At 41.8% G+C, this 104,832-nt stretch overlaps 2 long non-coding RNA genes across 7 annotated transcripts; both read left to right on the top strand.

Moving 5' to 3' along the window:
- Positions 1 to 8,711: 8,711 nt before the first annotated feature.
- LOC128096163 (uncharacterized) lies at positions 8,712 to 81,913 on the top strand. 6 transcript variants are annotated; one of them, XR_008213548.1, is made up of 6 exons: positions 8,712 to 8,889; positions 18,906 to 30,890; positions 31,124 to 37,275; positions 38,059 to 38,099; positions 79,224 to 79,285; positions 79,836 to 81,913. It is a non-coding gene; the product is annotated as an uncharacterized LOC128096163 (long non-coding RNA). The 6 variants fall into 6 exon arrangements; XR_008213549.1 differs by lacking the exon at positions 31,124 to 37,275; XR_008213547.1 differs by lacking the exons at positions 31,124 to 37,275; positions 38,059 to 38,099 and having other exon boundaries at positions 18,906 to 30,899.
- On the top strand, positions 56,431 to 70,271 carry LOC128096180 (uncharacterized). The gene is made up of 3 exons (XR_008213556.1): positions 56,431 to 56,587; positions 57,505 to 57,649; positions 69,969 to 70,271. It is a non-coding gene; the product is annotated as an uncharacterized LOC128096180 (long non-coding RNA).
- Positions 81,914 to 104,832: the final 22,919 nt, after the last annotated feature.

Below are 104,832 nucleotides of genomic sequence, written 5' to 3' on the forward strand. Positions count from 1 at the left end.
AACATAAGACCAAGACCATATACCCAAAATCTGATATAAGAGAACGTGTGGATAGGCTTGGTTTCATTGGCACAGGAAAGGACTTTCTGAACAGAAAAGATAAATGGGACCTCATGAAACTGAAAAGCTTCTGTACAGCAAAGGACACCCATCATCCAGGCAAAGCATTGCCCTATAGAATGGGGAAGAATGATCTTTAACAATTACACATCTAATAGAGGGCTATATCTATATATCTAGAATATATAAAAAACTAAAAAATAAAAATAAAAACCTGAACATCAAGAAAGAAAGCCAATTTAACCAAATTAAAAATGGGGTATAGAACTAACCAGACAGCTCTCAAAAGATGAGACACAAATGCCAGAGAAACACTTTTTAAAATGTTCAACATCTTTAGTCACCAGGGAAATGCAAATTAAAACTGCTCTTAGGTTTTATATTATAATAGTCAGATTGGCCAAGATTTCTAAAATAAATGACAGCACATGCTGGCAAGGATGTAACACTTAGTTGTTGCTGGTGGGAATGCAAACTGGTACAACCACTGCAGAAACCAACGTAGATATTCCTCAAGAAGCTGAGAACTGATCCAGCTATAACACTCTTGGACCTATACCCAAGGGACTCTACATCCTACTACAGAGATGCTTGCCTATCTATATTCACCTCTGCTCTATTCACAATAGCCAGAACTTGGGAATAGCCTAGATGCCCAGCGATTGACTAATGGCTAATGGAAGGGTGGTACATTTAAATAATCAAATATTATTCAACTGTTAGGAGAAAAAATGATATGAAATTTTCAAGTAAGTAGGTGGAACCTGAAACAATCACCCTGAATGAGGTAACCCAGACCCCGAAGACAAACATCATGTTTTCCCTTCTATGCAGATGCTAGTTTTTGAGCTTAAGATATGTGTGTTTCAATCAGAATAACAACAGGGATTAGGTAGCTAGTAAGGAACCAGGTGGTAGTGGAGAATCTGCCAAGGAAGGAGAAATAATATACAGTGCTTTAAAGAGATAAAGGGAAGCAAGGATAGGAGAATGGAATAGAGAGGGGAATAGGAGGACAGGGTGAAGGAGGGGATAGGGGAAGACACAACTAACATTAAAGGCCTTTTGAAAAGCCACGTGGAGGTCTACTGTTCTAGAGGCTTATATACACGAATGGAATTTAAACAGACTCAGAATATAATGGAAAAGACAATGCCACAACTAGACATCTTATGCCACCAAGGAAAACCTCCAGTACCAGGAATACAGGGACAGGGTACATCTTGTTGAATCATTGGCCAAAGGGATCCCATAAACACCTCCAAACATCACAGGCTATCCACAAGGCTACTGGTTACTCACCACATCCTGATGGTAAGACTCATTTCTGAAGACACCACTTACCTACATCATCTGACAGAGATAAAACGGGCTGGTGCCAAACTGGGAGCTCCACCCTGAGTAGGCACTCTGCATGCTCCTGGAACAGAAAAGTAATCCTTAATTTTATCCGTCTGCAAACCCTGTGACCTACAACATCAATATGCCTGTCATATATGCTGGTGCAACCGTGGCACAAATATTATGGAAGCATCCAACCACTTTCTGATTGGAGTTAAAGTCTATTCCATGAAATTGAACCCACACCTGACCCTGCTTACATGGCCAAGAAACTGAGACTGGATAGGTCGTGGACCTAAGGGTAATCCTCTGCTATTATTCTACAAAAGGAATATTGTAGCAGGAATCTTAGAAGGTCTTATTAATAAAATCAAACCTGTAGCCAGGTATTGGGGTGAAGCCGGAAGAACAGAGAACCAGAACAAGCCACAGCTACCTCACCTCACCAGTTCCTCAGTTGATCCTGTTTCCTCAGACTGGATGCCTCTGAGTCCTCATCCAGAATGAATCTCAGCTGAACTGCTACTCCAAAGCCTGAAAGCTTAACCAGCCAAATGCCTCTAGTTTCTGGTCCTCACGCCTTATATATCTTTCTGCTTTCTGTCTCACTCCCTGGGATTAAAGGCTCACTTTCTGGGATTAAAGGCGTGAATAACCATGCTTGGCTGTATCCTTGAACACATGGATTTCTGCCTCTGGAATGCTAGGATTAAAGGCGTGTGCTACCACTGCCTATTCTCTATGTTTACTATTGTGGCTGTTCTGTCTCTGACCCCAGATAAGTTTATTAGGGTGCACAATATTTCAGGGAACACTATACCACCTCAGAATGTAGCCATAAAATGACTCCTAATGACATATTGCTATATCCATAGATCAATTTCTCTCTCTTACCTCATCAAAGAGGCTTCTTGCAGTAGATGGTAATTAATATAGAGACCCACAAATGGCTAATGTGCAGAGAGTGAGAGACCTTGGCATACTCAGCCATGAGTGCAATGTCTTCACCACACCTCTCCCTTCATGGTGCAGGGATCTATTTGGAAGAGGTGGAGGAAATATTGTGAGAGCCAGACATGGCTCCCAGGAACCAAGTTCTTCCGAACACAGCAGGACTGATGCACATCTGAGCTCCCAGAGACTGTGAGAGCACTCACAAGGCCTGCACAGGTCCAAACTGGACAAAAATCTCAACACTGACAAGGGGAAGTGAGCACAAAGACCACCTAAGAGATTTGTAATTGTTGCATGTTGTAAGGGAAAAAAATATGTTTTCTCCAATGGAGTGTTGCTGAGAAGACCAACCGTGCTCCAAGACAGCCCCGTACTCGGGATTTGTTAGCCAAAACAAAATGAACTTCATGTTTTTTGTTTTGTTTTGCTATTGTCTTATTGATGTATTTTTTATTTTAGCTTCTCTGTTTTGATTTTTGTTCTTTTTCTCTCTCTCTTCAAAAGAGAGAGAGAACATGAAATTGGGTGGGTCGGGGGGTCAGGAGTTGCTGAGAGGAGCTGCAGCTGAGGGAAAATATGATCAAAATACAGTTTGAAAAAAATTAACTAAAAAAGCCCATAAAATCAACAAATAAAAAACATGAAAAATTCGCAGGGCCACTTCCACTTTCAGAGTCTTGCAATGCTTCCCACTGCTCTTTCAATAAAGACCCGACTTCCAAACTTACGGACATCTCGTGCTACCTGGACGTCATTTGTACCTTGACCTGTAATGTCCCATAGCTAGACTTTCTCTGCCTGTGGTGACCTCCTTCTCTTTACCTCTCTGTGGTGATATTTTATTTGTGCTCTGACAAATAAAGCTTGTCTGAAAATCAGAAGGAGGAGCTAGTCACTAGTTAACCATAGAGGTCTGGAGGTCTGTACAGACAGACAGGAAGCGATAGAGCTGGGCAGAGAGAGGAAGAGATAAGGCGGGGTGGAGAGAGGGGCTCTCTCTCTTTCGGCAGAGGATTTCATAGGGGTAAGAACTAGTGGCTTGCTGCTCTGCCTCTCTGATCTTTCAGCTTCTACCCCAATATCTGGCTCTGGGTTTTTCATTAATAAGACCGTTTAGCAATTCATGTTACACCTCTCTGTCTCGCAGTTCAAGGACTCTGTGAAATCCTCTCGGGTTCTCTTAGTGGTCTTCATTTTTTCATTCTTTTATGGTTTGGATATATAATGTTCACCATCAGGTCCTGTGTTTGAAAACTTGTTTCCCACCTGGTAACACTGTTTTTAGAGGCTATGGAACCTTTTAGAGCTTGAGACTTGTGGAGGAAGCAGGTTCCTGGGGTTGGAGTTAGTGGGAGTGGAAACTTCTAGCCCAGTTGTGTTTCCTGATTCACCAAAATGTGAATGTTCAATCTCACAGTCCAGCAGACAGCCCAGGGCTGTCATGCCTTTCCCACCACAGCTGGCTGTGCCTTTGCACTGTAAGCCCAAACAAACCCTTTCTTCCAATAAACCTGGAGTTACTTTTTGAGACCAGCAAAAGGAATGCAATTAAATTCCTTTCCTCATCCTCAGAGCAGAAGTTCTACAAAGATGGGGTCCCGGGGTCAGAGGGTTTTCTCACTACTCGGTCTCTGGTGTCATGCAAGAGGTCTGACGTTTAAGATTTACTTAACATGTTTTCAATGAACAAACGAAAGAACATGGAGGACAGACTTCAGGAGAATTCTGCACCTTTCTTTGCCCTGCCCAACATACCTGTCGGTGATTTGGCTAAGATCATAAAGATACACTAATCAACGTTACAGAGGTTAAAACAAACACAAAAACCCGAACTCTGGGAAAGTAAAACAGACCTGAAAGCTCTTAAAGAATAAATCATTGACAGAGGGAAAAACAAAATGTAATCCAAATATGTACAGAACCACGTGGTTCATTGTTTTAAAAATGTGGTATCAGAGAGACAACTTGCTGATAGACCACTTGGAAAGCGCCAGGGAATCGTGGGAAGGGTGCACAATTGCCCAAGTTAACAAGCTATTTAGTCTGGCACCATGATGGGCTGTGTTAGAAAGTGAGAGAGACATAGATTGCCTCCCTGTGTCTGATGAGATCAGAGCTGCCAGACACCATTGAACAGCATTAGCAGAGTGGAGCACTGTCTCCCGAACACAGAATCCCTCCCTCATTGCCTTCTTTTGCTCTCTCTCCCCTGGGTTCATGTGAATTCCTTCAATCTTCCCTTCCCACTCTACTTGGGAAAAGTCCTCTACATCATTTGAGGCTCGGAGATCAAATTGAAAACACTGTAGAAAGAACACAGACTACTTAGACTGAAGATGTAGTGTCTTAGTTAGGATTACTACTGCTGTGATGAAACATCATGCCAAAGAAACTTGGGGAGGAAAGGGTTCATTCAGCTTATGCTTTCACAACACAGTTAACATGGGCGGGAGCTAAGTCAGGTACTCAAGCAGAGCAGAGACCTGGCGGCAGGAGATGATGCAGATGCCATGGAGAAGTGCTGCTTACTGGCTTTCTCCTCACGGCCTATTCAGCCTACTTTCTTATAGAACCCAAGGCCACCATCCCAAGGATGGCATCACCCACACACAACAGGCTGAGTCTTCCCCAATAAATCATTAATTAAGAAATTGCCCTATAGGCTTGCCTACATCTGTATCTTATGGAGGCATTTTTCTCAACTGAGGCTCCCTTCTCTTTGACGACTCTAGCTTGTGTCGAGTTGACATAAAACTAGCCAGTACATGTGATAACAGATTACATGTTGCCTATAGTATAATAACTCATCTTTATAAAGTAAACACTGCAGTGTGTCACAGATTGTTCAACCCCAAACTACCCACATTGCAGATATTATTAGCCCCATGTTGGAGATGAGGAAAATAGACGCATTGTCAACATACATAGGAAGCAGTGGAATGAAGGTCTAATTTATGCTCTAGAGCTGTTCTTAAGCAGGTCTAGTGTGGAGACCACCACCTTGTTCAATAGAGCATTGTTAAAATTTCCCCCATGGACAAATGACTTATCTTTATGTGTGACTCTTAGTTAGGTTTCTATTGCTATGATAAAGACCATGACCCAAAGCCAACTTGTGGAGGAAAGGGTTTATTTCAGCTTAGAATTTACGGTTCAACATACAAGGGACCTGGAGGCAGGAACTGAAGCAGAAGCCACGAAGGAATGCTGCTTACTGGATTGCTCACTTCCTTATATAATAACCCAGGACCTTATATAACCTGCCCAGGGGTGGTACAGCCCACAATGTGCTGGAGCCTCCCACACCAATCATCAATCAAGAATATTCCCTGAGGACTTGCTCTCAGACCAGTCCACTGGTACATTTTCTCAACTGAAGTTTCCTCTTCTCAGATGACCCTGGCTTGTGTCAAGCTGACAATAAAACAAAACAAACAAAAAGATTTTAACCAGACGGCTCCAAATCTAGACTCAAGATCCATGAATGAAAACATGAAAGAAAGGGATTGGTTTATGAACTCCATAAACATGTTCTGACACAGAAAATGTATAAAATTATTTTCTCTAAGACATTAAAGGTTCTTGAGATAGCCCTAACCTGCAGATTCTATCCCCATCTTTCAGAAATATGTGGATTTCACACCTGGGTTCTGAGGGCTGGGAGTTACACTACATCACCATTAGCTTTCCCACAATTCCAAGCTGCTAGCCTTCAACCAATTGCTGCTGATGGGAATTGCTCATGGTGGAATTGGGTGTGACATCATAGAGTCTTTTCCCCAGTCCAGCCAACTCCTTGCATTTTTGGAGATTCAGTACAATCCTTAGTTGCCAGTAAATTTAAGTTTGGCCATTCTACTTGACCTGACCGGTGAAGCGTTGGTGAGCACAGCTTACGTGATCTTGACATGTGTTTGTTCAGTTTGCCTCAGGTCAGAAGCCTCCGATTTCTTCCCGGGAGCCATGAGCCTGTGAATGCGAACTCAGAGTCAGCACATGGGGGGCCCTGCACCTGCTGCCCAACCTGAATCCCAGTTTATATCATCTGAGCCTCATTTGATCCCGAAACCTACAAATATGAGAATAAATGCCTGTCGTGGTTTATTAAATAAGACTGTAGTAACAAAATATGTCTCGTAAATGCCTAGTGAAGCTCCCCATGAGCACAGACACTCACTCCTCAGGATGTTAGGCATGTCACAAGTAGTGATTCTTCCTGCTGTCTCTGCCTTAGGATGCCACCTTGTGTGATGGCAAAGAGGGGAGTGACTGGCCACCAGCTGAAATGCTGGCCCTGTAGACATAACAGCAAAGCCTCGAATCTACAGCCTTTTAAGGAATTACTAGAGTTGTGTGTTTTTGCTCTAATCTGTTCTTGAAATAGCTCAGAAGGTGAGAAAGCATTGGGTGAGCCTTTCTCTTTGGGCTTTTATGTATGTACACTATTCATTCTAAAAATTTTTAAGCAATATATTTTTATGTAATGTATTTTGAACATATTCTTTCCCTCCCCCAACTGCCCACCCACCCAAATTTATGTTCTTTCTCTCTCTTTCAAAACACAAATAAACAAGAAAAAAAAAAGCCAAAAATCAAGGCAGAAAAGGAGGCATTCACAGGCCGGCCTGCTGCCATATGGCTCAGACAGGTGAAAGACACTCATAGACCAGCTGGGTCCTCACAGTCCAGGCTGGCTAAAGGCATTTACAGGTCTGCCCAGCACCTTGTGGCTCCAGGTAGGTAGGTGCCATTATGATGAGCAAATATATGGTGGAGAAATGGGAGAGAGAGGGGCAGAACAGAAGACCTGAAGTTGGTAAGGAACAGGCTGATATGAGTGGCCTGCTTGCCACCTGGGGTCATGGAAATATCCAGGCTGGGGCTGCTGCAAGAACCATTTCTGGGTCCATGGTCCTACTACAGCCAGGTTCTGTGTTGACATTCATGACCCATATTGCCACCAAAGGCTACATGGATGCTAAGGGTCTAGGCTGTAACCAGTGACCATTCTGGTGTCCAATGGCCTTGCTGCTGCCAGGGCCATGCCTACCTGAGAGGCCTATGCTATCACCCAGGGGCATAGTATAGTGTGGGCCAGGGCTGCTGCCTAGGGCCATGTCTGGGTCCATGGCTCTGAAGCAGCCAGGGTCTGAGTTGATTTCCATGGCCCCTGTTAAAGGTTGTACAGATGCTTAGGGTCTGCTCAGCTACCCAAGACCATGTTGGTGTCTGAGTGTCATGCTGCTGCCCAGGCTATACTGATCTGGATGGCCTGTGCTGCCACTGGGCCATGGTGATGTCCTAGCCCGAGTTGCTGCCAAGAGCCATGTTTGTGTTTGTGGTTCTGCTGCCGCTGGGGTCTGTGCTGATGTCCATGGCCCAAGTTACCACAGGGGGTCATAGGAACCATGTGTGATGAAATTGGAGGGCTGGTCCTGCTTCTTGATGGATACTGTAGCAGGAGAACTGGCCTTGCTGCTCATGGGAGAGGTGGCCCTTGAACTAGGGAGAGATGGTTCCACTCCTCAACATGGGGCATGGGAGAGCTGGCCCCTATGGCACGGACCTAGGAGAGCTGACTCCACACCTTGTCTGAGGAGGGAGGTTCCAGTGGCCCGGACTGACCAGCTTAGCTACCACCAAGACCCACATCCTGAGCCTTGGGTTGGCCCACCCTAGCATCTACCCAATCTCTGACCTGCTGGAGTGTGTGAAGGGACTGGTCCTGCAGACCAGCAGCCACAGGATCTCCATGACCCGGGGCAACAGTAGGACATCCGAGAGGAGTTTCAATGAGAGTTCCATGATGATGGTGTGCGTTGGGCCTTGAACCAGACCAATGACTCATTGCGATGAACATTTGTAGGTGGAGCTGATTGGAGAAAGGGTGTAATGGGTGACACATTGCCACTCCCGATGCCGCTAGGATGAATGAAGAGGTGTTAAGAGAGATGGGAAAGATGGAGGAGCGAGGTGGGTTTTTGTTTGTGTGTTTTGTTTTGCTTTTAATTAATTTTGGGCTGGTTTCCTTTTGGGGGAGGGGCACTGCAGTGGCAGGGGCAAATATGAAGGGACCAGGAGGTGAGCGGGACTAGGGTGCATGATATGAAATTCCCAAAAAATAAATAAAGAATTATATCTATGTAACTATATCTATATTCATATAAAAGATAACAGTTGGCAATGATCATCAAACAATGAAGACTATTACAATGTAAACACGAAACAACAACAACAAAAAGAACAAAACAAAGCAGACAGAAAAGAAAAAAAAAAAGAAAAGAAAGAAGTGCTTTGTCCTTTGTTGGTGAACAACACTTGGCAAACCTCCCTGAATACGGAGAGGGCTTCTTTCTTACCATGTGCACACCCCTTAGGATCCCAAGTTCTGAGACTAAGGCCTCGGGGTTGAATCTCAGTTATAGAGTGTTTAAAACACAAGGTCCTGGCTTCAACCTCCACTACTGGAAAAAAAAAAAATTACCAAGTTGTGGATCAACGTGAGGCGAATTCATTCAGGAGTTTTCACAGGAGGTAAAAAACTGCTTCTGCTTTTCCTTCATAACTTCCATGTAAGTAGAAAGGAGCCTGGTCACGGGAGCTGGGCTTCAAGGATCCAGATCTGAGTGTGATGGGGAAGAGGGGTGAGAACCAGTGCCAGGCAGGAAGGGTAAACTGAGAGATTCCCTAAGGAGACCCCTGAGTCCGCAGGATGTGGGATGGGGTGGGGTGGTCAGATACTTTCAAGCCTGAACTGCAGACACTATACAAGCAGCTCTCCTAGGCAGGTAACCCTTTCCTTTCTGGCTTCCAGATGGTACGTGAAATCCAAAGGGGAGGAAGGCAGATGTCAGGAACAATCCAATGTAAGGAACATTTCGTTTACATTGGAAAGAGAATAAATAGCACCTTCCAGAATCGTAGGAATCCAGCGTGATGCTCAGTAGCCCTGCTGGTCTCTGCCTTTGTTTATGTTTATGTTTGCTGAGGCTCCAGAATACTAAGACACAGTTAGAGAGACAAGAGCGTACTAACAGGATCGAAGAAAGGTTGAAGAGAAAGTTATTAAGACGGAAGGGAGAAAGAACTCTATTTACATACAAAACAAACAGAAGAAAAGTGTGTGTGTGTGTGTGTGTGTGTGTACCAGGAAGTTGACATGTGTCACCTTGCAGGAACCTCACAGGAGGCCTTTCTTAACATCTCCAATGTAAAATTATAGGGCTGAGCAAAGTGTTGTTTGAGAACAGTGTTTTCACTCCAAAATCAGAGGGAAGTTATATAAAACCAGACACTTAGATTTTATAAAATGCAAATGTGAACCGATTTTAAAAGCTAAATCTGAGAATTTTTATATTGCTTTAGCCCAGAGCACTGAGCATGAATTTCACTCTGTACAAGTGTCACTGGGTGGAAAAGTTTAGCAAGAGTAAGTTTCAGGTATTCGGTCCCTGAGATGATTGATAAAACATTCATATCCTTGCCAAATGTGAGCACCTGAGGACAAAGGATAGATTCCATGTCCCCCAACACAGGGTTGATTAGATTCTGGGAGGGTGACAATCACTCCAGTTGAGCCGCGGTGGAGTGTCTCTGTGAGCCGTAGGAAGAGCCTGTGTAAATTGTGGCATTACTTCAGGGCCATCTTCTCTGTCACCCATTCACTCTTCACCGACACCCCCATTTTAGAGAGACTGCCCTGAGAGGCCTGCAAAATGAGGACAAGCCACTGCCCCCTCTGTCCTTCCCAGTCACAGCTGACTTTTAGTCACAGGCAGATGTTAGACCCACGGCATGGATTTCAAAAGCATTTGTGTCCACGAGAAACCTCAAAATTCTTTTATTTAGGAGACAGAAGATGCTCGAGGGCTGGAGGTGATGGTGACCACCTGTATGCGAAAGCCGGTCTTTGAAAACCGGAAAGCATATGGGCAGAGAGAAGCAACCAGGGGAACACAGGGCCCCGCGGAGACAAAAAGAGTAACTTCCGTTTCAGAAGTCTGGGCTTCGGGAGGCCGGCCTGCCTTTCTGAGAACTTCCTCTCCTCCTTTCCCATAAATTCCTTCCTGCGCTTCAGCTGGCCTGTTCCCTTGCTTGCCAGGACAGTCCCCAAACAAAGGCGGAGGGTGGTGCCAAGAGGAGAATTACAACAGGATCAAAAACCCACTCCACCTGGAGGCCGAGCAAGCTTGCAATTTATCGCCCTAGCAGACACAACTGAAGCGCTGTTAACAATTCTACCAACGCTGCAGGAAAGTAAGGCGGGATGGCCATCCTTGCCAGGTGGCGAAAAGGGGAAATGACACAGAACTGCTTGTATTTATTTCCCAGGCATGACCGGTGTCCAGGCTGTTTGATCGGACGATCGATCGCGATAATCCTATTGACTTGGCCTCTGTTGGGCCGGGAACGACACCGAAGTTCTTTTCTACACAAAACCGGCAGAAGAGATGGGACAGGAGAGCGGGTGTCTCCAGCCACAGCTTGTGTTCTTGTCACGCCAGCCCCTCTTCTTCCTCAACAGTCTGGGCTGCAGCTGGCTGACACAGTGTCAGCGTCGGCGGAGAGGAGTGATCCCAGAGAGAGGAACACACGCAATCGCACTAATGCCCACGCTTCCCCCATTGAACGGGACAGTGGTCCTCCCTGCTTCTCTTGCCTGAAATGCCTTTTAGCCAGGGAAAAAAAAAAAAAAAGCACAAAGCAACCAAATCCCCACCAGCAAGAAAAAGGAAACTGAAGCAATTTTGCGATAATTTAGAAGACGTCCCATTTTCACCTGAGTTATTTGAGCAGCGTCAGACACAAAAGATTAGGGAGGTCAGAGTTTTTTCAGGTAATTGCTTGTTTTGCTGGTCTAGCTGGTTTAAAACTCGCAGGCTTTTTTCCCCCCAAACCGACGTTGTCCTCACCATGCTGAGTACCCACCATCTCCCGGTAGGAGCCGTGTGGCACAAGAAGGATTCAATGGAGAAGAAAACTTGGTATTTTGATTAAGAGGAAGGTGAAAAAGTCTCTGTATTAAGGTTTGATGTGATTCCGCGTTTCTTTCTACGAAAATGCCAAATACAACAGGAAGTCATTAGTTCCACGTTCTGTATTCTTTTCCTTCTCAGGTTCTTCCGGCTCCTGGGACCAGTGCAGTCATAATATACAATTACTGGGTGTTTGGAGCCTCTGGGATTTGCCAGCCACTGTGGGGAGTGTGCCAACTGTGTCTACCTGTTTATCCTTACTAAGTTGGAGACTGCCATGGTGGTGTTTACAGCCTAATTCAAAGGGAAAGGACCCAGACAGGCTGCGAGCTTGCCTGCCCTGATGGTCTACCTTCCAGCTTTGGACTGGAAGACAGGGCCTTAGAGACATTCAAGTCCCTGAGGCTTCTGGGGTTAGCGTTAGATCCACTGACTGGGTTTGCCTGGAACAGTCTGCTCCAAGCATGCATTTCTAGTATAATTCTGACCTTGTGAGAAGGTGCAACAGGGGTGGAAGATCTTGGAAAGAAGTTTCTGAACAGAGAGGAGTCTGATTGGTTCTGTGCATTCCAAGGTCCCTAAACTGCAGCTCAGATCTCTGGGGAAACCACGCTGCTCTCCCGGTGGTTATCTGGAGGCTGGGAAAGTATGCCTGACATGAGATGACTCTACTGAACTTTGTAAAGTGGAAAGATGATTGGGGGACAATGATAGATTAATTAAAAGGGGTAAAGATTTCCAGAGAGAGAGAGAGAGAAGTTTGGATTTTGAGACCTTTATAGCTCTTTGTAATATTCTTGGTATCCTGTCACACCTGATCTGCATTTTCTTGATTTTTTTTTTCTCTGTGCAGGAGTGACCAGGAAGGTTAAAAAAGACCTCTGGTGGCTATAACCCTCATAATGGACTTTGTTTCTTGGGGGAAAAAAGTGAAAACAAAAAGGAATTTAACCCACTTATCACTGACTTTTAAAAGAACTATGAAATATTGTCTAAGAAATTTTTTTGTACATAAACCACTGGGCCTATTGATTTTGCTTATTTCCAGGTTCCCAGTTCGTCTGTCTGACATTCCATGCAAACCACACCCAAAACAGCTCCGAGACTGAAAGCAAGCCTGTTCCACTCTCCTTCAGCCTCAACCCAGTGGCCTTGGTGCTTCACTCTTCAGTCCTGTGTTGAGCCTGGTGGACAGTCCTTGTCTCTAGAGCCCGTGAATACTTTAATTTCTGTGGCAGAAGGATTTCGCAAACATGAAGAGATGAAAGATTGTTGAGATGTCAAGTTACCCTGGAGCATCCAGGAAATCCCAGTGTGATTACTGAGGGTCCTGTGAGAGACAGAGGAAGGCAAGGGCATCAGAGAAAGAACCGATCCTAGACACGGAGGTCATGAGATCAAAGTTACCTGAGAAGGTATAAAAAGGACACATGCTAAAATATGAGGATGATGATAGACTTCTAGGAGGTGGAAAAGGCAAGGAAATGGGTTCTCTTCTGGAATATGGAATGCAACCCAGCCTAGACCTTGATTTTTAACTCTGCAAGAACATTGTCTGACTTCCTAATCCCGGAGGTGTAACTAGTCGATGCTGTTTTGAGTTATTGGGTGTGTGGCATTTTGTTGTTACAGCTCAGGAATCTAGTTCAGTGCCTCAGCATCTGCCTGTGAACAGCAGATGATCAGAGCTCTCTACAACTTGGTTGGTTGGTTGGTGCCTGGAGGTTCCAGATCTAAGAGCTTTGGAGCATCTAGGCCTGAACATGAAGGTTCATCTGGAGTCCATGATGGAGCCATTTCCCATGGAGCTTGAACAGCCTTGACGTGGTCTGCCAGGACATTTCTGCTTCTCAGCCTGTATGCCACCACACATGAGTTTACATTCCCAGTTGGTACCCTCCTGCAGTACTAGCATTTGGGGTACACGCTTCTGTGCCATAGAGAAGCTGAGTTTCTTGTTGCCAAAATGAGAGTTTTGAATTATCATTAGGGGTATTTGCATGCCAGCATTCTGAATTGGGTGATGTAAGTCTTTTATGTAGATGACTGTCTCTGAGTTCTTGGAAAGTGTATCCCCAGCTGGGATATTGAACAATACAGTTCCAATGGCCACTTTGCTAACACTATGTTTTCATGACTGTACAAAAACAAAACAGGGCTCTTTGTTTCTTCTCATAAAATGTTGCCCAAATCTAAAGATTTTGAGTCTTGTGTTCTCTGCAGATATTTATAGGAAAAGTTTTAGCTGGTGAAAAGCCACCTACAGTCCTACATCAGGCTCTTCTTGCAGAAGTTGAAAGAAACCAGACTCGAGTGTCCTCAGGACGATATTGTGCATGATGGTAGAAGTGTATTTCTGAACGAAGCACTGCCTTGTTTTTATCCTGATAGTTTTGAAACCTCCTTGGGTATTTCTCACATGTGGGAGGTATTCAAAGCCATCATTCCAAAGCATCTCTGTGAATTACCGTTCAATCTCTGTTACACTAAAAGGGAAACGAAATTACGAAAGGACACATGATTTACTCAATGTCACACAATAAGTAAAGGACAGAGAAGGGATCAAGCACAGGGACAGGACCTGAAACACGGCTTCTCCGTTGCCTTGTATGGAGTTGAATCCTAAATGCAATGCAGAATCCCCACCCAACACGCTTGTTGAATAAGTAAACAAAGAAATAAATGAAAGATACATCTATGTGTAGGACAGGCTTCCAGTTCTAATGTTGACTAGTGTTGTTACTAATTTTAATTTGCACAGTGCTTTTTAACTTACTGTTTGGTGTTCCTTTGTGAATCCTCCTGCATCCTACATACCCCAAACTAGGCTATAATTAAAATACTAATGGAAGAAATAGTGGCATTTTCGCCCTCAATCCATGGTTTGAGTGCTGCTTCTCTCCTCTAGAATTCTTAGGCATCTAACTTGCAGAATTCACCACTGGGTTTTGAACAGCTGAGTGTCTTTTATATTAAGAAATTCATCTTTAGGTAGCCCAGAGCTAAGTCAATCTGAAATGATCAAAATAAATTTGATTTGCCTCCACTTTAAAAGAACTGCTTTGTTCAAGGAATGGTTCTCCTTCACAATTTAGAATACATATGCCCTTCATCCTCAGGATCTTTAAAAATCTCAGCGATGTTATTTACCTGATCTTGTAGCAAATGGCGGGGGGCGGGGCCGGGGGGGTGGCTTGCTAGTCTTTGTAAATTCCGAATCTCCCTTTACTGTCAGGACAACCCATGAGGCCAAAAGGGAGAAACTTAAATTTGGAACATTTGTCTCAGGGCAGCATCGAAACGAAAGCTTTCTTTTTTCCTGTAAAAACACGAGAGACCTAAGAAGTGGGAAGGCTGCTTCTGCTGCAACCTGCTTGTGTGCTAAGAGTAGACAGGGGAGGGACCCGAGCAGAAACTGCAAGCTGCCTTTTAGATTGCAGTTGACGGGCACTTTCCCGTCCAACAATTTAATAAAGAAATCCTCCGCCGGTCCACCCCCCCCACCCCCCCCACCCCCCACCCCCGCCATCCTCCCGGTCAGTCTGAACATAACTCAAGCATTATACACATTGTTCCCTTGGGTCTATACCCCCATGATTTTAAATTGTGGCGAGTATCATGCCAGGACCTGCACCGGTGATTAGGAACTCATGTTTCTTACCATCTTACAACAGTCAGCTATTTATAATCAACTGACTATTTTAGTTTTTTACCTCGATACATCATTAGCAGAATTGTAGCCTGGTTAAAATGATGGTGTTCAAATTAAGTTTATGGCAGTTTCTTCTGTAAAGTCCATTAGAAATGTTTTGACACTGTTTCCTGACCCATGGAATGTAGGTCTCTGAGGGGCTGGAGTCAAGCTCTGCACTGGCTGTTCACTGAAGACCTGAAATGTTACACACATAAGTGCACCAACAACTTCCAAGTGAAATAAAGCAATCACAATTAATTTCTAAAGAAAAGGTTCTCATGACTTACAGTAGAAGCAGATATAAACTCGGGCAGATAAGCGTGTCAAAAGTCACCTTCCACCATAGTCTAGAATGGCATCAGCAAGCACCCACCCTACCCCACTAACCAACTGAAAGAATGTCTCCCTGTTTCCCCCTGCTTATAGTGATAGCCTTGGGGAAAACTTCCAGATATGTCAAGTCCTAATTGTATTGGAGAGAAATTTGAACAAAGCACAGGCTTATATTCTCTCCCCCCCCCCCCCCCGGGGGGGAGCGGTGGCAGGGCTTGAATCTGGAAGCTATCTTTGCTTGCAGAGCAGAGGGATGGTGCTCCCCCATAGACGTGTGCATGGACAGAACAATCTATTGCTGAGGTCCTTGTGTTCACTGCAAGCAAGGTCCTTTCATATGCACACACAATTAGATGAATTGGAAGCAAACAAGAGGGTTTTGAAAACAGATTGAATGTGTGTGAACAGAGCTGGTGATTCAGCAAAAGGCCAGACAGCAGTACTGGTGAGAACCAACCAGCTTAATGCAGGCTGGAGCAGAGAGGAGCTGGCTCATTTCCTGTGTTGCCACCAAGCTCTCCTCTTAAGATCTTTCTGATTTATTCCGATTTTATCAGGAGGTAGAAACTGTTGTAAATATGTTGCCACCGTTACTTTAATTAGATCTTGCAAAAGCCCTTGGGAGAGAGCAGATCTCTGAGATTCTGAAAACTTTGGGGTCTTTGAGGTTGCCCAGGTAGGGAGCCAGCATTAACTTCAAAGCTGGTATTTTCACAGGTATTAGTGGCAAAGTAATGACAATTAATTCCTGGGAAGAGATGTGAAGTGGATGAAAGAAAGCAGAATATGTCATCCCAAATATACCTCTGGTCGACAAAGTGTTTTGGTTTTTTTTTTTTTGGTTTTTCGAGACAGGGTTTCTCTGTTTAGCTTTGCGCCTTTCCTGGAACTCACTTGGTAGCCCAGGCTGGCCTCGAACTCACAGAGATCCGCCTGGCTCTGCCTCCCGAGTGCTGGGATTAAAGGCGTGCGCCACCACCGCCCGGCGACAAAGTGTTTTTTAACTCAAGACAATGAAGGAGCAGCAGTCGGAGGATAAACGGTATCTTCTCCTTTCCACTTAAAGATAGGATATAAATTCGATATTATTGGAGACAGCTCCTGTCAGCTCAGACACAGAACCACAGGAACGGGCAAGCAAAACTTATCCTGATAGGTCCCTCCCATATTCTTACCTTCTAGTCTCTTGCTGTTAGGTACCTCAAATTGTACAGAAGTCATATTTTTCTGTTTTCTTTTTGCTGGCATTAGTGGCTAAATGCTTTGAGCACCCTGACCATGAGTAAGCAAATGATGAAGAGGAGGAGGCAGGGAGAGCATGAATTTGAGATCAGCCTGGTGTACACTGTGACCCGAGGGGCTAGCTCAGGTGGTAGAGTGCTTGCTGGACAGACACGAGGGCCTGCATTCATTTTCTCGTTCCTGCATTAAAAAGGCAGGCACGGTGGCACACATTGATAATCCCAGCACTAGGAAAATAGATAGGAGAAGATCCCTGGAGTTTGCAGGCCAGCCAGTCTAGCCTTACCTGCTGTGGATAGCGCTCTGTATAAATAAAATGCTGATTGGCCGGTAACCAAGTGAACATAAGGACCTCAGCAATAGATTGTTCTGTCCATGCACACATCTATGAGGGAGCATCATCCCTCTGCTCTGCAAGCAAAGATTCAAGCCCTGCCCCCCCCACAAGAGAGGGGGGAGAATATAAACCTGTGCTTTGTTCAAATTTCTCTCCAATATAATCACCCTGTCTCAAAGGTGATCAAAGGCATTTGTGAAGATAACAATCCATGATGCCTCTGACACTGCAACATGCACAAACATGCAAACACATGCACATATACGTACACAAAATTAACAGGAGGATTATCTGGTATACAGTGAGATGATCATGATGTAACTGGAGGTTTTTTTTTTTTTTAACACCAATATATTAGGTTCAGTAGCACCCCCTCGCCCAGAGGTAGGCTCAGCCAGATGCTCCCAATATGCCAACTGGAGAGATGAACAATGATGGCAAACAGAGATTTATTTGAGGATTACACCAGGAATAGGAACAAATTAAGAGGTCCAGTGAACCCCCCAAGTCCATCTTCATGGTACTGACATACATGAGTTTTAAGATTAAAATAGGAAGAATAGGGACTGAGACTAGGCGTATGCATGCATGATTAAGCGTTTCCAGTCAGGATACGGTCTGATTGCCCACTGTCTCAGTTCTGGTTCTGTGCAGCAGCCCCCAAAAGTCCTTATCACTGTCTTCTTTTGAGATATCGGTCTGCATCTCAGGAGATGGTTCCCTTCTGCTCCAGGGTACAGCCTTACCTGCTGTGGATAGCGCTCTGTATAAATAAAATGCTGACTGGCTGGTAGCCAAGCAGGAGTATAGACGGGACCAGCAGAGAAGAGAATTCTGGGAAGTGGAAGGCTGAGGCAGAGAGACGCTGCCAGCCGCCATGATGAAAAGCAACATGTTAAGATACGGGTAAGCCACGAACTACGTGGCAACTTATAGATTAATAGAAATGGGTTAATTTAAGATATAAGAGCAGTTGCAACTTATAGATTAATAGAAATGGGTTAATTTAAGATATAAGAACAGTTAGCAAGAAGCCTGCCACGGCCATACAGTTTGTAAGCAATATAAGTCTCTGTGTGTTTACTTGGTCGGGTCTGAGCGGAGCAGGACTGGCAGTGAGAGAGATTTGTCCTGACCGTGGGCCAGGCAGGACCAGGAAAACTCTAGCTACACTTACTATCATGGATCCTGCTCTCAATCGAGAGGGGAAAGTCCAGCGAGGGTCCATCCTCTGAATTCTGCTGTTCCCAGAATCCAAGGTGACTGCAGGTTTACGTAGTGACTTAGGTCTGTGCCTTCAGCCTTGGAGAGGGATGAGCTATGTGTAGACTGCCACTCCACGAATGATGAACACGCACTAAGTAGGTGATCCACAATTAAGGAGACAGACACAGAATGAAGGCAGGGATGGCCGGCTTTTATCCTGTGTTTCGCTATCTCCTAAACACAAGTTTCACCAACGTACGAACGAGGTCCGTAGGAACTGATGGAGGTCAAGGGGAGCAGACACTTAATGCCCATTTCACTAGCGTTTACTGACTAAATGACAGTCAGTCACAGAACTGGTAAATGAGTGCTACTACATTCATCTATGTTATTCATGTTTTGTACATGCATGCTAAGAACTGAACTCTGTATGCATGCTTATGCTTTGCCTCCTTTCCCCCCTCCCCACCCCCCAGCTGTGTCTCTGCATACAAGTTCACAACAGGACCCATGGTACTTTTTGTGTGGGAAAACAAGCGTGACATCTGAACGTTCTCAGGTGTACACCACATGCCAGTTGGGTCAGAACAGGAATCTCTTTTGCTCTTACAGCTCCTTGCATCTTTCCCTGGGAATGGCGGGGCTGTTTCAGAGAAAACTCAAGGAGCTCTCAGGAAAGGCAAGAAGACTTTCCAAACACGTCCCTACTCACGATTTGGCAGCTTCTTAAACCCTCTCTGAATCTGTTCTTATTTCCTTGCAGTTGAAGAATTTCTCAAGTTTTCACTTACGGACGGTGGCCACTCCCACATCCTCTGCACATACATGAGACATCTTTGAATGAAAACGAAGGCACTCCCAACATTCCATTCGATGAGAGGGAGAGCTCTCGGCCGAGTGAAAAACGTATATTTCCTGCTTGCCATGAGTTACATGCAGACAGCTGCAGGCAGGTACAGATCACAATGTAACCACTGCATGTGGGAAGAAAAGCTCCGCCCCCGCCCCCCCCCTCCACACCCAGGACCACATACCCACTTCTAATTCTTTTATTTGGTTTGGCATCTATGAAGAGAAGTTAAACTTGATCCATACAGGGAAATATTATACATATAAGACAGGAAAGCATTCAGTTGTGAATAATGAGCAGGCTGTTAATTTTGCTGGAAATAAAAGAAGGCTAATTTGCCAGTGAATCTGTACTGGTTTTGCTCTGTCCCAAAGCGTTTATATAGCATTATCCTCAGGTGCTTCTTTGTTTATTTGTCAGGTTGAGCATTTTTGGAATAGCTTGTGGACTTAATAAAAAAACTGATTTTTCTCCCCAACCCCTTCCTTTTTTTTTTTTTTAACCACTTCAAGGAAGGTGTGACTTCATTTACTGAATAATGAGCATGGAATACCCCACTTAATTACTTTCCCAGATTCTCATTGTATCCATGAATCGAGGTTTTTTTCATAAGTATAATTAAAACATTTCCGAGTAGGCAGCAAAGGGAAAAACGGGATTGAGGACTGGGTAAGCCTTCCTGAAACGATGGGAAGAAGGCCAATACTTTAGGCAAGTGCTCTCCCACTGGCCCCAGCCAACAGCACTGACACTTGAAACTAGCTGTCACTCAGGAACAACACAGGCCCTACCCACAGACTGCAGTTAGCATCTGTATCATAAAGGTCAGGAAAAGCCTTCAAGACGATAAAGATGGAAAGCTTGAAAACCAGAGATGAAGCATAAATACCAAGCAAGTGACTGACCATCCTAACAAAGTCCTCTATGCCATGAAGCTTTAGTAGTTAAGGGAATGTGACATATGGTCTACAGTTTAAAAACACTTCATCAGGCAGTATTGTATCAATATGACTTCGTTTCGTTCTAAACTAGGCCCCAGGGCAGGTGATTTTTCTAATTATAAATTCATGCTCCGACACTAGCTATCGACAACATTTAACCAACTTTTAGCAAATTCCAGAGTCAGCTGTAGGTGTCTAGCTGTCCTCTGTCTTTGAACTAGAGGTTTGGATGGTGTAAGGAATGTCAAGGAGGGTTTATTTGTGCAGCCCCAGCAATCAGAGACATGTCAATTGGTAATAATAAATGCTTTAGAGGCCTTTTCATCTTTTCACGAACGAGATACAAAGTCTGGTGAGGCCCTGTAGTCTTGATTTCCCGGTAGCTGCCTGTCTAGGATAATGTGAGGAATAAGGTGCTGCACGAGGGACCAGACTAGGTCCTAGATGAGAGAATGATGCCTGGTGCTTAAATGTGTAGTCTGTAGCTAGCATGAAGCCTGTTTGGTTACCAGCAGCTAGCCATGCTAGCAACATTGGGACCACGTTTTACTAACTGTTAGCTCTCAGAATGTATGGTTGGCCCCGTGGTGGTCTTCTAATCCTTTATTCACATTTCTCGGGAAGGTTCTGACTTCTGGATCTTGAGGCCCTTTTCTGTCTTCAAACTGGTATGACCTTTTCTGCAAAGCAGACCCAAGAGAAACTCTTAAGACAAAGAATGGACTTTATCCTCCTGCTGAATGACGAGAGCTTATCTGGAGTAGAGCGTAGAAATTTTCACTGCTCATAATTGTCATTAATTAATATGTATAACCACGCATACAAATGCTTTCAAAGTAGTGTCTCATAAATGCGAACCTGTACACTAGCAGATTTTTCTTTCTTAAAACAATTATGTACTAGATTTAAGGAGCTAAAGAGGATAGCAATTAACAAAAAAACAAGGTCAGGTCCTGTGTTAATGCCAAGGTAGAGCTGTCAGTGAGGCCAATGAGCTCAGATATAGTGCCATAAAAATTACTAACATGCAATGACATTTTACAGGGAAGGTAACACTAAGATCTTACATAATTCCTGTGCTTATTTTAATAACCATACAATGAATATTTTTTAAGAAGCTACACTCAAAGGTGGTTGAAGGAATTGTACTCCAGTGGGTAGATAGATGGCTTAATTTTTTTTCTTATCTTTACAAATGCTCAAAGATATTCTAAAGGCCAATGCTTTGCTGCATGAAACAACCATGCTGCAGAAAATTACTACTTGCAATCCAAGCAGTAGGTGCAATTGGTGATCATGCCGTGAAGAAAAATGCATAAACGTTGCTGTTTTTTTTTTTCCTTCACCCTGGGAGAGTAAACCCACATATTTCAGAAGGAAAGAAAAATCAAGAAAAGGATATCCTCACTGCTTAACAAAATAGCTGTGATTCCTAGGGCACATCCCTGTTCAATCTCCTTGGATAGTATACGTCGCAGGATAAATAGGATGCCAGAGCTGAGGCAGAGTTGTGGGGATAGAGAAAATGAGATTAACGAAATGTTCTCCGTGGACGCTCCTGTCTGGATGCCATGTGTTCCACTAGGAAAGGATGAACCAATGTAACGACCAAGAGCCCTCCAGTTCAGCAATTACAGGACAAAAGGCATCTAGAGAATTCATGCTTGGAGCCAAACCAGAACGCACTTTGCCATGTGTCATTCACTAGGGCACTAAATTCATAGGCAGTGATATTTAAAAAGAGACTTTGAACTGTGGAAAACAGGTATTAGACATGCTATACAAATAGATCCTCTGGTATTTGAATATTATTTATAGACCATGATTTTTGTACACACTAAGTATGTCAGAGCCTGAAGAGTTGGCTCAGTTATTCCTGCTGCTCTTGCAGAGGACCCAGGTTTGGTTCCCAGGACCCATAAGGTGGCTCACTTGTAACTCCAGTCCCGGGGGATCCAGCACCTTCTTCTGACTTCCAAGGGCACAAGACATGCGGTACACGTGTGTGTGTGTGTGTGTGTGTGTGTGTGTGTGTGTGTGTGTGTGTGTGTGTGTATACACATACAGGCAACACACTCTTGATATTTAAAATGAAAATAAAAAGCTAAATGTGTCATGTGATGCATTTTGGAAACTGCACCTGAGGCAGAGGAGCAGAGAGACCATGGCCTTTGCTCCAGCTGCATCACAACAGCTACAGTCGGTCGACAACTCTCTCCAGGTCACAGGAGACACTCGCCTGGATAAACAATTGTTCAGAGACCAGAAATGAATAGAACAATGTCATTTAAGGTGGGAAAGATGGATCCCAGTCAGCCCACTAACTTACTGTGTGGAAGGAAATGAAGACAGTTAGCACTGTGGACTGTGATAGAAAGTTGACATAGTAATTTTTTGTTTGCTGTAACTATTAGTGAAAGACAACCTTCTACATATATGTATTCATATTTTCACTCAAATTTTCTGGTAATTAGCTTTTAGAATATTTATAGAAATCTTCCGTCACAGGTTGGGAAACAAGATCTGGTTCTTAGCCATGGGTGGCTTGAGAGGCATTGGTGTAGACCACGGCTGAATCGTAATTATTTTTGAAAATCCTATTTTCAGAGTCCAAGATCATCTGTTAACCCTTTTCTTTTTTCCCCCTCAAACAAAGAGTAGGCGGCATCTGAGAGTTTGAGATCCGTAATGAAATACCAAGCTGAGCCCTCCCGGACAAGGAAGGAACTCATAAAAAGGAAGTTTTGTGAGTTGTTGATTGATTAATCCTAAATTCCAGAGTCAAAAATCTTCATCTCCTCATGTCTCCTCTTGGGGGCTTGCTTTTACTTAGCTCTCTTTAATCCTGTAATCCATCCTGTCTTCTGATTCTTACTCTACAAAATCATAGTGGTGTCAGGTTCCAGGAAGAACATGTGGGTTTCATTTTGTCAAAAACAACATTCAGCTTTCTGCTGCTTGGAATCGTTGAAATGCAGACTCAAGGCAGAGGGCAGAAACTTGCTCTCACAGGGAGTGTTTTGTTTTGTTTCAGGACAGGGCCTCACTATGTAACTCAAGTTAGAATCTAATTCATGGTCCTCCTGCCTCAGCCTCCAAAGTACTGAAATTACAGATATGAGGCACCACGTCTGACTTTTAATGAGCTTTGGAGAACATTTTTCATACCTGTCAAAAATCATTCTTCCAGTTAAAGTTATGTAAAAGCTAAAGTTAGCTGGCATTTCTGAACTGAGTCCAACAGAAAACTATGTGGAGGGCCTGGGGGATGCTTAGTGGATAAAAGCACTTCCTGTGCAAGAATGATGACCTGAGTTTGAACCCCAGGACCATCTTCACACACACACACACACACACACACACACACACACACACACACACACACACACAGAGAGAGAGAACAAACAGAGACAGAGACAGAGAGACAGACACACAGAGAGAGAGAGAGAGAGAGAGAGAGAGAGAGAGAGAGAGAGGAATAATAAATAAAATATTTTTTAAGAACAGTGTGAAGACCCTAGGGTAAAGTGTTTGTTTGGATTTTTTTTTAATTTGGTTTTTTATTTCACTGAATTCTTAAATGTGCTTAGATTTGTTTTATTAAATTCTTAACTACGAGCTGAAACAAGCTGAAAGCGAGGGCACCCACCTGTCTTTTAAGTGATGCTATAACAAAGTCAGGGGTGTGGCTTCAGCCGAGTCAAGCTCTGGTGAAGGGGGACAGAGAGTGAGTCTTTAAAAGGACCCTTTAATTAGAGCACAGAATAGTAAATGTTAATGGCATCATTAGTCAATAATTTAGAGAAACATTGCATTTTCCTGTATGACTGTTGATAAAATGGGAGCAGAGACTCTGCGGAGAAAACGCCTCATGCAAAAACCTCCTGAAAATTGATAGATTTTACTTTAATAAACAGTTCCTCTAAACTATCCCCAATTATAATTTGGAACAGTATAAATTAAAAAAGAATGTATGGCAACTATTCATTACATTTCTCGCTGCTTTGACCAGATGCTGACAAGAAGCAGCTAACGGGAGGGCGGGTTTCTTCTGCCAGGGAAGCCGGGGGGTAGTGGGCTGCTCTGTAGCCGCAAGAGCGCAGAGCAGCTTGGGAGAGGTCAGACCAGCGCAGGCTGTGGCCCAGGACCTCCTCCCCCGGAGGTCTCCACATTCTGAAGATCCCAGCATCTCTCTAAACAGCACCACCAGCTGAAGACTGAATGTTCAAGTATATGAGCCTGTGAGGGACATTTCACAAAACAGTAAGCTGATGTTGAAAGAGATAAGGTGGAGCCAGCAAGGTGTTTGCTGCCAAGTCTGATGACCTGAGCTTGAACCTGGGGACCTACACCATGGAAGGAGAGAACTGACTCCCACAAGTTGTCCTTTGATCTGTGTGTGTGTGCTGTGACACACTTTGTGCCCCCAAATGAATAAATAATAAATAAATACAATTAAAAAAACAAAGGGGTAGGCACTTTACCGACTATATTCAGAAATACAAATGCTGCCGAGGACCAAGTATTGTAGTAGGACTTTCTTGTAGGACTTTCTTTGGATCACCAGCCCCCAAATAATGACATGGAGACTTATTATTAATTATGAAAGCTTGGCCTTTAGCTTAGGCTTGTTCCCAACTAGCTCTTATAACTTAAATCAACCTGTTTCTATTAATCTACCTTCTGTCGTGTGGCTCTTTACCTCTCCTCCATTCTGTATGTTCAACTCGCTGTATGTCTAGCTGGTGTGTCCTGCCTCACCAGATTCTAATCCTGAGTTTCTCTCTGCCCCGAAGTCCCACCTATTCTCTCCTGCCTAGCTATTGGCCATTCAGCTCTTTTTTAAATCAATCAGGTGCCTTAGGCAGATGAAGCAAAACATAGACACATCTTCATACCATGTAAACAAATATCCCACAACAAAGTGTAACTCACTGTATAAAGATGGTTTAAAGTCTATAGGAAAAACAGTGCTGTAAATCAAGTTAAAGAAAACAGGAGAAAGTGCTTATAAATGACAGGTGGAGGGAAAGAATGAGAGAAAGGAGGGAGGAAAAAGGTGAGCAGGCAGGCGAGAAGGAAAGAGGAATGAGGGAGAAAAAAATCCAAGGTCAGGTGTGCTGAGGCAGGAAGACTGCCACAGTATTGAGGCAAGCTTAAGCTACACAGTAAATGCTACTATACACGTAGCCAGGGCTACGTAGCAAGACCCTATCTCCAAAAGCAAAAGTAAAGCAAAATCACAAGATTAAATAAAAAGCAAGACAGGAAAGAAAAATAGGGAGCAGAGGAGATTTTAGTTTGACATTGCAGGGAAGGGGTGCTTTCTTCTAATACAGTCAGCTTTATTGAGATGTGACTTGTACTTAATAAAGTATGTACATTTTAAGTATACAGTTCCAGATTTTAACACCTATTGCAATGAACATTTTCATTGTATGCATTAGTGGGTTCACTGTGATATTTCCCTACATGAATGCACTATGCATTGTTTGTATCAACCCACCTTGCTACTAATCCTGTATGTCTCCTCTGCAACTCTTCCAGCCCTTCTTTTACTTTAAGGACAACTTTAAAAAATAGTTTCTGTACAAAACATAGATTGTGTGGCACTTGCCTTTTTGTGTCTTCTTTATTTTTTGTTTTACTTTTTAAAATATATGTTTATTTTTATGCATATGAGTGTATTGCCAGGATTTATGTGTGTGCACTACAGGTGTGCCTGGTAGCCACGGAGGCCAGAAGAGGGCATCAGATCTCTGGAACTGGAGTTAACAGATGGTTGTGAGCTACCATGTAGGTGCTAGGAACCAAACCCAGTTCCTCTGCTGTGGGATAACTCAGCCCTAACAGGCTGCCTGAGGGCCTTGACAAGGGGTCCGAGTGGTGGTGTGAGATGACCTGGACCAATGAGGGAGAGCCACATCACATCAACAGATGCCTACACAACAGACCCCTCCCTGGCAGGATGGAGGGTATATAAGGCTTGCTCCTTCCGGAATAAATTGAGCTTGTTGTTTGCTACCTGACTCCCAGAGTCCATGTCATTGATGACACACCTTCTCACCTACCTCCTCCCCTGTAGCCTGATGCCATGCCTTCTCACCCCCTCTCCCAAGGGAGCCATTAGGACCCAGTGACACACTGCAAGAACAGTGAGTGCTCTTAACTGTTGAGCTATCTCTCTAGGCCCTATGTCTCATTTATTCAGTTCTATTCATTTTGCAGCAAATGACAGAACTTTAGTGTTTGTGTGTGTGTGTGTGTGTGTGTGTGTGTGTGTGTGTGTGTGTCTGTGTGTGTCCACATTTGTATTCTTGTGTTTGTGCAGGTGCATATGAATGTGTATGCTTGCACATTGTCAAAAGTCAATGGTGGGTGTGTCTTCCTCAGTTGCTCTCCACCGTATTCTTTGAGACACTGAACTTGGAGTTTACTGTTCAGCTAGCTAGGTTATCCATTAGGCCTCAGGGATGCATCCTCCTGTCTTTGCCTCCCCAGCTCTGTGGAGGAGAGATGCCCCCTTCTTCTGGCTGTGAAACCAGATGTTTTGTTTCCTTCTGACATCTAGTGTTCTCCCTTCATCCATGACCTCATTTTACACTGCAGGTTCTTCTTGGTGGAGGAGTAAGTAAATACTAGGTACCTCTATTTGGTAATCCTTCTCTAACAATTTTATTAAATTAAAAAGCATACCTTTTTATGAATTTATATGTAAAAAAGCTGAATGAAATGGTCAAAAAGAATCAGTAGTGTTTATCTCTTATGACAGTTTTGAGTGTAGAATTCTACAGTTTGCCACAATGTAGAACCTGGGGAGGGAGGCTCAATGAGGGATTGTCTAGATTACGTTGACCTGTTGCCATGCCTGTGAAAGATTTTCCTAGCTGAGTTTATTGAAGTGGGAAGACCTGCTGTCTTAGTGTTTTTATTACTGTGAAGAGACACCATGACCACTGTAACTCTTAAAAAGTAAACAATTCATTGGAGTGGCTTGTTTACTGTTTCAGAGTTTCAGTCCATTGTCATCATGACAGGATCATGGCAACGTGCGCCCCATAGGGACACACTTCCTCCAACAAGGCCACACCTCCTAATAGTGCCACTCCTTTGGGGGGCCATTTTCTTTCAAACCACCACACCCATCTGCTGCAGGTAGCACCATTCCCTAGGGAGGGGTTTGACTGCATCATAGTGGAGAAAGGGAGCGGTGGGTGTGACTAGCTGCTTTAAATTCTCGCCACTTGGACTTCCCTGCTGTGTTAGACTGTAACCTGAAATGGCGAGTGAAAACAATTGCCCCTAACTTACTTTGGGTGGCAGGTGGGTGGCATTTTATCACAGCAACAGAAACAAAACTAAGGCATCTCTGCTCTGGTTGTGTTGGTGGTACTGGTGCTGGTGGTATGGTAATGGGTGTGTTGTTTCCCTTTTCATCTCTCACTTGTGGTTTTTTTCCCCCTTGTTTGAATTATTTTCACTTTTCTAAAACAAAAAAAAAATTAAAAATATTATTGTATGTACAATATTACTAACATTATAAATGGCAGCTAACCTTATATACCACATACAGGAGTAGAAATTGAAAAGTATCTCACAGTGTGATAGTTAAAGAAAATTTTGAGAGATTTTTTGCCTATTCAACTTGGAAACTGCATTACCTTTTTTTAAAAAAAAATATAGTTTATTCATTGATTCTTTGGGAATTTCACATCATGCACCCCGATTCCACTCAACTCCTTGTCCCCCCACATCCTCCCCCTGCCGCTGCAGCACCCCCCATAGAAAATTTTAAAAAATCGAAACAAAACAAACCAACAAAAACAAGAACAAAACAGAACAAGCAGAAAAACCTCTTTGCTTTTTCCTTCCCGCCTCTCCAACACTTCATTTGTCCTGGTGGCATTGGGAGCTGTGGTGTGTCACACAGTGTACCCTTTTGTCACATCCTCATCACTAGCAAATGTTCATTGCCATGAGTCACTGGTCTGGTTCAAGACCTCCAGTTTCTGGTACATCATCATCATCTGGGATCTCCCTCGGCCACCCCAGCCACTCAGAGTCATGGAGATCCTGCAGGTACTGTTCCACAGGACCAGTCTTTTCATGAGCTCCAGCAGGTCATAGATGGGGTAGATGTTAGGGTGGGCCAACCCAAGGCCCAGCTGTGGGCCTGGGTGGTAGCTGAGCTGGTCAGTCCAGGCCACTAGGGCCACCTACCTCAGGTAAGGGGGCAAAGCCAGTTCCCCTACACTCATGCCATCAAGGTCAGTTCACCCTCACCTGGGGTGAGGAGTGGGGCCATCTCTCTGGAGTGCAGGTTCCAGCTCTCCCTTGAGGATCAGGGCCAGCTCTCCAGCTTTCCCTGGGCCAGTAGAGGGCAAGGCCGGCTTAACATGGCCTTCTGATTTCATCACGCACGGTTCCCATGGCCCCTTGAGGTGACACAGGCCACAGACATCAATACAGACCCCAGCCGCTGCTGGACCACGGACCCAGACATGTCCCTCGGCAGCAGCTTGGGCCCAACTGTATTGCTTTTTTGGCGACCACTGAAAATGGATGTTTATTCACTAAGGCGTGAATGCATTTTCGCTGGTGTACAGTACTATCAGATTGCAATTAGAGCTGACTTCAATATTCCCAGTACAATCAGTTTTGAAGAAGGCCAGGTAGCAGAAGCTTCCCCTCCTCTTCTTGAGTATACAATCAGACTTTCTATCCCACCCTCCCTGCAATTAGACCCAAGGTCTGAGTCTAGTGATGCTGTTTCTAATTCAAGGCTTTCAACAAGCAGGAATACCCTCTTCACAGCCCCATTTTCGTCCACTGGTACATGAAAGACCAAATGTCTAGTGACTGGCAACAGATGATAAACACAGAAGACAAAGTGAACCCTGGTCCCTGACTCACTGTGTAAATCATTATCTACCGCCCAATAGGAATACCTGTGTTGGTTTGTTAAGTGTACAAGACATAAACTATTTTGGATAAGTTATTATACACTTTTAGATCTGTTTATCTGCAGTGTCATTCAGTTGGATTGTAACACCCTGAGTAACCAACCCATGAACTGACTTGGTCACGTACTTAAGTTACTTTTCTTTGCAAGTTAAGCGTGGCTGTGGAATGTGCTTTCTTCCCGTAGCATGGCCTGATAGTGGGTTCAGATGAGGTACTGCATCAAAAAGGAGCCGTGCCAGGTAAGCCGTTTGCTGTTTCTCTGTCTCTCTGTCTGTCTACTGGACATAAAAGGCAGAGCCTTGTGAATGCCAGATACACTCTCCTCATTAGGTCTTAGCTCCCCAGTGCAGCTTGTGATGGTGAACTTGCAGACATCTCAGTTTTCTTGTTGATACTAAAATTCTTCTTCCAGCTGAGGATTTTACAGCGTCACCCAGAATCTGTTTGCCCTCTATTGTTTTAACTTGAATTCCCCTATTTTCCACTGTGACCTGATGGAAGACAGCGCGTTCAAATGAGTTCTTTGAAGAGACCAACCATGTTTCTCGGCTTCTCATTTTTATGTTTTGACCTTCTTAGCCTCTAAAGCATGTAATCCAAAACTTCATTACGATATAGTCTTTCACACTGGTGCAACTCTTTTAAAAATTAATTCATTTACCCCCCCCCATGTATGTGCATGTGCATGTGCGTGCGTGTGCACAACTGCATGAGTCAGTCCTCTCCTCCTTCCAGGTGGGTACCAGGGACTGAACGTGAATCCTCAGGCTTGGCGGCAAACCACTGAGCCCCTTCTCCAGCCCCTCAACATCGCCACATTGTCCTATCCTCTTTTCTCAGAGCAGCAACCTCAAGTTCACAGGGGCTGTGGAGACGATGTCCATGCTTACTTACTCTTCTCCGAGGACTATCATGGGGTATGTGTGTGTGCGGGCAGGGACTGCTGAAGAGGTTGCTGTCCTTGGCCATTGTCCTTCAGATATCTGAGTATGGCACAGTTGTTTTTCACTAAGCAGTGTAAATTCCTGACGGGTGGCTGAAGGAGGAATTAAGTCTGCTCATAAATGCTAATACATTTCATTCAGTATCTCAAACCAGAGAGATAAGTGTGATATCCAAGCCGAAGGTATTAAACCTGTTTGAATTTCATAAGCATCTCAGAGCATCAGCCTCTCTGGGGGGTGCTGGTGCAGGCCACGGAGGAAGTCCTGTGGGAGTTCCACACAGCTTATGTGTCCCATAATAATGAAACCATCAAGATGATGCCAAAGAAGAGCCTTTGGTAACATAAAATATTTGTATGACAAATATTTCAATGAAAAAGGAAGTTATATACACAGTGTGATCCTGTATTTGTAAATAAAAACATGCTTTGATGTGTTCAGTAAATAAACATTAAGACCCTTCTATGTAGGTAGCAGACATTACAGACACTGGTGTGTGTGTTCATGTTAAAGCAGATTCTAATGTTATTTTACATTTTCCAGTTTACAATGAATATGTATTAATGTATAAACAAAACATCACTATTAGATTAAGGGTTTTTTTAATTACAAGAAAAGGCTAATGTCATAATAATGAGGTTTAATAAAGTATGCTGAAGAAGCATAGGTTATTCTGGCCCTGTGTTCTGCCGTGACTCACCAAACATGCCCTGTACTGTTTATTTCTTGTTCTTCTATTTCACTATTAAAATGAACAGATGCATTTCCCATCACATGGAGCCCGTGGAAACATGCCAACCATTTTCTTAGCAACCGAACTCCTGTCTTGTGCACTGTGCATGTTAACTAAAACAGCCTGTTGACGGCTTAAAATAAACCTGCCTTTTTCCATTTAGCATTTTATCAAATGAATGGAATTTTGTTTGCTGATGAATTTAGTTCAGCTTCAAGGGGATTTTTCTCTTCTTCATGGGGAGGCTGGAGAATCAGAATTGTCATGCCAAGGAATGAAAAGCAAGCTTAGGGAGAAAAGACAGGCTGACATTGATGTGGGTAACGTAAGAGCATCTTCTCAACTTCACCCCTCCCCTTCCCTTGTTTTTTATCCCCCCCTGGGTAGAATGTTGATTTAACTTTAAATTCTCCTTTAGCCTTACCGTCGTGTTTGGGTTGCCTGATGAAATGCACTGATTTAAATGAGTGCTCTGACCATTGCTATTGTTATTATGTGAAGGCTCTTGTCTTATTTTTCTTGTTTCTAACACATCAATATGCTCTACAGTTAAGTTATGCTCATATCCCCGAGCAGTGGACTCGTTCTTATGGTTCAGGAAAAAAGAGACTGGACAATAGGTAATTTGAGAAGGGAGGAAGGAGGAGTTATCAGCAGGGTGGAGGGCTGGTATTTTCAGATAGAACTGACTCTGCAACTTGGAATAAATTGACGTTTTGCTTGAATATAAAAATAAGTCTTAGTCTACATGTATATGTAGACATCTTGTGTGCAAAGACTATGGGAATATTTCCTAAATAAGAAAACTCTAAAGTGCCTTTGAAGACTGAATAACAGAACCACGTCTGTACTTGAGTTAGCAGAGACCTAACAAAGCAATGGAAAAAAGCTTCACGGAACGCGTGATGTCCAAGCAGGTTCCCTCTCGTCTCCCGCTGTCTGCTCGTGTGGAAGCGAACAGTTAAAAACCTGCACCAGTGGCAAGCTGCCGCACTGTGGAGATTTCCACTTTCTTTTCCCTGGAGCAAATTCCTAACCGTTACCATCATCAAGCAATGAAAATTGCTGACGTAGCTGTCTAGTTTTACATTTTCCCCCTGGAATTAAAGACACAACAAATGAGAAACACATTCCTGTTAAATCCACTTCTTTCTGACTCCTGCTTTACTTGTGTTTTAGGAAATAGATAATTTTCTTGTGTTATATTTAACATTAGGTAAAACTTGTATAATATTGACAGGCATTTTACATTAAATATTGTAAAAGGGCAAGCTGCTCCCACGTTTTGACATTCTTTTGTTGAGAGTCAGAATCCTTTGCTTGCGCTGGTTCCCACACTGGTTAGCAGCTTTGGAAAATGTCATCACCTCTGTAGGCTTTGTGTTTGAAATAGTTAATATATTTTCAAGACTGTCCAATTTAATTTTCTTTTTGAGACAAGGCCCTACCTTGTCCAGGTTGGCCTTAGACTCACTATGTATTTGAGGCTGGCCTTGAACTCCTGACCCTCCTATCTCCACATCCTCCATCATGCCTAGCTTAATTTTTAACTTAAACTTTACCTCAAATATCCAACTTTGTATATTTGCAGCTAACCTGATGAGGGCATTTCTTCCTCTGTGGAAGGAAACGTACCCCCTCTGCTGCTAGCTGCATAAAGGACACCCAAGCCCACAGTAGGACCTCTCTGTGTGACTCACTGTTCTTCAGAAGGTGCCTGGGGAGGTTTGTGAATTATGCCCAGGTGGGCTGAAGGTAGATGCTGCTTAAATCCTGCTTAAAACTCTACCGTCCAGCATCTGAGCAACCTCCGCACCCTGGGACAAAACTCAGCACTTCTGACCGCTGATTCATAGTCATTGAACCCTTCGCTCATTTAATAATAGTCGACATGGGCACATAAACCGTACCTGCAGAAGGGACCTTGATCTTAAACTTAACCGTTTCATCATGTTATATTTCTCAATAGAAGCCTTCAAATACTGACATGTAGGGTGGTTATTTTGTGTCGATGTGTTTGTTATGGATGGCCTCATCCCTACTCAATGGCCCTAGACTTCATTCCAAGAGCCCTTGTGCTTGTTAGAAACTATTGTTCTTTGGATAAAATTATCTTCTTATTTTAAAACTCAGCGAGCGTAATACCAATAATCGTTTACTGGGGGCATGCCCCTCAGTGATTTTGTCTTAAGGTCTAGAGGGAATTGATTTTTAATGTGAGCATTCAGATGTAGAATCGGTTCTTCCTGATGCCCTGCACTGGAGTGGAGAAGGACATACCGCAACAGCATTCAGAAAGATTAAATGTCTTAATTAATTAGCGAGTGAGGAGTAAGCCTCTCCGAGGTAGGTCCAGAGTAGCACGTGTTGGTGGAACTGTTCTAACCTCTCAACCTGAAAAGACCCATTGGGAAGGCCAAGTCCATAGAAGGTAGAGGAAGTGCCCAAGTTTTCTTCATAGAGTATCAGCCTTCAGCCTCCCCAGATAATTATGACTTCACTACCTGGAATCATTATTTTCCATGTTCCATGTTCTTGCAATTTCAAGAAATCCCAGAAACAATATTTTTATAGTGAGACAAGTCCTTTGAAAACTCTGAACTTAATTGCCTTAAGTACATAATAAGATTGAAATATAGATTCAGCTTCAATTTAATGGTCCAGGATAAATAAAATTTGGTTGAAGAATTTAGAAGTCTGATTTCTAATATGCAATTGAGAACATAAAATATAAAGACTTGTTAATATGACACTGGAAGTTGTTAGGATAATTTAAGAATGGATCTTTCTGAATGAATTGGACAGGCTCTTTGACTTACAATTTGGGGATGTGCTACTGTACTTGCACATAGGGAATATCTTGGGGAAAATGCTTTGCTGTAAGATTTTCCCCACATAACTGAAATAGCCCACTGAGAGTACCCACTGTGAACCTGACATGGAACAGGCAATACTTTCTTGGATCTACAATAGCATGACTACCTGAATAGTTGAGGTAAGGCAGTTGCATACTTGTATACATGGATAATAAGGTAGATATTGATACATACATACACACACACATACACACACACAGGCTTCTTATTTCCATATAGAGCAACATAAACAGAAATTCAGTTATTAGGAAAAGATATTTTCCTAAGGCAGAACCTGAGGTTTACCGTCTAATTCAGTAGCTACAGTAATATGTATTTAAATTTAAATATAAATTTTGCGGGAGGGGAGGATTCTTTGCTTTTTCGACAGGTTCTCATGTATCCCTGTGTAGCTGAGGATGACTTTGAACTCCTAATCCTCCATGCTTCACCTCTCTAGTGCTAGGTTTACAGGTGTTCATCACCACGACTCATTTATACAGTCCAGGCACACTAAGTAAGCATTCTACCAGCTAAGCACAGCTAAGACCCCGGTAAACTTAAAGCTTATCATCTGCTTGGTTTCTCTAGTTTTTTTTTTTTTAATCAGGTTTCAAATCTCTAATTGCCACATATAGAGAATGGCTATTGAAACAATAACATAGACTTAGAATTCTCCCATCATTACAAAAAGTTCTACCGAACAATGTTGATTCAGAAGTTAGGGAAATATTTTTAAATGCATTTAATTAGATCTTACTATTCTTGGTTTAGTTGTTATGTAACCCTGACTGGTGGGAATTCATTATGTAGACTAGGTTAGCCTCAAATTCACAGATATCCACTTACCTCTGCCTTCCAAGTGCTGGGATTCAAGGTGTACACCATGCCCAGCCCTGGAGCTTGTTACTCTTACCCTTACAATAAATTTTTCCCTAAACCAATTTCTGTTGTACATTACTAAAACCGGGCTATTTTATCATGCTATCCACATAGTGATTCAATTTCTAATTAGAAGTTGATGAAGTCCTTTCATGCACCACAGTATCATTTGCACCACATTTTCCAGCTGCATTAAGAAGCTGAATTATCTCATAGAAGATAACAAAAGACCCAGAATTACTCAACCGTCTAGAAAAGTAAATATATACGAAGGATGTATATGTGTGTGTGCACATGTGTGAGCATGTCCATGTATGTTTGTGTGTGTGTGCATGTTTATGTAGATTGCAAACTAAAGTTGAAGACCGTGTGCTTTTGTGATATACCATGAAATGCTGCCTGTACTCTGCTTATATACGTTATGTCATCACCAAGAGGCTAGTTAAATCCAGTGCCCATCACAAACTTCTGACCTTCACAAAGGAAGCATTAGAGCGAACCCTTTAAGGAGCTCAGTTGGTCAGTGCACACTGCTCATGTTTCCTTGGGCAAATAAAGTTGCTTGGCTAAACCTGCTGCCAAGGGAATGGGGAAATATGAACCCCTCACAAAGAGCAGCAAACACGGAAGACAGTAATAAAAACTGTCACACACAAAGGCCTTCCAGCAGATTGCTGTCTATATAGGGGTCTCCAAACGAACAGAACATGTAGGAACAGTAAAGATATAGAAGGAAGTATATTTAGGGAATTGTCCTGTGTGGTGAAAAGAGCCAGAACACAGTCTATCAGGTAGAGACCTGGCCAGGGGTTCCTATGTGATGGTAGGTGTTGGGTGAGTCCTGCTGTCTGAAGGTCTGAGACTCAAGAACTCTCAGGGAAGCTTAAGATGGGAATGAGAGAAAGTGCCATCCTTTTGACTTTTCTGCTCCGTTAAGACCTTCAGTGGATTAGATGTTGCTGCTTAGTAAGAAATGGTCTTCAGCCACTGACTCAAATGCTAGTCCTTTCCAGATGCACCACTGAGGGACACTCACAGACACAGCCTCACAGGCAATCTCACAGGTGTGCACACCCACACCCACAATCACATCCTCACAGGCACACACACACACACACACACACACACACACACACACACACACACACATGTTCAAGCTTCACAGAAGCTCCCTTGCAGGCACACTCTCATACACACAAGCACATACACTCAGTCCTCACAGAAACTTCCTCACAGACTCTCTCTCTCTCTCTCTCTCTCTCTCTCTCTCTCTCTCTCTCTCTCTCTCTCTCGCTCTCTCTCCTTACAGAAGCTCCCTCAGAGACACATTCTCATACACACACACACACACACACACACACACACACACACACACACACACACACATGCACACACACACACTCACAGGAGCACCTTGTAGAAATACCTCATGGGTACCCCCAAGTAGCTTTACTTTAACTTGGTCATGCTGTGACATAAAGTTAACCATCATGTACTCTCTCTTTTGTGTATCCTATTATAATGCAGCTGCTTCCTAGATAGTATTTTTATCTCCGACTAGAAAAGGAAGTCTCATTTTTAGAACAGCTGAGGTGTTTGGTTCTCCCACATTATCAGCAACACACTGCTGTGGTTTAGTGTCTGTCACAAGCCTCGGGTCAGCTGCACTGGTTGCCCTGTTGATGTATCTACATCTGTCAAATGAATACAGAATAGATGTGGTTCTGACTCCGCTTCTTCTAGTCACTCCACACCTCACCAACAGTGAGATGTCTGCTTTTTTAAAACTTGAGTTTTTTGGTAAGAGGTTTTGTTCCTGGCCATAGGGCTCAAAAGAGAATTGACGACCCTGGAAATCTTTAAGTAATAGTTATTCCCTGGGCATTTCAGAGAAAGATTTCCTGGTTACTTTATTCCACATAGATGAGTTGAGCTGACGTAATCTTTTAGAAGAGGCTGGTATTAGTTGACACGGTGCCCAGGAACCACACCTGTCACACGGGTCTTTTTATCCCAGTGTTAGAGTTACTAATACAGCACACAAAGGCGAAAATGCCTGCTTCAGGTCTCACAGTTCATACAAGCCAGAGCGAGAGTGGGAGCTTGTCTTCTCCATCCCAGATTTACACATGAATCAAGTAAGCCTCCTCCTTCTGATTTCAATAGTCTTAGGTGATATTACTATATTTGCCAGTCCATCTGCCAAAGACATTACATACATTCGCTCATGTATCCTTAAAATCACCCTGTGAAAGAAGTGTTATTTCTTACTACCCTAGGACTGAAGAGGTAAAGCATAGAGAAATAAATATGGCACATGTGTTATTTTGCTAAAGAGCGTTATAGCCAGAATTTGAAGCCTAGTCTGACTGAAGTGCCCCTGTTCACACTGCTTGTCCTCGGTCTTTTACTCTTGCATCAAAATTTCAGGTGCCTTGAAATGAAGAGAGAGACAGTAAACCCAGGAAAGGAAGCAGAATGACTTGTGAGCCAGTGTGTGGTGCCAGATAATTGTCTACATATTAAAATGAGAATTAGAAAAGAAAATCACTTAATCGTGAAATAAAAATGGACTCTTGTCCCAGTAGCTCTATTACTAATTTTGCTTTTCCGATCTAATTTTTGTCTTAAGCATGCTTATTTTGAATCTAATCCAGTTGAAGCAAGCTTGTAATTAAAGTGGCATTTACTACGATGGACATTTTTCATACTGATTAGATGGGAATGTCTAGAGCAGAGAAAGTCCCTCGGGATCCTGGTACATGGAGTGTCTTGATCACGTGGTAGAAACGGGCAGCTGAACTGCCCCTTGTGGGAAGACAGCATGAGTCACAGGCATTTTCAGATGAAAAGCCACAGCAAAGACCAGGGAGTGGAGTTCTCTAAGGGATGTTCGTGTCATTAGCTTTTAATCAGTTGATCGTGCAAAGAGACCGAGAAAGAAAACGATTGAGCGATCCCACGGTAAATTTTGGTGATTCTAACACAACTTCTGCTAATCCATGGGATGTTCTGACAAAGCTAGAGTGCAGACAGTTGACATCTGTTGTGACTTCTAAGCTGTCATAGTTCATCTCTTGTTTTTGTTTAAGAACTGCTGTAATCCAAGTGGTAGGGTATGAAACTTGTGTCCTAATGATGTCAACTCTAATGGAAGTTCATATAAAATTTCTTACCATCTCAATGAGTAACATTTACCAGGCTATGTAGCTGATGTCCAAATAACTACTACCATACTAGACATCCTGCCTCCAAAGAAGGAGTCCTCTCAATTCCTGTATTTCCAGCTTGGTGCCCAGGATTTGAGAAAATAATTCTGTGTCTTGCTAGTAATCTTAATAGAAAATGTAAATGTTCTTGACGTTGCTTGGCTAGGGAAGGAGCAGAAAAACGGATCACTTCTCTGTAAGATAAACAGCTCTGCAGACATCTAGCATGTCAGCATTGACGGTAGAATATGCTGCTGCTGAAGCCATTGGGGTCTTCTTTGTTCTAGATTTAAAGAGGATATTTTGTTGGCCATGAAGACCTAGAAAGTGCTATTTGAAAACTAGTTTCCGGGGATATTCAGGACACTCCGTGAACTCCACAAAAAATGTGAAGAATTAGACTTAAGAGAGAGAGGAAGAGTGAAAGAGAGAGAGAGAGAGGAGGGAGAATATTCACTCTCATTTATTACTTCAAATTAGAATATCATGTAGGGAATTAAAGGATCTTCTCTAATCCCCATTCTTCTTTTGATTCCAGTCTTGAAGCCTGGTTATAAAACTTGGGATTCTGTGCCTATGGTGAGTCTAAATATGGATTAAGCCATTAAGAATCTCCCTTCTGTAACATACTACTACTTTATATAAAGAATGACCCCAATCATAGATTCTTACAGGTATTTAGAAGACAATTTAAAACTACAGGGAAAGCAGTAATTTTGTCCCACCACAAACAAATCAATCTGTGATTTGTGAATTGAGACTTCCCCAGAGAGATTTAGGCAATTAAGAACTGGAAGCCCTTAATTAGGAGGAAAAAAAAAAAGACTCAGCTATGGTGGATGGAGAAGTGGATGAGTTCCAGAAGAGCACTCTGTGCATTTTAAGAGTTGGGTAGTTGAAGCAATGTAACTTCTAAAGCAGCGAGGAACAGCTTATTACCAAAAACTTTAATCATGCCCACATCTTCCTGGAGTGATTCCTCTTGCACACTGATCTCAGTGGTTGGTTTCTTCTGCTGCGGTTTTGATGCATTCACCGAGTAAACCACCCTGCTTTCCCCCAGTGGCACTAAAGAGTGCATATCTGATACAACACCTTCCAGATCGTGCATTGGGTTTGGCCAGAAGGATGGCTTGTACAATCCATCATAAGCAAAGAGAAATGACTTCTACGCATCTCTGCTGGACATTCTACATGAGTTTTCTCACTTTGACTGAGGGGTTCTGTGACACATCATCCTCTATAGAATGGCCTCTAAATCCCAAATCCTTCCTGTTTTTAATATGGAACTTGAACTTTTCCAAGACACTATCCAAATTTTAGCCTCCAGTTTAATTTTTTGAAATGTAATTGTGAGTCCCTTGATTGTACTGTAAATCTTCAGGTACTGAACACAGTACGAACATGAAGCCTTCAATCAAGACAGAGTCATTGTGAAGCACGTATAATTTGTGGTGTGGATTTTAGGAAGCATATACCTAAGAAAAGAAAAGAAAACAAAAAAGACAACACTAGGCATTTTAATGTGAAGACTTCAAATTAAGACTATATTTGGGGTACTCATAAAGTATTTAATTATAAATATAGATATTGCAGGCTAAAGACGACAAAATTCTGTGTGGTCTATTGGAAGATAAAGGTGAGCTGATGTGTGCAGCTCTTGTGTGGTATTAACAGCCTTCCTCAATGCGCTGGATGCTCTCTCTGTCAGCGCCCTGAAATGATCTAGAATTCCTGCTGGCTTTCCTAAGTTCATTTCTCTGATACTGTTATTTTATGTGTTACACTCAGGCATCTTGCCTACTTTCTTACCTACAGGGAATAATATTTTCCTAAGTATTAACATTAGTGACTTGAGCATAGTATTTCTTGAATATTTTTTTCCCCTTCTTTTTAAAGGCCATCCATTACCTTGATTCTGTTTCCTGCACTGGTGGTTTTTGTGCTGTTTGCAATAATTTTCAGAAGGCAAAAATCTCAAAGGCATACAGGGATGTTCCCCTGAAACAGAATTTTCAAAGACATTTGTTTCTTGGAGCTGTTGCTGGGGTTTTAAAAATGAGAATGTTCTACCCAGGAAAACATGAAATGTGTGAATAGGACATATTTTGCCACTGTGGGTTGTTTAAATTTTCCCCAAATATTTTTGCTTCCTTTTCATTCTTTTTCTTACATTTCCTAATAAGTTGTTTATATACCCAGATTTTCTATTTTTTTTCCTTATTGTTTCTCGCTGTCAGCTCACATAAATATATGATGTTCGGGATGTTTTCTGGTTGGACTCCTGAGAGATGGTGGCATCAAACAGGTTTATTTAGGCGTGTGCTAAGCAGGACTGCGGGAAGCTAGCAAAGGCTCTTAGCGGAAGCCAAGAGGAAATCTTTAAAAACGTGATGAGCGATGTCACACTCACAGAGGACACAAAGAAATTGAGTTTTTGCACCTCCACAGATATCCTCAGTAGGTAGCAGGATGCTGGGAAGCCAAGTGCTTAAGGAGGATCCATGCGGCAGCGCGGGGAGGGGTGTGTGTGTTGAGCTGAGGATGCCTGGGCTGCCCAAACGGCATCACCGACAGAGCAGGATCACCACCCCCACCCAGCCTCAAGCTGTTCCTGCAGCTTGGAAACTGCAAAGCTAGGGGAAGAGGTTTTTGGTCTTGTTTTCTTTTTTTGTTGTTGTTTTTAATAGACTAAGGGAGGTGGCCCTTTTAGTGCATGGCTATTGTAGTCATTAGATCCAAAGACAAATTCGGCTGCTATTAAAAAAAAAAAAAATGCTGCACGGTTAGTGCTTCCCCCTAATGGCTGTTCACATTGATTTGCTGCATAGATTGATTGCTTTTGGCATTTGCACCCTTCCTGAACAACGGGGGAAGAAAATCCAGTGTCCAGGCCAAATTCACAAATGATGAATGAATGTGGAAGACACATTTGGTGTCATGCTGAGTTGCGATGGATAACAGCACTTAAAAGTTGTAACAGCTGGATTTGAGTTCTTAAAATGAGGACTGTGTTATTAATGGGGGAATTGGGATGCTGGGAGTCTGCGAGGGAAATTAAACGTGTATCTGAAATGAATGGGCTTTATGCTCTGTCTCGGGATGGTGGCAGCCAGGTGGATGTGAGGTGAGGCTCTGGCCCTTATCGGATAACTTTTGCTCAACTGAACCTCAACTCTCCGTTGTATCCTGCTGCTGGGGCACGCTAACAGGAGCAGCACAAAATGGCTTTTGTATTTATTGTGGGGATTTTGTAAAGTGTATTGTCTAATAAATATCACACTCTCTTCTTCATGAAGATATCAAGGAGAAATTCCTCACAGACTTTAGGGACGGGAAAAGCTATGCTCTCCAGAGAACTGATGCTATTTCTCCTTTATAGACACTGAATCTTGTGACTGGCAGATTTTCTGCCTGCCTGGCCCCAGTGAAGCAAGAAGTTGGATTTAAAGTTAGAATAAGACCTTCAGGTTGCACTTGTGTTTAATACTTTTGTTGATGGCTTAATTTTGCCATCCTATCCTTACTTCAATTTTAGCTTTATGTCTTTAATATGTATATCCTTTAATATGTAATTTATTTGGCAATGGGTACTATAGAAACAGGAAGTATTTTCTTTGTCTTTTTTTTTTTTTTGGACAGAATCTCAGGATCTTATGTATTCCAAGCTAGCCTCAAAATCTATGAGTATCTGAGGATGACCTTGAACTCCTGATGCCTCTTGTATTTCTTTAAAGTAGTGAATTGTTATTTAAAAATTTAGTCACACGATATGGTGGTTATAAAGGAAACTTTCTTTGATTTTAAAGAGATGCACATGAAAGCATAGATGGAAATATAATGGCATGGGGCTATAATCTGCTTTAAATATCTCCTGAATGACAAGTCAAGTATCGTTGGAAAGACGTATGGAACTACAGAATTTCAGTGGGTTTCATTTTACTGTTTCACTAATTCATACATGCATTTGAATTTTAATTAGTGAGTGTCTCCCTTCTTGAATTCCGCTTTTGAGGTAGGAGGATGTTTCTTAACCTGACGATTCAGTTCCCATCAGGAAATACTTTATTTGCTAGTTGCTAGTGTGTTCTTCTGAAAGTGGTTTGGCTGTTGGGTCTTTCTCTCCTTGCCTTCTCAGTTGACATGTCTGGTCAGGAACTCTCGGACAGAATGAAAGCAGCAACTCTGTAACCGAAGGCTGGCGAGGCCCACAAGCTGCAGCCAGAGGCACTCGCCGGCACTCCAAAACACGGCGGTCCACCTCCACCGCCAGTCACTTCTGCACCTCCGTGGCTCTCCGTGAAGCTGGACGTGGGAATTCAGGACTGATCTCTTCAAACTTGCACACTTGTAGATGTGCATCATAGTTACAATCCTCATAGGCCACTGATGCTCCTGAGTTGGGTCACTCTCTCTGACTCCATGTGTTTCTAACGATTTGGCTCACTCCGTGTAAGACTTGCGATTTGAATTGAGGATTGGAATTTGAGTGCTTAAAAAAAAAAAAAGAACGAATCTTGGTAAAATTAGAGAGTTTGAAGAGTCTGTTGTGGGTACTAAGCTGTCTGCTATGAGAAACAGTTTCAGAGTATTGTCTGACAACTGGTGGAAACAGAGGTAATAAAATAACATCTGCGCTCTCCCCATCTCACACTGATAAAATGGCTGAATAAGTGCGCTTTGCTTATGGCCATGAAGAGCATAGCGGATTTCATGTTTCCAAGTGATGTCATGAAATGCTCAGGCTTGATTCTTCTGGTCCTGGTATTTTACTTCTGCACACCCGCTGGATTGAGAAGTGTCTGCAAGGATTGTTTTTCAGAACTGTCTTTAAAAAATTCTGGCCGGGCGGTGGTGGCGCACGCCTTTAATCCCAGCACTCGGGAGGCAGAGCCAGGCGGATCTCTGTGAGTTCGAGGCCAGCCTGGGCTACCAAGTGAGTCCCAGGAAAGGCGCAAAACTACACAGAGAAACCCTGTCTCGAAAAACCAAAAAAAAAAAAAAAAAAAAATTCTGACTATGAACCTTAACTGTGGTGTGAACCCTTAGGCTAATGAAAACGATCCTATTGTTTTCAGTGTTATCCAAGACCTTCTCCTTTCCATTTCCATAGTCCACATTCTGGGTGTAATGTTGAAGGACACTCGGAATGAACTGTTTTGACTGTGGCCCCGAAGGTAGTGTATCACAACTGGTGGTGTGGCTGTGAGTCACAGTGCATTGGCAGTACCAGCAGTTTACACACTGCAGCTTTATCGGGTGTCGTGGTGCTGACACAGGTTTTTTGTTGTTGTTGTTGTTGTTGTTTTGTTTTGTTTTCTTTTAAATAAAAATCACTTTGTTATAATAAATTCACCAGTAAAGCATCACATAGCTAATTTAACATAGCTATTCAAAGAAACATTTGCCCAGCATCAAACTACATCCCAGTCAATTTCTATGTGGTTAGAACAGCCATTCTGAGGCTGGGACGCTTCTCTTGGGATTTTATCCTTTCGCTATCAATTGCATTTTTCTACACTCACACCTCTCCATAAGTCATAAAAGAGTTGAAGCTAGAAAACCCTCTTTCTATTTCCTTTCATGACTCAAAAGTCCTTACCCGACCTGGTATCCTTCCTCACCTTGAGCTTTGGTCATTTGTTTGGAGTTTATTTATTTCTCTCAGTATAGTTTTGGCTATTTAGATCCTTTGTGGTTTCATAGGACTTAGAGGATTTTTTTCCTATTATGAGAGTAATTTTTGCCTACCTGTTTGTTTAAATGTACTATTATTTATGTGTGTATGTGCCATATGTGTGAAAACACACACGTGCTCTTAACCGCAGAGCCATCACGCCAGAGCCAGGCATATTTATTTTGATGGGAATTGCATTGAATCTCCATACTTCTTTGAGTGGTGTGGTCATTTTTACAACACATTTAAAAGTTTTATTATTTTTATTTTATGTGTGTGTGTGGGCCTGAGTACATGCATACACACTATGTATGTGCCCAAGGAGGCCAGAAAAGGGTGGTAAGTCCTTTGAAACTGGTGGTTGTGAGCTGGCTGATGTGGGTACTGGGAACCCAGTCTGGGTCTTCTGCAGGAGCAGTAAGTACACAGCAGTGCTGGACTATCTTTCCAGCAGTATTCCACAATTTTGATTCTTCTGATCCACAAATATCTAACATCCTTCCATTTTTATGTCCTCCATAATTTCTTTAATCCATGTTCCATAATTTTCACTGTAGACAAATATTGCCTCGACTATTGCTATTCTCGTAGCTATTGAGAGTGGGATTGCTTTCTTAACTTCTTTTTGAGTAATTTTACTACTAACATAAAAATGTTACTATTTTGTGTGTGTTGTATTTTGCCCAAATTAACATCTTCCTTTTCAATTTAGAAACACTTTGTTTATTTTTTTTTCTTTCCCTTAATTATTTCTGCTAAGACTCCAGTACTACCTTAAACAAGAGCGGTGAAAATGGACATCCTTTCCTCGTTTCTAATCTGGGGGAAAGCTGAAAACATATACCTAGTCAGTAGGAGGCTGGCTTTTTTGTTTGTTTGTTTAAATTCGACATCAATATTTTGAGATATGCTCCTTGTATGCTTGAGTTGTAGAGTACAGGGATTTTTTTCATCACAGGAAATCCAATCATCACGTGCTTTTCTCTATCTATTGAAATGATTATGTGGGGTATTGCTTAATTTTTTGATATCTCATGCTTTCTTTTGGTTTCTACTAAGCCGTCCTAAATCCCTGGTTAGTTCCTGTCAACTAGACACAAACCTAGACATACCTGGGAATCTCAAAGGAGTGAATCAGACACTAGTTTTATCTCAGAGAATTGGATTTTGAACTAAAAAAAAAAAAAAGTTTAATCAACTTTAACCATAATAAATTTATATCATTGGCTCTCACCATCTTTTTACAACATTCTTTACCTTCTGGTCCTGTTCTCATTTGTCTATATTATCAGTCCTTTACATTAGGACAAACTCTTCATGTAAAAACACTCCTCAAACCAAAAAAAAAAAAAAGAAAAAAAAAGCTCGGGAGGCAGGGCCAGGCGGATCTCTGTGAGTTCGAGGCCAGCCTGGGCTACCAAGTGAGTTCCAGGAAAAGGCGCAAAGCTACACAGAGAAACCCTGTCTCGAGAAAACCAAAAAAAAAAAAAAAAAAAAAAAGAAAAGAAAAAAAAAAACACTCCTCATCTGAAAGCACTACCCTTTTCTTTAATCTTTATTCAAAATATGCTGTAGATGTATTTATATCTCTTATCTTACTTGACAGTTCCTTTCTGCCTTATTTTTTTTTTAGAAAATGTTGTTTTCTATATAAAGCAAATATATTTTAGATCAACCCCAAGACACTGCACCTGAAACACAGAAAAAAATGTATGTAATATCTTAAATATCAAACAACTATCAATATAGGCAAAACCACGTTAATAGGGCCATATTTTCTTAACAAATTTAAATTAACTATTTGCTCAAGATTTAAGACTTCTTCTAATAAACATTTAGGAATTGTATTTTTTTAAAAATCATTCTCATTTGGGTCCACAAGTCAACCAAAGGCAGGCTACAAATCATGCATTGTAATTGTTTTGTTGTTCTTCATTCATTTTCCCTTTTGAATCACCCACTTACCTTCACGGTAGCATGCTAGTTGTTTAACAGCTATTTGCCTGGATTATGCTATCTTTCTCTCAAGATATGAAAGCACAGAGATGAGTTGTTTCCCCAAATGCACTGTAAAAGATAAATTATGGCTAGGCTGTAATGAAACACACTAAGATCATCAGTAAACCTCAAGATGCCTTTGTGAGCCTTTAAACCGGTATAACAGAAGAGAACATTTTTTTTTCCGTTTTAACTCCAAATTTTTAGAGTTGAATTTTGTCTCAGCTTGGTTAAAATAAGGAACTTGAAAAACACGTTTTTCCAAAAGTGGCTGTAGTCATCAAAAATATCCTTAAAACCCTTATATTCACACACGTGTGCACAAATTCATATACAGATACACATTATACATTATACATATACATATGCATACATCTTAAAGTTAGGCATAGTGCTAAAGAACGTTTTCAAAGCTACACAAGTAAAGTGGCCACAGATTTTTGTTAGTTCTTTCTTAGAACACGAGACGACAAATAGAATATGATGGACATGGAAACAATTAGCACAAACAGACACAGAGCAGTTAGAATAGAGTGCATATGACAGAGAGAGAGGCAGAGACACAAACACACAGACAGAGGCAGAGAGACCAAGACAGGAAAACAGAGAGAAAGGAAGGAAGAGAGAAAAGGAAAGGAAGGAAATGCTATATGATGTTTCTTTGGACAGTTTGTAATGTAAAGTCAACCTGATATGATAAAGCTATTTCTGCTCACGTTTGATTTCCATTTGTGTGACTTTTCCCATCCTTTCAGCCCGTGCATCTTGAAGTTCTATCAAGTTGATGATGGAGATGCCATTATAATGAAGTACAGGACAGTTAACTGTCACCCTAGTTTTCCGTGCTGGTTCCAACTGGTTTGAGGTGGTTTTGCGGTAATATAATGTAATGGTATTTGCAGTAATATAATGTAGTGGTATTTGCTCCGCCCATGAGGAGGCGGTGCTTCTTGCTAACCTCTTAAGAGGAAAGGGAGAAGGGTCACGAGCCCCTTCTCCCTGCTGCCTGCTTCCTGATCTGATCGGACCTACAGGTGGATTCGCTCCCAGTTAGAACAGAGGACGACTTCAGCTGTTTACTCGGTTCTGTATTCATGACTGTATTTCCTCAATTTACATCTTAATAAATCCCTATTACCCATTAAATAGACTCACGTGGGTTGATCTTAACAATATAGCTCTTTGGTTACACCAACCTCTAGCTGTTTGCATCTTGTTTTTCCTTTGCCTCGCTCACCTACATCAACTCTACAGAAAAATGAGACACAGCAGAGGTCAGAGTCAGAACCAGGCTGACCTCACATGGACACCCAGCTCTTTGCTTTAAATTACAGTGTCCTTGGAAGTTCAAGGCACTGACATTTTGACCTAAGTTATACATTTCAGGACCTCATTCCTTTTTTTTAATGTCTAGTTTAGTGATATTAATTCAAAAAGGACCACCTGGGAAAAACATTTTTTTTTTCTGTTTCATGTAGCTTCTTTGCAGACAAGCAGAAATGCTAATATTTAAGCAAAAATATTTTTATTGTGATGCTGCAATATTTTGGATGAGGAGTTGCATAGCTGTGCTGTCCACTTTTGTTCCCAGAAGCAGAGTGCTCTGTGCTCATTAGGATCTTTATTAGAAAGCAATTTAAAATTTGCCTCAAATCAATACAAATGCCTTTCTTCGAGATAGCACAAGAAAAACAACCTTTCATAAGATTATATAGTTTCTAAAATATTTTAGATCAAGAAAGTCTCAGAAGCTAGGTTTGGTAGATGACACCTATAAATCCTATACCTGGGAGGCTGAGGCAGGAGGATTACTGAGAGTTTGAGGTCAATCTGGGTTACAGAGGGAGACTCTGTCTCAAGTTAAACAAAAAGTGTAACTGTAGCTGGTCATGGTGGTCCATAGCTGTAGGGCCAGCAGTTAAGAAATGGACGGGGAGGGCCAGACGTTCAAGGCAGATCCAGACATAGCAAGGTCCAGGCATTCTTGAACTCCATCAGACCCTGTCTCAACAGCGACACACCAAACTCCATAAAGCAAGAATAAAACAGAAAAGGCAAAGAAAGAAAATATTAACTCAGGAAGATTTTTGAAAGTAGTACTAGAAAATGAATAAGATTGGCATGACGAAATTGGGTAAGCCCTGTTACTGAACACCTGGATTTAATAAATCTTAAAACATTCAAGTGTGCAAAAAGGCATGAAGAGATGAAGTAAGACATGGGAATTTGAATTCTCATCCAATTAAAATTCTCTAGACAGAAGTCATGCGAACTATTCCTGGCTTCCAGGGTGGAAATGAACGCATCAGTGTGGCACACACTACTCACATGGATAACCATCTAAAGGGTGTGTTAGCAGTTAGAAGACAATGAGGAATGGCATTGTTCAAACTGGGGTCTGTGTATGTTAATGGACAGGCAGCCCTGTCCTAAAAGACCCGGAATGGATACCTTTAAGGTTTCTTACACCCATGATGTTTAATTGTCAATTTGACAGGATCTACAGTCATCCAGGAGATAAACCTCTGGGCATGTATGTGAGGAGCTTTCTAGATTTGGTTAATTAAAATGGGAAGACCCACCCTAACTGTGAGTGATAAGAAGGAAAAATAATGACCAACATTCATCTCTCTCTGATGTTTGACTCTGGGTTCAGTATGACCAGATGCCTCCTCATATTCCTGATGCCATGCCTTCTCCACCGTGAAGGACCATACCTTTTATTTTTTTTAAAAAAAATTGATTTATTCTGTGTCTTTTACATCATGTATCTTGATCCCATTCATTTCCCAGTCCCTTTGCATCCACCTCCCGCCCCTGTACACGCCCCCAAATAAAACAAAATTTAAGAGAAAAAAGAAAAGAAAATTTAAAAAGGGCAAAACTTAAAAATCTCGTCATGGAAGCTGCAGTGTGACACAGTGAGTCACGTCACGAAACCCTTTGTCCATTCATCTTTACTTGCAAGTGGTCACTGCAGAGTCATTGGTCTGGTTCCAGGCCTCTGGTTTCTACTACACTATCAATGTTGGGCCCTTGCTAGGGCTCCTCCTGGATATCCTGTTGTTGTCCTGTGTTGTGGAGATCCTGCAGCTTTGGGTCTGCAGGCTAGGTCCCTTCATGTGCTCCAGCAGATCATAGATGGGGAGAATGACGGGGCAGGCCAAGTCATATCCCTGAGTCTGGGCATGGGCAGCGGCAGGGTTGGCCTACCAGATGTGAAATGGGGACAGCTCTCTTATGTTTACAATTTTGGAGATGGCTCACCCACACCTGCACTAATAGGGCTGGCTCTATTGTGCTGCCCTGGTGAGGTACAGGGCCTGCTCTTCCAAATGTTGCAGCTGATGGAAGTTGGGGATGGGTCTCCCACACTTATGACTACAGGGTCAGCTCTCCTATCTCCTCAGGCATTGATGGGAAGCAGGGGTAGGGGGAGGCTCATTCCCCTACCCATGCTGCCACAAGACAGATGAGAAATGAGGAGAGCTCTCCCATGCTCACAGCTTCAGGGCTGGCTCACCCACACCTCTGCTGACAGGTTGGCTCTATTGTGCTGCTCTGGTAAGGTGCAAGGCCTGCTCTCCTGAGTGTTGCAGCTGGTGGGGGTCAGGGATAGCTCTCTTGCTCGTATGACCACAGGGTCTACCAGCTGCCCCAGATGTTGGTGTGTGTTTGTCCATTCATACATTTTACACTGCTGCATGATACTATTCCACCGAGCTCCACTCTCATTAATTCCCTTTTGTAAGCCCTTGCAATGGTTAAGGGCTGGGTGTCTGCTCTTCTCTGCTGTTACTCCACAACAAAACCCCACACTTTTCAAAATACATCTCCTTAGCTGTGAGTATCTGACAAAATGTACTCACGATGAAATCTAGGGCATAATATCCTAAAATTTAGAAATCATCCTTTTTAAATTAATATTAGTTTCTTCCTCTCAGCTGTTTATATTTTAACACTGTCAAATGTGTAATCATAAACTTAATAATTTTCAAGCATGAAATGAAATTGCTAAGCAATCCATATGTGATGATCCTTAAGTGTCTGTCTGTAAAGCCATCTGCCATATCTTTTCAAGGTCTTTTAAGTTAAGCTTCAATATTGACACTGGCATTAAATGGGTCTTTGTTCATGGATGTCGGGGAGTAGTTCTTGAAATTTGCAGCTTATAAGTAGTTTTCAAACCAGATCAATTAAGGTACTTCTGTGAGAAAGATGACAGATATAATGAACTGCTACTTAATTTGCAATCTCTCTCTTTACATGTGTGTATATGTACACGTGTGTGCACATGCATGCATTTGTGTGTGTGAATGAGAGCATGGAGTTGCTATAGAGCATATGCTCACCTTCTACATTGTTTGAGACAAGGTCTCTTGTTTATTTGTACTTCATATACCAGCCAGGCTAACTAGCCCACAAACTTCTAGGGGTCCTCTTTCTGCCTCCCATCTGTCCATGAGAGTGCTGGGATTGCCGATACAGGCTATAAAATCCAGCTTTAGGTAGGTTCTGGGTATTTAAATTTATGCTTGCGCAGCAAGCCGTTCACTCACTCAGCCATCTCATAGCCCCTTTGTTGTTGGTGTTAAGACTGGATCTCCCTATGTAGCCTTGACTGGCTCGGAACTTACTATGTGGACCAGGCTGGGCTTGAACTTGTGGCACACCCACAAGTTCTATTTTTACTGCCTTTACTTTCTGTCTCTACTTCTAAATGCAAGTTCCACAATGCCCAGAACTGAGAGTTTTCCTTTATTTTTGAACACACACACACACACACACACACACACACACACACACACACGATTATAGTCATTTCTCATCACCCTTTGATAGCCTTTTATAGCCTCCTTCCTTTTTTTCCCTCGGAACCCCACTTCTTTCCATAGTCCTCCTGTGACTGCACCATCTACACCATTAGAGAATATGGCAGCCCTCCTCCAGAAACCTGAACAGCTGTTAGCTCCTCAGGAAGAGATGGATCTTCATGGGTACTTCTTCCATCCATGGTGGAAAGTCGGGAGGACCAACTTGTGCAGATGTCCCTAGCTGCTGTGTGCTCATGGTTGACATGGCAATGTCTTATCCAGAGCATCTCAGGACACTCCTCCCCATCCTCAGGTCCTAGCTCTTTCCAATCTCTCTTCTGTGCCATTCTCTGGGTCTTGATGGGTGGGGTGGGGTGGGAATGGAGTCCCAGTTGAGGCTGAGTGCTCATCAGTCATTTTTTTTTTCTTAGCACTTTGACTGGATATGAGTTTCTATATTAACTGTCACCCTCGAAGAAGAGGAGCCTTTTTCCACCCCAGGCTGACAGCTGAACTAGGTAGTCTATGGGTATAAACACAACAACTTAAAGGCAGTTTGCCAATATGTTCATTTCATTTAAGGAAACGAGAGTAATGTGTCCCTCCCTTGGGTCCTTTCCCTCCCCAGCCATAGGCTTTTGACCAGGTTTATAACATCAGGTATGCATTTCTTCTCATGGAGTGAGCCTCAAATACAATCACAAAGTAGTTTATTATCCCCAGTAGACTCATGCCACTATTGTACCAGTGGGTATATGTTTGTTGGGTCAGCATTGTAGCACACATGGTCTACAGCTGGGCGAGACCACTGATGAATTTTCTCACCCACTAGCATATATGTCTATCAATTAAATAGACATTGAAAATAGGTTACATAAAATGGTGAGATTCTATTCCGTTAATAAAGAAAGAATGAAACCATGAAATTTTGGGGAAGTTGCATAGCCTCCAGGCACTATGAATGCTAGCCAGAAAGGAGGGATTTTCCAGCTCAGTTCCATTTTTGACTTTTCTACGTCCTGTAACCAAAATGTGTGATGTCCTCCAGCCAGAGAGTCTTATCATCTAGTTCTGGTGTGCAACCAAAAGCAATGGCGAAAGCCTGCATACTATGGAGACTTCTGAGAACTTTCTGGTCAGCAACTCTTAGGGAGATATCTCCCCGGCACTGACTGGTTTCTTGTTTAAAAGCCCATGATTTGGAAGAGCAGCTTTCTCCATTCATGAGTGGTACCTCCCTTTCAAACTCTTTTTTTTTAATTTTAGGCATAATTTAAAAAAATTATGTATGTTGGTTTCTATATGACTTTTTTAAATACATAATCAATTTTTGTTAGTCATTTTCCTCCCCCTGCCCTTCTGCATTTCCCCACCTCAACCCCTGCCTAAGACTTCATTCACAGGATCCTTGCTACTCCAAGGATATCCTTTACTATCTCCAATTTATAAGGCTTCTTTATGGGTTCCTGGCTTCGACAGACCCTCCCTCAGTTTAAATACAGGAATCTAAAAATTCAAAGCTAGAATATATATATATATATATATATATATATATATATATATATATATATATATATATATGAGAGAACATATGGTATTTGTCTTTCTGGGTCTGAGTTGCCTCACTCAGTATAATACTACCCAGTACCATCCATTTTCCTGAAGATCTCACAGTCTCACTCTTTAACAATGAAGTAGAATTCTACACTACATATGGACCACATTTTCAATATTCATTCATCAGTTTGTGGACAAGATCTAGGCTGATTCCATTTCCTGCCTCTATTGTGTCTAGAGCTGTAATGTGCATGAATGTGCAAATATCACTATTTCCCTGGAAATATATACATACAAGTAAAAATTATATGATGGAGCAGGTTATATTTACATATTTAGAAATATATAAATATATATGTAATAGCAATTAAAGAAAAAGAGATTATGAATTTGAAAGAGTGCAAGGAGGGGTATGCATTGGAAGGTTTGGAGGGAGGAAAGGGGAAGGGGGGAAATGATATATTATAATCTCAAAAAGATTGAGAAAAATTCAAAGCTAAGAATAGGACTTCCATATGCTCTAGCTGTACCATTCTTAGACATATTCTCAAAGGACTCTAACCTACAACAGAGATCTGTTCACAATGACCCATGAGCATTAACTGCAGGCATTGCATTGCAGATATAACAGTTGGGACTGAGCTCCACGACTCTGTATTTTTCATTGGCTGTAGCTTTCTGGAATGGTCTCCATCTGTTTCAAAGACAAGTATCTTCAATGAGGAGTGAAGATGGCACTTATCTGTGGGTATAAGGACAAATACTTAGAGTGTAGTTAAGGATTCTTTTGGTTTAGTAAAGTGGTGGTTGGTTTTAAGTTGTCCTTCAAGGTCCATGACTTGACTAGCTTTGGGCGGTTGACTAGGTTTCCAATACCAGGCGATTTTCCTTTGGTTGAATGGATCTTAACTCAAATCAGGGGGATGTTGATTACCACCGAGGTATACCTGCCACTACTTCACCCCTGAGGTCGTTGTGCCAGGCTAGTGGTTGCTGTAGTTCATAGGCCTCCAAGCTACATGGGACTGTTGGTGGCTTCCTTCCTTTGGAAGCTTGCATGGTGCCTTCAGGTACCATGGAAGCTAATCCTCAAGGAGGAAGTTTTCAGGACAGATCAAACTCAGGAGTCTCAGGGCCCTGATGAGCACACATGCACATCTATTGTAGCTCGGATTATTTTTCCTCATTTCTTTCTCCGTACACTTGCCATTGGTTTACAGAAAGTCTATTGAGTTTTTGAATGTTAATTTTGTATCCTGCCACTTGGTTGAAGGTGTTTATCAACTGTGAGAGTTTTTCAGGTAGAGTCTTTAGGGTTACTTACCTATAGAATCATATCATTGGAAAATAAAAATATTTTTTCATCTTCCTTTCCTCTTTGCATCCCTTTTTATTTTATTTTCCTGTTTTGTTATTCTAGCTAAAACTTCAAGCAATATATTGAATAGGAGTGGAAAAGTGGACTTCCTTGTCCTATGTTTGATTTTAGTGGAGATGTTTCCCCGTTTATCATGGTGTTACCTACAGCCTTGTTATATACAGTCTTCATTATATTGAGACATGTTCCATCTATCCTTGTCTCACTAAGGCTTTTATCGTGAAAGGATATTAGATTTTTGTTGCAGCCCCCCCCCCCCCCCCCCCCCCCCCCCCCCCGCCACTTTTTGCATCTGTTGAGATGATGATGTGATTTCTGTCCTTCAGTTCATTTATTGTGGTGGGTTACATTCATTGATTTGCATGTTTGAACCATCTTTGCATTTCTGGAATGAAGTCAACTTGGTTATGGTGGATGATCTTTTGGGATGTGTTCTAGAATTTAGTTTGCTAATAGTCTATTGAGAACTTTGACTTTTTTTGTTCACCAAGGAGATTGCTCTGTAGGGGTTTTTTGTTGTATTTTTAGTTGGCGTTGGGCATTGGGATGATGGAAGCACTCCTTCCTCTTCTATTTTATGGACTAATTTGAGGAGTATCGGTTTTGGTTCTTCTTTAAAGGCCAGTAGAACTCAACAGTGGATTCATCTGGACCTGGGCTTTTTTAGTCTGGAAGTTCTTGATGTTTGTTTTTGTGTGTTGTTTTTACTGTGACAATCTCATAGCTGTCTGTGGATCTATGTCTTTTTGGTTTAGCTTTGATAGGTCATAGGTATTTAGAAATCCATCCTTCAGTTTAGATTTTATCATTAAGGATATAGGTTTTTGAGGTATGACCTTATGATCCTCTGGATTTCATCACTCTTTTGCAACGTCTTCCTTTTTTACAATAATCTCATTAATTTGGGAATTGAAAGTATGTGTGGTTCACCACATGCATGTAGCTGCCTCAGGAGGTTAGAAGAGGGTGTGATATCCCTTGGAACTCGAGTTACAGGTAGTAGTGAGCAGTCCGATGTGGGTGATGGGAGCTGAATCTGAGTCCCTGGGAAATGAACCTGGTTCCTCTGGAAGAGTCACAAGTGCTCTTAAAAACCATCTCTCCATCCATTCTAAGAGACATGCAGGCTGCTGAAGAAAAGTCTGTGTGAAGAAAGGAGCCTGAGGGTCAGCACACAGCCTTTCAAAGCTAGACTATGTGAGGTGCAGAATCCCTCCAGGAACTCCATACCATGGGCCTCTGCTATGAGAAAATACTTTTCTGTTATTTTAACCACCAGATATGTAGTAGTTATACTCATCACAGAAAACTGGTGCAGAAATTCTGAAGTGAATCTAATATGTTATGCCTACATTATCTTTTTTTTTTTTTTTTGGTTTTTTTCGAGACAGGGTTTCTCTGTGTAGCTTTGCGCCTTTCCTGGAACTCACTTGGTAGTCCAGGCTGGCCTTGAACTCACAGAGATCCGCCTGGCTCTGCCTCCCGAGTGCTGGGATTAAAGGCGTGTGCCACCACCGCCCAGCACCTACATTATCTTAATGTTCAGCTAGTCACTATCAAAAGACTTTAAAATGTTTATATTACTACAAATAAATCAAATACATTAATAACTTTTTAGAAAATAATTACTCTGAAAAGTATTTTTTAATTGAATGGTTTTATAGGTGGATAAATACAAGAAAGATAATCTTAATTTTATAATATTTTGAAGGCTATGAGATCCCTCTACAGATGTTTGATCAGATGTTCACAGCACAAATACGTTCACAGCCTAATATGCTGCTTTCTGTGGTGATACATGCAAACATCTCACACACACACACACACACACACACACACACTCACTTATACCAATATATCTGTCCTATCTCTGCCATGTCCAACATTGTAGCCACTAAGTAAGTGTGAACAGCAAGCACTTGAAATACGGTTTATGTGGCTGAAGAATTAAATTTTAAATTGTATTTCATTTCAATTCATTTAAATTTAGTTCCAGCAGTCATGGTGTCCTGAGTTCAGTGCCTAGCACAAAAAAAAAAAAAAAAAAAAAGATAACTCTAATGAAATGTGACTAGTGGCTACCATATTGGTAAGGGCAGCCTTAACCATTTTTTTTCCAAGTTAGGTGGCATGTAACCTTTACATTTGGGGAGCTGAAAAAGAGCACAATCTCCAATGGGTGGAGTAGACTGAGTCAGTCATGGTTGACCACATATCCTCATGGGGCAGAAAACATGTGGCATTCTCACATTGAGTTACTAGACCAAAGGAGTTGCAGTGATTGGATTGTTTGTAAATATGAACAGGACATAAAGAAACCATGATAATGGTGAACATCCAGTGGTGGTAGCAGAAAGTTGTTATCTGTGTGTTAAGTCTTAGGCCTCCTTGAAGGACACAGCAAACCGAATCAGACCGAATTGGGAAGCCCACGTTTAATGGGTAAAGCACTCCCAGGCAATTCCCCGGCCTGCAGAGAGGAGACAGGGACAGAGACCAGAAGAACCATGTGTCTGTTTTCGGGGATGGCGCTTATATATCCCCTGTGGGAGTGGTCTTAAGCCTCTCTCAGGGAGAAGCTGTGTTTGGTGGGCTTTGAAGTAGCAGGTTTAGGGAAAGAGATGGGGAGGGGAGTTGAGGTGGATCTTCCACCAGACTCCTTCCAAACATTCCAAACTCTTTGGGTATAGGAATGCCAGGGTGCCAGGGGTTGAGGTGGAGCTTCCACCCAAACATTCCAGACTCTTTGGGTATAGGGACACGGGTTCAAGTCTGACTACTTCCTGTGGGCATGGGGTGATGTGAGGAAGAGGAGTCGGGAATTGGTGAGCTCACATTCAGCAAAAGGTGTGAGTGGGCCGGGCGGTGGTGGCGCACTCCTTTAATCCCAGCACTCGGGAGGCAGAGCCAGGCGGATCTCTGTGAGTTTGAGGCCAGCCTGGTCTACAGAGCGAGATCCAGGAAAGGCGCAAAGCTACACAGAGAAACCCTGTCTCGAAAAACCAAAAAAAAAAAGGTGTGAGTGGAGGAGCATCCAGTTAATTGTCATCCTCAAGACCTCAGGCGTCTGTTTCTTGAGGAAGCAAAGAAGGCAAGTTTCTAGGAAAAAATAGATCATTAACATCTGCCTAGCAGAAGAGCAAACAGGCCCTTTATTGGGACATCTTGGAAAACTGGAGGGTGGAGAGTCCCAGCTGCTGGACAGGCCATGTATCCTGAATAGGTGCCCGCTTGATCCTGGAGAGATGGTACCAGCATGGATGTCCCAGGAGTCTGGCAGCCAAGAGGGTGGGGAGGATCACAGTATGGACGGAGAAGGGACCTCAGAAGGGAGAGGTAGGGGAGGTACCCGGCCAGTGAGGGAGTTTGGGCTGGGAGGTGTTGATTGAGGAGGAAGGGCCCTCTGTAAAGGAGCTCGAAAGGGCTCAAACCTTGTAGGAGAGCGTGGAGTGGTCCGGAGGCGGGTAAGCATTTTGAATATGAATATGAATATGAATATGAATCATTTGAATATGATTTTCTCTGCTCTTCTTTTGACCAGCCAGCCATGGGTACTGTCTGGGCAATTTTTGCTGCAGCTACTAAAGATAAATAACTTGGAACTGCTCAGGCTGGCTGAGTGATTCGCTGTGCTCCTGGGCAGGTGAGACACATCCAAGGGAATCCAGTCTCTCCACACCCCCTTTGGCTGTATGTCTTACAGTCCAAAGCCAGCAAAGCTGCGATCTCACCTTTTTCTGTTTCCTGGTGAGAAAACTAAGGAAAACCATTCTGATAGATAAATGAGAGACTGATGAATTACACCTCGACAGACAACCTAGATGTGTAAGCCTTAACAATCATTCACTAGTTTCCCTTCCTGGAATAGTCCCTTCAGCTTGCAAGACTTTCAGGAACTGTTTTTTAAAATTTATTTGTATCCATGTGCATGCATGTGTGGCCATACATCTGTATGAGCAGTATGTGCATGCAGTAACCTCAGAGGTCAGAAGAGGACACTGGAGTCCCTGGAACTGGAGTTACAGGTGGTGACGAGCCACTTGATGTAGGTGCTGGGAACTGAGCTTAGGTCCTCTGCAAGAACAGCAAGTGTTCCTAACCACTGAGCAATCTCTCTAATTCAAGCTTAAGAGATCTTTTTTATAACAAAGTAAATAAAATTAGCACTTTGTAAAAAAAAAATCTCACATTTTTATAAATAGTCTTTGAGCTTATCTCGTGAAATCAAGTGTTTATTATGAATATGTAGGAATGGTGGAGTGTTCCAGTCAGGCAGCAAAAAATCCTTTCTCACCAGTGTGCAATGTGCGGGGGATGCGGTTGTTTGTTTCTAGAAAGACATCGCTGATTGACTGTGACTGGATGTAAATTGCACTTGAACTGTTGACAGCTGTCCTTGTTAATTGAGGTTTAAATATTTTATATGATGGTTATATTTCCTTAGAATGAGTGAGCAATAACCTAGCCCCAGAGATGGAAGAGCTGCTCTCTTGGGGAGTGATAGCTCCTGAAGTCCTTATAAAATGACAGTGCCCCTTGACCTTATGTTTGACCTCCCAGGGTGAAGGTGCTTGTGAACACAGCTACCATGCATCATGATGCTTCCTTAGAATCCCTACAAGGAGAGAAAACGATCATGGACAGACCAGACCATTTCTAAGTGAACAACAACAGCAACAACAAAAGCAATAGAAAAGCGTTTAAGGTGTGTGATTCCCGTTGATATGGGAATAAATTGTAAGGAAATACTCCTGAATGTTCATGGAGGGACTTGGTGTAATTGCTTCTCTCTGATGTCATCCTGACTGTACACACCACCATGGACTTCACAGTGGACCATCACAGTTAACCAAGTGGGAATTCAATTAATTTAAAAAAAAATGTGTCTATAAGGTTACAAAATAGATACATTCTGTTTTTTACATACTATTTTCTTATCATCGTTGCTTAAGCAATACAGTGTAAGGTCTCACCCAGCATTTACATTGTATTCAGCACTATCAGTCATCTAGGGAGGAGGCAAAGCATACGGCAGCATGTACTTAGAAAATATGCAAGTATTATACCAACTTCCGTAAGGGACTTGAGGACGTGTTGATCAGAGGGAGGTCTTAGCCTCACAGACACCAAGGGACGACTGCATTACTTCTATAATCTGGACCTTTCCTAAAAACCACATGTCAGCTTTCTTCTTCCCCTCAATTCTTGAAATAGACTATGAAAGAAATAACACTTTATACTTCAGTATGGTGGAAAATAATAACCTCAGTGTCACACAAAGGAGCACATGAACATAGTGAAAGTAACTTGGCAAGGTAATTCCTTTTTGGAAGAAGGGTGTGTGCAGAACCCAGACTGGGCTAGTGAACATACTCAGTCAAGATAGCATCTGTGTTTTATTCTTGATATAGGCGGTGACTGTGTCTCACCCCATTGGTGGAAACGACTTTACAATCAGAAGTGGTTGGCTAATCGGGGCAAAGGGTAAGGGGGAGGTTCAGAGAATATGGGCCCTTGTTGGGCTAATTACCTTTGATAGAAAAAAAAAACAAAAAACAAAAACAAAACTATCCCTCACAAAAAAAATAAAGCACAAAAGATGCTTTTCAAAATATCTATCCCTTATCATCTTTTCTCTTTATTCTCTTTTTCTTCATCTCAATCAATGTCATGATGATACAGTAGATACTTTGTTTGGTGAGGAGTCCAGAACAAAGAATTTAATGAAGTTATGTGGATAGTAGCAAGCTAAGTCAGAGACTGTATTAAGAAAGTGCCCATTTCCAAGGGAGGAAGCCTGCTGACCAGAGAGGCGAGCAGCTTCAAAGGGGCCATCTTAAACTGCCACCCATGGTCATTTTAGCGTTATGATGAGCCACGGGCTACTCTAGGACACTGGAGTGACTACATGCACTGGTGGCTGGATTTTACAGAGACGTTTGGACATTCTTCATCCATTTTTTTTTTCGTGTGTTAATTTAGTAAGGCCTGGTGCAAGGTCTTCTGGACCTTGCTTTCTATTTTCCTGCCTCAGAAATTTCTACCACTGATTGTAACACTAGAAACACTGGACTCCTTTGCGTGTGGTCTTCACCAGGATCCTCAGTTCTAGCATTCAGCACTGACTGCTACCATGCGGCTCCCTTGCGCCCCTGCAAACCAACTCAGGAGCGGCCCTGCTGGGTTTGCTCTCCTCAAACTGTCTGTTGCTGCCAATGAGAAAGAGCTACCTGGGGGTTATCTTTACTGTCCCTGGTCTTTCTCAAGCAATTGTCCCCATTCTCCATCTTAACAGGAATTGCTCCGTTCCAGTGGCTGACAACAGCCTTCGGACACCCTTCACTTAGACAATGGCAACCCACTTTCTAATCTCTTCGCTCGCCCTGGCTTAGGTCTTCACAACAGTCCTGTGGAGCATGCGCTCTTCTTGCTGCCTCTTTAACAGTGACTCGCCCTCTCCCCGGATCTGAGCTCCTGCAGGGAGCTGAGATTTCACCACAGGAAGAGGACAGCCCCAAATCTCCTGTATAACTTCCTGCAACACAGGCCCTAGATGAGCAATGACAGCAATCATTTCTCCTTAGTTCTCACCACAGCCCTGGGGAAGAAGTAGGTTTGTCTCCATTTCTGGGTTTCTCTAGAAACCAAAACTCGAGAGGTTTTTTTTCTTTTCTTTTCTTTTTTTGCCAGCTTCGCCTCCCCACTTTCATCAGATTAATCTCAGCACATCAGCCAATTATCTTCTTGAAAAGAAGAGGAAAAGGGAAGAAAGGAAGGAAGTTAGGAGGGAGGGAGGGAGAGAGGGAAGGATGGAGGGAGGGAAGGATGGAGGGAGGGAGGTAGAGAGGGAGGGAGGGAGGATGGAAGGAAGGAGGGTGGGAGGGAGGGAGGGAGAGGATGGAGGGAGGAAGGATGGAAGGAGGGAGGAAGGAAAGTCAGGCAGGCCAATGTTTCTTTTTGCTCAAGGAACAAAAGTTGTTCGACTGGGCGTGCAGGGTCTCTTGATCAATGCCTGCTGGCTTTCCAGTGGGATCCATTCTCTCTCCTCCCTCAGCCTAGCCTCCTGGCACCACTCCCTCAGGCCCACAGGTCCTGCCTCTACTCATATAAGACCCAATGTCTCTTTTCACTCTCACCCAACTGCCCTGTGTCCACTCCGTCACACGGGCAGGGACTTTAAGAGTTTTCACTGGAGTCATCCATAGGCCAGCTGTACCCCAAAGGCTTCTCTGTCATCACACAGACCCTGGAAAAATAAAAACCATTCAGTTCTTCTGAAGTGCCAAGAGTAAGCTTGAGAAAACCATCTTGTTACATCTCCTGCAGTGATGTCCCATGGTGAACACTGTCAGCTCAACAACATATATAAAGTAATAAAATTTTAAAAAGGACGATTATTAGTGAGCAGAGTGGAGGCTGGAGGCAGGCTTCATGACATTTAGCTATTAACCCTAAGAGTGATGGCTAGGCTAGTCCCTGCACAGAGACCTCCTGTGCCCAGAAGATCTTTTACATTGCTTTGCTGCTAGAATCTAGCTTTAACTCCCACTCTGCCTATCCCTCTTCTGTGCCTCCTCCTCCTCCTCCTCTTCCTCTTCTCCTTATTCTCAAACCCTCTCATCAAAGAAAGTCGTGCTGGGATGATCAGTGCGAACAACATATTTGAACCAGCTGCTCTGCTGGCAGTGGGTGGGTGGGTGGGGGTGGGGGTCTCCTGTCCCCTGCTTGCCTCATTCCTGCTCTATGGCTCAGAAATCTGAACAGACCAGTTTGAAGGTCCCAGTGGGTGGTGTGTGCACGTGTGGGCATGCATCCCTGTTTAGAGGTGGGATGGAGAAAAAGGTAATTTTATTGTTCTTCTTCTTTTTTAATGTAACGTGCTCAAAGCTCCTCCCCACTTTCTCTCTAAACCTCTGACTTTATGTTCTGGGCTTCCTAGAACTGGGGTTGAATTGTAAGCCAACAAACACTTCTAGTGCTTGCCAAGATGCTTTCCTGCTGGGAACTCACAGCAGCCGCTGTCCCAAGAAAGCCGCAACTGACTGACTGTTGTTGTCCTGAGAGGGACTGCGAACTTGCAGGTTTTCATCTGATGATTTGCCTGAACTTCAACACAAATACTTCACTTCCTGCTTGCCTCTTGGAGGAGGCTTGCTATTATGCCATTCTTATCCAAACTCCACACAGTCACACCTGGAAGCATGCCCTTTTGCAGCTGCACCTGGATAATGCTCTTTCTGCATTATACCTGGAAGCATGCCCTTTCTGCAGCTGCACCTGGATGCATGTCCTTTCTGCAGCTTCACTTTGAAGCATGCCATTTTGCAGCTGCACTTGGATGCATGCCCTTTCTGCATTATACCTGGAAGCGTGTCCTTTCTGCAGCTGCACCTGGAAGCATGTCCTTTTGTAGCCGAGCTCTTTCTCTGTCCCACCAGCCAGCTCCCGAGTAATGACATGGAGACTTCTTTGGGCTGCCAACCAGTGCCCAAATAAAATTCCAACTACACTCTTTCTTCAGCTTCACCTGAATGAATGCCATTTCTGCAGCTTCACTTGGATGCATGCTCTTTCTGTATTATATCTGGAAGCACGCTCTTTTTGCATTATACCTGAAAGCATTCCCTTTCTGCATTGCCCCTGGAAGCAGGCGCTTTCTGTAAATGCACCTGGATGCATGCCCTTTCTGCATTGTACCTGGATTCTTGCCCTTTCTGCAGCTGCACCTGGATGCGTGCCCTTTCTGAGACAGCCTGAGTTTGTAACATCAACACAGAACTGTTTGGTAAAAGAGGAACAGTGGTACTCAGCAGAGACCACCAAGTGACAAGAGCTGTATAAACAGTTGTGGGTGGCTCAGAGCTCTATGAATTATTTGAAGCTCATCACTAGGGAAGGAAGCTGAGACCCCTCCTGAAATGAGCACATGCTTGTTGTTATCCCAGATGCTTCTCACATTGTGACCCCCTCCATTAATGTGATCCCTAAAAGTGTTTTATAGGAAGTAGCCTTTAATTGTAAGTCAACATCTACATGTAACGTTCAACCAAATTAAAAAAAAAAGTCTATTCCAAAGATGGAAGAAGAAACAGACCTTGATGACTGTACTGAAATAAGAAACCACATACAGAAAATTGTATTTACCACAACCCCTGGTTAATGACTGTGATTTCTGAGGGTGATTTTGAGCTCATTGTATCTTCTTTAAAAACAAGTCCTGTGCAAATGGCTCTGTTGTGCTTGGCTTTGTCGTAGGGGACACAGAGGATGCAGGCAGCAGCTTGTTGCTCTGTTAGGAAAGCTTTGAACTGGCTCTGGGGGAGTAGGGGAATGCTTTCAGACATGGACTGGGCCAGCAGCAGCCCTCACAGGGCGCTTACACTGAATGTCCTCCAAGGTTCTTTCCAACTAAGCTTTTTTTGAGTATATGATTATAAGTTCATTTGGAGGTCAGGGAGGGGAGAAACTAAAATTAGAAGGAGTTTTAGCAGGGACTTTCAGAATGGAGGAAGTTAGAAGGGCTTGCTTCAAAAGGAAGGGCTGCCGGGCTTTGGAGATTCAGGGAGACAGTGCATCATTCCAGGTGGAAATCTGTCTGTCGCAAGTGTGGAAGAGGCTGGGTGGGAGCAAGCATATGAAGGGCACAGTGAATGCTGATGGAAGAATGAGAAATAGAATCGAAAAGCACTCCGGAAAGACGGAAATTGAACTGTGTTGGAGGCAAGGGTGAGCTGAGCAAAAGCCTGACAGGTATTCATGCATTATCTGATAAACCTGACAGTTGCCTAAGGACATGTGAACTTCAGAGTTCTCAGAAGCACAGGGAGGTGGCAGAGCTGTGCACCGAGTGCCAGTTTCTTCCCACAGAGGGACCGGGCTTTCCTAACTAAACACAGGGGCGTGGCTGAGGATCTGAACTGTCTGTGGATGCAGGGCAGAGCTGCCTTCGTGTTTGAGCCGTCTCTCTTGTCTGTATGGAGATGAAAGGGCATCATGGAAAAATCTGTAAACATGCTCTTCAGGCCAGGAACGTGGCAGTCTCAGAACTTGCATCTCACCACAGAACTTATGGGGGACTTTAAAAATATCAGAACGATCCTTTGTAAGTGGACAAGTTAGAATGGCTGGAAGACCATTAATAAGAAATTGAAACACCAGAATCCGGCCAGATGTGGAGCTGTTTCCCAAGGACTGAAACTCATTATCTATTTTGTAACTCCACCTTATAATTACGCAGTAACATAAATTCTACTAATGCACACTATTATAGGAAGGCCTGGAGAAGGTGCAGTGTGATGGTGTGCCTTCTGGATTGTGAAGGACTGAATCCTTATGTCACAGACCCCAGGTAAGCTGATCCTGGGGATGGAGCTGTAGACAGTAGAGCAGGAAGGAGGAATCAGTGTCCCTGAAAGTTGTATTCATTCTAGGTAGTTTTACCTTTTTATGTTACAGCATTATGGATTTAGAACTGTATGCATTTGTATTTTCATTTCTAAAAAACATGCCACCAAAAGAGAAAAAAAGAAAGCCAAAAATGCATGTCAAAAACTGGTACTAGACTTTGGACCACAAGACATCAGACCCATTTGACTCACAGAGTGCCCTGTGTGGATGCCTGGTCATGTTTCTACCACATTTCCTACTGTATAGTCTCTACCTCTCTGGAAAGCCTCCTGTCTTATAATTGACCTTGTCATACCCCCTCCCCCGTCTCTTTCTCTGTCTCTCTCTCTTTCTCTCTCTCTGAGCCAGGCCAGAATACATGGCTTCTTGTGGATTCGGGTTGAGTATGGCTAAGGAGGAATCTTCGAACAGGACAATCTTATAGTGACATCACATGGGCACAAGCATGCACAAACACACAGTTTTTCTTTATTCTTTTCTCCTTCCTTTCTGTTCAGCACTTTCCTCAACTATTTCAAGGTACAAAACTGTCTATGCCCAGAAGACCTAGTCTCAGCCACTGCCGAGTCACACTGAGTCCAGAGTGACCAGCTCGCCTGATTGTCAGAGTTACTGCTTGCATCTGGACAAACTCCACAGAGCAGACTGGGAAGCCTCCTGGACCAGATGATGCTGTGGATGAGGATGACTTCACCTGAGACTTAAAAAGAATAAATTAAGTGCAGTCCACCCTAAAGGCCAAAGGCTGAAAGTCTGATTTCCATGGCAGGAGAGAGATTGCCCCATCCTCTGAAAATGGAGGGTGATGAGAATTTATTCTGGGCTGGGCGATCTATTGTCAAGTAACAAGGCTCCCAAAAGCCTCGTGTTATCCTAAAGCCATAGGTGACTGAGGTGCAGCTCCTAATGAAAGTCTTTGCCCAGGTCCTTGGAATGTTCTGCCGGGTGGCTTTGTGCTGCGCATGAGAGTAAGCGCTTGGTCACCCTGTTCCCTTGAGCAGACACTTTGGCAGAGAAGCCATCCAGATAACGGAAGAGAGTGTATTCCTGGACACTTGCCATCTTGAGTCAGAGCTCACCTTCAGTCTTCTTTGACTGACCATTTCTATAATTATTTCAATAATTTCTATAAGCATCGCCTGTCTTAAGATTAAGAAACAAAAAACGAACAAACAAAAAGCAGCTTTCTAGAAAAAGCAGACTGGACCCAGCATTAGGTTTATGCCTGCGTTCTAAAGGGCTTTATTTACAAATAAAACCTTCGCACACACTTTTGTCTGACCAAATCATAGGTTACAAAACTAAAAGGGTTTGAGTTGATGAGATCGGTAATTATTTGTGAAGGGAAACCATTTCAGATGTGTTCAAAGCCACCCCCCCCACCCCCCCCCCACCCCCCCCCACCCCCCCCCACCCCATCCATTCCTGTGATCTTTGCTTTCAAAGGCTTCTTCATTCAGGTGTTTAGCTTTTAGTGTGCTTATCTCAGAATTGGGAAATGAAATACACAAACAGCATTATTTTAAAATAATGTATCTTTATCTAATGCGGTACTCTTAGTTATTATGTAGAACTATAATTTGAAATACCTCGTATATCCTGTCTACATTTTCAAAAGTCACTGCTATATTTTATATTGTTACTAGCATTGCTTACACTACTATGCTTGTGATCTGCTTCACATATTTAATTAAATGTTTTATATTTTTTACTTGTACACTGAGACATTTTTTAATACAAAGGGGTGTAATTTTATAATGGAAAAAATACCCAACCTAACACATAAAATGTTGGGTTCATTGCTGCATAGACATTTAAAAACCAGAACTTCTGCCTCAAAATGTTTCCAAACTAAGGAAAATAGATGCTTTTAAAATGTTAGGAATAAATTTAAACCATGTGTGGTGGCTCATGCTTGTAACCTGAGCATTTACTTGAAAGACTAGTGATTGCTATAGGCTCAAGGCTAGCCTGGACTACATAGTGAATTCCAGGCCAGGCTGGACTACAGAGTGAGACTCCGTCTCAAAAACAAAGCCAAACAAACAACAAAAAACCCCCAAAAGAGCAAGTTAGTTTTCTTATTTGCTTTATTTTGTTTTGTTTGATAGTTTCATCAGTCTGTTCTTCTGGATAATGAGGTCATTTTTGTTGACGTTACAGTATGAAGATTTACAGCAGGATTATTTGTAGTTATTAAAACAGTGGAGGCAGGGCCAGTAACATGGCTCAGTGGGAAAAGGTGCTTACCACCAACCCTGATATCCTGAGTTCCATTCCTAGGATCCACAGATGGGAGAATAAAACCAACTCTTGCAAGTTGTCCTGTGAATTCCACATGCATCCAAACACACACACACACACACACACACACACACACACACACACACACACACACAAAATGTAAAAAAAAAAAAAAGGAAGAAAATTAAAAAAAAAAAAAGGAACACTGGAGACAGTGTGTCTCAAAATAGGAAGCTAGAGAATCTATGCCATATGGCCTATAAAAAAATTATAAAAATTCTTAATGATAAAGAAAATGTCTTCTGCTTTACATGAGAAAGTCATATTCAATATGACATACAAAAGATACTAAGAACAATTATGTAGTCTGAATATTATGTAGTCTGAATAAATAACATGTAAATTTGTTTGAAAAATACTGAAAAGCTATTTATACCAGATTACTACTGTTTTTTTTTTTACATCCATTAATAGGTTTCAAAGTACATCAATCATTAATTCTTAGATTTGAAGGACTTTTGAGATCACTTGATTCAGCTGCTCATTAATTCACCAGATAATGCATTCCATTTATAGATTGATCCAAATATTTGGGAGTTCTTTCTTAAATGGAACTTTCCTGTCCCTTCTGGTTTTGAATAGTTTGCATTACTCCTGAGAGACAGGAGTAATACCTAATTCCTTTTTTCTATTAATGTTTTTTTCTTTATTTTACATAATGGTCACAGTCTCCCCCACCTTCTCCTGCCGTTTCCTCCCCCTGCCTCCCATCCACCCGCTTCCCCATCCACCTACTCCTCCTCCATCTCCACTGAGAAAGGGGCAGGCCTCCCATGGGCTTGAACAAGGCATGGCACATCAAGTTGAGGTAGGACCAAGCTCCTCACCTTTATAAAGGTTGGGCAGTGTACTAGCATGGGAAACAAATTTCCAAAAGCCAGCTAAATGCCAGGGACAGGTCCTGATCTCACTGCTAGGGGCCTTACAAACACACCAAGCTACACAACTATCACACACATACAGATGACCTAGGTGGGTCCTTAACTGTTGGTCCGGAGTCCATGTGTTCCCATGAGCTCAGGTCAGCTGTCTCTGTCTGTGGGTTCCTCCAGCATGACCTTGACTCCCTGGCTCATACAATCCCTCCTCCCTTTCTTCAGGAGGACTCCCAGAGCTCGGCCCAGTGCTTGGCTGTGGATCTCTGCATCTGCTTCCATCAGTGACTGGATGAAGGCACTCTGATGACAGTTAGGGTAGTCACCAATCTGATTACAGGAGAAGGCCAATTCAGGCACCCTCTCCACTATTGCTAGGGGTCTTAGCTGGGGTCATCCTTGTGGATTCCTGAGAGTTTCCCTGGCAGCAGGTTTCTTCCTAGCCCTCTGTCCCACCCCCAAACTGCCTCCTGCACCCAGCCTACCCAACCTGCTCTCTCAAGTTCCCATCTCTTCATCTCCTCCTCAACCCTGCCCCCAGTTACAGCCAGCCCTTCATATCTTTGAGTTCTAAAGCCATAGATTCAAGCAAACTCAGATCAAAATCTTTTCAAAAAAATTATAACCACACTGAACATGTCCAGACCTTTGCCACAGTTCCTGAAACACTGCGGTGTGACACCATTTACATAGCATAGCATTTACATTGCATTGGCTGTTATAAGTAATCTAGAGATGAAGACAGACACAGCAGAGTGTGTATAAGTCGTGGGTAAATACTGTCATGCTGTATAATGGATTTGAGCAAACAGACATTGCTTCCACTGCTTAAAGAAAATGCCCAGTTCTTCCAAACGCTTTCTTTTCCTCACTGTGACCCTCAGCTTCTTCAATCTCTCCACTCCTCCTGTAGTCTTGCCACACTTCCCAGAGGTTCTGGAGGAGTTTGTATCCTTGTAAACTGAGGCATGCAGTGCAGAACATGCCCTAAAGCTGTGCTCAGGTTGGCCCAAATCCCAGGTGACCATTCGCTCCCTCAGTCTCTATACAGCGGAGGTTGAGCCTGAAATCGAGTGAAATTCCCCTAGAAACCTCACATAGGAGCTGCTGCTTAAGACTGTCTGTGCCTATCTGAGTTTCTTCTATTAATTCTTAGGTCACAGCACAGGGTGTACAACAGTCTGTGATTGGGCATCTGGCCTTTCTATTACTAAGCCATATCATGTCATCTTACCCCACATCCCAGTCTGTCAAACTCATTTGGAACCACAACTCTATCCAGCAATACGCTGCATTTTCTGTTTTCTCTTCCCTGTATTGATTAAGGCTTCTCTAGACTTACTCACCTCAGAACACCATTTGAAGGTCAAGAGTTAGACATCGGTCTTCTGTCCCTGATGTCCCAAACTTGTCTTTTCATAGAAGACTTGATCACAAGGTGTTTCACTGGATCCCACCACTCATTCCCATCTCTGTGAGGTGACCGTGTAAGTGCTTTGGAGGAGAGACGAGAGGAAAGGAACTCAAGGAATTCCTGTACATGATTTCTAGCCCATGTCCTAGTGAACGGGAGGAAGAAGGCCGAGGGGAGAAGACACACAGAAAAAGAGGGGGTGTTTCCAAGAAAAGAGGTCTGAGGGAAAAAGTCTCTGGCATCAGTCAGTGGCTCCACAGAACGGACAAGCTGGGAGTAAGCAGGGCGGCAAGCTGGGTTCCAACTTAGTGACCCCTGTAAATGTCACCCATGCATGACCCATTTCCTTAGAATGTGGCTTCCAGAAAATTCTGGGACGAGAGAGCCAAGCTCTCGTGGAAATTGGGCAGCTATGTGTTTTGGAGACCCTGCTTGTTGTTACTACAGAGTGTTCCACCTGGCCTCAGGTTCACACCTACAGCCTAAGGGGGTTTAACTGGTGACAGTAGCAATATCCTGACGTCAACAGTTGACATGAGAAGCTGATACATTGCTTAGAGCTGTTTGCAATGTGTTTCAAACCAAACCATGACACATAGAATCGATCATTTCAGAACCCCTGTCCTGCTCAATACTTCCTTCATTGATCACAAATCAAACTTGCTTTGCCCACACTCCTCAGACACCCCTTTACCCATCCCACATTCTCTGAGCTTCTACATGCTCCATGCTATTATGGGAACATCACTGCAGTCTAACATGATGGCACAATTCCTGTGGATTTCTATTCTGGAACTGTGTTCTGTGCTACTCACTTAAAATACAGTGGGAATCATGCTTCCTGAAGACACTCAGCTTGTAAAGTTGGACTTGGAAAGTGGTGTCAGGCCTTGGAAGTAAAGACAGTCATTACCACAAAAGGCACCAGGTGTTAGCCCATCATGCAGTGTCCACTCCCACTGCGCCTTTGAGCTCATCTCTTCCTGTGGGGCTGATTCTGTCCACTTATTCTTTTTCTTGAATTGGCAATGGTTCTTCTTCAGGTTGCTTAAGTATACTCGTTCTTCTCCATCCAAATTAAAACAAACAAACAAACAAACAGAACAAATGAAGTTGCAATTTAAAAAAAAATAAAATCTCCCCCAAACTCATTACTCTATCAAGCTATGCCAGCTCTCATAATCACAATCACTGACAGTGCACCTCCCCTTCCCAAGGGATGTTTCTCTGCGAATGAAGTTAAGTGCTGTTTGCCCGTCCATCTGACTTCTCCAATCACCACATCCTTCTCTTTGGAATGCTATTCTTCTCGTCTGTCATTTGGTTAGGGTGCATTGTCCATGTACCTACTACACACTTGATGGGTGCTGAGAACACAAACATTAGTAGCTTTCAGATCAGACCTTCATGGATGGTACAAAGATCAGCAACAAAGAAACAAAAAGAAAAGTTTTTTTAAAGGAGTTTGTCAATAGGAAAGTATCAAAGGCATGTGGACCAGCAGGGTGTGATTGGGGGAGCACATGTGAACTGGTCTGGTCAGGAGAGGGGTGGTTGAGAGTCAGGAGAGTCTCAAGATGCCATGTTTAAGAAGGTAAGAGGTGGTCAATTAAGAGTTTTGACAGTATGATATCCTGGGAAGCCACTGAAAAATTCTGAGCCATTTAGTGGCATGACCAGGTTAATAGTTTAGGAAGAATATTCTGGTAGGACAGTGAAGAAGGAGTAAACAGTGTCCAGAAGGTAGAGGACCAGAGGAAGCAACTAAAGAATCCAAATAAAGATAAAGAGAGGTCTGAATTACACACATGGTTGTGGGTACAAAGAAGGTCCAACAAATTCAAACAATATGTAGGAAATAAAAATGTATAAAAAATATTGGATCAGTTTTTTAAAAAATGATGAAATGGAGGAAAGGAGAAACTCAGTTGTGACAGATACAGCAGAAAGGCTGGTCACAAAGAGGACACAGCAACCTGCTTTCTCCTTCCCTGAGGGGCTGGTTCTCACTCTTGGACCCCCAGGGATGAAGCTGAGAAGACTTCTCTGTACTGTCCCTTCACGATGTCCTGGATCTCCTGCATTCAACGTTCCAGAAAGGTCACACTCTGCATAAATGGCCTGGATTTTGTCTCAAATTCCAGCACCAGTTTTCAGCGAGTGCCAGCATCTCTTCTCGGAGGCCATCTTCACACCTCCAAGTAGGAACCACGATCCTCTCAGGACACTCTCAGGTTTCTTCTTTGTTTCCAAATCTGTTGGGGAAAGAGCTATATCAGGAATATGCTCTGCATGCCTGCCGTTCCAGCTGGGTGCCCTGCATGCCTGCCGTTCCAGCTGGATGCCCTGCATGCCTGCCGTTCCAGCTGGGTGCCCTGCATGCCTGCCATTCCAGCTGGGTGCCCTGCATGCCTGCCATTCCAGCTAGGTGCCCTGCATGCCTGCCATTCCAGCTGGGTGCCCTGCATGCCTGCCATTCCAGCTAGGTGCCCTGCATGCCTGCCATTCCAGCTGGGTGCCCTGCATGCCTGCCATTCCAGCTAGGTGCCCTGCATGCCTGCCATTCCAGCTGGGTGCCCTGCATGCCTGCCATTCCAGCTGGATGCTCTGCATGCCTTGACCTTTGCATCATCAGCAATCAACTCACCCGTTCACCAAATTACCAAATTATCGAGCACCTAAAATCCATCTTAAACTAGGGTCAGGATGGTGACCTAAACAAAGTGATTTTTCATACACAACTTCATTCAAGTGAGAAACTACTAGACATATTAAATAAGGTGAGCATAGCAATTTAAAATAAAACATGATAAAGAGCATACATGTTCCAGAGTGCTTGCTTTCCATGTTCAGCTAGGTACTAAACCTCTCTCTCTCTCTCTCTCTCTCTCTCTCTCTCTCTCTCTCTCTCTCTCTCTCTCTCTCATACCCTTATTGTGTAATCCAAGCTGGCCTCAAACTCTTTGTCATTCTACCATGTCATAGTCTTTTGAGTTATGGGATACACAATGCACCAATAATCCTAGCTCCTTTCACTTTGTTTTTTTCATATATGGTGTGTGTTTGTGATGTGTCTGTGTGTGTGTGTGTGTGTGTGTGTGTGTGTGTGTGTGTGTGTGTGTGTGTAGTATGTATGTGTGAAAAAGAGTGTGTGTTCTTATGTGTGTGGATGCACAGTTGGACCTGTAAATGTACATGCTTGTGTGTGGAGGCCTAAGATTGATATTGGGAATCTTTCTGCAGTTCTCTTCCACCTTCTTCATTGAGTCTGGGTCTCTTAATCAAACCCAGAGCTCTCAGATATGGCTAGTCTCACCAGCAAACTTTCTCTAGGGAATCCCCTGTCTCCAAAGTTAAAATTACAGGCAGGCTTTATCTAAGCTTCCTGGGCCAAAGGCTAGGATGCCTGTAGTTTACATGGGTTCAGGAAATCCAAATTCTCATCCTCTAGCTTGCCTAGAAAACACTTAACTGCTGAGAAATCTGCCCATTAGTCACTTTTATGTATTGGGAGATTTTTGTTCTTCTGGACATTTCATAGGTTGTGTTGACCTGTGTGTACCCTATTGTACTAACAACGTATCAGAAACAATCCTCCACTCTGTGTTTGGTACCCTTAATTGAACTTACGTCTTTCTCCTTTGCCCATCTGCCCCACCCTCTAGTGGAATTCATTCCGTTCTTCTGAAAAGTTGTCATCTTACACTTCACTAGTGATTAAGAACATGTGGCATTTGTCCTTTGAGTCTGGCTTACTTCACTTAACATAATGACATCCAGTTCTATCCACGTCTCGCATGTGACAGGACTTGGTTAATTTTTATGGCTGAATAAAATAGGCCATGTTTTCTTTGCAGTTTCCTCTTCTGAAGGACTTCTGGCCTGTGGCTAGCCCTGCAGTGAAAACGGGAGTACATGAACCCTTTTGGTAAAATTATCTCATCTCCTTTGGACGTAAAGGAATGCTGGCTTGAACGATAGATCGGCTTTTAGTTTGGGGGTGGGGAGGGACCTCTATACTGATCTCCATAATGATTGCACTAATTTATATTTCCACCAGAAGTTGCATAAGTGTCCCCGTTCCTCTGTGTCTTCACCGATTGTTGTTATTTTTGTCTTTGGGAAGATAGCCATTCTAAATGAAAGTAAGATGACATCTCATTATAGTCTGGTTTACATTCCACTGATGATTAGCCAACTGAGCATGACGTGAAACTGAAGACCAGTTATTAAAGATATTGACTTTCCATACTGCCTCAGCCTCCCAAGCCTGTCCATGTTTATATTACAGTCATAAATCACCAAAGAAGAAGAAGAGGAGGAGGAGGAGGAAACCGTCAAAAAATGAATTATTCAAGTTATTTTTTGAAGGAAAGCTTACCTTCAGGACAAATGCATAGTCCTCTCAAGCCTCATCTAGTTATAGGTTTGGGTAAAACAATGACTCCTCCATTATATGGCCCAGTGGCGGGGGAAAGCCCAGATCATGCTCTGTGATGGAGGGCAGCAGCCAGCACTATCTTATGAGAGGCTCTATTGTTGACAGAAGAGTTAACTTGGGGCCTGGGAATATGGAACAACCACAGGTCAGGGAGCTTAGGTGGCTTGCCATAGCCCCTGAGCAATGGGAGGCCTTGAAAGGCAGTTGTAGTGAGCATGAGGAATGGAAAAAAAAAAAAAAAAACAAAATCAAAACAGGCGAGGTCTAGGGGTTCAGAGCTAGAGGCTGGGCTCAGGCTGGGAAATGCAGACAAAGACAGCCCTGCCTTCCACAACTGGTCGCGAGGGACAGATATCATCCCCTGAGAATAGCCTGTAGTTTGATAACTCTGAGCCTAAGGCCAGTGGATAGTTAAAATTCTGCATCCGTCTTTCAGTGTTATAGTGCCTGAGAACTCTGAAATTCCAAGGGTATACCTGATACCCAATGCAGCATCCCTCCAGCAGGGTGATTCAATGGCAAAGGCCATCCTCTGAGTATATTGATCTCAGTGTTATTATTGCTTTCTAACTTCCTACCTCACTTAGGAGACAGCCCTTTCTTCCAGCTAGAAAGGGCCCAGGATGTGATTTGGGAAGTCTCTGGAAGATGATGGGGTCTGAGCAGTCCACAGAATGTGGGGTACGTCCAATAGAGGCCCCTGAGGAAGACAGCACTGGTGGACATCAGATTCTTGTCCAATACAGATTCAACCATGGCAAAACCATAAGAGAGTTCGATCCACAAGATCATCTAGCCTCTCCATCTGTTGATATAACTACCTCCCTATGCATCCATGTAATTAGCAGTCTCCAATTCTGCAGGACCCAGGAAGAACGGCTCTAACACCTCAGCCTTTTCTTTTCTTTTTCTTCCCATGTGTTTACCTTCCTCCTATGTATTTAGCATGTTTTTAATATCATTGCATTAATTTTTGTGTGTTTGTATTTATTACTTTCCTCTAAATATTTATCTAATCCTGTTTATGCATTTTCTTTTGATTTGGGGCAATATTGTTTCCTTACTTTCTTTTTGGTTTTTTTTCTTTCTCCCCACCCCCAGCCCTTGTGTTTCCTTCTTTCCTCCTCTCTCTACACTTAGTAGCATTTGACTTCACCTAGCTTTAAAAAAAAAAAGCATTCTTTTTTCAATATTTTAAAGCACCCTTCTTAAATTTATCTAATTTTTTAATTTTAATTTTTTTATTTTAATTTTCTCATTATTGGGAAATAATTTTGCTTTTTTCCCCCTGTTCCTTTTCATTGTTTTCTAATCTCTTGCTTTCTCCTCCATGATGTTATTTTCCACTTCCCTTCTTTCTCCATTTCTTTAACCTTGTGTCTCTTTTATTTCTCCCCTTCCCTTGTCTCTTTCCTTTAGCTCCCTCAGTTATTCTTTTAATACTTGCCTGAAGTTATTTCTGACTTTATAGCACGTTCTTCAGTAGTTCTGCCGTTTCACTTTTATAATCATTGACAATACGTGGCCGTAATTGATCTTGTGTATTCCTGGATCTTGTGTGGTTTGATGTTGTCGCTCTTACAGGAGTTCGTTTCTTGCTTTCTGGAGCTGTAGATCAAGCCGTCAAGAGTAGACTGCTCAAGAACTACTACACTGCTAGAAACACCTCCCCCTCGAAAAACTGAGAGGAGACTGTCTTAGTTGGGATTACTATTGCTGCGATGAAACACCATGACCAAAAGCAAGTTGGGAAGGGGTTTATTTGGCTTCCACATCATTGTTCATCATTGAAGGAAGTCAGGTCAGGAACTCTACCAGGGCAGACAGGAGCCTGGAGGCAGGAGCTGATGAAGAGGCCATAGAGAAGTGTTGTTTATTGGCTTGTACCTACGGCTTGCTCAGCCTACTTTCTTATAGACTCCAGCACCACTAACCAGGGTGGCTCCCACTGACACTGGGCTGAGCCATCCCACATCAATCACTAACTAAGAAAAGGTCCTACAGTCTTGCCTGTAACATGATCTTATGGAGGCATTTTCTCAATTGAGGCTCTCTGTTCTTCAACGACTCTAGCTTGTGTCAACTTGACATAAAACTAGACAGCATCCAAACATAGATGTAGCAGGAATCTTAAAGAGTCTTATTAATAAAATCAAACCCGAGGCCAGGTATTGGGGTGAAGCTGGAAGATCAGAGAGACAGAACAAGCCACAGCTAACCTCACCTGGCCAACTTCTCAGCTGGTCTTGTTTCCTCAAACTGGAAGTTTCTGAGTCCTCATCCAAATGGGTCTCAGCTGAACTGCTGCTTGAAAGCCTGAAAGCTTAACCAGCCAAATGCTTAACCAGGCCAAATGCTTCTAGTTTCTGGTCCTCACGCCTTTCCGCTTTCTACCATCACTCCCTGAGATTAAAGGCTTGCTTTCTGGGATTAAAGGCGTGAGTCACCATGGCTGTATCCTCGAACACATGGATTTCTGCCTCTGGAATGCTAGGATTAAAGGCGTGTGCTACCACTGCCTATCCTCATGTTTAATATTGTGGCTGCTCCATCTCTGACCCCAGATAAGTTTACTAGCATGCACAATATTTGGGGGAATACAATACCACACATAGATGTGCAAATCACAACATAGAAATGCAGAAGACATGAAAACTCAAGGCAACAATTTTCCAAAAAATCAGTTTTTAAACTACTGAACTCAAAGATAATATGTAAGATGCCAGATGGACTCTAAAGCTTTTCTGATAAAAATGATCAATTACTTAAAAGAAGACACAAATGACCAGATGGATTCAATCTAGAATCCAGCAGGGAAAATCAGCAACATAGAGAACAAAATCAGTAAAATAGATGATAATATCAAGAATATAAATACAAGGAAATTGAGATTTTTTTTTAGAAAAAAATTCTACTCAATAAGTATAAATTCTAGAAATTAGTCAACATTTAACAATTAAATGACTAAACAACACAATCCAGTGAAGAGCATTAAAATCAACCAAATGACCACACAGAAGAAAGAATATCAGAATATTAGAGATGAACAAGGTTGACAAAACACTACATTAAGACAGCAGTGAGGGCCGGGTGGTGGTGGTGCACACCTTTAATCCCAGCATTTGGGAGACAGAGGCAGAGGCAAGCAGATCTCTGTAAATTCAAGGCCAGCCTGGTCTACAGAGTGAGTCCCAGGACAGCCAGCACTGTTACACAGAGAAACTCTGTCTTGAAGGGGAAAAAAAGACAACAGTGAGGAAAAAGAAGTGTATATGACAACCGTATCCAAGAACTCTAGTAAATAATCAAGAGACCAAACCTAAAGAATCCACAGGGTGGAAGAGGAGCTGAGATTACACATATAAGGAATTTATTTAATGAAATTATAGGAGAAAATTATCCAATCTAGCAAAAGAAATAGATATCTAAAAATGAGTCATTTAAAGCTCCAAGCACACATGATCAGAGAAGTTTTATTTAGATTTCAAAAGCACAAACCAAAGTAACAATATTAAAGTCTGAAAGGGAAAAAGCCAATATATCTACAAAGGCAGAAATATCAGAAGACCACCAGATCCCTTATCAGTAAAGAACAAAGAAAACCAGGAATTTCAAGTTCTGAAAGCAAATAACTGCCAACCAAGACTGGAAAATCATCTAAGATTGCTGATGAAATAAGGAAATGTCAAGACAAGCACAGACTAAGACAGCTCATGGCCACTGAGCTAGCATTGCAGAAGGCACTTAGAGAAACAATATACACAGAGAATGGAGTAAAGGTCTCAATCATGAAACCATAGGAAAGAAAAATTGTATGGAGTAGTTGAATGAAGAAAGCAAGAAGGAATCCTTCATGCCCAATGCAGTAAATCATCAAACACCTGATATGAATTGGGGTAAGATTTATATGAACAGGGGAGAAATGAAAGAATAAGCATTAGTCCAATAAGGAAAAAAAATGAGAAAGTTACAGGAATGAGTAAATATCTCTCAATAGTAACATTAAATGCAAGTGGCCTCCATTCACCAATAAAGAATTACAGATTGGCTGACTGGATTAAAAAGCTAGATCTAATTGGCTGTTTTTTCTAAGAAACATACCTCACTGGTAAGGAACCTTGCATACTGAGAGTAAAGGGGTGTAAGATCATTTATCAAGTGAACAGAAACCAAAACCAAGCTGGCACAGATAATCTGATATCTGATAAATAAAACTCAAACCAAAATTAGTCAGATGAGATAAAGAAAACCATTCTGTACTAAGCATGACAATTCAGTTAATTAAAAAACAATTGTAAATATATATGTGCAAATGTTCAGGCTTCAAATTTCATAAAGCAGTCACTAATGGACACAATTATCTGATACGTCATGATATAAGAGCAATAACTGATTTCAATACCCCACTCTCATTTTTAAATGGGTTATAAAAAAATTGGAGTGATATACAGAGATTAGTGTGGTGCCTGTGCAAGAATGACATGAAAATTTGTAAAGCATTTGTATTTAAAAAAGATTAGAAAGATCTTAGGTAAATAACATAAAAGAGTACCTCAAGTTCTTATAAGAAACAAGACCATCAGGCTAGAGAGATGGTTTAATGGTTAAGAGCACAAGTAGCTCTTCCAGAGGTCCTGAGTTCAATTCCCAGCAACCACATGGTGGTCCACTACCATCTATAATGAGATCTGATACCTTCTTCTGGTGTGCAGGGACACATGCAGGCAGAACACTGTATACATAATAAATAAATAAACCTTTACAAAAAAAAAGACTATTCCAAACCCCAAAGCAGTAGACAGCAAGAAATGATAATTGAAGCAGAAATAAATGAAACAGAGACTAAAAGAACTGGACTCTACCAAAGATCAGTTTCTTTGAAGAGATAAAGGACTGATAATACTCAAGCCAAAAGAGAACAAGGACCACGATTAATAAAATTGGAAATGAAAACAGGAATGTTACTATAGATTCCAGTGAAATCCAGAGAATCATTAGGGGCTACTTTGAAAAATCACATTCCACACGATGCTGTGGGATGGTCTGTATGTCAAGTGTGTTGCTGATTCGTCAGTAAATAAATCACTGATTGGCCAGTGGCTAGGCAGGAAGGATAGGCGGGACAAAGAGGAGAATAAAGCTGGGAAGTGGAAGGCTGAGAGAGAGAGATACTGCCAGCTGCCACAATGAGAAACAGCATGTGAAGATGCCGGTAAGCCATGAGCCACGTGGCAAGGTATAGATTTATAGAAATGGATTAATTTAAGCTGTAAGAACAGTTAGCAAGAAGCCTGCCATGGCCATACAGTTTGTAAGCAATATAAGTCTCTGTGTTTACTTGGTTGGGTCTGAGCGGCTGTGGGACTGGCGGGTGACAGAGATTTGCTCTGACCGTAGGCCAGGCAGGAAAACTCTAGCTACAACACGACTAGAAAATATAGAAGAAATTGATAAAAGGCTGTGTCTTGACCAGTTGTATGTCAACTTTGATACGTTAGAGTTATCTAGGAAGAGGATCATCATCTGAGAAAATGTCTCCACCAGATTGCATGTAGTCAAGTTCTAGGGCATTTTCTTGATTAACGATTGATGCAGGAGGGCCCATCCCACTGGGAGTGCTGCCATCCCTGGGTAGGTGGTTCTGAGTTGTATAAGAATATCTGGCAAAGCCATGAGGATCAAGCCACTAAGCAGCAATCCTCTGTGGCTTCTACTTCAGTTTCTGCCTCCCACTTCCTGCCTTGAGTTCCTGCCATTGACTTCATTCAATGATGAACTGTGATTTGGAAGTGTGAGCCAAATAGACTCTTTCCTCTCCAAGCTGCTTTTGACTATGGTCTTTAAAACAGCAATAGAAATGTAACTAACACATTGTCTACCAAAATTAAATGAGGGAGACGAACAACTGCAAAAATCTAGATCAGTAATACTGAAGCAGTACTAAGAAGTATTACAACAAAGAAAACCCAGGACCATATGGATTCACTCCCAAATTCTACCTAACATTTAAAGAACAACTAACATCAGTGTTCCAAAGGGAGGGATCATTACTAATTTCATTTTATGAAGTCAGCTTTATCCTGGTTTCAAACCAGGATAAGGACATAAGAAAAAACAAACAAACAAAAAACAAAAAAACAAAAACAAACAAAAAATGGAGACCAACTTCCCTGATGAACATATATGCAAGAATTGCTAATAAAATTCTTGCAAACCAAATTTAAGAACACCTTAGAAATATCATAAACCATGACCAAATTCGTTTCATTCTAGTGATGAAAGGTTGGTTCAATATACACAAATGAATAAGTATAATTCAGCAATAAGTAGACATATGTCCAGGAATCACAAACATCTCATTTGATGCAGAAAGGCTCTTGGAAGAATACAGTATCTTTTCACGATAAAAGCCCTATAGAAACCTGGAAGAAAAGCAACATACTTCAACATAGTAATGCCCGTATATGACAAATCTACAGCCAGCATTATACCAGTGGCAAAAAAAAAAAAAGAATTTTAGAGCATTATTTAGAATTGTTGCACTTATATTCCTGGAGAATAGGGTCATTAGTTTTCTTTTCGACTGTAGCTTTATCTGGTTTTGGCTTTAGGCTACAGCTGACTTCTTTAAAAGAGTTTGAGGGACTTTCATTTTCATTTTTTTTCAGTATTGTAAAAATAATTGGAGCTAATTTTTATTAAAATGTTTCATAAAATGTAGCAGTAAAGCCATCAGATCCTGAACTTCTATAAGATGAAAAATTTTAAATTATTGCTTCAATTTTATTACTCATTATTGGATTTTTTACATTTAAATTCTCTTCTTCTTTTCTATTAGGTTATATGTTTCCAGAAAACTATCCACTTCCAAGACATATTTTTAGCCTATTATTTATTCAGGTTAGTGTCTTTAAGATTTTGTATTTCTGTGTTATCAGCTGCAATGTGCCCCTTTTCATCTTTTATTTTATTTATTTGGATAGTTTTTCTTAGTCTAGCTAAAGGTTTGTTAATTTTTTTCTTTCAAAGTACTAATTCTTTGTTACTTTGTTATTTTGTGTTGCTTTCCTTTTTATTTTAATTTAATTTATTTATACTTTGATTTTTATTACATTTTCTTCTACATTGTATTTGGTTGGTTCTCGCTTTTTAAATTTTTTGAAGTGCATGATTAGGGTGTCTATTTGAGATCTATTTTTATGTATATATCTATTAGTGTAAACTTCCTTGCTTGTACTACCTTTATCTGTACACCATACATTTTTTTTGTGTGTGTGGTATGTAGCCATTTGTTTCTAGAAAAAAAATTCCTTTTATACTTTTTAATGATAGCCTGTTCATTTAGAAGCATGGTGTTCAATTTCCATGAGTTTTGTGCTTTCCGTGTATTTTCTTTTTATTTGTAGTTTTACTAAGTTATGATCTGATAAAATATTTGATATAATTTCAGTTCTTTAAAATATATTGAGACTTGGTCTGTGGCCAAAGATATAACCTATCCTGGAATCATGTTCCATGTCCTGAAGAAATGAATGTATTCTCTGCTACTTTGGATGGAATGTTCTACAGATGTGTATTAGTTCCATTTGCAGTATAATATGGTTCACCTCAGATGTGTATTTGATTTTTCTGCCTCAATGATTGGTCCATTAAGGAAAGTTAGGGTCTTTATTATCTCACTACTATTGTGTCAGATATATATTATAGCTTACATATCTAATATATTTTTAGGCCTAATAATGTTTGCTTTAAATACGTGAGTGGTCCCTTGTTGAATACACACATATTTACAACTGTTATATCTTCTTGCTAGTTTATCTTTTTATCAATATGTAATTACTTTCTGCCTTTCAATAGTTTTGATTTAAAGTCTACTTTATCTGAGTATAACTACTCCTGCTCACTTTGAATTTCTATTTTCATGATACGCTTTTTTTCCCCCCAACTTTTCACACATACTTCAAATAAACTTTACCAGTGAGGTGTGTTTCTTGTTTGCAGCAAACAGTTGGGTCTTGTGTTTTGGTGTGTGTGTGCCGGGGGTGCAGTCTATGTCTTTTATTTGGTACATTTAATCTATAATTTCCATTCAATACTATTATTGATAAATAATATCAATAATTTGTTTTTGTTCATTGTGTTCTGCTTGTTTTGTGTATTTTTCTTTCTTTTCACCTCTTTTACTATATCTGTTATTTAATGGTTTTCATTGTGCTAAAGTTTGTTCTTCTACTGAGTTCTGGGTAATTTATGTTCTGTGATAACAGTTATCTTTTTGTTTCTAATGTAAGATTCTTTTAAGTATTTTTTTTACAAAATATTTTGTTATTATTGTGTGTGTATATAATATGTATATAGGGGCATGCATGCATCACAGTATACATGTGGATTCCAAAGGACAACTTTCAGAATTTGTTTTTTTTTCCTTCTGCTTTAAGTTCTTTGAATAAAATTCATTCCATTAGTTTTGCATGCCTGCCTCGAGTATCTATTATAAAGCTGAATTGTTGGTAATTCCCTTAGTTTATCTTAATCTGAGAAAGACAATTTCACTTTCAGTTTTTAAGGATAATTTTGCTGGACATAGTATGCTTTTTTTTTTAATTTGTGGGAAAACACCGTGTGTTTGTGTGAACATATATGGAAGATAAAGTGGGGTATCGGATTCTTGGAGCTGAAATTACAAGCATTTTAGGGACATCTAACTTGTTACATGGTGCTGGAATCAAAATTATGGTCCTTGTGATGTATGTAGCAAGTACCCTTAACCAATGAGGAATCTCTCTAGCCTCCATAAAGTAAGCTTTTTTTTTTTTCCTAGCAAGATCTGCTGTATGGCTAATGAGCCTTCTCTTAAGTGCGACTTGACACCCCTTGCTGTTTTTAGAGGCTTCTGCTAAAACTTTTGACATTTTGACTATAATGTGCTTTGCTGAAGGTTTGTTTGGGTCTAATTGGAGGCTTTTGAGATGCTTAACTCTATTTACCTGTGTCTCTGAGGATTTCAGAAGTTTATGAAACACTTCAGATTTTCATTACCTATTGAAATTTCATAGTATAAATGAATATTTGCTGAATTATATTCCAAAGTTTTTATAACCTTTATTCATGTTTCTTATAAAATTTTGCTTTACTATTTTTCCTAGTCATTTTTGCCTTAATACATCTATTCAACTAGTTGTATTTCTTTAAGAAGAAAAAATATAATAGGGAACTTCCATAACAACTAAGGTTCAGAAATTATTTCTTCTGCTTTTTCTAGTTTTTTATGGAAGTTCTCTATTATATTGTTCATCTTAAAGGTTTTATTATTCTTTTATTAATTTGTGTGTATTCGAGTTTTGCCTGCATGTGCATGTGTGCTGTGTGTATGCAGTGCCTACAGAGACCAGAAGAGGGCATCAGATTCCTTTGGACCTGGAGTTTATAGATGGTTATAAGCCACCTTGTGGATGCTGGGAATTGAACTTGGACCTTCTGGAAGAACAAGTACTCTTTTTTTTTTTTTTTTTTTTTTTTTTAAAAGATTTATTTATTTATTATGTATACAGCATGTATGACAGCAGGCCAGAAGAGGGCACCAGATTTCATCACAGATGGTTGTGAGCCACCATGTGGTTGCTGGGAATTGAACTCAGGACCTTTGGAAGAGCAGTCAGTGCTCTTAACCTCTGAGCCATCTCTCCAGCCCCGAACAAGTACTCTTAAATGGTAAACCATCTTTCCAAATTCCCTATTATGTGTTTCATTTAATTGATTGAAGTATTTTAGTTCCAAGACATCATATTGGATTTTTTTTCTCTTAGTTTCTATTTATTTGGCGGGTTTTTCCATTCTTTTAATTTCCTATTATAATTGTTCTATGTTCTCTTGCATCTCACTGAAATTCCTTAGAATCACTAATTTTAAATCATTTTTCAGGCATTTCATAGGCTGCCTTCAATGTTATGTCTATTTTTGAAGAGTTGCTGTGCTCCTGAGGTATGCCTTTAAGCTTCATGGGTTTGATCCCCGATGCCACTTGTCCTTTTGGAGGTATCTGCTACATCTTTATGGTGTGGGGTATGTAAAGGACTGTCCTCAGAGCCCTTAGGGCAAGCACAGTTGGTGCCCAGGGTTTGGGTACCAGCAGACACAGTTCTGGCAGCACAGGATATGAAGAAGATCTTGTCCAGGATGCTCAGGATGAATGCGGGCATCATGTCTGAGTATTTGCCATCATCAGAAAGTCCTTGCATCACAGATAGAATAAGGGCTTTTCTCAGATCCTGCCAGATAGGCACATTTGGTTCTGCAGTCTATGGCACTAGCAATATTGGATTTAAGGTGTTTAGACACAAAGGATACCTTCTTTAAGTTCCGTGGGAGGATTGAGATTGGTTCCAGGAGTTGTCTAGCTGTCATTTTTTTTTCCCTTGAACTAGGAAATCCAGATCATTCCTTCTCCTGGCTTCAGGGAACAAATAAAAGAGGTTCTAGGGTATTGGGCACCAACAGCTGTGGTCTGAAATTCACAGGTCTCTGAGATGTTCCCTAGGTTATTCATAGCATGGACAGGTAGATAGCATTTTGGATAATAGAAATAGCATCTATACTTCTTGTGATATAAAATATGGTGAAGACCTTCACTAGGTCTGTGGGCTGATCACAAAGAGTTCTGAAGCTTTTGGTTTTAGTATATGTGGTCTCGAACCAGTGGGACATGGGTAGGAATGTCCCATAAGTTAGGGTAGGGGAAGATCTGCCAATGATGCAGGTGTTGATCGGTGTTGAAGCCACTGAGAAATCTTGGAAGGATGATTACAGTTTCAATGGCTTGGACTAGGAAGGAGACTTTCCCTAGATACTTCCAGGTGAGTGCAGATGTTGGTGAGGCTTGGAGCCAAACTGCATCCATGTTCCTGGAGTTGTGAAGCTAGGCAGAAGCTTTTCTGTCTCTGGATACACAAGTTCGGTGTACTTGACATCTTCCAACAAGTACCTCCAGTTCCAAGGCAGTGAGCATTGCCTGGGAGGTTCAGAGAGAACTTCCTTGAGTTAGCAGTATTCAAAATGCTGAAAAGATGCATGTCTATGCTTATGTTTCTGGGGATAAGTGCCTGACAATACTGGAGGGCATCCTTTTCTGGAAGCTTAGGTGACTGGTAGAGGAATCTGAGGCTAAGAAGGTAGACACCGGGCATTCTAGGAAGAGTTTCGGGGGCTGACCTGAGGAATTAATATTGACCTCATTAGATAATGGAAATGTATTGTTTTGATAGATCTTTGGACATAATGGCATTTTCATTTGATTGTTTATAAACATCTGCAAGATTATTACCTTTTCTTGATATAGATCATTGGCAATTTGGTAAGAAGTTACTGTACAGGACACATGTTGGATCAATAGTCTGTGATAGAAAAGTGAGACAAACCTCTATGAATGATAGTATGGGAGCATTTGCTTCCACAATATTGTGCTTTTGAACACTGGAATATTTGGGAGTTCCCTTTATTTGAAGTTAGACTAAAAACCGCAGTGAACAAACCTATCAGTATGTTTCTGTTAACTTAGATGGAAAAAAAAACAGGAAAATATTCTTTGTCATTTATCAAAATTCAACAAATTAGAAGATTCTATAAGGCACAACATATTCAAAGATACAATTTTATACACTATCTGAATTTCTGAATGATAATACTACAAATATGGTGTCTCCCAAACACATGTTACCTATTTCTAGACTGAGATGATAGAGCCTAAGGATGTGGTTATTTATGCTTCTAAATAAAAAATATTGGATTATTGAATTTAAATTTTATATCAAGTTACAAAAGCAAATTTTCATTTGAAGGATTTTTAAAGGTAAATAAACCCATTGGTGTCACCAAATACAGAATTGTGTGTCCTGTTTTGATGACTTGTCTTAACAATTAACATCCTGAATTAGCTTCTGTCCTGCTCTGTTAATGGACAATGTATTCCAACTACTGGACTGGCAATTCATGCTAACTTGAGGAAGTTAAGTAGATTTGAAACCCGGTAAGATTTCAAGTTTGGCCAACCTTACCAGGGGAAGTGAAGAAAGGTTGCAATGGTTTCGAAGAATCAATAGTGCCCTCTAAAGGAAATTCACGTGATGTACATTCAATATCCAGAGTTAAATCAGCTACAATGCTTAGTTGTAATTTCTGACATGGATTTAAAATTATGAAGGGAATTCAAGACAACTCTTATCATGGATATCAAGGAGCTGTCAATGCCAACCTTGGATCGCACAGTAGAGCCTTTTTAACTATACTCACTTCTGTCAGTGTGAACTATCCCATCTTTGCGGAAAGTTCCCGGAGATGGGGGAAAATGGTTTCTGAGTAGAAAATTAAACATCCCAATTGATGAACCATGAGAATCAGCAAGTCCCCACACATATCTTAGGAAAATGTGCTTCTTTGAAGGGTAAATGTGTAGAATCAAGTGCTGAGAAGGCCTTGTCAGCTTTTGCCAAGGGCAAACTGAACAGCTGTGTCCTGGGAAAATCGTCAAAAATGCTGAATTAGAAGGGGGCAGTACAGGCCTGAGACTAAACGTGAAAACTGAAAGATAAAAGAGATGTGAAACATTCATGGACTTGTTCATCTGTCTAATGTTGTGGTTTATTCTTGTATTTCCCCATTCATCTGCATATACAGAGGACTATTTAAAACTTGCTTGATAATGTTGTAAGAAATATTAGGTAAAACTTTCCAGGGAACATGCCTGGGAGTAGTAATGTCTTGGACACATAGGTCAATGAATGCAACTGTTAGTGCTAGAAATAAATGGCTGGAGCAGTTAGTGTCACAGTGAGATGGAAAGGAATAAAAATCATTTTGTTTCTTCTGTATCAAATCCATACTTATAGAACATTATGAACATTCTTAAGATTTTTCCTTGAAGTTCAAGTCCAGGGTCTTGGAAGATGGCTCAGACGGAAAAGCATTTCTGCTTTAGTCTGAGAACCTGAGTTTAGATCCCCAGAGTTCGTGTAAAGCTGGGCACCCAAGCACACATCTCTAATCTGAACACTCTTGCATGAGATGGGAGATGGAGACACAGGGGAGTCCTTGGAAGCTCACAGCCCAGCTAGCCTAGCCTATGCAGCAATAAACAAGATACTCTGTCTCAAATAAGGGAGCAGATGAGCACCAATATACTATGACATGCATGTACCTGCATTCAATCACACAAACATGTAAACACGTGTACACACATAGACATTTTTAAAAACATGCACAAAGAGATTTAAAAAAGTAATTGAAACCCAGGCTTACTAGGCAATCGAAAGAAGTTAGATTGATACTTGGCGCACACACTTTTATTATGCTCAGCATCTTTCTCTGCACAGTTCCATGTGGGGTCACCAGATCAACTTCTAACAGCAGAGAAAGAAAAAAATTCTTCACTTGGAGCCTGAGTAGGATTATGTGGGAAGATTAATTTCCCAGTCATCATCTTCTTATCGACTGTAGGAATGTCAAATCACTCAGAGCTATATTAGGTTAAATATTAATGGAAACAAAAATCTTGTTCCCCAGATTTGGGGACAATCAAGGTTATAAGGCACATCTCAGCAGAAGCAGCTGCCATGGGTATAGCAAGCTGGTCACTGCATCCCCTTAATTAGATGCAACACTTTGTTCTGAAGAAATCCAAGAGTTAAGGCAAAGGGGGTCATTTTCAACGGCCTCCTCAAAACAAGACCAAAGCTAAAAGGCATGTCAACAGAAGAGCAGACATGGGGGAGCTGCTAAGAGTGGAGGGCTCTGATACCCCACGAACTCACATCAATCACGAGCCTTCTAGGATGCATTTTGAAAATCACAAGCTAGAATTAAAGGGGACTTTAAATATTCATTTAGGTTTTCCTTCCATCTGTTCATCCAAAAGACAGATCCCAGACAGTACACAATTCTTAAATCTCTTGAGTGACATGTGACACTAAGCTCATCCTCCTATCATCTAGGCTTTTTAAGTAAGAGACTACTTGAAATAGATGCCCAAGATATGCTTCTGAGGAGTCCATCACCTCTGTAACCAGTCACGTAGCTACTTGGTCAGGGGTTGTAATATACCTTAGTTCTCCCCATGAGTAGTGGGACATATGCAGCTTTCCATTAGTAATTGAGTTATTGAGACTGTATTAAATGAACATAAATCTTTTTCTGAACCAAAGTCCTGCTCAGAAAAAAAACAATAATGGGTCTTGATGGAATTTGCAGTATACAGGGAACTCTAGAGTTCACAAGCAAATAGCCTGGGCAACATAGGACCTCAGAATAACTGTCAGAGATGGCATCTCAGGGTTTTGCCACTTACAATATGTGCACCTTCACAGTGGCTCTGTGCTCCTGTGGATTCTCAGAAGGGGCACTACTGTCACAGTCCAGTTCTGCCTGTCCTATGAGGTATGCATACATGGCACTGTCTGTCATTTGTGTGAGAGCACACACATGGCAGTGTAGGTATCTCTATGGGGCTGGCTGGGAGGTTTCAGGAGCCTCACTTGACTGGTAGGGAAGTGAAGGGAAAGGTAAACACTGGGCCAGAGGGCACTCCACTAGATAAAGGTCCCAGTCTTTCTTTGCATCACTTATCCTTATGGTCCTTTAGTCCTTACGGCCCTTTGTCATGTATCAAGGGGAGAGTCTGATAAAATAATGCACCAGGCTGGCACTTGAAAGTGCTTCCCCTTTGGTATCTTTTTTCGAAAGGTCTTCCTGGAGATAATATCTTCAGGTGGCCACTGTCTTGGTAAAAGTTTTAGGCTAGCAAGGAAAGGATCTTCTTGTGGCTTTTAGGGATGTTGCAAAGTAGTGGGTAAATATGCACTTTTTGAAGCCCCTTCAGTCCATGGCTACATCATCCTGAATGTGTTGGGTCCTCCTACAGCTTATCCAGAAATATCCCCAGAGAATAATTTTGCCATGTGAGAAAACTGCCCAAGATTCTCTGCTCCCTGGTGAAGACAGAGGTAGAGGAATTGAGTCTTGGTTACCATATCAATCAGCTAAAGAAAAGTACTTATGGAAAACGCCCTGGTAGATCTTTCAATTATTCAGCTATGGAGTCATCTAGGTATCTCTTGTGAACAAAGGGGCAAGTAGTCTCACAAATTTTACTTCTAGATTTTAGGGACCTTTTGGGAATCAGAACAGGAGGAACCATGGAGAGAGTTGGAAGTACTGTGAGACAAGACAAATAGAAAAGAGTCAACAGTCTGGGAGACGGCTTTATCGGTAAAGGGACTGCCACATATGCCTAAGGAGCTGAGTTTGGATTCCCCAGCACCCAGATAAAACAGGGTAGGACAATGCTGGCTTATAATTCCAGCACTGCAGGGAAGGAGGGTCTGCAGAGCTCCATGGCCCTAATCTAGCCCAACAGTGAACTTTGGAATCGGTGAGACATCTTGTCTCAACAAATAAAGGTGGACGCAAACAGAAGCTGGATGGGTGGGAAGGAGGGAAGGTAGGGAGGCTCTGGGAGGAGATGGAGGAACAGAAACTGTGATCAGACTATATTGTATAAGTTTTCAATTAAAAATAGTAAAAATAAAGGTGGACTGTGTTAAATAAAAAGGAGAAGAGTAGTGGTTGGTCTGGAAAGGAAGCAGACACAGATTCCTTTTGTGGAAAGTGGGGTTTATTATAGTGGAAGTGTCTCAGGCCTCATCATCGGCCTGAGCTTGGGCATTAGACAGAAACAATACAATCTATGGAGATGTGAACATGATGGGGCCTTAAAAGACAGGAGGGGCCTTCCTTTAAAACCTGAGGAGAAGCTTAAGCATGAGAAGGGGAAGGTGAGAGAGAGAAACAACTACCTGAGGATGGAAGAGAGAGGTCAGAGGGGCCTCTGCAGAGAGTGACCTTCAGAGCATCTCTCTGAGCAAATCCCCCAAACAAAGGCCAGAACTGGCTTCGTACAATCTTTTAAGGGTGGCAGGAAGTTGCCCATCTGGTGATTTAGTTCAGAAGAGTGTACTTGATAAAGTCCATGGAAGAGCCAGGCATCACACATTGAGAGCTTTGGGTCACTGAATAGACTGTTTCCTAGCTCACTGCTGGGGGCGAAGAGTGATTCAGGCTGTGAGATCTGGCCTAAGAGTGCAGGCCCATGTTCTAACAGAGGATGATAAAGGATGACATCCAACATTGACCTCCAGCCCCTACATACACATGATGCTCCAGTATGATGATGCACACACACAAACACACATATACACATACCCCCTCACACACACAGAGAATCAATAGAGTCAATAAGATGCTACTGAAACGAGCCTTTTCACTGAGCATCCATGGTTAAGGACAGTTTACCAGATCTTCTGATAACCAGACAGAAACCAAATCCTGAGGATTATTTCTAGTCTCACCCATTTCAGCATCAATCTCTGGGGGCCAAGAAACAACCCGAATGCAATGAGTTCACTCTTTGGTGGATGCGAAGCTCACAACTAGAAAATAACAGGGTAGGGAAAACTCCATTGCTTTCAGCAAGTAAAGAGACCGCTGGATATAATCCCAAAGCAGTGCACATGCCTGGGCAGAGAAGACAAGGGTCTGTTACAAGGCACAGTCACAGACATTCATGTAGGAAGTCCCATCACCACACACAAATTCGGCCTCATTCCTCACCATGCTGTTTGAGGTCACACATTCCATGTTCAAAGAATTGGCAGCTTTGAATGTCTAGGGGGTATAGAATTTAATGTTTTAATGAACAAAGAACATTCTAGGTCACCTAAGAGGAGGGATTTGGGCTGGCCCCTTGTACAATTCTTTGGAGAGCCTTATTGAAAGAAAAAGAAAACTTCAGAACCTGCTGGCAGTCATTCATAAAGGACAGCAGCAGTTGCTCCTGAGGACTTGAGTGGCAGTTGATGCCACCTTGTCTCCAGCTGCTTCTGCTGGCTGTGAACTGTCACTACTACGCTTGTGGAAAGTGTCAAGGAAGGAAAAGTTGATGATAACCCCTGAGAGAAGGTTTGAACATCCTGGATTCTGATGAATGACAAACTCTAGACCCTTGAGTGATGCTCAGAGGAGTCACCCCCACAAACTGAGTGTCCATCCAGGAGACCACATAATATCCTGAGCACAGAAGACTAGAAACCTGAGACTGATATTTGGACAGAGAATTCGTTTTGACCTAGGGATCTAGAGGACATCTTCCTTCCATTTGGGATTCTTTCATACTGAGGACCAAAATTGTAGAGAACCCCAAGTACAGTTTCTGGCTGCTAGGTGGACAACTCGGTGTTCCACATTTGGACTGGCAGTGACTTTCTAACTGGGTTTTGTGTTTCCTGCATTACAGCTGTGGTAATGTGTTCCTGGAGTCAGGTGGCCTCCTGAGTTGGCAGCGTGGTGGGGGTGGGGGCCAGTGGAGGTGGGGTCAGCCCTCCAGTGTTCTGGGAACCATTTCTATAAGCCCACTCTACAGAGTCCTCCAGTTATGTCTTCACAAGCTCCAGGGATCCTTTATCACATTCTTTCTGTGTAAAGCATCAAGAATGGATTCCCTTTCACACACCAAACTCCATCTGAAACAGAGTACCAAGACAAATAAGAGGCCTGTCGTAAACAAATTCCATAGATGCTTTCATTTCCCTCACAAATGAAGTCTAGGCAAACAAACAAGTTACTTAAGGAGGGAAATGTGAGTGTAATCGTTCTCTGTAACACTAAATGACAAGAGAATTGGATTGGTTCAAGTTTGGGAAGTGATGCATGTTTCTAAGATCCATAATCCGTAATTACAAAATACAGACTCACAGACACTTGCAATAAAGAAGTGTGTTTAGTGCTGTTTACCCTACAGTTTGCCAAATTGTTTCAGCATAGCAGTCAGTATTTGACAAATGTTAGTCTGTTTAGTTTTGAGGAGGAAAGTATACTGTCTATATAACTTGCTAAGAAAATAATGAGACATTGAAGCAAACTATCAAAATCTTAAAAGAGAAGAAATACAGAATAAAATTCTACAAGCAATAAAACCAATACAGTTCAGCCTAAGTCTAGTTGTTAGTATAATTATTAGACTCATGAATATTAGGCAAAAGTCTTGGAAGATAAAATACAGTAAACATTAATTTAAAATTCTGTAATATATTGGGCTGGGAGGATGGCTTGGTAAAGTGCTTGGATTGCAAGCATGAGAACCTGATCCCCAGAACCCACGTGAAAATATCAGGCAAGGCAATGTGTACTTGAAGTCCCGGCACTGGGGATGTGGAGACAGGAGGAAGCCTGGAGTTTGCTGTCCAGCCTTGCCTCACTGGAGAGGTGAAGGAGGTGGACAGTACTTCTGAAGGTGCCGCCATAGCTTGCCTTCCAGCTCCAAATGCTTGACATACACATGGACATGCACACATACACATGGACATGCACACATACACATGGACATGCACACATACACATGGACATGCACACATACACATGCACTCTGCACACACATGTACACACACAAAAAAAATGAAAAAAGTATCAAATTAATAGTTTCCAAGTCGTGAACAAGAAGAAAACCCGAACAGCAATTACAATAAATTGAAAAACTAATGGCTATTGTTCAACAAAAGCCAGGAGTGTAAACTGTGAAAAACAAGAACACTTACACTGGATTATTTATTTATTTGTTTGTTTGCTTATCTGTCTGTCTATCTATCTATTGAGACAGAGTTTCTCAGAATAGGCTGGCCTCAGCTGGGCGGTGGTGGCGCATGCCTTTAATCCTAGCACTTGGGAGTCAGAGCCAGGCAGATCTCTGTGAGTTTGAGGTCAGCCTTGGCTACAGAGTGAGATCCAGGACAGGCACCAAAGCTACATGAGAAACCCTGTCTCGAAAAACCAAAAAAAAAAACCCAAAAAACCAATAGGCTGGCCTCAAACTCAGAGATCTGCCCCCAAGTGCTGGGATTAAAGGCATGAGCCACCATTACCCGGCCACTGGATTTTGAAAGAATACAAGCATATGCTCTTTATAGAAGTCTACCCCAAATAAAATATCTTACATAAAGTATAAATCAAGGGATGCACAAAAATAGAAGAAAAATGCAGACCAGCCAAGCGGGGGACTGTTTGCTAGCACTAAAGCAAATGGGAAGTTTTCATGTTGGTACAAAATTCGTCACAGCAAGGCGGACACCTCCACCGGAAGCTCCCAGCACAGCCTCCAGAACAGTTGTGTTTGCTCTCACGGCCATGCCTTTCCTCAAGATCAGTGAGCAGCCAAGCATTATTGCACCATCATGGACTGAAACCTTTCCCACACTCTTAGAGCAACCTACCAGAAAAGAACACAAGCTCTATGTGGAAGCATCGGCATTTCACCAAGTGCCTGTGAATTAGTGCCTGGGTTTGAAGGAAGTCCTTGCTACCCACACTCCTGAATGACTGGTAGAATAACGTGCGGCTGGCTCTGGCTCCAGTCTATCTTCTCTAGCACACGCTTCCCATCTTCTTGTTACTCTACCCCTACTATTTAGAAATCCAGGGGCCAGGGCATCTACCCATCCAGTTGTTCTATTCATGACGAGTTAATGTGGGTGAACAGTAGAAAGTCTGTCTTAACTAGAAATCCAGATGGTATCTTTTAATCAAGTTTTGCATGCAGTGACTCTGATAACTCATCCCAGTCTGATAGCTGAGTATCTTTCTCAAACAGTTTATGAGCTAAAAAGGAAAAAGTATAAGTAACACTCTCCAGACTCCAAAATAGGAGACACCAACTTTAGTGAAAATACATCAAAGCAATATATAAGAATTAATTGACAAAAATCCCATTATAAAAGAGAGACTTGCCAGATGTGGTGGTGCATGTCTTTGATCACAGCACTCAGGAGGCAGAGGCAGTTGGATCTCTATGAGTTTGAGGCAGCCTGGCTTAATGTTAGCAGTTATCAACTTGTGGGTCAGAACCCCCTTAGAGGTCGAAGGACACTTTCACAGGAGTCGCCTAAGACCATCAGAAAACACAAATACTTACATTATGATTAATAACAGTAACTAAATTGCAGTTATGAAGTGGCATGTTAATTAAATTACAAAAATAATTTTATGGTTGGGGTCACCACAACATGAGGAACTGTGTAAAAGGGTCTCAGCATTAGGAAGGTTGAGAACCACTGGTTTATGTAGTAAGTTTCAGCCAAAGCTATATACAAAGAAGAGAACTTATATAGAGGATTTGAAGAAACAATAATTTAAATGACAATACATTGAAATTTGTGCTCTACAAATAAAACACATGTATTTATGGAAAACCTACAATTTTTGAGGATATGTTAATGCTGTGGAACAATCTTTTTGTACAACTATGAATATGCATTACTCTCATTGGCTAATACAAAGCTGATTGGCCGGTAGCCAGGTAGGAAGTATAGGTGGAATAGCCAAATCAAGGATGCTGGGACGAAAAAGGGTGGAGTCAGAGGAGTCACCAGGAGATGCAGAGAAGCAAGATGGGCATGCCATACTGAGAAAAGGTTCCAAGCTATGTGGCAAAGCATAGATAAAAAATATAGGTTAATTTAAGTGTACGAGTTAACTACTAACAAGCCTGAGCTATCGGCTGAGCATTTATAATTAATATAAGCCTCAGTGTGTTTGAGAGTGGCTGTGGAAAAGGAAAACTCCACCTACATGCTAAACCTTAAAATAGAATCTCTATAAATTCTTCAAAGTGATAATTCTGTCATATATAGGACAGTAAAAATAAAATAGAAAATTAACAGTGTACAGTAGCAGTAAACTAAAAGTTAAAAATAATCAGAAATATCAAAAAACTCTAACCCTCTAGTCAAAGAATTTAAACCAGAGTTCCAGGGGGTTACACTGTATCTGATATTTCTTGTATACCATCTCACATCCCCTTCCTTTTACATGACCCCAGCCGCCTTCTCTGTGGCATGTCCTTCCCTGTAGACTACAGTCTGTTTCTTCAGGCAGCAGCTCACCTGAGTGGTGAATTGTACACGGTGCTCACACATCCTCGACCTAGAAGAGTGAGAAAGCTAACTCCTTCAAACAATCAGGATGATAATCAGTGGAGAGAATACATCCCTTTGTCAATTCCAATAAACATTTAATACAGTCTTTAGAATATCCCTGTGACACCAAGAACCATTTAATCCCAATGAATATCAATTCACTAATGCACGAATGTGTTGGAGCTCTCTTCTTCCATTTTTTCTCCATGGTCTCTCATCCCTCCTTGCTGGAAGCCCTTCCACAAGGTCTTGTGTCGGGCTCACTTTTTCTATGTCCCGGAAACATAAATTAAGTCAATATGGCCCTAGAAAGCTGACCCTCTGCATTCTATCCAGAGCCTAATCCAGGAGTCAGATGGCAATGAGGACCCCAGTGTGGGAAAATGAACCTCCTCCAGCAACTGAGGGAGGAGAGTGCTGTGGGAGGATAGCTTCTGAATGAGAAAATATTTACCATAAGAGCAGCACTAATGCAGAACAGGGTGTCAGAAGAGAATGCAAACGTTTTTATGCCCTGATACCACAGACGTTATAAACTGAATAAAGTTGGGAAGAGAAGAAATTCACAGTATTATCTATAAAGTTTAAAGCTCAAAGACATCATTTAAAGTTGACGAGCCAAGTAGCAGAAACATAATAATATTCAATTATACAAAGAATAAGGTAGATAGTGTCAACCCAAATCTTTTGTTGGTGAAAAGTACACAGGGAAAAGAGTCGTGGTAATTGTTAACACCCGGGTTATAGAACTATACAGACACTACCCAAAGGAATAGAGGGAAAGGGGGATTAGACACTGAAAAAAAATTTCTTAATAGCAAAAGGTACATATATAGGCAAAGAAAATTCCACATAATGTAAAAATATTTTTAAACTGCTGATACCAGAGTACATAAAATAGCAGTGTAGAACAAAAATCAAACTTATCTGAATAGCAATAAATGTCAGGTAATTTATACATTGAAAGTGGTTTTAAGGCTGAATCACCAAACAAGGCTAAAAATAAACAGATGCAAATATACTTCACAATAAAAACAGGATCAAGATCTTAATAAGAAAGGTGAAATTCAACCCTCAAAGCATAAATGTTCCATAAAAAAAAGATGTTCTTAAAGCTAATGGCCCAATTCACAGCAGGGATGTAATTATAAATCTTTTATGCATCAAATAACACTTCAGCATATTGTATAAAGTAAAAACTACAGTGGCTCCAATAGAAATAGAAACATCTCTTATTAATACAATCCACCACTTTAGGCCTGCATGAACAAGTACATAACTGTATTGTTAGCCACAAAAAGAAAAGCACTTGAAAAACAACTGGACAACTGCTCTTGATTAGAAGTCTTAAGTAAAATGAGAAAATATATGGATTTATTTAACACGAAGAAAACTAAATCTATCTCAGCCTCAAAGTTAGAGGCACGTTTAAAGAGAAAACAATGAATGCATCCCTAAACTATGCACGATTCAGTTATAGACAGCCTTGTAGCAAGTGGCTGGAGGAAGAAGATAATGAGGTCACCAAGGAAAGTAAAAGTGATGTCATATGGGAAGGAGGAGTTAAAATGATCATTATCAAAATGTTTATACACCCCCAAACCTCAAAAATTAGTTTTTACATATATAAACAGTAGGCATGTAAAAGATACTATGAAAGAAAATGATGTATTTCAGTAGCAATGAAAAGAAAAATGGTCCTGGGAATATAGCTCAGTGGGAGAGCACTCAGTATTCAAAAGGCCCTGGGACCCATCCTCAGCAGCACTGAGAATAAACTTACCAAGAAATATGTAAGGACTATGTGAAAACATTCCAACAAAACCTTAAATCATTATTGAAGTTTATAGGGCTAAACAGAACACAGATCATATTCTTAGATACATAAGGTAACATGACAGAAGTATCAATATTGTTTTAATAAAAATATCCCAGGGACTGGAAAGATGGCTGAGCAGTTAAGAGCACTGGTTGCTCTTCCAGATGATCTGGGTTCCATTTGCAGCACCTACGTGATGGCTCACAGTCCACACAACTCCAGTCCCAGGGGATCTGACATCCTCTTCTGGCCTCCATGGACACTGAACTCATGTGGTGCACAGAATATGAAGATAAAACATCCCCTCCCCCCCACATAATTTTAACTAAAATTTAAAAATATCTCAAAGTTGTTTTTTTAAGCTAAACATTTTTTTCTAAGCCTGGGATGTAACTTAGTTTGATTGTCTGCCTAGCACACACAAGGCCTAGGTTTGAGCCCCAGCTGATGGGGGGAAAAACATAAATGCTTGCCAGGTATGGGGATACATGCCTGTAATACCAGCACTCGGGAGATGGAGGCATTGGGATTACAAGTTCTAGACCAGCCTGAGCTCCATATAAAGACTGTTTCAAAAACCAAAACAACAACAAAAAAAGCTTCTAAAGTCTGTAAAGCACAAAATGTTTGTATAAACACTGAAAGATTCATTAAAATAAATTAATAAATTTCATGGTTTCCAGTAAAAACAGGGTAATAATTGGCACATGAATAGACATGTAAGGAGAACCAGAATCTGAAATAGGTCCTATGGTGTATAATAATTTAGCATGCTATAAAGATGGACTTTCAAAATGCAATGTATGAAATTCTCAACTAACTAATCAATACAATATTTAAAACGTTAGAGTTTCAAATCCAACTCCTAAATTTGATCTTGTTGTTGTTAAGGTAGGAACTGAACCTAGAGCCTAGAGCAAGGCAAAACCTCAAATGAATTTAGAGAAATAGTGTCAGGACAGTTCGATAGCCATTTAGAAAAAAAAAATCAGTTAAAGGTATATCATCTCAGTATATAATGTGAGTATAACTTCTGTAGAAAGTGAAGTGGAATTCTTTCGATTCTAGAATGATTAAAAAGAAATTTCAGACAAAACTTTTAAAATTATACAATGTGAGGGAAAGGCAAAATCAAAAGATGAGACTAAATAGAGGGATTTACTTTGAATTTCATTTCCGTTGATTTATACATTGGGTTTTGTGTTTTTTATGTCATGAGTGTTTTCCTGGCATGCCTGTTTGTGCTCCTCCAGCCTGCAGTGCCTGCAGAGGCCAGAAGAAGGAATCGGATGCCGTGAACTGAAGTCACAGCTGGATGCATGCCCTCCAATGTGGGTGCTGGTTCTCTGCGATCACAGTACAGTTCTTACTTCTGAGCCATCTTTCCAGCCTCAAATTGGAGGGTGGGGGGTCCCCTAAGGCATATCACAAAGGAGAGATCAATAACCTGATCACAGAAAGGATTTGAACAGGCAGTTGGGAAATGAATGGTGCTTAACCATCATCTCAGTTGGTGTGAGGAAAATACAAGTTTCCTCCACAGTTCTGAAATGTCCGTTAGAAGGACAGCATAGGCTGGTGATTATGTAAACTCGATACAGTCCTGGAGCGCAGTATTGTTGTTAATCAATGATGTCCCTGGGCCCGACCATTCCACTCCTGGCATCTGACCCACAGACAGGTGTAGCCATGTGCAGCTGGTGCACATAACCAAGTACTGAAGCATTATCCATAATAGCAGCACAATGTCCCTAAGAGAGGACTGGCATTAGCTCTGGTGTATACATATACATGCAATGCCATGGTGTTCTTTTTTTTTTTTTTTAAATGAAGATGATATCTGTGTAATGATAGGAAAGACTCGTTGGATTGGTTTCCTAGGGCTACCTCAGCAAACTGCTGTAACCTAGGTGGCTTTAGGACAACAGAAACGTATGTCCTTATAGTTGAAGAGATTAGAAGTTTTAATCAAGGGTTGGCATGGTCATGTGCTTTCCAGGGCCTGTGAAAAGGATCTGGTTGGGCTCCTATCTTGCTCGTGGTGATCCTGGCAGTTTTCAGCATCCCTTGGCTTGTGGACATAAGGATAGTCTTTCTCTATCTTCACAGGGCATCCTCCATCACATCGGGAAAAAGTGCTTAAGGGTGGGGCGTGGTCAGCAGAGAACTTGAAAAGGAAGGAAGAGGGGATCAAAACAAATTATATGCATGTATGAAATTCTCAAATAATAATTTTTTTTAAAAGAAGAAATCAGTGTTTGGTTAAATAAATGAGTCAGTCAGTTAGAACATGAGCTCAACCACCACAGTGAGGAAGAAACTGAGTGAAAATAAGCCTAGGTATATCATAATGTACAAAATGTGCTATCTTTTATTTACTAAAGACAAAAATCCGTATTTCTTCCATTTGCATATGTTATGGGAGGATTCTTAGGAAATCAACAGGAAGACTTTAGTTATGGACAGGGGCATTTGTGACTCAGATTGGGGACTCTGGAGAAGAACAAGACAGTACTATATGTCTTTCCATGTCATCTTAACGTGGACCATAGGCTACACTACCTTGGCAAATAGGATTTTTTAAGAGTGTGAAATAGTGATGTCTATGGTGTTGACATGGGGAAAAGAGGATCATTGGAGTAAGTCACGAAGTCAGGAAATAAACAGACATGGACCCTCAGAACAGTGCTGCAAATGGGCTGGTAGAACTAAAGGTTGACGTCATCTTATTTGCCTATTTGCCAATGGCTGGCTTCTGCAGTAGCTACTGGGAAACCATGTCAGATGTCTTCAATCCCATTTGGAAAATTTAACAGAGGCAAGCAATTAGGGATTGAAGTCTTTTCAGAATAAAAGAATGCCTTTTCTTCCTAAAAATCTTCAAAAATCAAGCACCTCTCCTATTAATAAATGGGAAGATGAAGGGGGTGGGACTTAACTGCATAATTCAGATATTTTTGAAACTTCGAGTAAGAATGAGAAATTCTTTTTAAGGAAACCATTTTAAAGGTAGAAGCTAATGGACAGAATGATTCCAGTGTCATTACAATCCCGTTTCATGTGTTTTGCACTCTAAATAACTTGGTGCAGATCCCCGACTATAAATGCCATCCGTGTGTAACAAAGCCCTAAATCAACATCTCTGCTGTAGACTTGCCTTCTGGCCGCTGCTCTCGTGTGTCTGTGTCTGTGTGCACATTCGACGACTCAACACATTTGAGGAAGAGCCGGAAGTCAGGCAGAGCGGCGCACGCCTATAATCTCAGCACAAAGAGAGTCAGAGGAGGAGGGTCAAGAGCTCAAAGCCAGCTCCAGCCACATGAAAGATCTGGACTTAAACAAAATGGACAAAAAAGGTGAATTAAAGCAAAGCTACTTGTCACTTCCTCTCAAGTCTGTTCTTACAGTCTTCACGGCAGTTCCTGCCTCTGTCACCTCCTTAGCTACTGCAGGCTTCCTCTCCCCCATTCAATTGATCACTGAGAGCTGTCAATGCTGTCTCATAAATAACTCTACTGTTCATTTAAGCACTGGATTCCCACTGACTCTTTCATTACATCTTATCTGCAATTCCTGAGTTGTGCAATCCGTCTTTCTGCATTAGTATGGAACTGATGTTTCCAAAATGAAAATCGATGTCATAGTGACATTTAAAATTCCTCTTATGGTTTCTAGCAATTGCATTATATACAATAGAAACCCTGAAAGCACTTGTCAAATGAATAAACAAATTAATAAGTGCATCATAGACAGGGGTAGACACAGATACTGACATTTTCATATTTATTAGTCATAAAATAATTGTTAGAACACCACCCAAATAAAGCTATTTGCCAGTCCTTAACCTCAAAAAACCACAACTGCCCATATGAAATCAATTATGATAGATGAATTTCTATTTTTCTTTTTAATCTTCTTGATTTTATTTTACTAAATCAGCCAGGGACCATGATTGCAATTTGTACGAAATTTTGGAATCAAATACACCAGTAAATAATAACAATCATAATAACCACAGTGGGATTTCTGCAGAGCTACACTCACAATGGAGATGGATTCTCCCAGTGGTGATTTACATTCAGAATTCTTTCAGCTTCAAATCCGTGGACACTGAGCTCTCCCTGAAATAGATGACTAATTTTCAGCCACTAAATTATTATTCCAAACACATTCTTTGTGCGCATACCTAAATACATTTCTGTGATGCTAAAAGCATTCAGAGTTGGGTAGCACTCATCTTGCTATAAATTTAAATGCAACCTGACCTGTATTTCTATGAATGATAAAAATGCTACTTGGGCAATCTAGCTTGTGCAGTTAATCAAGAGAATTGTGTCTTTAAGAGTGTCCTAGCAACGTGCCTGCAGCTAAGGAACACCCACCTGACACCACTGCTCATGGATTTCATTATGCCGCTGGACTCCACGAAACTTTCCAGTTCATCAAAAGGATACTTAGAAACAGAAATTAAGCTGCAGCTGAAATGAGAATGGCTGGGGAGGAGAAGGAGGAAGAGAGGAGGAGACCCGCAGAAGTCAGCGAGGTCGCTAGAGCGCGTTCCTGAGCTGACAGCACAGTGAGAGAGGTGAACAAGGGTCTGAGTCCAGTGGAGGGACCGGAACCAATGCATTAGTTACTTAAGAGATTGCTAGTCCCCAGGCATTAAACTGGGGTAATCACAGCTTAGAAATATGTTCAAGCCCGGCGGTGGTGGCACACGTGCACCTTCAATCCCAGCACTCGGGAGGCAGAGGCAGGCAGATCTCTGTGAGTTCGAGGTCAGCCTGGTCTACAGAGCGAGTTCTAGGACAGGCTTCAAAGCTACACAGAGAAACTCTGTCTTGAAAAAAACTGAAAACCAAGAAAGGAAGGAAGGAAGGAAGGAAGGAAGGAAGGAAGAAAGAAAGAAAGAAAGAAAGAAAGAAAGAAAGAAAGAAAGAAAGAAAGAAAGAAAGAAAGAAAGGTATTCAAAACAACTTGTAACTGTATTACAGTATCACTAGCCTGCTCACTATACATCTTCTGGAGCCTGTGCCTGGGAGAAACGATGTGGGACACATCAGGAATCACCAGGAATAGTCATCGCCACCATCACAAGTACCTCGTCTCCATTGTCAGTAGTTTGTTTGTTTGTTTGTTTGTTTGTTTGTTTGTTTTACATAGCTCCATATTTGGTACAATAACAAACCCCATGTAAACAAATTTCACAAAAACAGGTCTGTTGAAGATGAAATGGTTTGTTGGTTTGGCTTTGTAGTAAGCTAGGAAGACAATGAAAGATGTGGAGATTTGCATTGCGAACAAAATCCTAACTCATAAAAACCTGATGGACACTGGCCATAACTGACACACGTATCCCCAGGTGCTGAGGCACGCACAAGAGTCAAGTACTTAGCTCTATTTTACACTTGCTTAAACCACCTCCTGCATGCAGACTAGTCCTTCAGATCATTTTAGTATTTCTTAAGCCTCATTCACAAGTTTTTGGTTGGATCATTAAAAACACACACACATACCCAAACACACACACACACACACACACACACACACACACACACACACACACACATTTTCTAAACTTTCAAAATCTTAAAATTTTAAGAGACTAAAATAATTGCTAAAGTAATTGTATGTTCACACAGAATGTCAAACTTAAGCCATTAATTAGTCCCTTTTTGAGGGAATACTATGCATTTTTAAGTTATTTCTTTTCTGGACATCTGGGGATCATAGGACATAACAGAAGTGTCATATGAACTGCCCAGTTGTTCTGATATTGATATAATCTTTTTCTCTTTGATTTGTTTTTTTAACTAGTTCAAATTTTCTGACATACTTGCCAGAAAACTGACAGTAACAGACCACAGCTAGCTTTAGTCATAAAAACATAATAATCTCTGGGCTGGAGAGGTGGTGCAGCAGGTAAAAGCACTTGCTATACAAGTGATCTGAGTTCGGATCTCCAGAACCCACATCAAATCTGCATGCAGTAATGCGAGTGTCTGTAGTCCCAGAGTCCTACATGGAGACAGAGACGGGAATCTCCAGAAGCTACCAGGCCAGCTAGCCTGGCTAACTGCAGAAAAGATACTATGTTTGAAGTGGAAAAGCCAGGGCCATCACCCTAAGTAGATTAGCATGTGTGTGCCCTTATCTACACCCATGAACATCACCTTAAGACACACACACACAGACACACACACACACACACACACACACACACACACACACACACACACACACACACACATACACGAGTGCACACACACACACATACACACACACGACTTCAAGATAGTTTCTTTCTAGGGAACATGCAGTATGAGGTGCAGAGTCCACATGTCTGTCTGTACACTGGGATTACAAGCCCCAGGCACTGGATTTGAGTTTACAAAACACTAGTCGTTCCTGTACACTAAAGAACACCCCTTTCCCCTTTGCTTTCCCTGTAAAGTGGTTCTCAAATTCCAGCTGTATCAGGATGCCCTGGAGGGCTCACATAACACAGATGAGCTCTGATGCTGTCTCTACACAGAGTGTTTGTAACGTATCTATCAACAGGCATCTTCACCTAGCTTCCAAATGCGGCAGCAGTTCAGGGGAGGGCATCCTTTGAAAATTACTGCCTGAAGCATAAGGCAGATCTATTTAAACGCTGCTCAGTTTGTTCAAAAGAAGAGTGGTCCTGTCCAGAGGAATGATGTCCTGCCTAGGACGAGGTATGCACTGTACCTACAGTAAATGAGACTTGAGGCTCATGGACCTTACTGTTCTACACAAATGTCCTGGTCAGAACACCACTGTTTTCCAGGTGGTTGCTTTTTGAGTCTATTGATTCTACATCTCTTTTGGAAATTATTTACTTTAACTGAAATGTGGGTTTGTACTCATTATTTGAAGGAGACTCCCTCCCCCTGTCCCAGCTGCTTAGGAGAGTAAATATTACCCATATCACATAGATTAGAGGCTCATAATGAAGCTAATTAAGAGTTTTAGAAGAAATTCTAAAGAAAGAAAAACAAACAAAAGAATATTTCTAGGCAAAGCAGCATCCATGACTGTCTGTGTATGAACTTGGATTCTCTATATCAGGATAAAAATCAGACATTAACAATGTCCTGTTTATATTATATGAAAAGTGTACCTAGCCAGAATCAATTCCTACTGCACAAGAAGTATTGGTGAAGACACACAGTTCTCTTCAGCCCTGGAATTCAGGGGATCCCCAACACTGCTGTCTGGGTGGCTTTCTCTGGAAACTTTGTACTCTGAGGGCATACAGAGTCTTGGCTCCTGGTTTCTCCATGAGTACAGCAGCGAAGTAAAGCTCTGTGCAAACTCGCTTCTTTCACAGCCACAGACTGCTTCTTCACAGAAACAGCATGCCTTCTGTGAAGGACTGCAGCCTCTGCATGAGTCGAGAAAGAGTCATTTCAGTTGAAGATGGCCAAGAACATGTCTAGCTCTTTAAATGTTCTTATTGACAAATCCCTACTGTTTAAAAATTATCTGGATGGAGGTAAATTTTTTTTTGTGTGTGTATGAGTGTAGTGTGTACATACATTCATGTTTACTGTGCACCCACATGTGCAAACGTGTGTGTGTGTGTGTGTGTGTGTGTGTGTGTGTGTGTGTGTGTGTGTGTGTAAGCCAGAGGTTGACATAGGGTGTCTTCCCTTGACCATTCTCTGTCCTAACTACTGAAGCAAGGTCTTTTGCCAACCCTGAGCTCATCCATTTGACTTGGTTCTAGCTAGCTTGCCCCAAGGTCCCTTCTCTCCACCTGAGCACAGAGGTGACAGGCAGACAACCTTTTTGCTGTATCCCTTTAGTCATCTCTACAGTCCAAGCATTCATCTCTTAAGTACAGAGTTGACAGCTCCGCCCCTCTTATGATACGCTTGATCCTACTATTTTCTTCTCCTAGAAATACACCACTTCAGTTGATTCTCATAAGCACGTAAAGATGTGACCAGTCCCATTTCACACGAGGAACTTAAAGACAAATTATTTAATGAAAACTGCAATTTGTAAGCACTCAAGTCTAACCTATTTCCTGACCTCAAAGTCAAATGTTTTTCTATCCTGTTTTGACTTATTTCTAATTTTTATTTTGTGTTAGGAACAGGCTGACTATATTCACGAATGGAGAGGCACATGTCAGAAAGAAATTAAAATTTTTAAATGAAAAGTTGTGTTTTTTTATTCTTCTTCGAGAATTTAATACACACCGTGTATTTGGATCACATTTGCCTTTCCACCCCCTCAGGGCTCCTCTCAGATCCATTTCCTCCCAACTTCATGTCTTTAAAAAACACCACCTCCGGCCCACATACTCATGGGTGTCGGGTTGGGCCAACCACTGGATCAGAGTCAACCTACCAGAGGCCACACTCTTAACAAAACAAAAAGCAACTCTCTCCCCGCAGCCAGTCTTAAATTCCTCCATCAGTGGAACCATGCCGTCCCCATTCCACAGAAACCCTGACCTTTTCTGACCAGAGTAAGAGCGGGGAGTCCACCCCTCCCTGCACAAGGCAACCAGCACAGAGGGTGGGCATATCAGAGCATAACCTGAGCCAGTGACACGTCCGCCAGTTTGTAGGAATTTTAGGGAGACAGCGTCAGCTTGAGGGGATCCTGTAGGCTTGAAGCTACCAACTTAACATTCGTACCGAAAGACTAGCGGAAAACATGAGACAGCGAAAGTCGCCTATTTTGTGTAAACTCTTTTTGTAGAGTACTGATGCACTGATGCACAACTGTTTTTTTGTTTGGTTTGGTTTGGTATCTTATGTTCTAAGTATTGAGTGTACTATTCTACCTTTGAAATATGCTGCAACATGTGTTATAGTTGCCTCAATTCTAAAAACAAAGGACAATGATTGATAAAGTACCAGCTACTTAGGAAAAAGCTCTGTGAGGAATAAATAAGCCAAAAAACACAAAAGCAGTAACTGCCATCTCTGATATTTAAAAAGTATGCCCTCCCCTTTTCTTAATTCCTTTTCCATAACAACAACAAAGCAGGGAAGATTTGAGTGCCTCTGACTGCATGGTTTTGTGTTTCAACCCGGTGAACATATGCAAGTCCCACAAGGTAGACTCAACAGCACAGATTTGCAGAGACAAAGGAAATGCAGAGGTTTCCTAGCTTATCCAGACATACACTGTGGCAGAAGTGGGGTGTGAATTGTATCATGCAGCCATAGACCAGTGTGTTGCCCAATGTGTGTGTGTCTGTGAGCCCCTGAATCTTTGTTCCACTTTTTCAATTATTCCATGAAACTCATAATTAGCTTTGATAACAGCAGCTCTTTATCAAGTGCTTTTAATGTGCTGGGCATTGGCAGAGCATCAGCCTCAGGATTTTACTTACTTATACTCACCATAAGGACCACAGACGACCATTAGGAGCTGAGGAAGCCATAGTCCACAGACACAAGGAGCCACGCTCTCGACCCACCTAATCCAGGCAGGGTGCCCTCAATGAGAGAAGAGCACTTTCAATTGATTTTTTTTAAAAACAGACTTTCATGTGAGAAGGGTATGTATTGTGAAGCTGAGAGAAAAGGTTTTACAGGTATTCTCTGTTGCCAAGTTACAGTGACTTACTTCTA

This window comes from Peromyscus californicus, unplaced genomic scaffold (genome assembly GCF_007827085.1).
Source record: "Peromyscus californicus insignis strain IS unplaced genomic scaffold, ASM782708v3 Scaffold_11__1_contigs__length_118956290, whole genome shotgun sequence".
NCBI classification, from domain to species: Eukaryota; Metazoa; Chordata; class Mammalia; order Rodentia; family Cricetidae; genus Peromyscus; species Peromyscus californicus.